The sequence below is a fragment of the Phyllopteryx taeniolatus genome, chromosome 4 (assembly GCF_024500385.1).
Source record: "Phyllopteryx taeniolatus isolate TA_2022b chromosome 4, UOR_Ptae_1.2, whole genome shotgun sequence".
Taxonomy (NCBI): domain Eukaryota; kingdom Metazoa; phylum Chordata; class Actinopteri; order Syngnathiformes; family Syngnathidae; genus Phyllopteryx; species Phyllopteryx taeniolatus.
In genome coordinates this window covers 16,664,842-16,808,203 of record NC_084505.1, presented here as the reverse complement: position 1 = coordinate 16,808,203, position 143,362 = coordinate 16,664,842, and the positions used below count along the sequence as shown (strand labels likewise).

Genomic DNA, 143,362 nt, shown 5'->3' with positions numbered 1-143,362 from the left:
CTCATTTCACTGCGTGCACATATTCTATTCTAAGTTCTATTAATGGATTAGGTTTCATAGACCATTTCATTGTCCATTCATTGGCCTGGATGGAGTGATCAATGGCTGTTTTTTCAATGAGTTGCTTTAAAAGCCTCTGTGGTCTTTCCACTGACTGTTATCAGAGGAGGAGATGAAAGGACACAGTAGCTGAAGCAACACGCATTGCCATCTTTGCTTCTTCCGGTGTTATATCCACCCGAGCAACCGCTAACGTCACGGTTTGCTCTTTTTTTGTTTAACTCGTGTATTTTTTAATACACCGCTAATAAAATAAAGGGAACACTTAAACAATGCAGCCTAACTCTCAAAAAATGAAATATTCGAGTTAAAAATCTTATTGGAATCTGTTGAGAAAAAAATTACAAGAATGATCAATGGAAATCAAAATCATTAACCCACGGAGGTCTGGATTCAGAATCTTACACAAAATATAAGTGGAAAAAAATTAGAAGGACCCATGTCCCACTTCACCAGAGGTGTCAAAAGTACTGATAAAAACAACTCTGGTAAAAGTACTGACCCCACCACTTAGGTAAAAGTACAAAAGTGCACACTTACAAATGTATTTAAGTAAAAAAAACAATAATTGACATTTTCCAGCCCAATAATAAAATACATGTAGGGAGATTTTTGTATTTCTTCAGATGATTGGCTTGCTTTGTCTGGGGTCAGCAATGGACAAAACAAAAATAAAAACATGTAGGTTTAAATGAAAAGACGAGCATTTATTGTACAATAGAAATAACGTGAGCCACACTTCAACAAGGTACTGTAACGTTCTAAAAAACTGACTATAGACAGTCTGTGGCAGCAGTGTATGTGAGGAAAAAAATTACCGTGTGACAATGCCCGCCATTTGAAGATACCTGTTATATAGGAATTAAGGTTTGTTTATAAAAAAAAAAACAAAAAAAAAACACTAGAACAGGTCGGCTGTTTTCCCAATTGCAAAGTTGGCACAGGGTCATGAAACCTTTTAGCCAATGTGGCTAAACAGTATAAAAATCTTGTGTGTAGTTAACCTCAACATCACGTGTTTAAACCTTTAGGTGGCTAGACTTAGCCAGTCCTTGTCACTGGAAGCCAATAAGCTTTTAACAATGTGGGCCCGATTTAAAACTCCCCAGCCATCAATCAGGACGAGGGCTGAACACTCTTATTGCAATGTATTCTATTTATTTTGACAAATATTGCGAATGCGATTTTGGGCGTAAGTTTATCTTCAGCATTATTCACTAAATGCGAGAAATAACTCATTCTACACTATGTATGACGAACACGACATTGGATATAGTCACGACAGACAAACCATTTTTTTCCTGTAGCCAGGTCGAAATGTTAGAATGAATTCATATGGATAACTAATCTTTATTTTAACATTGAATTGTAAAAAGAAAACTCATCACGTACATGTAACCAGAATCAGAATCATCTTTATTTGCCAATTATGTCCAAAAAAAAGACACCAGGAATTTGTCTCTGGTAGTTGGAGCCGCTCTAGTACGACAACAGACAGTCAATTGACAGAGAACACTTTTGAGACATAAAGACATTGACAAAAAAATAAACAGTCACTGAGCAGTAAAGGGTTGCTAGTTATCTGGTAATGACGGTACATTATTATTTTTTTGACAATTGTGCAAAAAGATGCAGAGTCCTCTAGCACTTAGAGCAGTTCGAAAGACTAATATTGCAATAGTCCGGTGCAATGACCATTGTGCAAAGGGCGCCGAGACTTCAAGCGAGTAGTGCGATAATCTGGGACAATGTTGATTGTGCAAATGTTGCAGATACTCCTCAATCAGTGTGCAAATGGAGCAGATGCTACTCTGGCATGAGTGGCCAGTATATATGTATAATATATATATATATAATACAATGTACAATATAATATATATTATATAGAATATAATGTAGCACTGCACCAGATGACAGAGCTTCTCACACTATTTCTAAGGGAGAGCCCGGACACCCTGCGGAGGAAACTCATTTCGTCCGCTTGTATCCAGGATCTTGTTCTTTCGACCCACAGCTCGTGACCATAGGTGAGGGTAGCAAGTTTACCTTGCCCGAATGCGGGCCACCGGGCTCCCCTCTGGAGGTGGGGCTCGAAGGCGAGCGCCTGGTGGCCGGCCCTGCACCCATGGGGCGCAGCCCGAAAGGGTAACGTGGGTCTCCCTTCCCATGAGTTCACCACCCGTGGGAGGGGCCATAGGGGCCGGGTGCAGTGTGAGCTGGGCGGTGACATAAGGCGGGGACATTGGCGATTTAGTTGACGATCAACATGAATATTTGCAATCTTTGGTGGTCAATATCATTAGACTAATTTAAGCTGTTAACAACTTTCAAAAGTAGGAAAGAGTGTTTTCAATTACACAGTTTATCTTTTGTCAAAATAGAACTAAAGTTCCAATACTTAAGGCTTCCGAAAGTCTGAGGTTTAATTAAGACAAAGCAGGAGATGAGGGGGTAGTGTGGAAATGTGTTGCTTTTCTTTGCAGGAAACGTAAAGCTGGGTGTCATCTCCGAATCAATGGAAGTAAAAATGAGGTCAAAGAGGATTAAGTAGATGATGAAGAACAGAGGCCCCAGGATGGAACTCGGACTGTTGCTGGGGCTGGTCCTTCTTTGTGTCTTTGAAGTGTTGCAAAAAAAAGATGCAAAAAGACAAAGAATAAAGCAAAACACAGTTAAGCCTGATTACTTACAGAATTGAGCTCTTTCGCGATAAGACGGCAGTTCCAACTCTGCAGTATTATATGACTTACGAGGCATATTGTTCCAGAATAAAAATAATAATTAAGGGTGTTGGACTTTTGAGGTTTCACTGTAGATACTAAAAGTTAATATCTTTTCCAGCCTCCATTCATTCTTGCAAGCGGTTTGAGTTGTTCTTTTGAACAGCAGACCTATCCAAAACCTATCCATTAGTTGATATGTGAATGAAAGTCATGAGTAGAGAATGAAAACATTGTGACAGGAGTGCATCTTTGCGAGTCAGTCTTTTTCCTCACTTCCAGTTGTTCTTGGCCGCTTCCTTTTTTTGGTTTATTCATGTGACTCTCAGCGGTGGCTGCTAAGAGTGTTCAACACTGGGGGAAAGCCTGTGACCAGAGTAAAGCTCAAATCACGTGTGCAAGTCTCAAGTCGTAACCTTCAAGTCCCAAGTCATTTTGTCTTAGGCAAATCAAGCTAAGTCCTGTGATCAATTCCCAAGTCAAGTCACTACAGTCAAACGGGATCGAAATGTTTCTTTATTATTTGTTAAAGGCTAAATTATGGGGTCTCTTTGGAAGAGACGAAAGGATGGCGTCGTATGTGGGAGATACATTGTTTTTGTATTGTCACCTCAATGCTTAAGTGACTTGCTAATGTTATTATCCTTTTAACAGACATTTTACCCTCTTGTAGCAACTTTATTGTGGTTGGTTTTAACGGGAATTAAATGGGAACTTGAGACTGAAGCTTCGCTAAAGACAAAAAAGAAAAGTTCCCCAAATCCTACCCCACCATTATGAACATCCATCCATCCATCCATCCATCCATTATCTGTACCGCTTATCCTCACTAGGGCCACGGGTCTGCTGGAGCCTATCCCAGCTATCTTCGGGCGAGAGGCGGGGTACACCCTGAACTGGTCGCCAGCCAATCACAGTGCACATATAAACAAACAACCATTCGCACTCACATTCACACCTACGGGCAATTTAGAGTCTTCAATCAACCTACCATGCATGTTTTAGGGATGTGGGAGGAAACTGGTGTACCAGTAGAAAACCCACGCAGGCACAGGGAGAACATGCAAACTCCACACAGGCGGGGTCGGGATTTAAACCGGGTCCTCAGAACCGTGAGGCAGATGTGCTAACCAGTGGCTCACCGTGCCGCCCCATTATGAACAGATTAAACAAAATGAAAACAATAAATTTGAAATTGATCTCCGAATACTTAAACACTACCGAACCATTTGCAATTTCTGAGCAAACAGTCAGAAATGCAAGACAAACACATTTTTCCAACTTGATAAAAAATAACCGCAATGACATGAAATTTCTCTCTTTACAATTAGTGACTCATAGTAATTTACCAATTATGATTGTATTACTCTATTTCAGTCCTATATTTTCATATCCATTAGTCTTATTTATTGTATTTATCTAGTTATTTATTTATTTAACCGGGTTCCACTGTTTCCTCAGTGAGGGGGCCCATCGGCTAGAAGAAGAATAATCTTTATTGTCATGAACATGCATGCACAGGAAGGTGGTGATCTGCATTTTACCCATCAAAGTGAACACGGCTAACATAAACACTTGTTAGTGGAGCACACAACATGGCTGCCCCAGGGTCTTGGAGTCAGTCTTTTGCCTGTGGTTCCAACTCCTTTGTCCATGCCTGGGGCCCTCCATCTTGGCCTTCTTCACTCCTTCGCTCCGCCATGTCTCATCAGCCATTTTATTTATTTAATCATATTTTTAAACTGTAACAACTATAATACAAGGGTGTTATGTCCATCCATCCATCCATCCATCCATCCATCCATCCATCCATCCATCCATCCATCCATCTTCTTCCACTTATGCAGGTTTGGGATGCAGGGGCAGCAGTTTAAGCAAGGAAGTCCAGACTTCCCACAATCTGTCCACTTCGTCCAGCTCTTTTGGGGGATGCCGAGGTGTTCCCAGCCCAACCGGGAGACGTAGTCTCTCCAGCGTGTCCTGGGTCATTCATAGGGCTTTCTCCGGGTGGGATGCGCCCGGAACATCTCACCAGGGAGGCATCCAGGAGGGATCCTAACGATATGCCCGAGCCACCTCATCTGGCTCCTCTCAATGCAGAGGAGCAGGAACTCAACTCTGAGACCCTCCCGAATGACTGAGCTTCTCACCCTACAGGAGAGGCCGGACACCCTGCGGACGAAACTGATTTCGGCCTCTTGTATCTGCGATCTTATTCTTTCAGTCACAACCCACAGCTGGTGACCACAGGTGAGGGTGGGACCGTAGATCGACTGGTAAACCAAGAGCGTCGCCTTTCAGCTCCGCTCTTTCTTCACCACGACAGACCAATACTGAGTCCACATGACTGCAGACGCTGCACCAATCCGCTCCCCAATATCCCATTCCATTTTTCCCTCACTCGTGAACAACGCTGATCCACGCTTTGCCTTGGCTGCACCCAGCAATTATGTTATGAGCAAAATCTGTGACAAAGGGCAGCCTTGGCGAAGTCCAACCGTCACTGGAAACAAATCCAATTTACATTTCACAAGACACATGACCTGACCGTTGGAGCTGTGTTCTGATCTAAACTGGATTCGTTGCCTCCCTAGTGTGCTCTTGAATGAACGGCTCCTGGTCATCGCTGCTGCATGGAATGCCCCAGACAAACATTCACCCGAAAAAGACAGAGAGACTTCTGCAAGTTTCTGCAAACAATGTGAGCCTCCAGGGGTGGAGTAACCACATTATTGCTTCTCATCGCTTATTGCTTTCACCGTTAATGTTTGTCTTTGTGACTCCAGAACTGCATCTCTGAAAGGTGTGAAACAATTACATGATAAGATTTTGGAATGTGAGGCTGAAAGTAATGGTTTAAAATTACTACCGGGGAGGAGCTTTGGAAGTCATTTGCTTGACACAGCACCCTGCAGAAGTGATCTTATTCAATACACCGACTGGTGTATTGAATAAGATTAGTGGGGCCAAATATAACAAAAAGATGTGTTATATTTGGCCCCACTCGTGTAGTTAAATGAGCTAACCAATGCATGAGAAACAAATGGTATGATGCAGGGCAGTTCTAGACCACTATAAAACTACAACCTGAAAAATAAGCATATAGTGAAACTATTTAAACCTCTCTGAGAATGACAACGGACACCTTGAAGGGTCAATCAACCTTCAGAATTCTTGTAGCAGCTCGAAGGTTGCGCACATGCTCAGAAAGTTGAAAAGACAAAACGGTTTTAAAACTTTAGCTCATATTTATAGCTCTTCTTTCCACTCCCCTGACCCACTAGCACCTCTGTCCCTCTTTGATGATGGGGATATTTCTATTCTGTGGGGGCAGGGAGCTCAGCAACTTTTGTTTCTCTCCATATAATCTCCCTTTCCCCAGGCAACCGAATATAAGAGACAAAGTGGCCTGCCTCACTTTCACCAGAACATTAGTTTCAGCCCTGAGTCTACTCCTTTACGCACATACTGCTGCAGGTAAGACAGTGGACAAACATCATACAGAAAAGAAAAGGTTGGGACTGCAAAAGGCACCTCATAAGATGGTTAAAAGTGTGGATTTCTGTGCAGCAAGTCAAATGACTGTCAATAAAATGTGTACTGCTTTCTGATTAAGCCTTGGATTTAATATAATAATTTGTTATGAGGTCATTCAATTTACATCTGTATTTACAAACACTGGATTATATTAAACGTCCTTATCCATTTTCAGGTTCAAGGGTATAAAATAATTTTAATTGACGTGCTATTTATACAACTGTATATGTGGAACTAAGTCAGGTGGGGATTTATGTGATGATGTTTAGATTTTGTCATAGCTTTGAGAGTTGGCGTGCAGAGAGACAGGAAGCAGGAGGTGGGGGATAATGACATTTCACAAAAAGGTTCGATGCAATGCCACAGTGCTTAACATCCTGTGTGGTTTGCGAATTTGGATGAGTTAGAGTTGTCACCCAAAAAAATGTTTAAAAAAAAAAAAAAAAAAAAAAAAAAAAATATTTATTTATTTCTTAAAATATAATGACTAAGGTAAGTTGCAATTTGTCCACCACATCTCCCACGCTTTCCCATATAGCAAAACATTGAAGCTACATTTTAAAAAGGAACTCATTATCATATATTCATCTCTCTTCTCTCTCACATATCATGTCTGGAGAGAATTCCGATTCCCACTTGGATGACACCTCACAACAAGATGTCAGCGATGGGCATGATGTCTCGTGAGGTACAGCACAAACACACATGCAAAAAAGAAAAAAGATGTCAAGGAATATGTTGTGTAATAAGTGTGAAGCATTTGGTCACTCACCACAGCAGTTTACCTTCTGTACTGACGTCTATATTACCCATCCTGCTAATCCTTATTGCTCATTGAAGGGGGTAGCCGTCAACTACCAGATGTTTTTTTATTTTATTTTTTGGATGTGGCGAAAACAAAACTATATCTCACTGTCAGACTCCTCAGGTACTTGCATGTCTTTAAAAAAAAAAATCAAAAATTCGACTCCTCCCACCTATCCAGATGTGTGTGTACGAGCAGGAGAACTTCCAGGGCCGCTAGATTGAGATCACTGGTGAGGGTATGAACGTAACTGATATTTTAAGATAGTTTTGAATTACTTTTTTCTAAAATTGCAGCAAGGAAAAAAGACTTGTTTTAGGATTCAAGATCTCATTTTAAGAATTGTATCAAGTCATTTCATACCAATTCCATTTCAGATTGTTTTCACTTAAAACAAGACATGTTATTCCCAAAATATGTGAAAACAATCTGCTAATGGAAATAGGGTGAATTGACTCAAGAATTGGATGGCCTCGCAGGCGGGCGGCTTGTTGCTAGTTACCGCTAGTGGACTCATGGACCGACCGGTATTGGCGCCATCCGAATCTGCACAACCTCGCTCTGTGTGGCATGCGTGGTCCACACAACAGAGACATTTCAAGGAAAGTTAACTGTTTATTACAAGCTAACCGGCTAACGAGCTAATTAGCTCGCGAGACTGGCAGCAGGGTCATTGCTCTGTGTTGTCGTGTGTGGGTCCACGTGACAGAGACACTTCAGGGAAAGTTAACTGTTTATTAAACACAATGGCACACATTATTCAGCCTGGGCCTCACATTGAAGACATTTTGAGCACATACTGTACAAACAAATGTATGAGTGACAGGTAAAAGTTGAGCAGGCTGCGTTTTCAGCGCATTCAGCGGACACGCCCGCAGCATCCCACAGCTTGGAGGTGGGCTCTAGTTTTCATGATTTTGGAGCATCATTTCATTTGATATACTTAGCGAATTTTTTATAATTATTTATTCAAATTTGTCAGGCTCCTTAACAACCTCTGTGGTGTGTCAAATTGTTATTTTCACTTTACAGGGCCTTTAATTATTGTAAAAGCTGCACAAAAAGTGACCTTCTTTTGAATTTCGTTCTGTTCATCTTTCAGGATCCCGACAAGCATACGATCTGCCTTTATGCGGTTTGAGAACTCAATGGTCGTAAGATGGATATCATGGACGATGATGTTCCCAGTTTTTTTTTCCCTAGGGTTTCACAGACAGAGTGGGAACCATCATGGTGAGCTGTGGAACATCAATACAGTTTTCACAATTAAATCAGAGTGATAGTGGTCAACTGTATCATTATTCTGTTGTAAAGAGCGATGGTCACTTCATGGAAACAAAATACTGTGCATACAAGAAAAATGTAAGGCTGACTAGTGTCACACCTTGTTACTTATGAGGATGATGGTTAAGGAGAGCTACATTTTAAAAGACAATGTTTCTCCGGAATGGGGTGACATGTTTATTTTGTTTGGAGCAATCTTTGAGCCACTACTTTATGTGCCTACTCTGTTGAAGATATGTCCATCAAACTGCACAGTATAGTAGCTCAACATAGTCCACATTAGAACAATAAACCCTGATTTTTGGACTTGTGTACTGCCACATGGTGTAATGGTGACCAGTAAATTCAATTATGAATGGAACACAGCTCACACAGGGAGAAATTGGTAGCACGTCTAATATCTATGCAAGCAAAAAGCATATTGTACTGAATATGAACCAAACAATACTACTTGGAAACATGGCTTTTGACCTCATCGTAATTTAACGTGTTTACTATTGTTGCATACAGTGGTATAGAACTGCACTGCATCATTATGACACTGCTTCTAGTATGTAATATTTTGCTAATGGAGAGGGGAACGATATTTTGATTATTATTACAAACAGGTCTTAGCAAGATGCAGTGCAGATCAAACAAAAGAAATTCAAATACAGTACATTTAATACACATAATGTCCGTCTCCATTATACACATTAACCCAAAACATATCTGCTATCATGGTAAAGCCCGACATTTGGATACAGCTCATGTATGAAATCTAATTAAATACCGACGAAGACCCCAGTGAGTGTGTAACCAACCAATGACACGTTATACTGCAACAGTTTCAGCGTTGAGTGAAAACACCTTGCTTGCATCAAATCCTGTTCTCACTTCGATGACGTTATTCTCCAATAGTGTGGCAGACACCTGCAAAATCACATCTATGTCACTAAGTGGTGGGGTGTTAGTAAGTCAAATGAACGTCAGCATCCTGGTGTGTTGCAGCTGTGAAGTTCAGCACACGTTTTTCCCATGCTGAGGTTGTTTCATTTGTGGTGTACACTGCCTGTTAGTTTGGGTGTTCTGAAATAATGAGAACCCAAGTTGTTACTTTCGTATTAAAGTATATCTGTCCTTTGCAAAGGGACCCCTCATAAGAGTGAGACAATGTTTATGTGAGGAAAAGCTGGGGGTCATTAACAGAGCATACAACAGTCTTTTAAACACAAAACAATGTTCATTTATACATGCAGTACATCTAAAAACCAGCCGCACACCGAGTGACGTGAGCGAAAGACACTCAAAAAGACAGCTTGTTACCATGAGTGGCGAGCCGTCTGCAACTAGTTTGGCTGCGACGTATATGTGGGTGTATGTGTGTTTTTAAAAAGAAATACTTGACTACAGTTATAATTCATAATTATATTTATAATGTAATTAAATAATTTCATACTGTATATACCATTTCATGTGTCTCAGGGGCTAAAAATTTCAATGTTCCTGAGAGTCCTGTCTCCACCAAAGTTTGCGTTCATACGGTCAATATTGGCTATCGTTGCCAGCACCCTCTCCTGGCCAAAGGTGGGTGAAAATGGGTTGGAGGTTGTTCTATTAACTGGGCAGGCAGGGAATATTGCTGCGCAATTCATATTATGCGTTCTGGTAGGAATATCCATCCATCCATCCATCCATTTGTTTGTACTGCTTATCCTCATTAGGGTCGCGGGCGTGCTGGAGCCTATTCCAGCTATCTTCAGGCAAGAGGCGGGGTACACCCTGAACTGGTCGCCAGCCAATCGCAGAGCACATATAAACAAACAATCAATCATACTCACATTCACACCTACGAACAATTTAGAGTCTTCAAACAACCTACCATGCATGTTTTTGAGACGTGGGAGGAAACCGGACGACCCGGAGAAAACCTCGAGATGTGTTGAACAACTCAGGACAGAGCACCTTTTGTTTGAAGCCACCCACTTTGCAAGTGAGCAGAAGTATTGGAACAGACATGATTAAATTAACATAAAAGTAAATAACATTTCATATTTGGTGACATAACCCTGACTTGCAATAACTGCATCAAGCCTGCGACCCGTTGACTTCACCGGACCGTTGCATTCTTCATTTGAAATGCTTTTCCAGGCCTTTACTGCAGCCTCTTTCAGTTCTTGTGTGTTTCTGGGGGGTTCTCCCTTCAGTCTCCTCTTCTGGAGGTAAAATGCATGCTCTTTTGGGTTAAGGTTGGGTTATTGATTTGGTCAGTCTAAGACCTTCACTCTTTCCCCCTGATGAAGTCCTTTGATATGTTGGCAGTGTGATTTTAAAATTAAGTGTTCATTTATTAGCTCCTGGGACCTGCTGCGTTATCCCTTCACTTGTGTTTGAAGTCTCAAAAAGACAATCTGTTATTTCAAAAGATACAAATTTACATCCTCACACCTTCATGCTCCCAACTAGGAATTGATAATGCAGAACCTCACCTGTCAGACTCGCACCTAGTTCACTTCAGTCTATAAATAGAGATCAATGAGGTGCTATGAGACCTCCCCTATGCAGTTAAATCGGGAATGGAGGAGTACTGACGTCAGTACCAAGCACAAATACACGCACAAAAACACAGCACACTCACATTCATATGGATGAAACATGAGTGGACTGCAGCAAAAGACATCACACACATGGCTACTCTTATTTCAAGCCTTCCTTCTGATGTCACTGAGAATTGGGTAAGTCTCAAGTGTTGAGGATTTTGGGATAGCTAAAGGCTCCTTGACGTACAATTGTGATAAATGAGTCGAGAGGAGAGCCAAATCAAGGCCTGAGCGCAGACTAACAGACACACGCACACACACCAGCCAATATCCACTGTCTCACTTCCAATTTCTTTCCCACAATGTTCCATCCATCTGGTGATATCTCTGCTCTGACTGCCTGGTCGGCAGGTGGTCATTCCCCAGTGCTGGTAACGCCTTCTCAACGAAATGAAGAGAGTTCTCAACATCTTCTTCCTCACTCTTATTTTCTTTTCACTGAGGAGTCGGATCATTCAGGTGCTACTTTGAGCATGGATAAAGACAGAAAATAACAATTACCTACAAATGCTTAAGAGGAGTTTGAGAAAGAGGGGCCCGATTAAAATAGAAGACCTGCGAGAATTTGAGAAAATGTGAGTGCTTCATTTATGACTTAAATTAAAGGATAATAATTCCTGAGAGTTATATGGACGACCAAGTATACAAAATACAAAGCATTCTGAAATGACAGTGGACAAATAAAGAACCTATAAATATATATATATATATATATATATATATATATATATATATATATATCCATCCATCCATCCATTTTCTGAGCTGCTTCTCCTCACTAGGGTCGTGGGCGTGCTGGAGCCTATCCCAGCTGTCATCGGGCAGGAGGCGGGGTACACCCTGAACTGGTTGGCAGCCAATCGCAGAGCACATACAAACAAACAACCATTCACACTCACAGTCATGCCTACGGGCAATTTAGAGTCTCCAATTCATGCATGTTTTTGGGATGTGGGAGGAAACCCACGCAGGCACGGGGAGAACATGCAAACTCCACACAGGCGGGGCCGGGGATTGAACCCGGGTCCTCAGAACTGTGAGGCTGACGCTCAATTGCTTAATTGTTATTCAATTAAAATGAAATTATTCAACATTAATTAATTACAAAGCCTCATATTAGATATACTTTTTAAGCGAGTCACACACCTAATAAAATAAATAAATGAATAAATATACGCACACACACACACATCTTCTTTTCCTTTCGGCTTGTCCCTTTAGGGGTCGCCACAGCGCGTCATCATCCTTTTCCATGTAAGCTTATCTCCTACATCCTCCTCTCGAACACCAACTGCCCCCATGTCTTCCCTCATGACATCCATCAACCTCTTTGGTCTTCCTCTAGCTCTCTTGCTTGGCAGCTCCATCCTCAACATCCTTTTACCAATATACTCACTATTTCTCCTCTGGACGTTTCCAAACCATCGAAGTCTGCTCTCTCTAACTTCGTCTCCAAAACATCGAACCTTGGCTGTCCCTCTGATGAGCTCATTTCGAATTTTATCCAACCTGGTCACTCCAAGAGCGAACCTCAACATTTTCATTTCCGCCACCTCCAGCACTGCTTCCTGTTGTCTCTTCAGTGCCACTGTCTCTAATCTGTACATCATGGCTGGCCTCACCACTGTTTTATAAACTTTGCCATTCATCCTAGCAGAGACTCTTCTGTCACATAACACACCTGAAACCTTCCTCCACCTGTTCCAACCTGATTGGACCCGTTTCTTCACTTCCTGACCACACTCACCATTGCTCTGGACTGTTGACCCCAAGTATTTAAAGTCCTCCACCCTTGGTATCTCTTCTCCCTGTAGCCTCACTCTTCCCCCCCCCCCCCCCCCCACCCCTCTCATTCATGCACATATGTCTTACTTCGGCTAATCTTCATTCCTCTGCTTTCCAGTGCATGCCTCCATCTTTCTAACTGTTTCTCCACCTGCTCCCTGCTTTCACTGCAGATCACAATGTCATCTGCAAACATCATGGTCCACGGGGATTCCAGTCTAACCTCATCTGTCAGCCTATCCATCACCACTGCAAACAGGAACGGGCTTAGGGCTGATCCCTGATGCAGTCCCATCTCCACCTTAAATTCATCAGTCACACCTACAGCACACCTCACCACTGTTCTGCTGTACTCGTACATGTCTTGTATTATTCTAACATACTTCTCTGTCAATCCAGACTTCTGCATGCAGTACCACAGTTCCTCTCTGGGTACTCTGTCATAAGCTTTCTCTAGATCTACAAAGACACAATGTAGCTCCTTCTGACCTTCTCTGTACTTTACCATCAACATCTTCAAGGCAAATAATGCATCTGTGATACTCTTTCTAGGCATGAAACCATACTGTTCCTCGCAAATACTCACTTCTGTCCTGAGTCTAGTCTTCACTACTCTTTCCCATAACTTCATTGTGTGGTTCATCAACTTCATTGTGTGGCTCATCAACTTAATTCCTCTATCGTTTCTGTACATCACCCTTGTTCTTAAAACTGGGCATGCCAACTGTGCAACAAGTCCAGTCGTGACATTTCCTAGCTCCTAAATACTCCACAGTCAACTGTCAGCTGCATTATAAGAACGTGGAAGCGTTTGGGAATGACAGCAACTCAGCTACGAAGCAGTAGGCCATGTAAACTGACAGAGTGCATAGTGAGAAGACGTCGGCAATTTTCTGCCGAGTCAATTGCTACAGACCTCCAAACTTCATGTGGCCTTCAGATTAGCTCAAGAACAGTGCACAGATAGCGTCATGGAACGGACATCCAAGCCATACATCACCAAGTGCAATGCTAAGCGTCAGATATAGTGTTGTAGAGCATGCCACCACTAGACTGTAGAGCAGTGGTGACACGTTCTCTGAAATGACAAATCACACTTCTCCATCTGGCAATCTGATGGATGAGTCTGGATTTGGTGGTTGCCAGGAGAACGGTACTTGTCTGACTGCATTGTGTCAAGTGTAAAGTTTGGTGGAGGGGAGATTATGGTTGTTTTTCCAGGGAAAGGAACTCTGAATGCTTCATCATACCATGAGATTTTGGACAATTCTTTGCTCCCAACTTTGTGGCAACAGTTTGGAGCTGGCCCCTTCCAACATGACTGTGCACCCGTGCACAAAGCAAGGTCCCATAAAGACATGGATGACAGAGTCTGGTGTGGATGAACTTGACTGGCCTGCACAGAGTCCTGACCTCAACGCGATAGAAAACCTTTGGGATGAACTACAGTGGAGACTAAGAGCCAGGCCTTCTCGTCCAACATCAGTGTGTGACCTCACAAATGCGCTTCAGGAAGAATGGTCAAAACTTACCAAAAACACACTCCTCAACCTTTTGGACAGTCTTCTCAGAAGAGTTGAAGCTCTTACAGCTGCAAAGCGTGGACCGACGTCATATTAGGATTAGATTAGGAATGGAATGTCACTTAAATTCATATGTGCGTCAAGGCAGGTGAGCAAATACTTTTGGAGCTATAGTGTACATAGATATATAAATAGATACTTTATTCATCCAATGAAGTATATAAGAAATATAAACAAAAGGTGTGACCATATGTATGTGAGAAGAACAATGTCCCCTTACTATCCAGTCCAGATGAACCAATGTTCAAATATATTTGCAAGATTTTGCTCTCTTATACTGTGCATTCTCCTGCCTGACAGTTGGTGTGCGTCAAACGGTGTCTGTGTTCACTTAGTCCCTCTATGAAAAGTCAGAGACTGACTGATGAGTGATGTAAGATTGATATTTGTACTGCCTTGTCTCTCTGCCCATATTAGCGAGTGGGTGTGAGCATTCAGGATGATAGATGGGTTAGAGAGAAAGGATGAAGAAATACTAGACAGCCTATAGGCTACCAAAGCAAGATTGAAAAACAAACGTTGGCAGGTATTTCATAAGACAAAACATGTTTGTGTTTTTATCAAGTTCACTGTCTGCCTGCCTCTCAGATGTTTAGTTTCTTTGCTTTTCTGTGTTTTCACATTACGTATTCATGTGCGTCAAGCATGAGGCATGACTGTGGGTTAAAAATAAATGGGGCACAGAGGGCTGCAAGATGAGGAAATGGTGATTGGGGAGGTGGGAGGTGGGGATATAGATGGCAGAAGAGGGAGGGACAGAGGAAGAGGAGGAAGTGCCAGCTATAGACACAGGAGCCTACGACAGAAATTTTAAATCCATTCTTTGAAAGCCACGCCGTGGACTGTGTGTGTATAGTGCATTTATGCTTATGAATGATGTTATCCAACATGTGAAAGTAAATCATAACATAACGTATCTATATACACACTATAATGCCCAAAGCATTTGCTCACCTGCCTTGACTTAGATACAACCCCAATTTCAATGAAGTTGGGACGTTGTCCATCCATCCATCCATTTTCTGAGCCGCTTCTCCTCACTAGGGTCGCGGGCGTGCTGGAGCCTCAGCCAGCTGTCATCGGGCAGGAGGCGGGGTATACCCGGAACTGGTTGCCAGCCAATCGCAGGGCACATAGAAACAAACAACCATTCGCACTCACAGTCATGCCTACGGGCAATTTAGAGTCTCCAATTAATGCATGTTTTTGGGATGTGGGAGGAAACCGGAGTGCCCGGAGAAAACCCACGCAGGCACAGGGAGAACATGCAAACTCCACACAGGCGGGGCCGGGGATTGAACCCGGGCCCTCAGAACTGTGAGGCTGACGCTCTAACCAGTCGGCCGCCGTTGGGATGTTGTGTTAAACATAAATAATAACAGAATGCAATGATTTGCGAATCATGTTCAACTTGTATTTAATTGAATACACTACAAAGACAAGACATTTAATGTTCAAATTGATAAACTTTATTGTTTTTAGCAAGTAATCATTAACAGAATTTTATGGCTGCAACAAAAAAGACATAGCTTACTTTCATTTACTTTTCCACTTTCGTTCATTAACACTTGTGCAACGTTGTTCCTCAGTCACTTTTTTCTCAAATTTAGTAATCGTCTAGTATCACAATTTTATTTTATATAATTTTAAGGAAATATCAAAATAAAAACAAAAATGGGCATACACAAAAACATGAACAGTACAAAAATAAAAGTAAAAATAAGAATAAATAACTCAAATAAAAATCAGAGGTAGCACGGCGGACGACTGGTTAGCACATCTGCCTCACAGTTCTGAGGACCGGGGTTCAATCCCCGGCCCCGCCTGTGTGGAGTTTGCATGTTCTCCCCGTGCCTGCGTGTGTTTTCTCCGGGCACTCCGGTTTCCTCCCAAATCGCAAAAACATGCATTGTAGATTGACTGAAGACTTTAAATTGCCCTTAGCTGTGAATGTGTGCGTGAATGGTTGTTTGTTTATATGTGCCCTGCAATTGGCTGACGATCAGTTAAGGGCGTACCCTGCCTCTCGCCCGAAAGATAGCTGGGATAGGCTCCAGTTGTCCGCGACCCTAGTGAGGACAACCGGTTCTCCTCACCAGGGTTGCGGGAGTGCTGGAGCCTTTCCCAGCTGTCATCGGGCAGGAGGCGGGGTACACCCTGAACTGGTTGCCAGGCAATCGCAGGGCACATACAAACAAACAACCATTCGCACTCACATTCACACCTACGGCCAATTTAGAGTTGTCAATTAACCTACCATGCATGTTTTTGGGATGTGGGAGGAAACCGGAGTGCCCGGAGAAAACCCACGCAGGCACGGGGAGAACATGCAAAGTCCACACAGGCGGGGCCGGGGATTGAACCCCGGTCCTCAGAAATGTGAGGCAGACGCTCTAACCAGTCGTTCACCGTGCCGCCGTTCTTCATTCATACAAACTAAAAACAGTGGGTGACCTTTCATGAATCTGCATTTTTTTAAATACATTGTTTAGCCATCATAATTAGGGTGTTATCATTTTCCATTTTTTAAATTTAGTATGATTATTCCACATTTAATGTTTTCGTATTGCAGCTTCGGTGATTTTTTGTTTGTCCTTTTGAGATATCCATTGTTGAAATGCTTCCCAAAATATTATATTACAAGTAATAATCAAAAGATGTTTAATCTTTGTCTCAGAAAATCATTACAAGGATAGATATCAATTAAGGCGTTGAAATACGTTTCTTTAGCATTTGGTGATATGTGTAGAGTGAGGTATTTAGTTGTACTCCCAATTTTAGTTTCATTAGGATAATTTTTTCATCTATTTTTCCTTATTAAAGATGAAGGGTCCATTGGTAATCTGAGTCCCTGGCAACCTGGATGAATGATACCGTCGGAGGGCGTCCCGCAGTCACTTCGATTGTACCCTAACGTCGCTGTGTTGTGAGTTCATTGTCGTCGTGTTGTAGCGTTTGCACTTGTTGTGACCTGTCTCATGCCCGCCACGAAATGCTAAAGAGCCATCAAAATGCACAGCAGGCATGTTTTGTTTAAAATATCGCCCTTACATGCAGACGTATGGCCAATAACCACTCACTACTATGACCACTTGCATTTTGTACTTTTGATTCAGGCAGAGTTCATGATTAAATTCAAGTTGCGATAGAAAGTGTATGGAATGAAAATGGGACTTGGTATTTTGACTTTACCCTTAAGTACAACAGTACAAGTTCGTGTTGAAGCAGATGTCCATCCATCCATTCTCAACACCGCTCATCCTGCTCAGGGTCACAGAGCGCTTGAGCTTATCCCAGCCGACTTCGGGCGAAAGCTGGACCACCACACCCTGAACTGGTCGCAGTGCAGATATAGACACGGACAACCCCTGGGACTCACATTCACACCATCGCTGAGTGGGAACTGCACCCACGCTGGCTGCACCCAAGTCAGGCAAATGCACCACTAAAACATCAGTGACTGTTTAAGAAGATGTCTCTCTTGAAACTGCCTTGTCCCACAAAACATAGATCATTAAAAGCAACGTCACTATAACAAGCATTGTGTTGCAGACTGTGTGTCTGAGTTTGGAAAGAAAGCAGCAGTACAGTAGATGGCTTTTCGGAAGTGATGACGCAAAGGAGGATGACAATTGAAAGACGTAAGGCAGGGGGGCTTTAGAAAACAAAGAGAAAATTGAGTGGAGGCGAGCAAGACGACTGGCACGAGCTTCTTTGTTGTTGACAATGTGATAGATACTAAAAAGATGCTGCCACTGTGGATGTAGCAGTGTGACGGAGAGATTGTGCCAGAATGAGACAGGCATTACTTTCCTGTACCAGGGGCATAGATTTTATGGACAAGGAAGGCATAGTCACAGGGGTAATTGGTAGATAAAAGTAATTGAGTAATATTTTTTTTCAACAGTTGAAGAATAATACTACTCATTCACTTTAAAATATTAACAGTAAAATTGTAAAGATTTGGGTAATTTGACTCCCTCCATCCACATTGTATTCATTACGCTATCAAATTAAAACGCAAGTTATTAGGTCTTACATTGATGCACCTTGACCGAAATGTTTCATATTTCATATGCATATTGATTTAAATAAACCTCCAAAACTGTCTGCATCACAAGTGGCTCTATTCCGGCAAATCCTATTTTCATGGACTGTAAATTGCCCGGAGGTGTGAATGTGAGTGCGAATGGTTGTTTGTTTATATGTGCCCTGCGATTGGCTGGCGACCAGTCGAGGGTGTACCCCGCCTCTCGCCCAGAGTTAGCTGGGATAGGCTCCCGCAGGCTCATGACCCTAGTGAGGATAAGCGGTACGGAGAATGAACGAATGAATGTTCTCCTCATCAACACCGCGAGGTTCTGTGTGCCAAAGTATATTGGCTGTCGTGATGCAGCGTCACCCTGATTCATGGTTTGTGAAGAATTCACGTGTGATCGCCCGACCCGTCAAATGCGTCCCATTCGCACATTTGCCACATATCAACTCATGTCATGCGAATAGTTCAATTTGGGTCCGATGTGAACGCACCATTAAACATTCATGTTGTGGTGTTGGATTTGTGATTTGTAATGTTTTTTTTTTTTTCCACCTGACTATTGGATAGGACGTGAGGTACACTCTGGATCACAGATACAGACTTTATAGATTCAGTTTCTAGTTTTCAGTATCCCTTAAGTACCTGGATAAAACCATGCAGTTATGGTGAGAACATGCAAACAAACTTCAGAGGTGAGATTCAAACCTTCAACCTTTGACTGTGAAGGACACATGCTATCCACTTTGCAACTAACCTATTTCATGACTATATTTATGAACTCAACCATGAAAAATATTGAACAGACAATGCACAGATGAATACTTTACTCAGAAGGCAAACAACTAGTTTGTGACTCTAAACTGGCCAGAAGAGAAGAAGAAGAAGAAGAAGAAGAAGAAGAAGAAGAAGAAGAAGAAGAAGAAGAGGGGTACGACAATAAATGCAAGAGTAGCAATTGTTTGCCCACTATCCAATATCAAAGACCACTTGATTCGAACTGCTGGCGAATGTTTACTTTCTGCTGCAGGTAAAATCAAAGGATGTGTGCTGTTACCGTGGTAACAACCGCACCTCGACTTCAATATCCCATTAGCGATATCTACCGCACCTGCTGGCGGTGCGACTGAGCTGCCATCAATCAGCACAACGATCCATTCAGCCGTGAACCCAGGAGGCCAAATCAGAAAGCTGATGGAAACTGTGAATAGTTGTGTCACTGTCTCTCACCATAGGGAGCAAGAGAACAACAAGCTGTTGTTTTGAGGTGCTACGACGCACTCCTCACTTTGTGACTGACGACAGTTCAAAGCAGAACTAGTGCTAGTTTGGAGGATGCAGACAGAGGGACAATTAGACAATTAGAGAAGACAGACGGACTAGAACCAGCTGGTAGATTTGGTGCTGTGAGGAGTGCGGACCGGGGAAACCTCATTTCAATTCTGTGTGGGACTGACACCAACACAAAGTAGCATACGACACAACTTACTGGAGGAGATAGCGCCTTCAAAGCGACTGTGTGCGTGACTTGCACAACACTGAAAACTGACACAGTGGTGGCAAGTCCTTCCAGAGAAAGAAGAAATGTTTTCCACAAGAAACACTCGACACACACTTGTGCAGCTGGCATTGTAGGTGTGTGTGAAGGGGATGCCTGTGTTCAGATCGTCCCGGACAGTCAGTGGGCACTAAAGGACAACGCAGCCTGAATTAGTCATCTGTTGTTGGTCATCCATTTTGTTTTGTATGTGTCTGGTATTCTGATCTGTTTGCTTTCTGTGTGCATCTATAAATGGCAAGCTTTTTTTAAAAAATGTAACCTCGAAACAGCTCTAATCTAAATGTATTCATTTTGAAGGCCAAAGATACAGAGAGAGGAAAAGCAAAACGTCATTGACAACTGAAGCTACTCTGGGTAAAAAGCGCTATTCAAAAACAATTTCCAATGGTCACCTGCTCTTAACAGCTAACAACATGAACACTCTTTAATTTACTTGATCATGTTTCCCTCACGTTATATGCTTCAAATCATCCGTCATTTTCGAAACAGATGCATTAAATAACCCAAAACATAAACACAGTCTGTTAATGCTTACTGTAATATGATGTGTTTATGCCAGTGGAGTAAATTTAATGGTAATGAACTAAAGAGGATTTTTTAAAAATAAAATAAATAAAAAATAGCATATGTGTGTCAGAATACGTTTTTGACACTCTCAGCCCTAGCAAAACAAAATAAAAATAAGCGAATGAATAAAATCAGAGATAAGTGAAATATTTATGAAATTCATTAGAATGAATTCAGAATGTTCATTCTAATTAATAGGTCTAGGTATTTTTAAGGTTTAAAAGCTGATAAAAAACAACAACCATGTTTTATGCTACATTGTTGTGTACAATCAGGAAATAGTAATAGCTATCCATTTTGGGGTTAGCACTTGTCCTCGTTAGGGTCACTGTCGAGCTGGAGCCTATCCCGGACGACTTTGAGCAAGAGGCTGATTACACTCCGAACTGGTCGCAGGTCAGTCGCAGTGCACGTACAGATAAACAACCACCTAATCAAGCTGGAATCAGATTGGAAACAAAAATAAAAATAAATCTAGCTGGCTAGTCAAGACACACACTATGAAATGAAGACAAAAGACCGTTGGAAGTAAATGTAAAAGTATGATTATATGTATTATTATGTATTTTATTGTATTATATATATATATATATATATATAATATACGAATGAATGAATAATCTAATCAAGTTGTACATGTAGGTCAGTTGTTGTGATAGTGTTAAGGCTAGCAGAGAAGGCTTAGAAGCCGCCGGAAGACTCTAAATGGGGGCCTGATGGCGTGAATGTGATAATATTGTTCGTCAATATGTGGCCTTTTGATTGACTGGGACAAGCCCAGAACCCCCCCCCCCCCCCCGCAACCCTTGGGGAGCAGCACTATAGGAAATGTTTGTGCTGACCTTACACAGCAAATCATCACAATTGTTTGCAGTGATTCTCCCGTGGCAGCAAGTTTGAATCATAATTCGGGGGCATCCTCCTTTCCTTGCGCACAGCCATCGGAGCTTTGTGTCGGAGCTTTTGTCTGGCTCGCACGGCGCCGGAAACAGACCAAAAGAGTCGAGAAAGCCGCTGCCAGGAAGCGACTCGCGCGCTCTTCTCCTCCCCGTCCTCCGCTCCTCCATCATCAGCGGGCACCGTGCCTCGGCTCCCTCCCTCCCTCCTCCGCACGAGTCTCATGCAAGCAGCGTTTACGCAAAGTCAAGTTTTGCCCAAGAGAATCCCCGACGGCGCGCCTCGCCCCGCCCCTTTCCGCTTCTTGACGCCCTCGCTCAATCGTGAACCCCCTCGCCTTGTGACGTAGGAGAGTCCACGGTGGCCACCTCACGAGGCGAATCGTTGGATGCTGCCGCTATATATGGCCACGGGTGCCCATCAGCCGGCACACTCTCCAGTCGCTCCGACTCGGGAACCAGGTCCTCAGCGTAGATAGCAGGCAATACTTCGCCCCACCAGGCTAACTCGCTTTGGGCTTTGGTTCAGGATGGAAACCTTCTCGATTCCTCGGAGCCGACGACGCTCCGTCGTGCGCAACTGCAAAAGTAAGTTTTGCCTTTTGGGCGTCTTCTTCTTATTAACGTACAACGACAGCAAATAAGTGTGCGTGAATTCCTGGAATGCTTCGAGAGCGAATTTCAATCCTAACCTTCCCGTACAACACGTACAAAATACGAACTATGCAAACTTCGAACGAAGGCGACTTTTAACGATCACTGAAAAGTCATCTCCTTGTAATTTCCGACAAAAACGGATAAATTGACAGAGAGAGAGAGAGACAGATAGGCTGATGGAGCAATTCGTTTCAATTCTCGGCGGTGTGACCATTTGATTTGCTCAAAGATGGGAAAGATGGCTACAGATCGATAGCTTAGATGTCTCCACGAATCTCTTCATCCCATGAGGTCAATTCAATTGTCACACCAGCAACACTGACATTCTTAATATGGAGACAACCGAAAAGGAAAAGGAAACATAAGTCATTTCAAATAGAATCAAAGCAAGATGCATACTTGTATAGCGGATAGACATTTTGAAGCTGGTCGGGCCATAAAAGCCGTCTAATTATGCTCCAGTAATATTTGTACAGTTTGTGCAAAGTGGATACAAGCAACAACATGGTAAACTCGGTAAATACAATACAATCCCCAAAAATTCAATCAAAAAGGGCAAACTGGACCGGAGTGAACGGGAGCTGGTTTCAGCACCACCGACTCACCTCCTCCTGCTCCTCCTCTTCCTCCATGCAGGCGGCCTCTCGCTTTGGTTGGTGGTGTGGATGGTCCTCGGCAAGCCAAGTCCGGCGTCGGGGTGCCCGCACCTGTGCGTGTGCTACCCGAGTCCCATGACCGTGAGCTGCCAGGCGCAGAACTTCACCGCCGTCCCGGCCGGTGTGCCGTATGAGTCGCAGCGCGTTTTCCTCCAGAACAACAGGATCACGGAGCTTAGAGTTGGCTCTTTTGGCTTTGGGACTCAGGTAGGAAGGAGTCCATTTGGTGCATCCACATCAAATGTGCACGAAACGAGTCAAAAGGTTTTTCTTGCTGGAATCATCACATATTGATATTGTATTATAGGTCCTGTGGCTGTTTTCCAACAACATTACATGGATCGAAGCAGGGGCTTTCAGTGAGCTGAGGGACTTGGAGGAGTTGGACCTGGGGGACAACCCTAACCTTCACCGGCTGGAAGGAGGAGCCTTCCGCGGCCTGGAGAAGCTCCAGAGCCTCCATATGCACCGCTGCAAACTCACCGCCCTGCCTCACGACATCTTCCGCAAGCTTTACAGCCTCCACTATCTTTACTTACAGGTATGGAACACAGGAATCAGATGAAAGGTGGAATTAGTTGCAAATAACATACATAAATGCATTAAGTTCAATGGTATTGCAGCGTTATATGGGAAGCTGTTAGAGCATTTATTCGATTTCCTTCTATTGTCCTGAATTATGATTCAAAACTAGTGTATGGTGAAAAAAATGTTTCATTGGCTTTATGGTTTGATGTTAACTAATAGAAATGTAAGCACTTCGCTAGTTGTACTCAAGCACGCAGTCTTCAACTGGTGCACAGTTTTTGCCTTGCTAGTAACATGTAGTTGTTCTACTATTATGCCTCTAAGTCCAGGCTTGAAAAAAAAAATCACCAAAATTATTCACACTTTTAACAAAAAACAGTGCTATATATTTTATGTATGTATTGTTATTTTTTTTGGTTGTTGTTAACAACACTGCCAGTACAATTACTAACAAAGAAGGTGAAGGGAAGCTACAGTGGATATAAAAAGTAAAAGTAACAAAGAGGTTAATATGTGGACCTTAAGCTGAATATGAAGCACATCAAATAAATGCTTCAAACGGCTTGCCTTGAAGCGGTTTGATGACTTATTTGTAGTGCACTAGTTGTAATTTACAATTGAGCGCACTAGTAGGATATTGAATAAATGCTCAAAGGACTTTAAAGCCATTTGATTATTTATTCAGTATCCCACTAGTGCAATCGATTGTTTTCCTAGTGACAACAAAGAGTGTACTTCTACATGTAGAGTACATGAGATGGATATCAAGGATGTCAAATTGCTCAAATGGCTTTCCAGTCATGTAAACACTTAATGTATGTAAAATATGTAATGTACCTTGCAGGAAGCTGCTGTCCACTGATCAACAAAAAGCATATTTACAATTGTATTCATATCCCACTGGGAGTTATTTCTTTCACAGTAATTTTAGACCTTTGTGTTTGTGTGCAAAGAACAAAGGTCACGACATTAGGCAAACAAACATTCCTGCTTTTTAATTTGTCACAAATTGACGTCACAGGCTTGATGAAGCTGTAATTTACCAATGCACTAATTGTGTTGCAAAGAAGTATGCACAAGAAAATCCAGAAGATGCCATGCGGGATACATTGCGGTCTTCTATTGACACAATCTTTGGCTTTTGTCTGCAGGAAAACAATCTCCACTTCCTGCAGGATGACATCTTTTCTGACCTCATCAACCTGAGTCAGCTTTTCCTGCACGGAAACCGTATACGCACCATCTCAGAAAATGTATTCCACGGCTTGGTAAACCTTGACCGCTTGCTCCTTCATGACAACCGTGTGAGGCAGGTCAACCGCCGGGCCTTTCGCGACCTTGGTCGCCTGACCATGTTATTCCTCTTCAACAATTCCCTGCCCGAGCTGCCCAGTCAGACCTTGAGGGACACTCAGGGCATAGAATTCCTCCGCCTCAATGCCAACCCCTGGTCCTGTGGCTGCGAAGCCCGCGCCCTGTGGGAGTGGTTCCGGGAGGCCCGTGTCTCTTCATCTGAGGTGATTTGCGCATCTCCTTCCACGCGCCGTGGTCAAGACCTTCGCTTTCTTCGAGAAATGGACTTCGCCCTCTGCCCACTGCCTGACCCAGGCTCCATCGCCGGGTCCACCACCACCACCTTCAGTACGAAAACCAGATGGTGGTTCCACAAAAACAAGCCCCAGTCATCAACTAAAGGTCTCTTTGAGAAGTCTTCAGAGAGCGTCAAAGCCGGCTTGTACGGGAAAGGCCCGTCCACCAGCACGTCAGTGGTCAAGTATGAGATGGGGGAGGAAGAACTGGCACTGCCTAAACTTGACCAGGAAGAGTACTGGGCAAACTATGGCAACGAGGACTCAGGTGTCTCCCTACGATGCTTTGAGCTCGAATGTCCACCTGAGTTTGACCTGCCTCCATTTTCCTCCTCTCCCTCACCGTCCTGTCCCTCTTCCCTTTCAGTACTAACCGTCTCAGTGTTCACGTTCAACCTCCACTTGCTATTTGGCTGAATCTATCTTCAAGTGCCCTGCTCCTTACCTTCCAGCCTGTTTTAAAGGCTGCAAGTTCCATATTAAGACTCTCTATACCGCCCTTGGCAGCTCTGTTGTATGCCAATCCTCAAGGCACAGCGAGCTTGATAGGAAGATTCTGATTCTACCACCCCACAGGGCTTAACACTTTTCAGGGCTGCTAGAAGATCTTTAGCTACAACACACTACAGGCATGGCATTGTGCTTGAAGCCTGAATGATGTCATGATTTTCCTGAAATCAGGGCTGCGAGGGCTAAGTCCATCATTAACATCAGCAAGATTTGAAAGCAGTTGTCAATGATGTCATTATTTTTGTCAACTCAACTGAGTCAAAACTACTAGTGCTATTATTGCACCCAGGTAACTGGTTTATACTAATTACTGTTAGAAAACAGTGCGTAGTAACAAGAGTATTGTAACCACTTACAGTGCCATGTAAATACCTGTGTATGTTTGTTGTGCGTGCTCAAATTGATGTCGTCGAGCTCATCTTGATCCAGGCAAACTGTGAAGGCAACGAGGCATTGAGGAGACAGAGATCATATTCTTCGAAGCTGCTCGGGGAGTGGCATGAAAAGTGAAGAAATGAATGGTCTGACATGAAAACGACAGAGTAAAGATCATTGTAAAGTGACAGATTTAGAATGAAGAAGGCGAGAGCGAGTGATTGAGTGAGTGACTGAGTGAGTGAGTGAGAGAGAGAGAGAGCGAGAGAGAGAGAGAGAGAGAGAGAGAGGGTTGACAGGGCCCTCACAAGAATAGGTATAGTAAAACATCCACTCATCATCAGTTATACTTATTTGTATCTCAATGTTTTTGCATTTTATTCCCATTTTAATATTTTCTGTAAATAGGGTGTCATTTACGACAAACACTGGAAATGAATTCTTCCTTTCAGGAAGCCTGAGATTGGTTGTTGGATGTCTTTCTGTGACATATTGATATTATGTAAAAAGACTGTTGACTGGATGCAGATGAACATCTTTATAAAGAGATACATTCAATATTTCCTGGATCGGACTTGTGCTTTTCTTTCAAAAGATGTTAAAACTTTAATTGAGCATAATTATTTTGTTACGAAAAAAGATTGAAACAAACCAACTAAAAACTAGTATCCAGCAAAAAATAGCAGATTGCTGTGTGACTAAACCTTGAGTACATCTGAGTCAAGTGTCCCAAAAGGACACACCAATCATTCATACAGTATTAGTCTGATCTGGAATGGATCTGACTGTGAACGGCATCTGCTATAGTGTGGATAAATAAGGTTGAGTAGATTCACAAGCTGGCAGCACTGCGAAAGGCAATTACGTCAGTAAGTTTATCACTCCTCTGAGTCATCGACCAAAGAGGCCAGATGGACCGATGAGGTGCAAATTGGCTGATTGGAAAATAAACTAAGAGCGCAATGAGAGTCAAATGGGTGACAAAGTGCAGAGAACAGGAGGGAAATAAGACAACAAAGTGCCATGCACATGCAGACATACGGATGGAATATGAGCTTGAGTGGAAATGGAAAAGGCAGAGGGGGAGCAAGAAATAAGATCAAATTGGCATCTTTCAATCTCCTTCGGTCTTATTAAGGCCACTTAAAATTGGCCCATTTTTCACCTTTCACACAAAGCATGGTGGACATGCTTTCATCCTGCGCCCCCATATATGCTACAGCTCCCTCCCGTTCTCAGATGTTCAGATGGAAGCAAAGCAAAGGTGTCAAGGTTGACATTCCGTAGGAGTTGAAGAGTGGGTGTGCACACAGAATCGCACTGAGCAAGTTGTCACTGCGCAGGAAAAAACAGGAAAGCCAATTGTGATGCCACTTGTAGATTATATTCAGTGTTATACGAGAAGGCAAGCAACATCAGTTCTCAGAGATTGGAGCAATATCATTCACTGAACGAACTTCCATTCTTACACTGCCACCCCTTGTTTTCTTGTTCAGTTTGTCAAGAAGAAGAATACATTCTAACTTGTTTTAAATTGATGTCATTGAGTGGGCAGATCTTTCCTTGGCTCATGTTCAGTCGAATACCAATGCACACACACAGACACACACGTTCACATGCACACGCGCAGCAGGCATGCACCTGCGCATGCACGCTGTTGTGTAAGTCCTCCAGGCAGTTGTCAGTTGTCCAGCATCAACAAACACACTGAGCACAACAGAGAAAAGGAAGTGTTAAGATGAATAACTGCACTCCCACTTGATTACTTTTCATGCATATCTCTGGCACAGATTGGCCACTGTAACAAATTGCTGTTAATTTGCAACACTATATTACTGTACTTTATTACAATTGTAAAAAACTGTTAAATACTCGGTGGCACGGTGTGTGACTGGTTAGAGCGTCTGCCTCACAGTTCTGAGGACCTGGGTTCAATCCCCGGCCCCCGCCTGTGTGGAGTTTGCATGTTTCTCCGAGCAATCCGGTTTCCTCCCACATCCCAAAACATGCATGGTAGGTTAATTGAAGACTCTAAATTGCCAGTAGGTGGGAATGTTTTTTTTTTGTCTATATGTGCCCTGTGATTGGCTGGCTACCAGTTCAGGGTGAACCCCGCCTCGCGCCCAGAGTCAGCTGGGATAGGCTGCAGCTCCCCCGCGATCCTAGTGAGGATAAGCGGTGTGGAAAATGGAGGGATGTATTATTATTATCTATTAGTGGTGAGGCTAGGCCAATTTTGGGTCCACCAAATGGTATTTTTCAAGGTCTAAAAAGTTTGATCAAATTTCAGAAGAGTAGGTTCCAAAATGAGGTCATGGGCTCAGCCAACCCGAAGTACTCGACTTAGACTCGCCCCTGGTTCAACTCATTGTTGGATATAGGAATAAGACTACATTGCTGTGATAAATACTGTCTACAGATGATTACAATTATTCACAAATGTTTTTTTCTTGCTTGCTTGAAGTTCACTAACGTGGTAATGAAGTTACCATTGCTACTTGTTCTGTAGCTAAATATAAACACTCATTATGGAATATTTTACAGAGTGTGGATACAATTATCAAGTTATAAGTAAAACATTTTTATATTCCCTTTTGTTCAACAATATTCCTGTACTTGTGGAAACACGCACAAAGATATCAGAACGAACATGGACACTCTGAGCTTCCCAGTATCACAAGGTGCTTGTAATTCCTATGTAAGGATGTAGCAAGTGCATCAGACAGCTCATCCTTCACATCCAGATTGGTCTTGGCAAAAGATTTCCATGACGCATCCTCACAGAGTTCATATAACTTGTGTGGGTTTGAAAGGACGTCATTTAACGTCAGTCAGCGCACACAGTTGCACGAGATTTTTGGGATGAGAAATGGACAGATAAAAAATATACAAATGGATTTATAGCTGTTATATGTTAGAAAATATCTCCCGTTGGATTGTGTTGAAAACTGTACTGCATCCTTTTTTTTAATACTGAGACTACAGTACTTGGAACGTAGTAACTTTGCCAATGTCTGTCGTCACCTATTCAGTCAATTTTTAAACTGTAGAAATGACTGTGAACACAGTTCAAAGCATTAGCCCCAACCAATTGTTCCACAGAAGGATAAAATCTTTTTGTGGACGATGTAGCTGAGCCCCAATGTAAGTTTTGAGCCAACAGAGAAAGAGTTCATGTTTGGTGTTTATGTATGGTGTCTACATTCAAAGCAATGGCAAAATTGCTTTGTGGTGGAGAAAACCTTCTTAGATTGTTGGAACTCCACATAAAACATAATATATGAAATATGAAAATTCAGCTATTTTAATGATGAAATCATTAAAATAATTGGATTGAAAAAGAAAATCGATGTAAAGCGCGGACCATAGAACTAAAATGGAACAATTGAATGTAATCATAAGGTTTTATTTACTCTTCACATGGCCAGGAACTGTCAGATGCTGCAGGGCATTGTGAGCAGGCACGGCATCACGGTGAAGGAGCCACGGGTTGTCTTGCCACAACTTTGCTGTTTCGCACGCACTGAATGACGCAAACGCTGCAGGATCTCTTTGTCGACATACTGGTTTGATGTAAAGGTTTTGTAACACCACTCCTAGAATGTTTCAATTACACCTCCTATTGACTGCATACTTGGAATAGTAAATTTAAAAGAAAAAAAAAGAAAACAAAAAGATTCATTTCAGATATAGAAACACTGCGCCCGTACATTGTACATACTTTTTGGAAACATTGCAAGGGAAGTGATACAAAAATGTTATTTGGTCAAAACGAAAAAGGATATACGGTGTACGATGAATACTGAATTATGAAATTAACATATTGCAAAGATTTAGACAATTAAAAACTCAACCGGGTCACTTTGGACCCATGTTGCAGATTAAAGGGATTTAAAGGAAACTCAGGCATACAAATGTATAAATATTAAGTAATGGTAGCAAGAGGAAGCCATTGGAATTGGAAACTAATTGGAATTAGTGAATTTCTTTACCAACCTGACAAACTGGGTCCTACTCAACTGTACATGAATTTGTCTTTTTTTTTTTTTTTTTTTTTAAAGATAAGGGGCTTTTATCTGACCAGTTCAGGGTGTACCCCGCCTCGTGCCCGATGACATCTGGGATAGGCTCCAGCACGCCCGCGACCCGAGTGAGGAGAAGCGGCTCAGAAATGGGCTTTTATCTGCCAGTGGACACTTGAGGCTACGCCCAGACAAGGCTGCAAGTTATGGCCGGTTAAACAAATGTATATGTGTGAAACTTTATTTTAGTTTTCTTCCCTCGAATAGCAATGAAAGTTGTTTTTCAAACAAGTTCACCTGGACCATTTCAAAGGACAGTGCAGGGTGGAGGTAATGAACATGTGTAACAAGGACTGCTAAGCAAGCGCATGAGGAAGTGTCAAGTATTCGCTGACACAATCCTCTCTGGGAAGAAACCATTTCAGATACGACGCAAGTAATCAGTGTTCTTCATGCTTGACGAGTGGCTTTTGAAGCATTATTGCAACCTGTAAGTACTCATCTTTTCAAAATGTTTGTAGTTTGAATCAGCTATTTCTGTCTCCATTAAATAGAAAACATCTTCTAATCGAACTATAACACATCAGTGACAGCCTTACAGTAAGTACAGTGCATAGTGTGGTTGTTACAGTCTCTTCCAGGTTGACAGGAATTTTAACATCGATACCACACTCATTATTGTGTGTGTTTTTTTTCAAAAAATTATTTCATCATATCAGTTACAAGATGATAATAATGACACATAATGAAGGCACACTGAAGTTGAGTCGTGACCAAACCAGTGGCTTTTTTTTCCCTTTAAAAAGGGTAGCGGAACCAAACACTTATTTGTACATTCCAGGTAAACTACAGTGCAAACCCATTTGAACTGAATCAGATACTATAAGAATGTAGAGCAACATACAACTGTGATTGCTTGAGCTCCTTTTCATGCACATGAGCTTGAAGACTGACAAAAGGAAAGGACTCTTTATACAGCACTGTGACATTTTATTCATATGATTATACTGTATGTACACATTACAATCACAATTTCAGTAGTATCACTATTCTGAATTTACAACCCCAATTCCAATGAAGTTGGGACATTATGTTGTGTTAAAATTCTAAGTTCATTCTTATTTGATAAAAACAATAAAGTTTCTCAGTTTGAACATTAAATATCTTGTCTTTGTAATGTATTCAATTAAATATAGGTTGAACATGATTTGAAAATCATTGTATTCTGTTTTTATGTTTAACACAACGTCCCAACGGCGGCACGGTGGACGACTGGTTAGAGCGTCTGCCTCACAGTTCTGAGGAGCGGGGTTCAATCACCGGCCCCGCCTGTGTGGAGTTTGCATGTTCTCCACGTGACTGCGTGGGTTTTCTCGGGGCATTCCGGTTTCCTCCCACATTGGTTAATTGAAGACTCTAACTTGCCCGTAGGTGTGAGTGTGAGTGCGAATGGTTGTTTGTTTGTATGTGCACTGCGATTGCCTGGCAACCGGTTCAAGGTGTACCCCGCCTCCTGCGCGATGATACCTGGGATAGGCTCCAGCACTCCCACGACCCTAGTGAGGAGAAGCGGCTCAGAAAAGGGATGGCTGGATGGACAACGTCCCATCTTCATTGGAATTGGGGTTGTAGATGCAAAATACATATTGTAAAGAAAAAGTTATCAACGGATATGGTGGTTTACGGCCCCCGGTAGTGGAAAAAATGTATTTCCAATTACTTGTGGGTACAGGAAGTCCTCCGTTGCTCCGACGTAACACGAATTTCCGCCTAAGTCGGATTTTACCGTTAAAGTCGAAATTTACGTCGAAATACTTCTGTTACGGGTATTGTCCCACGTGATTGTGACAGCAAGCTCAGTGTGTGTGGGCGTGTGCGTCGATGTGTGAGTGAGACGGAACTGAAGGAGGAAGGAGTGCGCGCGGGTGAGAGTGTGTACAGGAGCAAGTGTAGTGACGAGTAGCCATTAGCGGAGGACCCGTTGACGTTGAATGTGCAGAGGAGCTAATAAAGCCATTAAAGCAGCAAATCGGTGCCGCCACCCAGCTCAGCTGTGCAACGAGAGAAGGGAGTTAACCCCTGCGTCTCCCGACCACGGTCAGGTGACCGTAGCGGGAAAGGTTAACACTTCGTATATAGAAACTAAAATACATTAAAGTAAAAAAATAAGATGCTGTACTTACCTTTACTGCTGAGAGTGTGAAAAAAGGCAAAGATACTCTCGGCGCACAAACACAAACACAGACAAGCACTATGCATCAGCTAAGCAGAAACACTATGGTGCTGGGACAAAATGGCGGACGAGGCACGGCCGTCGTAAAGTCGAAACGTCGTAGGTCGAGTACGTCGTAACTCGAGGACTTCCTGTATTTTGTTTTGACAAATGCTTTCAACTATTTAATTAAATGTTTTAATTTGAACAATTCTGGGAGAACCGGGATGTTAGTCCCGGTTCCATTTGGTTCTTGAGTCTCGATGCCCAACCCTAGTGAAATGGGTATACTGGAGAATTATTTAAAAATTGTAGCAAAGAGGGTTGGGTTGCTAGCCTTCTGTCACTTTAAAAACACATTACAGTAGATTATTGTGACCATTTTGGTTCATTGCAACAATGCGCTTCTAATGTAATTATTTTTACTTTACTTCCAGAGAACCTGCTCATCTTGTTCTGACTGACACTTCAAATATTCACTTCTCTTAGCTAGGTAAGGAAACAAACGGAAGAAAACAAACAAACCAATCTTTGAAATAACCTTCTATAAGGAACAGGAAAAACTTTCTATGGAGGAAAAATCATTGGACGGTGTGGCCACTAAACCTCGAAATGGAAAAAACACAAAACCTTCAACTGTTGTTGTGCGAGAGTTTGAGCCGGAGGACCAAGTGCATGTACAACGGATCTTTTCTGAAGGAATGAAGGAGATGATATTTGACACGGCCGTCAGAGGCTTGAGACATCATCCTGAGAGCCTCCTGCTCTATTTGACAATGGCGGGTACAGATTTAGTTTCATATATTTGTCTCACATACAATCCAACTTTGAAAGTGTTTGTTGTCAACAAGGGAAGGTTGTGTTAAAAATATATATTTCCTTTTGTGATTAAACATTGTTCTTCCTTGCCATTCATATTCATCATGCCTCGTGGTGGTCTAAAGCAGGGTACACACATAACAACAACCAGGCGATATTTGAACGTTTTCCCCCTAATACCCAAGACCCCATCGCAGATATCACTGAAATATTGTCCTGAGGAATTATGTGTAAAAAGTTGTTTTTTTTCATCTCCAATCTACTCGGACACCATGACAATCGTGAATGTCAATCCTGTTTAACATTTACGATCGTACATCTTTTTGTATGTGATCAACAGTGAGTTTGGCTGAGCCACGGGAAACAAATAAAATGATTAAAACAATTATCAAATGATTAAATATAAAACTCACCATTATGCTATTACGATGAATGTAGTTGATAAAATTAGTGGGAGCCCAGCGTTTGTTTCTCTTCAGTGAGCCTGTCCCATCTAGTGGTTGTCTATTTTTCTTTTAAAAATAACTCCGATGGCTTGTCTTTTAATGTTGACTGGGGCCATGCTGAAAGCAGAATTTCTCCTTGTAGTTGCCGGTGAGCACCATTTAAAAAAAAAAAAAAAAAAAAAAAACCTCTCAAAAACGTCTGCTAGTGACAATATTCTACACCAATCAATATGATGGCTAAAACGCTGTAATAGCCAACTCACAGCTCAATAAAAACATATTTTGTTCAGTTTCTCTGCGCGCCCACAGTGGTGGGCAACCCCTGCTCTCGATTATTGAAATCAATTGGCTTGTTACTTTAATAAGCACTTGTAAGGCACAGGGGTGATTGGTTTGGCTGGAGAGCTTAAGCCTACAAATTAATGTACTATAGGTCAGGCACGTGGACACAAAGCCACTAGGGGGTCTCAAGAACCTGACCTTTTGCCCTGAACCAAAAAAAAAATGCCTTTTTTGCTGCAGCACGTTTCTCTTCATTCATCAATATTAAAAAATAACAATTACCCTCTCTGTCATCAGTTTTAGTGTTTTGAAATCTATCGGACATTTATTTTTTGTCCTTGGGAGAATTGTATGTATGCTCCCACCTTGCGCTCATCCCCCACTCCTCTTCATTTCGACAGAGGTATGTTGACCTTTTATATACACTGTCTCTTCCCTTGATCTCCTTTATTAATAGTTCAATTATGAATTTGTGATTGTGTTAACAGAAGTAGATAAGTTAAATACATAATGTACTACTGTTTTTTTTCCTCAATTGTATAAACAATGTTGGTGATGGGCGCCATTTTTTGGATAGAGCACCTTGCCCCGAAAAATGTCTGTGCACTTGCCTGGTATAGATGTATGCCAGGGTACTGGAATATGATCTTTCTCCTTCTGGAGGCGTTTGACTTCTTATAGCAGAGCACGTACCTGGCATTAAGCTGTTTAAATGACAGACTTAAGTCGATGGGAGAATCTGCCGAGCCAGAAATGATGATGCTTTTCCCTCTTATGCACATGAGTGAAGATGGCCCGATGAAAGCAATAAGCAAAGATGGCGAATTATATTTTATTTTATTATTATTATTTTTTTACCTTATCATGCAGGATGTGGGGTCTGTTATATTTAAAAAAAAATAATGAAGAGGTTAAAAATCTGTAGGTGTGTACCCTGCTTAAGGATTTTGCACAGTACTTATATCTTTTATGTATTCCTATACTTCCTACTCACTTTTCCATGTGAAAATCCTCCAAGTATAATTGGTAGCCAAGGAGAAAAGATGATTAAATATATGTTATTTTTTTTCATGAATACGTCTGCCCTTATCTTTTTTTGCTTTTTAAACAGCTGTCAGTTTTGTGATCACGATGAGCTGGTGGGTGGTAGGACTCCTCCCTGCAGTTGTGCTGTGTGGACGTTACTTCTGCAGCAGGCGAGTGATTCGTGGTTATTTGGAGGAAGCCATGAGCAATGACATGGGTCACCTTGAAGAGTTTTACAAGAAATCACCAAGTAAGTAGTACTGGTTAAGCCTCAAAAATGCAAAATTATATCTATAAAATAATTTTTAAAAAGTAATTTGGAGGTATGCTAGACATTTTATACTTTCTATGTTTACAAAAGTCCTATTTCTCTCAAATATTGTTCACAAATCGGTCTAAATTTATAGTGTGTTAGTGAGCACTTCTCCCTTGCCGAGATAATCCAGCCACCTCACAGGTGTGGCATATCAAAATGCTGATGAGACCGCAGGATTAATGCACAGGTGTGCCTTAGGCTGCGCTAAAAAATGTGCCGTTTTCCTGTATTGGGGAAGGGGACGTGGGTCAGAAAACCAGTCAGTATCCTGTGTGACGACCATTTGCGTCACACAGTGCAACACATCTCCTTCGCATCGAGTTGATCAGGTTGTTGATTGTGGTCTGTGGAATGTTGGTCCACTTCTTTTCAAAGGCTGTGCCAAGTTGATGTATATTGGCAGGAACTGTTCCATGATGTCGTATACGCCGATCCAGAGCATCTCAACCATGCTCAATGCGTGACATGTCCAGTGCATGCATGCCGACCATGCAAGAACTGGGATGCCTCCGGCAATTCTGAACAGATCCTTGCAACATGAGGTGATGGTCTCGGATGAATGGCACAACAATGTGCCTCAGGATCTTGTCACGGTTACTGTGTGCATTCGAAATGCCATCAATAAAATGCACCAATGTAAGTTGTCCATAAAATATGCCTCCCCTTAGCATAACCCCACTGCCACCATGGGCCACTCGATCCACAACACTGACATCAGCATACTGCTCACCCACACACAGTGAAAACCGGAATTCATTGGTGAAGGGAACACCTCTCCAAAGTGCCAGACTCCATCAAATGTGAACATTTTCCCACTCAAGTCGGTTATGATAAACTTCCGTCAAGTTGAGACCTCAATGAGGATGACGAGCATGCTAATGAGCTTGCCTGAGACAGTTTCTGACAGCTTGTGTAGAAATTCTCTGGTAATGCAAACCAATTGTCGCAACAGATGTCCAGGTGGCTGGTCTCAGAGGATTTTGGAGGTGAAAACGCTGGCTGTGGCGGTCTTTGGCTGGTGTGGTCACATATGGTCTGCGGTTGTGAGGCTGGTTAGATGCACTGGCAAATTCTTTGCAATGCATTTGATGATGGCTAAATGAACATTCAATTCACAGGCTACCGCTCTGGTGAACATTCTTGCAGTCAGCATGCCAATTGCATGCTCCCTCAAAACTTAGCGATATCTGTGGCATTGTGCTGTATGATAAAACTGTGCGTTTTAGAGTGGCCCTTTATTGTGGGTTGCCTAAGGCAGGCCTGTCCATCAACTAGCGAGGTGAGGTGTTTTCATTAACACGGAAACTTTGCTTCACCTGAGGATACACGATGCTAGCCTATAGCGAGCTAGCCTTTAAAAAGTGGGAGGCAGAAACACAAACTATTGTAATTCCTACACTGTTTAACTGATTATAAATACCCTCAAATGTAAGTGGAAGTCTGCAGCAAGCATGTTTCATCGCAAATCCATTCTGGTGGCCACCATCACTGAGTGGGAACTGAACCCACACTAAAGTCAGGCGAGTGCACCACTACACCATCAGTGACTGTGTGTGTGTGTGTGTGTATATATATATATATATATATACATAAAATGTGCAAAAATGAACATGATTTTGGCAAATGACTGCAATATAACAAAAAGTGAAATATTTAAGGGGGTCTGAATACTTTCTGTACCCACTGTGTGTGTGTGTGTGTATATATTTTAATAGAGAGAGAAAATATAGTGTAGGTTACCTCTGTCAAACTCATGGCCCGCGGGGCAAATGTCTGCCGTGTCATTTTATGTGGCCCGTGGGGTATTGGAAGGTCTTAAGTCATTTGAGCAGTTTACACGTGTATTCACCATCAACTACATTTCCCATAATACATTGTTGCCTTACAAATTACTGCCATTTTACCACTCGGTGGTAGTGTAACCGCATCAGTGCAAAGCACTTTTATAAGTGACTTGAGAAACGTCTACAAATGATCCCCAAATGTCGAGGAAGGGAAAAATTTTATTCAGATAGAAGGCTTTTTCAACAAAGATTGGAAAAACAAATATATATATTTCTTCTGCTGTGTCCATGGGATTCTGTATTTATGCAGACAATTTTTTACAATATTCCCTATTCACACATTTCTCATTAGCGGTTCGTATTCCCTTTGCACTTTATACCAGGCCGATTTGTATTTCCAAAATGCTCACTCTGTCATGTTCTGAGTAGTGCAAAATTGTGAGCAATGGTTTGTGAGCACTGCACATCACATCACAACATATCACAATAAACCCTTGACACAATGCAAATATGTGAGCAGTATTAGTGGGAGTCAGAGCCATTTGACTGAACGTTGAGGACCATGACATCATTGCCGCAAATTGCTTTGCTTGAGCGTCTTGCTGTTTTTTTGTTGTTGTATATTTTCATCTGTTGAGAAATAGAGAGCTATCATGCTAATACATTCAGAAATAGCAATTCTGCAAGATGACACCCTGTGAATGAGTCACACCAACTGATTCACACAATCCTTTTCACACACAATAGCATTAGTTGTTGTAATACAAGAATATCTGTGCTGAGAAGGCCAACTCTAGATTTTATTTCTTTTAAACTTAAATTCTGTGTTCTCTCCATCAGATTGCCGCCTTTGGGTTGCAGTGCGAGAAGGCCAAGTGGTAGGTGTTGTAGCGATGATTGGCTACAAGGCAGGAGGTTTTGCTGAGCTGAGGCGCATGTCAGTTGACCGTAGGTGTCGGAGGTGTGGCGTGGGTATGGCCCTTGGATTTAAAGTTCTGGAGTTTGCCTTAACTCAGGGATACGCCACTGTTGTCCTGGGAACCACAGCCTACTCACCCGCTGCGCACCAGCTCTACCAGCGACTGGGATTCCAATGTAGTGGGATCACAAATGGATACATGCCACATGGTGCAACACAGTCTCTACTGGATAGAATATTCTATAGGGTCTGCCATCATCACTATAGACTAGAAGTGAAAAACATGCCTTTAAATGGACACGAACCACTTTGGGAGACATAACAGGTGCAAAACAACTACACAGTAAACGTTTGTCCTTATCATAACTGTAAAATGAATTTCCTGGATTTAAAAATATAATTTCACCTGACAAATAATGACACTATCATGTCTGAAATCAGGACGGCAACGTTTATCGTCGATGGACTTGATGTTGACTCATTCTGTCCGTCGGAATTTAGCAGGTATTCCTCAAATGTGGGACATGCAACTCCGGGGATGTGCGAGATTAAAAGTAATAAAAATATGATCTCAGGGTATAATAATTACACATTTACACAGCTTTGACTAAATTATATTTTTTCTTAAAAATAAAAGGTTAAAAAAATACGCATTTCCGCTATGAATTTTGTTTTAATAAAATTATCAAAATGCGCTATTGGTACTGCCAGTCTTGCAAGGTAAAATCTTCATTCTAGCTATGCGTGTCAAGCTTGTGGTAGACCAACACTTTTTTTTTGTTTTTTTTGCATGATTAAATAATACCTTTTAATTGCCTTTGTTTTAACATTTTTGAAAGGTGTGTGAGAGAAAATAAATAAAATCTGAAAAATGGGATCTTCAAACATATTCAGCCTTTTTTTTCCTTCTTGTTTTTACTGTAATGCCCTAAATAAAATTCTGAGGTTTGGTCACGTGACGTATGTAACCATCGTGGGGGTAGTTGTGATGTTAATTTCGGTCATGAACACAACATTAACCAGAATAGCGTGTTTTGATTAGTGGTGGCACATACAATGTATTCTTATATAAAATAAATAAATAAATAACTTTGCCTTTGGTTTTTCCTTCGCCTTTAAGAAAGTTATTCAAGTTTTGGAGCCATCTCTTGTGACTTGAATGCTCTGTGCATTGACTGAAATGTGTCAGACGAATGCACTTTTGTAGGGAAATAAGGGTACGGTTTATGCAGACAGCAGCTCATGAGCACAAGCTTGTCATTTAGAATGAATTCTGATTCACTAACATACGCAAGGTTGAGCGAAGAAAATTTGCCAGGACATACGTGTCATGTATTTGATGCTGGTATACGCGTATACGCTCAACTTGTGTGCAGAGTAAGAACAACTCTCTGCATTTATTAGTGAATGAGGCCCATTGTCTTGATTTCACACCAGTGTTTTACACACCTGACTGGAACTTAGATTTTTATGTAAAAAAATTCAACATGCGGCCTCGAATAGATTTAAATTTCTTGAATTCCTCCTCCATGCTGCTCTTTTTTAAAGCGCTCTCCTGACTTAAGTCTATTCTACAGCTGACTGGGAGCCAGTGTAAAGCCTTTAGAATCGGAGTATCCTCTGATCTGTTTGTTCTGTCAGAAGACCCAAGCTACAGCGTTCTGAAAGAGCCACAGCTGTTTAATGCTCTTTTGTCCAGTCAGAAGACCATTACAATAGTCAAGTATACTGGAGATAAAAACACAGCTGAACTTCTCCTGGTCTGCTTAGAAAATGAAACCCTTCACTCGAGATATGTTCTTCAGCTGGTAGAAGGTTAGTTTTGGTATTTTATATGGAGTGACTGCCGATAGTCTGATCAGAATCTATCAGCACATCAAGGTTTTTTTTTTTTTTTTTTAAAAACAGTGACTCGAGGTATTTACTAACAGCATTTCTGTTTTCCTTAGTGCTAAAAACAATTACCACAGTTTTGTTGTGTTTTACGTGAAGAAAATTTGGGTTGAATGACGGGAAAGTGGACGTACAGATGGCTGTTTACTGGCTTTAGCCACTTTGTGTGCAGAGTGATAGCGTCAGTTGAGGTCGTTGGCAAGTCGACTAAGAATACGCTTCACTTTTCTGTATTTTGTCTACATCCATCCATCCATTTTCTGAGCCACTTCTCCTCACAAGGGTCGCGGGCGTGCTGGAGCCTATCCCAGCTATCATCGGGCAGGAGGCGGGGTACACCCTGAATTGGTTGCCAGCCAATCGCAGGGCACATATAAACAAACAACCATTCGCACTCACATTCACACCTATGGGCAATTTAGAGTCATCAATTAACCTACCATGCATGTTTTTGGGATGTGGGAGGAGAACATGCAAACTCCACACAGGCGGGGCTGGGGATTGAACCCGGGACCTCAGAACTGTGAGGCAGACGCTCTAACCAGTCGTCCACCGTGCCGCCTATTTTGTCTCCATTTGTTCAATAAAGCAATTGAAAGAGCACCAGCGGCTGTTTCCATCCTTCCTCTACCCAAACCACCTGTAATGGAATACAATTTGTTCTAACTAGAATTGGTTTGCTGCTCTTCGCATTGAGCGGAGACAGATAAGGTGGCTCAGGCATCAGGTTAGGATGCCTCCCGGACGGGTCCCTGGTGAGGTATTCCGGGCACGTCCCACTGGGAGGAGGCCCTGGGGACGACCCAGGACACGCTGAAGAGACTGCGTCTCTCGGCTGGCCTGGGAATGCCTCGAGATCCCCCTGGAAGAGCTGGATGAAGTCGCAGGGGAGAGGGAAGTCTTGGCTTCCCTGCTTAAGCTGCTGTCCCCGCGACTCAACCTCGGGTAAGGCCTACCCCCCACCGGCACTGTTATGCTTCCGGGTGAATGATGATAAATTGAAGAGGAGAGGAGGCAGATAAAAGTGGCAGAGAAGGAGATGATGAGTGGAGGAGATAGAGAGGAGAGAAGGGAGAGAGGAAAGCAAGAACCCCAAATTTAACTTTCTCTGTAAAGTTTAAAAGAAGCTGTCATTTATCCAATAGGTTTTTATTAACAATTTTATGTTGAACATAAGTCATGTTTCTTTAATAAAAAAGCAAAGAGAACAATAACATTAGTTTTGTTCCTTTTGTCAGTTTAGGTTTGTTTCAAGACAGTTTACTTATTATTCAATCATATTCAATTCCAATAAATTCATTTTCTACATTATACAGTCAGATTCTTTGAATGTACTGTTACAGGACACATGCTGTGATGAAAAGTACTTTGAACACTTGAGCACTTTTAAAAGCAAGTACTTTTATTCAAGTCATAATTTGACTTGGTTACTTTTATTGGCGTAACATTTGAAAATGAGGATTTGTACTTGGACTTAAGTACTGGTCATTCATCATCAACATTTAAATGTTCACTTTGTAAACTTAAAGCAGGACTGTACATGGGAGCAGGGGGATTTTGCGCCCACTGCAAGATTTTAGTCCGTTACGGCTCAATGTGTTGCCAACTGTTTTCCTGGTGACTGAGGTTGCAATTGCTTTCAGAAATTCATACCTTCATCCTTTTCCTGAACCACTTATCATCACTAGGGTCGCGGGTGTGCTGGGCCCGATCTCAGCTGACTTTGAGCGAGAGGCAGGCTATACACCCTGAACTGGTCACCAGCCCTCCAGTGGCTGGAATACATACTGCTGGGGCTTCTCCATGCCGTGACAACGAGGTGATCTAAAGAGGCTATGCCAGCGCGAAGCCCCTGTCCACAAGCTAGCTGTCAAGTCTTTTTGTTCCCCTAGGACCTTCCCCATAGTGCACTGCACTGCATTCTTTGTGTGAAAAATAAGTCAGAAAAAGTTAATCAACTGACTCAGACTTTTGTTTGCAACTGCACATTCAGCATTTCTGTGGTTTGTTAGATCACTTCTTCCTGATATTGTTTCATATGATGAAATAGTGCCTGAGTTGCTGTTGTGCAAATATTTATTCTACATGAAAACGGTTCGCTTCTCACAGTCACAAACACAGGATAGATTAGTTGATGAAGTATGACTATGATACAAATTGAATACATTGCTAAGGAACTATTTAATTAACGGTTCTAACGTCACCTATTTACCAAGTGGTAAGAAATCAACTTTTGAGGATTTATATAATCACTGAAGAGTGGTGAGTTTTCATTTTTCATATCTCACAAAAAGTGCCCAAAATCAAATACTAATGCTCATATTCATATAGAAAAAGCTCAATTTGTACCTGGATTAACAAATTAATTCAACAGCAAAATTGAAGCAGATGCAAAAATTACTTCTACAGCAATGACAATGGACATAGCTGATGGGAATGGCGGCTACAAGCGCCTTTTAATAGATGGCAGCAAACTTCAATGTTCAGCTAACATGATTTTATTACTTTTATAATATACTGAAATAAATTGTCATCAAATGTTCCCTATCATTTAAATTCCAGGTATAAATTGTTTTTCATATTATATGTCATTTGTGCTGTTTTAACGGTAACATTTACCTATATGCTATATGCTAACTATATGCTCTTGAGTATAAGCTAGCCAAGATGGCACCTACCTGTGTGGACTCCTCTGTTACGTGCTCTCTAGTATTGTCTATGTTTTTGTGTTTTTTGTTCATCTATGGAGACATTACGCGACTCACTTACACAAGGGAAGACTTGCTAAACATAAGGGAGTCTACCCCGGACATACAACCAACTTTCACCAACTTTCGCAAATCCGCTCAGTTTTTTTCCCCGAGTTACTCACCAGGGGGGCGACTGCGGTCTATGGCACATGGAGACGGAGGCGACGTAGGGGGAAATGCCCCAGCATCCAAGTGAAGTTCCGCAAGAGAGGATACAGATAGCCGTTACAGTCGATCTACCTCGCGAATCTACGCTCCCTACCCAACAAAATGGATGAGCTTCATCTTCTGACAAAGACCAGCAAAGACTTCAGAAGTTCTGCCGCCCTGTGGTTTACAGAGACTTGGCTTTGTGAGGCTGTCCCCGCCGGCGCTGTTATGCTTCCAGGCTTCCATCTTCACCGGGCAGACCGTGTCATGGAGTTATCGGGGAAAACAAAAGGCGGCGGGATGTGCTTCTATATCAACGAAAAATGGTGTATGGAGGTCACGGAGCTCACCACACACTGCAACCCGCATTTAGAGTCGCTGTTTTAGAACTGTAAGCCATTCTACCCGCCGCATGAGTTCGCGCTTTGATTATCTCCGCTGTTTACATTCCGCCCCAAGCTAACACAAACGCCGCACTGCTAACGCTCGCTGAACAATTAAACGAAATTTAAAAGAAACACCCAGACTCACCCCTCATTATTCTCGAGGACTTTAACAAAGCTAAACTCAACCACGAACTCCCTAAATACAAGCAGCGCATTGACTCTCCTACCAGAGAAAATAACATTTTAGACCACTGCTATACTACGCTAAATAATGCATACCATGCTATCCCCCGTGCAGCTCTGGGCTCTGATCACTGCTTCATTCACTTAATACCAACATACAGGCAAAAACTTAAATGTGCGTAGCCTACGGTGAAAACAGCGAAAATGTGGACCGAGGAGGCAAAGATAGAATTTCAAAGCTGTCTAGACTGCACAGACTGGAGTGTCTTTGAAAATTCAGCTGGCAGCTTGGATGAATATACGGACACTGTCACATCCTATATCTGTTTCTGTGAAGAGGTGTGCGTACCAACAAAGTCATTTCGCACATTCAATAACAACAAACGTGCTTCACTGCCAAACTTAAGCAACTTTGCCAGGCTAAAGAGGACGTATATCGAAGTGGGGATAGGGCCTGAACGGATACACCTCAACGCACCCGGCTGTCAAACTCCTGAAGTTTTTAGACGACACCGCAGTCATCGGCCTCATCAAAGACGGTGACGAGTCTGTATATCGACAGGAAGTGGAGCGGCTGGAGCTGTGGTGGTCTACAACGTTGATGCACTGATTCTCAGCCACTGATCATTTTCAGCGGAAAATGGCCCAAAAGTGCATTTATCGATATCACGAGTGCAAGTAGTCATAATATTGTTGCGCGTTGGTGTAAGGTGCATTAGTACCTGACTATGTGTACAAATAAAAAATACAATGTTTATAATTGAGTTCGATATGTTTTATTCAGTTTATGCATTGAGAAACAGCCCCTTCAGGGTTTCTACGCTTTTCCTTGGGTTGCTGTGTGTTATCCTGGTGGCTGGAATCATAGATCAATCTGTCCACTGTCCAAGTTTGTTGTTATCATTGCCAAAAATATTAAAAGTTCGCCAACAGGCTAAAACTGCTAAACTTCAATGCTTTTTCTATCTTCTGTGACAGACTGGAAAGTGGATAAAGACGATCAGAAGACGTTGGAAGCTGCTAGAGGGGAGAAAGACAATCTAGAGTCCAACCTGAAGAGTGTGCAGAATGAGAAGAGGAATCTTGACGTCAGTCATGATCATTTACAACAACGTCATCAGCGAATAAGATATTCCCATGTAGCTTAGATACATTCACCAGGCCATTAAATGTAAAACACCCAGCGACCTCACTGGATGTACTTATGTCCATGAGACATACAGTATGTTCTATCCATTAAATAAAGGAACAAAACATTTTTTTGTTTAATGACCTTATTACGGTCTAACCCACCTCCCCCTCAATTCCTTTTGCATGTGCTTTACGTTTTATTGTGTTAGTCTTAGTCTCAGCCAGTCCACAGCTGGTAAAGAGCCTGTACATACACACCTGTAGAAATAGACATTCATTTAGACACATTTTATATTTTTCATTCCTTGCTTCGATACTTATTTGATAAAATCTTCATGTTATTTATTTTAAATTTATGGCAGAAGGGGAGGGCTGTGGTTGTGCCACCCCACACTGCTATTAGCAATGATAATGATGAGGAAGATCATCGTATGGGGGGGGGGGGGGGGGGGGGGGTGCCATTGAGGGGTCTCGCACGTGCTGTATGGGACCGCACAAGCAGCTGATTTGGCGCATATTTTGACGGATCGTCGTAGCTGCTGCAAGACAGAGACAGAGACACCCATGCCCCATGGAGCCCGCTGAGGCACCACCTCGTCGGTGGCCCCTGCACCCCCGCAGCCACAGTGTTGCCGATTGCGAGGAACTTTCTTGTGCGCCGCGGGCTCGAAGCTGAACGCAACTAAATTGAGAAAAGAATTAATCAGTTCATGAAGTGATTCCATTTAGTATGGTCACTCAAAAGATTTGCTCGTTTGAACGAGTTGTTGGTGAACGGCAACACTACTTGAGCCTGAGTGGTACACAAAAGCAGACTGATACAACCAAATCGGGTGCACATTTAATATTTTCAGTGCACATGCGCACCTGCGCACAACTTATGTCAACCCATCTGACCAGTGTGTCGGGTTTCCCTGCAGCCGTGGGCTGTGACACCGCTTTGACCCCTTTCCTCACCTGGTTCCTCAGTGCGGAGCCATTCAACTTCTCAATCTTAGTATGTATGCATTTTGTGTGGATGTGTGTGTGGATTATTATTTTGTTTAACCTGTCCTGTTCAGCTCATGGTCATGCACAGTGGTGAATGTACATGTCTTTTTGTGCTGGAACAGTGTTGCTGTGTAAGAGGGAAGTTTGAAATACTCCCTCTGTGGTTGTTTATATTTGGATGCTTGTTAAAAATGCAGCCGATAGAAAAGGGGAAGAAGGGATAGAACAAACATGGGAAATAGGGATGTAAACCACAGCAGAACAAGAGCTGAATGAGCATGATATCTGACTACAATAACGTTACATAGGAGTTGCATTCTTATTTGTGAACGGAAGGGACACCAAGTGAGCAAAGGATGCAACAACTAACCAATAGAACAGGAAACGGAGGACAGTTATTGACAGAGAAGGAGCAAGGCAGTGCTACTGATGTGTGGTGGAAGTACTTACAGTATACAGTGTGTTCACCTGTAAAACTTTATATTGCAAAGGAAAGGCTAGTCCCGGGAGTTGATGTCATAAAACAAGCTGTGTCATTGTTAGTGGTCCCAACACAAGCAATTAAAACCTATAGCTTGTCTATAGAGAAATATTAGTGAATAGCGTCATACATGCACGTTATTCATCTGGTGTACGGAGTTGCTGTGTCGGCACACAGAGGATGGGCAGACCCAAATCTTCTGGGCTCACCCATCTTCAAGGGGAGCTGGGCTAGTGCGAGCACCCTCTAGGGTAGGGTTCTCAAACTAATTTTTGTCGTGGGCCGTTATGACTATGAAACCAAACAAATGTTTAGTCGCCTCTCTTATTATTACATATACAGTACACACAAATTGATGGATATCTAGTTTGGAAATCAGAAAGACAATAGTTTGTTCAACTATTGTTGAAGTTACTGTAAAAAGGGATTTGGTAACAAAATAATGCTTGCAATATTTCAATGTTATATGTATACTGTACATATGACAGTTTGAAATTTTGGTACAGATTTGAGCAAGAATCAGGGAAGTTGACGGGCCACATAAAATGATGGTGATAAAAGATAGGCCTGAAGGCTAAGCTGGAGAAGTGAGCCTTTTTGCCAACGAAACGTTAACTACTTGGGGCATGTCATTTCCAGCTAGGGACTCTCCACAGATCCCAATAAAATAGAAGCTGTGGAAAAATGGCAGCAGGCCTTGTCACCTTTCAGAATTGGATGAATTCCTGGGTTTTGCCAGCTACTACCAATGCTGTGTCGAGGCTTTGGTTGCATCAACTGATGGTCAGGTTGGCAGACACCAGGTCTAAGCATGGGTCATCAGCGCCTCCAAGCTTCATGGACACCTCAGTGAGAAGATAGCTTCAAGGGCTTAAAATTCCAGTTGGTCTCTGCCCCTAAAAATGATTTTTAAAAACTGATTTGAAAGTTTTTCATGTCAAGAATATAATTGTCTACATATTTAACCAGCATATTCAGGATTATTGTGTGAGCAATACAGGTCTGAAAAGGTTAACTAACTGACTCAGACTTGCTTTTGCAAGTATGATGCCATAAAAACTGCACGCTCAGCATCTCTGTGGTTTGTAAAATTGCTTCTTCTTGATATTCTTTCATATTGTGAAATAGTTCAGTTGCTGTTGTGCATCCTTTTCTTCTGCATGTATTTTTTTTTCTCACAGTCGCAAACACAGGATAGATTAGTGGATGAAGTGGGACTATGATTCTAATTGGTAACGTTGCTACGGAACTATTTAACTAACTGCTCTAACTTCACTCACCAACCAAGTGTTGAAAAATCAACTTGTGGTAAGTCTTCTTATTTTATATATCATATTTAATTGAAAGTAAATTGAAAATCAAATGCTCATGCTCATATTCATACAGCAAAAAGCTCAACTTGTATCTGGATCAATTTACTTCAATAACAAAGAGGAAGTAGTTCCAAAAATGACTGTTAAGTACCAAACATCTACAGAGACGACAATGGATATGGATGACGGCAATGGCGGATACAAGCGTCTTTTGGTGGATGGCAGTAAGCTTAAATTGTCAGGTAACAGAATTCCAGTTTATTGCCATGCTGAGTATAAAAATGGTTATAAAATATTCTGTTTTATGAAGATTTAAGATACTTTTTTTCACATATGATTTGTGCTGTTTTAACAAAGTTATTCTTAAATGTAAACTATTTGGGTTGTTATCTATTTTTCTATTTACAACCCCAATTCCAATGAAGTTGGGATGTTGTGTTAAATGTAAATAAAAACAGAATGCAATGATTTGAAAAATCATGTTCAACCTATATTTAATTGAATACACTACAAAGACAAAATATTTAATGTTCAAACTGATAAACTTTATTGTTTTAAGCAAATAATCATTAACTTAGAACTTTATCGCTGCAACACGTTCCAAAAAAGCTGGGACAGGGTCATGTTTACCACTGTGTTACATCACCTTTTGTTTTAACAACATTCAATAAACGTTTGGGAACTGAGGACACTAATCGTTGAAGCTTTGTAGGTGGAATTCTTTCCCATTCTTGCTTGATGTACAGCTTCAGCTGTATAACAGTCCAGGGTCTCCGTTGTCGTATTTTACGCTTCATAATGAGCCACACATTTTCAATGGGAGACAGGTCTGGACTGCAGGCTGGCCAGTCTAGTACCCGCACTCTTTTACTCCGAAGCCACGCTGTTGTAACACGTGCAGAATGAGGTTTGGCATTGTCTTGCTGAAATAAGCAGCGACGTTCATGAAAAAGACGCTGCTTGGATGGCAGCATATGTTTCTCCAAAACCTGTATGTACCTTGCAGCATTAATGGTGTCTTCCCAGATGTGTAAGTTACCCATGCCATTGGGACTAACACAGCCCCATACCATCACAGATGCTAGCTTTTGAACTTTGCGTCCATAACAGTCCGGATGGTTCTTTTCCTCTTTGGCCCGGAGGACACGACATCCAAAATTTCCAAAAACAATTTGAAATCATCGGACCACAGAACACTTTTCCACTTTGCATCAGTCCATCTTAGATGTGCTTGGGCCCAGAGAAGCCGGCAGCGTTTCTGGGTGTTGTTGATCAATGGCTTTTGCTCTGCATAGTAGAGTTTCAAGTTGCACTTACGAATGTAGCGCCGAACTGTATTTTCTGACATTGGTTTTCTGAAGTCTTCCTGAGCCCATGTGGTGATATCCTTTACACATTCATCTCGGTTTTTGATGCAGTGCCGCCTGAAGGATCGAAGGTCACGGCATTCAATGTTGGTTTTCGGCCTTGCCGCTTACATGCAGTGATTTCTCCAGATTCTCTGAACCTTTTGATGATATTATGGACTGTAGATGATGAAATCCCTAAATTCCTTGCAATTGTACGTTGAGGAACATTGTCCTTAAACTGTTCGACTATTTTCTCACGCACAGTTTTCTCAAAGAGGTGAACCTCGCCCCATCTTTGCTTGTGAATAACTGAGCAATTCAGGGAAGCTCCTTTTATACCCAATCATGGCATCCACCTGTTCCCAATTAGCCTGTTCACTTGTGGGATGTTCCAAACAGGTGTTTGATGAGCATTTTTTGCCACCTGTCCCAGCTTTTTGGGATTATTTGCTAAAAACAATCAAGTTTATCAGTTTGAACATTAAATATCTTGTCTGTGTAGTGTATTCAATTAAATATAGGTTGAACATGATTTGCAAATTATTGTATTCTCTTTTTATTTATGTTTAACACAACGTCCCAACTTCATTGGAATTGGGGTTGTCTATATAGACTACAGTACAGCTGATAAAACAGTTGTTTTGCGTTCTCTTAGATATCATTATAATGTGTATGTGGTCACAATGTTTTAGCTCATCAGTGTGCATTATTCCCTGACTATAGAGACATGTTATACTGTAAATAGAATATGACAAATCTAATTTGACATGTCTTATTCAGTTTATGCATTGAGAAACAGCCCTTTTAGGGCTGCTACGCTTTTCCTTGGGCTGCTGTGCATTATCCTGTTGGTTGGAGTCATAGGTCAATCTGTCCACCGTAAGTCTATGTTGTTTTGTTACGATTGCCACAAATATGAAATGTTGGGGCAATGGAGTAAAATTGCTAAACTGGAATGTATTTTCTATCTTCTGTGACAGACTGGAAAGTGGATAAAGACAATCAGAAGACGTTAGACGCTGCTCGAGGGGAGAAAGACAGCCTACAGTCCAACCTGAAGAGTGTACAGAATGAGAAGAGGAATCTTGAAGTCAACCATGATCATTTACAACAAAGTTACAACTACATATCTAAATCGACAACCCAAATACAAACCAACAACAACTTACTAACAGCTGAAGCAAACCAACTTAAACAAAGTCAAAGCAAGTTGCAAGCCAGTAACGCTGCTCTTAACAAAGAACTTGAGCAGCTGAAGGCCAGTAAAGAGCAGTTGCAGACTAATAACGATGCCTTGTCGACCGCCAAAGACTTACTACAAACTCAGTATGAATCATTAGGCAAGCGCAAGAATGTATTACAGGCCAACTATGACTCTGTGATTAAAGAGAGGGACAATTTGCAAAACAAATTCAACAATGCCACAAGGTCAAAAGAGAAGCAGCAAATGAGTTACAACAGCCTAATCAAGGATATTGAACACCTACAGGAGCGATACAACGCCTCCTCCAGTGAGAGGGACAACATTGCAAGCAGTCACCAAAATCTAACGTTGGAAAAAGAAAATCTACAGGCTACATACACCACACTCGCCAAAGCCACTGACGAATTACTGGCCTCCTACAATTCTGCAATTGAAGAGAAAAAATATCTTGAAAGCTGTTTGAAAAATGTGACTGAAGAGAGAGACCTGCAGAGGATGGAAATCAGCAATATGAGTGCTGAGGTAGACCAGCTTCGGGCTGAAGTCACAAGACTGAACGCAACGGTAATAGGTAATGCAACAAAAACATATTTAGCTACTTTTATGTAAGAAAAGGAAACACGTAACAGGAATAGCACTCAATAGAGAGTGAGAAAGATATCCACCAAGATAAAACTGATTACAAAAGTGGTTCGTCCAATCACACATATGGGCACACTATGTCCACTTGAACAAGAACAAGGTGGGAGATGACAATGAATTCCTTAGGTAATCATGACAATATTTCTATGACTTGCTCTCATATTATTATTATTTATTTATTTTTGTAAACCTGGCCTTAACCAGTGGGCTAATAGTCCTTTAAAAAACAACAACAACTAATTTGCACCAATCAGTGAATCGCATTCCATTACAGACAAGGTCTGTCCAAGTGGCTGGAAGAAGTTTGGAAAGAGCTGCTACTTTGTTTCTTCATCCAAGAAGACATGGTACCTGAGTAGAAACAACTGTCAAGGAAATGGAGCAGACCTGGTAATCATCAACAGCAATGAGGAAATGGTGGGTGGATTCTTTACTTTTCTTTGAAAACATTGTTTTATTTAAAATGTACAGTATTTCACAGAGCGAGAATCACAAAGTGCTGCACAGTTTCAAATAAAACCAAGTCAACCAACACATTACAACACACAACACGAGCGCTTAAACGGCAATTCAATTAATGAATTAAAAAAACTCATAGCCAATATGACAAAAGGTTCAAATACAAATAGTCAGCTCAGAACACATTAAATATATATATATATATATATATATATATATATATGGTTAGAGCGTCTGCCTCACAGTTATGAGGACCGGGGTTCAATCCCCGGCCCCGCCTGTGTGGAGTTTGCATGTTCTCCCCGTGCCTGCGTCGGTTTTCTCCCGGCACTCCGGTTTCCTCCCACATCCCAAAAACACGCATGGTAGGTTAATTGAAGACTCTAAATTGCCCGTGGGTGTGAATGTGAGTGCGGATGGTTGTGTGTTTCTATGTGCCCTGCGATTGACTGGCAACCAGTTCAGGGTGTACCCCGCCTCCTGCCCAAACATAGCTGGGATAGGCTCCAGGACTCCCTCGACCCTTGTGAGGATAAGCGGCTCAGAAAATGGATGGATGGATAGACATAAAGCCAGGATGCATTTCTCAGAAGAAAACGTTCCATAACCTAGAAGCAACAGACTCACCTTCCAGCAACTTATGTCATCATGTGTCAGGTTTTATTTAGTTTCCTCCATTTTGCAATCAATTTACAGATCTTTTGTTTGCAGCACTATATGGTGTCTAAACAACCACCATTGCCTTTGTCTTTCTTTTTCTAGCAATATATTAATGGGTTGTTTTCAAATAACAAAGAGGTCTGGATGGGACTGACTGATGAGGGAGTCGAAGGTCAGTGGAAGTGGGTGGATGGAACCCCACTGACCCTAAAGTAAGTCACATATATTTTCTTATTTTGCTTTATTAACCACAAATTCCTTGTGTGTTTTGGACATACTTGGCAAATAAAGATGATTCTGATTCTGATTCTCATTAATTAAGGCTTGTTGGTGTGCTTTTTTTTGTCCTTAATATATACATTATTTATATTGTTTTTCTCGACATTGCAGGTTTTGGGCTGATGGCCAGCCGAACAGTTACAATGGCAACCAGGACTGTGGGGAGTTTTGGCACCGTTCTCACGGAATGGCCGAATGGAATGATGAAAAATGTAGTTCAATGAGGTATTGGGTGTGTGAGATGTAGATGCGTTAATAAATAATATTTACCACTTTTTGAATGCTTGAGCTTGAGTGGAATAATAGGTACATTTGTAAAACGTATACAGTACCTAAGGAGCGGGCCTTAAAAGGAAAGTACAGTACCTAAAGGCTTTTGCCCCTTAAACACTTAATTCATAGAAAATACTACATGTTATGGAAGTAAATTTAAATAATCCTGTCTTTTGTTGCTTCAGATTTCCTTGTTTTTCTTTCTTTCTGTCAATCGTGGATGTATACATTTACAATGACTTGATTATGAATGATAAGATGCTGGAGTATGGATTTTCTTTCATCGAATACATGAAAATGCATAAACAATCTGCATGAACAAATAAATAACAACAACTATCATCAAACATTGTTTTAAATATTGTCTGTGGTAATGTGTCCGCTTCGAGAAACACAGAAACACAATTTAAATGCAAATCCAAGTACAAATATTTATCCTTTCAACTGGGATGATTCCTATAGCATAGAAGTTACAAAGTACACACAATCATTTCTGTTTGATGTTCTTTATTAACCCCAGTGGGAAAATAACCATACACTTGAAGGTGAAGGTTGCAGGTTTGTTCTTCAGTCGCCTTGGCCCTGATGGGGTATCCTTGAGCGAGGCACAGTCAGCTGGGTCTAATCCTTGTGTGAATAAGCTTTTAATTTCCCTTCCGTCGATGTCTCCACATAGTGTATACTGTATAGCTTCTCTTAATCTGTGAAAAGGATGTTGAGGTTGCACAACACACTGACCAGTTACAACAGGGGTGTCAAAGTCATTTTTGTCTCGGGCCGCATTGCAGTTATGCTTCCCCTCAGAGGGCCATTAGAACAGTGAAAATATAGAAATGCTTAATCACCAAATCATATTGTTACCATTACACAACAAATTGAGGGATAACTAGTTTTGAAATCAGAAGACAAGGATAATAGTTTGTTCAAGTATTGTTTAAGTTACTGTAGAAGAAGGGTTTGATAACAGAAAAATGCAATATCTCAACATTATTATGACAATTTGGAATTTGGGTACAGATTTGAGCAAAAATCAGGGAAGTTGACGAGCATGTACCGGCATTACCAGATAACTATTAAACCCTTTATTGCTCACTGACTGTTTTTTTGTCAATATCTTTATGTCTCAAAAGTGTTTTCTGTCAATTGACAGTCTGTTGTCGTACTAGAGCGGCTCGAACTATCGGAAACAAAAAATTCCTTGTGTGTCTTTTGGACATACTTGGCAAATAAAGATGATTCTGATGATTTGCTTTCGCGGGCCACATAAAATGACGTGGCGGGCCGCATCTGGCCCCCGGGCCTTGAGTTTGACACCCATGAGGTACAGCATTAAGGTCTAGTGTCCACTGGTACAATATAATAAGAACCACAACAAGTGCTGTGAGTCGGAATATGCCTTTGCTTTTCAAAAACAACACTCAGTTTTCAAACATCAGAGAGGAAATCAGCATTGAGTGAGGGAAACATGATACCCCCCCACCCCACCGCCGCCCCGCCCCACACACACTTCTACTTACAGTGTGAATTGCTTTTGAACATGTCATGACATGTTTTTCCGAGCAGCCCTCAAACACATCATGAACAGTCACCACACACGCACAGACACTCAGCAGATAAGACACGTATGTTGCAATGGTGACCTGGCCAAGAAGGCAGAATGTTAAGCATCCAAGTCAATCACATTCAACTTTATTTCCATCCATCCATTTTCAACACCGCTTATCCTGGTTAGGGTTGCGTGGCGCTGGAGCCTATCCCAGCTGACTTTGGGCAAAAGGCAGACTACACCCTGAACTGGTCACCAGTCAGTCGCAGGGCACATATAGACACGGACAACCATTCGCACTCACATTCACACCGTCACTGAGTGGGAACTGACCCCACGCTGCCTGCACCATGGTCAAGTCAGGCAAGTGTACCACTACACCATCAGTGACTCAGTCAGCTGGGATAGAAGTTACACACTAGTTACTCAGTACTTGAGTAATTTATTTCACTGAGTACTTTGTTACACATACTCAAGTAATTATTTGGAGGACTACTTTTTACTTGAGTCATATTATTCTAAAGTAACAGTACTCTTACTTCAGTACAATATTTGGCCACTCTAGGTCCAACACATTGTTTATGTTTACAAGTTTTTAGCCCTTTTATTAGATACACTCTTAAGCTTGATAGTGTATGGGTTACATCATTTTTTGTCATAGTTTGTATTTGTCTAACTGTCACTCCACCCACTCAAACAGGTAGACAGTGAGTGAGTTTGGTGCCACTGTGTGGGAGCAGCTATGTGCATTGACACCTCCGTCGACTGAAAGATAAAATAAAGAATCCTTTTCGAAATACAGGCTCCTGTATCGTGGAATGTGATTAGTATTTGATACACTGCAACACTCTAACGAAATCCAACATGGTCTTCATAATGTTTTGATTACCTTATTCACATTAAGCAAGAGTACATAGATTAACTGGAACCCATCCCCCAACCATTTGCGCTCATATTCACACCTATGGACGATTTAGTCTTCAATTAACCTATAATATATTTGGAAGCCACAGTCGTAGTCGAAAGCCCACACTAGTATGGTGAGAACATGCAAACTTCACCCTGAAAGGCCTCAGTCAAACCCAGAACCTTTTGACTGTGAGGCAAACGTGCTAACCACTTCCCATTCAATAATAACGATATTTAACATAAAAAAAGGCTATGTTATTTTTGTAACAACACAATATTGTGCAATGTACCTAATGCACTGTCCACAATGAGTCTCTATCAGCCTCAACTTCATGTATTAAACAAACATAACTGGATAAGAATAAGATTTTTTTTTGTGTGGCATTACTACCAAAATTATACATTCGTTTTAGGCATGAACAAAAAAAATAAGAAATAAAAAATTATAATTTATTGTTTTGTTGGAAGCACATTTATTGTGGAAGAGGTCTCTTGAATGTTAAATGACAATGACTTGAATTCAGTGTTATTGTGCAGTTAAAAAAATAGTCAGTGAAATTTAGCATCCACTCCGAAGTGAAAAATTAAGCGTTTGCAAAGAAGTTGAATTGATGATGAATGATGTGCGATGAATGCTGTCTTAACGATGTTTGGTCAAACGAGTGCAATGGTTGACATAAGTCCGTAAAATCAAAAAATAAATATATATATTTTCGACTCAGTGGTATTTTTTTTCTTATATACAGAAGCCATTGACTTTTTAAATTGATAAAGCCGTGATGTGTTCACCCTGCGCTTGCCTGTAGTGCCCCCTTCTGGTATACATACCAAATTGGGTGACGAGCGTGTACAGATGCTGTTGTAGGAACGCTGTACAGCACTCTAGGCCTCATTTTGGGTACTGTCCTCTTCCTACATTCCCTTCCTCTTTTGTTGAGCAAATGTCTGTTGAAATGTCAGGATCTTCAAGTGCTTTAAGGAGAAATTAATTCTTGAAAAGGTCAATCAGTTCTGACATTCTGACACTTATCAACATTTAAGTTAAGGAAACTCTGTTAGGCATTTTCAAGGTTGCCAATATAAGTTCCATATGAGGGGCAACCACGGGGGTTGACAATAGTGACAAGAAAATGAACCACGTGAGGTTCTCAGGGCCATCACCGTGGGTTTCTAAGCAAACTTAGATATGCTACTTGCCTTCATTACATTCAGGTATAGACAAAGGTCACTTTGTGCATGTGTACTATGCATGTAGGAGACTCAAAAAGAAGCAACAAAGTGGTGAAACCTCATCAAAGCATCCCACATGAATCAGTTGGACAAAAGCGCTTATATGTATTCACATTTATTTAGAATGCATATTTTATTGAACACTGTAAAAATAGAGCATTTGTTTCTTGAATCTGTTCAAATATAAATACTTGAGACAATACCATCTAGCAGTTTGACCCCCTCGGTATGTTTGATTCCTTTTGGTGCATTCATTCGACACACCCACAGCGTCCTGGGAGCTGAGAGGTGGCCCGAATTATTCAAGTTTTGAAGCCTGATTTGATATACGTCACGATTTTTGTTATTCATTCAAATTTGGCAGGCTTGTTAACATTACTCTTCTCTGTGGTCTGTTGAATTTACATTTTTTTTGGTAGAAAATTGATGGATGTATGTTTTTATTTTCAATTAAAATTTGAGGAAGAGCAATACTCATTGTACAAAGTAAATGATTTATTCCATAACATTGTTTTTTGTTTGTTTTTACTTCATACAAAGTTTCTTTCAAATACTGTAAATACAGTTAATCTCAGAACCTCTAGTGAAGTGGTCGCCAGCCAATCAGTATAAAACATTTCATTATTAATTTCTAACATACAATTAACAATAATGAGCAGACAAAGTGCAATACACTTTTATTTTAACTGGGGGTCATTACTGATTTGAAACACTTTTTATCAAATGTACTTCTTATTATAATCCAATCACAAGAACCACAGGATTATTCCATCCATCCATCCATCCATCCATCCATCCATTTTCTGAGCCCCTTCTCCTCACTAGGGTCGCGGGCGTGCTGGAGCCTATCCCAGCTATCATCGGGCAGGAGGCGGGGTACACCCTGAACTGGTTGCCAAACAATTGCAGGGCACACATAAACAAACAACCATTCGCAATCACATTCACACCTACGGGCAATTTAGAGACTTCAATTAACCTACCATGGATGTTTTTGGGATGTGGGAGGAAACCCGAGTGCCCGGAGAAAACCCACACAGGCACGGGGACTACATGCAAACAGAACTGTGAGGCAGAGGCTCTAACCAGTTGCCCCCCGTGCCGCCCAGGATTAATCCCTCATGTTTAGCCCCTAAGTATGGTGGCCGCTAATGAACAAAAGCGAAAGGACACTCCTCCAATCTGAAAGTTTATACGAGTCACACGCAGGATTGATTCTGAGTGCAACAGGCACATTAGCATAGTCAGGATTATAACCCAAAATCTTTATTTAGACTTATTTTTAGACACGACAATACATACTACAAACTAATTTGGTTAATTTGGGAAAATAAATCAAGTACAAAAAAGTGAATAAATACATTTAAAAGTGGCATTGTACTATGTAACTAACTGCATAGAAGCTTTTCAAAGTGAAAAAGCAAGCAACATATTTGTTTTATTAAAGTATTTTTTTGTTTTTTTGTTTTAACAAAATCATTTTATTCTCTTTCATTCTATTTTGAATATTTGACCCGTATGAGTCAGCATACTGTGTGACATCGTCGTTTTCAAGATAGTTTGAGCGTAGTCGGCCCTGTCCTTGTTCAACTGCCCGTCTCGTTCATGTCATCGCATTACATGTCACAACAGTTACATTACATATTCACAGAACAGTAACACATGCAAGGGGTTCTCTTACACTTATTAGAGAATGGAAGGATGGAGACAAACATGAATGTATATCAAGAAGAATTACAATGACAAGAACATTAACAGTGTGTCATCCCCATTCATTGCAGCAAAGACGGTTCGCTCAGCGAGACATCATTCGCACAAACTCTGAGGAAAAAAAACATTATTGTCAAGGATAAATGCAACTTTCATTTGAAACTCAAACTGAATTTTAATATGACATATTGATGGACAGGACATGTACAATGTGCATTCCCTGGCCATAACATTAGGTACACCTGCACATTCTCATGCAATCCACGACTAGAGATTATAAAATACACCTTTTTCGAGAAATAATAGGACAGTTTTCATTTATATTGCCAATGGAACATTCACTTTTACGATATGTATAATCTATTCTTCTCTATGCTATGTTGAGATTTGTTTCAATATTTGTGTTAGCAGTAGGATGCAACGCAGTTCTACACCACTGCAAATTGCCATCACAATTACAACCTTGAAGTGCAATGCAAAAGTCATTGAAATAGGTTGTTTTAAGAATGCTGTAATGGCCATTATAATTATTTGTCTTTTGTTTACAATACAAGGGAAAATTCTAAATAGAAAAAAAGGAATAAAAGACAATAATAAAACATGGCAAGTAGCGTGACAGTCTAACACTAAACTTTTATTTTCCACCTACTGAACATTGATATTTATGTATGGCATGCAGCGAATTGTAATTATGTCCCCGTTAATACTGGTATCCCTGTATTTATTCTTTTTGTCAAAAGGACACGTATGATATTTAGAATATGTCCAAAGCCATACTGTATCAGTACTTCATTGTTCAAAATGTCTAAAATTGAACATTAATATCTCAAAGGGAAGATACAATATATTGTATATTTCTGCTGGTGTATCGAATATTAAGGGTACATCCACATCCTCACCCTCAAAGTCTACCTCTCCGTCACCGTTGAGGTCGACGTCACGCAGGATCTCATCGATCTCGCGGTGGTTGAGTTGCTCTCCCATCAGCTTCTTCATGGCTTCTCTCAGCTCCCCAAGGCTGATCTGACCATCCCCATCAGAGTCAAACTGGGAAAATTACAAGAAAAAGAAGGCCAAATGCAAAGGATCCCACACTTTTTTTTTTTTTTTTTAATCATTATAACATCTATGGACAAATAATGGACGACTTGTGTAAGCAGCATCTGAAATGCTTACCTCTTTAAAGGCATCCCTCAGCTCTTTGACTCCAATCATGTCTGCAGTCTCAGCCAGCATTTTGGGACCCATCAACTCCACAAAGTCTTCAAAGTCCACTCTGCCCCCACCTGGAGCCCAACAAACAGGAAGCGTAAAAGAAACTACATTCTGTTGAGTCATGAACAGTTAACCCTTCAACTACCCACTCAAGCAATAAGACCACATTAAGAAAGCAAATCTGTTCAATAGACCTTATGTTTAAAGACATTATTTTACATCCATGACACATTTTTGTTATTGCAGAACTTAAAGGTGTCCTGTTGGACCCTACACAGATGAGATCAAGATGGAATAGTCACTACGATAATACAAGAGACACTCAGGAAGTAATAAACCCAATTTAATTTACCCTAATAGTAAATGATTCCCCCCCCCCAAAATTGTCATGTATTTTAATTTAAACTATGGAAGCCTACAGAGCCCACTAAAAAAAAAAAAAAAGAAGAAGAAGAAAAAAGAAACATAAATCCATCCATCCATTTTCTACACCGCTTATCCTCACTAGGGTCGCGGGTAAACTGGAGTCTATCCCAGCTAACTGCGGGCAGGAGGCAGGGTGCACGCTAAACTGGTTGCCAGCCAATCGCAGGGCACATATAAACAAACAACCATTCGAACTCACAGTCACACCTACGGACAATTTAGAGTCTTCAATTAACCCACCATGCATGTTTTTGGGATGCGGGAGGAAACCGGAGTAGCCGGAGAAAACCCACGCAGGCACGGGGAGAACATGCAAAAGCCACACAGGCGAGGCCAAATTTGAACCCGGGTCCTCAGAGCTATGAGGCGGATTTGCTAACCAGTTGTCCACCGTGCAGCAAAAAGAAACGTTCTATTTAGAAACGTTCTTAGAACGAAATGATGTCTGGTGGATGCCCATCAGAAGCAGAGCTGTGATTTTTTAGGGGCTTTAGTTATATTGTAGTTTATTTCCTGTAATTCCTGTTAGGTGTTTTGGATGATTTCTGAATTTCGTTTTCACTTTTTTCAATGAGCTGTTTTTCAGGACTCACAGATCTGCTGGCTGAGCTCTATCAGCTCCATTTCTGTTGGCATGTATCCCATCGTCCTCATGCACTCGCCAAGGTCCTTAGAGCTGATAAAGCCATCCTTGTCTTTGTCAAACTCTCTGAATGCCTCACGCAGCTCTGTAGGAATAATGGGAATCATTTTTTATCTTAACTGCATCTGTCTCTGCCTTTCGCTCTCTAAAACATTTACAGATTCTGGATCAAAATCACTTTGGAGACCCAATTGCCACTGCAACAATAACATGCAACTGCAATTGCATTTTTAAATCTTTACAATCATGACTGTAGTGTTGACATGGACAGTATGTCATACATCTACTTAGCATTTATACCCTGAAAAGAATTACAGGGAAAATGCCCTTCACCCTGTCTTTTACACATTTCTATTTTGTACAATAATGCTTATTCTAAAACTACTGTAATACTCTCAGTTATGCATACATGAAAAACACATAGTGTACCAGCAATTGGATGTGTCAAGGTGAGGGCAAAGTCAGAAAAGCTCTCATGTTCTCAATCAATTGATTAGATTGAAAGGAATGTGTGATTGAAAGGAGACGCAATCATTTTATGAGAGCAATTATACCTTCCATTTCTTCAGGCCGCAGGTCTCTGTCCTGCAGGGTGTAGATTGAGGTCAAACAGTGCATGAAAAGAGGAGGGAAGACAAGAGAGTGGAAATACAGTTAGATTATAATGTATGTATACACTGCATGGACAATAGTGACGCTGTACCACCACTGGTACAAAAGTTTAGCAATCTTTTCTGTATATGCATGACACAAAAATGTGTAGTGGTTTGTTGATCCACAAATTCACAAGGCTTATATATTTCTGCACACACAAAAATCTATCTGTATGTGCTTAGTGAATTTACAACTGGAATAACCAGAAACTAACAACAGAGACCCAAACAGGTAGCTTCCTTGTGCACACGGACGTACACACACACACACACACACACACACACACACACGCAAACACACGCATATAAATCATATAAGTTATCACTTAGTTTTCACTGTTTTTACCCTTAATGCACAAGACACAATTTAAAGATGTGTAATCAAAAACATTAGGAGACTGTCACATGTTCCAAATTATTTGGTATATGTTGTTTTTGTTCATTTTCCTTAATAGTCCATGTGCTTTTCAGTGAATACATTTCTTGATTTCTTGATAGTCAACAACCATAGTAACTTCTGTAATAATCAGGATTTTATTGAACAATACCACCACCATGACAGCAGTATTTTTTTTGTTTTGCTAAATTACTAAAATACAGTGCTCCAAATTATTATACACATATATGACAGTAATTTTTATTTTTTTATTTCAGTCATTACGTAGAGATCATTTAAAAAAAAATCACACACACAAATGCTATTTACATAAAAAAAAAAAAAAAAAAAAACAGCTTTGCCGATTAAGAATATTCCATTTATATACGGCCATCCAACGTCATGGCTCTTCCTCTGAAGGATTCTCCACAGGTTCTTAATAGGGTTGAGGTCAGGGGACGAGAAGGGCACACAGTATTTCTCCTCTTATACCTACAGCAGCTAAAGTTTCAATGGTATTTTTTTGCAGCGAGAGGACTTTGCAATAGCATGAGAACTATTTTACTGCACAAGGCCTGGTTTTTGGTTTACACAATGGCAGGAAATGGTCAGTTCGAAACACCACATATAGTATGTTGCAGAGGTCATTTTGACACCTTTGGGTGCCCCAAAGGGGGCATACCACTGCACTCCCCATTATTCCAGTACAAAACATCAGTCCACCAGCTTGTTGCACACACCGCAGCCCTGTGGCGATCCACCAACCTTCAAGAACTCCATCCATCTGGACCATCCAAAGTAGCATGGCATTCATCGTTGAATGAAATTGTCTTCATTTATTTGTGAGCCCACTGCAAACGTTTCTCCTTGTGAGCATTGCTTAGGGGGGTGGCTGAAATAAAGCTTTATTCATGACCGCAAACCTTTGGAGGACCTGCATCGAGAGGTTCTTGGGACTCAAGAGACACCGGGAGCTTGAAATCCCTGCTCGCTGCTCATCAGTGTCTTTTGAAAAGCTGCTGTCTTAACTTGATGCAGAACCATTCCTTAATGGGCTTTTATCGGAAGTCACAGACAAATTATTTATTATTATTTATTTATTTATTAAATATCCACTGTTTTCATTCTTTTTGCAAGGCATTAGCCAGTCTGTGCTTTTCATTACATTCACCTGGGAAACTAATTATCAAACCAGTGTGAAATTGTTCAGTGATCGAAATAGACAAGGGAAACAGCAAATGCAATATCGTCCCCTGAAAAAACAAACTTCTAATGTTTTTTGTACTTAAATACAAGATGCCTAAAAATTTGTAACACAGTGCTGAGGTAAGACAAGGATACATCTGTTCACGATATGTATTGTGAGGCTGTGGCATCATCAGCACGAATAAAACAGGATTGGATTAGAGGTTGCTGAGGGGACAACACAAGGAGATTACAACCGTAAATTGTATTACAAATCACGAAAGCTTATCGGTTTTTCATTTTTCCATCCCAAATCAATTTTGTCATCTGGACATGTGTGGATCTTGATTGAATGTAATGAATTGGAATACATTTGATGACTGTCAAAATGTTGACATTTTGTGGCTTGTTTTATTGATCTGTTCTTTCACACGTAGCCTTACTGTTATACTGAAGTTCGAATGTGGGTTATACTGAACTGAGCATGAATGCAATAAGGCCACTGTGGAAAGACCATAGATACTGTATTGCAGAACTTCTGGCAGTCTTGTAATGTAACGGAGTACAAATACTTTGTTACTGTACTTAAATGGAATTTTTACCTATCTGTACTTTACTTAATTATTTATATTTCTGGCAACTTTCACTTTTACGCCATTACACTTCCGAAATAAAATGTATATTATTACTCCCATACATTTCCCCTATCTTCGTTACTCTAAAATAAAATCTGAGGAAATTGTAATGCCTGAACTGCTGAGCACAAAGCAGAAGAATTGTTCTGGCTGTCCCGAGTGAGACATGCAATTTTACTGCACCACTGAAATAAACTAAAATAAAAGTAAAATTAAAATGAATAAAAGCATAATCAAAATGTAAAACACTCAATGACATACACTATGTGTTTGTGACCTTTTAATAGGTGATGAATTAATCTGTCAATTGCTAGGATACTTCCCTTAGATGATCGCTCTGACAGGCAATTTTGGCAGGTTTTTGCTTCCAAATTCGTGGGAAAGGTTTGGGGAAGACTTGTTTCTGCTCCATCATTACTTTGCAAAAGGTTCATCAGAGGATGGTTGGAGGGTTCTGTTGGAGTAGGTATAATAAAATTAATCTGTTTAGCACTTCCCACAGAATGGTCACAAACCCGCCTGGCTAGATTGGTTTTGAGAGAGACATAGGGATTGGGTAAAAAATTATTTTGCTGCGGTACTAGAATAAGTAGGACGAGTATAAAATTATATGCAAGTGTCTTATTATTATGTATACTGTATACTGTAAGTGTGTCTCACCAAAAAAGCTTCAATAAATCTAAACACAATTACTGCAACCCACCCCCACACCCCAATCAACAATGTGCCCCGGGCAGCAACACAGCTTTGCACACCACTGCTAGGTGCAGTAAGGTAAGGGTTTCAAACTTGTTTCCATTGTGGGCTACATCGACTTTATGGTTGCATAAATCCGCCCATCCATCTTCTGTAGTGCTTATCCTAACTAGGGGCGCGGGTGTGTTGGAGGTCATCCCAGCTGACTTGAGAGGCGGGGTACATCTTCAATGTGTCAGCAGCCAATCCCACATTTAAACAACCTTTCACACTCACATTCACAACTAAGGACAATTGAGAGTCTTCATTGAACCTTCGGAATGTGGGTGGAAACCGGAGTACCCGGAGAAAACTTACATAAAAAAACAACAGAAAAAAACAACAGAACATGCAAACTCCACACAGGTAGGCCAGAGCCCAGATTTAAACCATCAAGCTCAAAACTGTGATGCGAATGTGCTAACCATTCATCCATCCATCCATTTTCTGAGCCGCTTATCCTCACAAGAGTCACGGGAGTGCTGGAGCCAATCCCAGCTATCATCGGGCAGGAGGCGGGGCACACCCTGAACTGGTTGCCAGCCAATAGCAGGGCACACATAAACAAACAACCATTCACACACACATTTACACCTACGGGCAATTTAGAGTCGTCAATTCACCTACCATGCATGTTTTTGGGATGTGGGAGGAAACCGCAGTGCCCGGAGAAAACCTATGCAGGCCTGGGGAGAACATGCAAACTCCACACAGGCGGGGCAGGGACTTGAACCCCGGTCCACAGAACTGTGAGGCCGATGCACTAACCAGTCGCCCACCGTGCCGCCAATGTGTTAACCAGTAAATCAATACATATATTATTAATCCGTGCGGCTGGTTACTGTTGTGTGTATAAATGCACAGTATAGTTAGTAGGGGTGTAACGGCACGGTCACAGTTTTTCACAGTACATAAAAAAATGGATGAATGGAAGTTAATTCTTACAAATTAATGTAGCTATTTTCATTAGATATGAACTTTATAAGGTGTGAATGTGAGTCTGAATGGTTAGTCACTTCTGTGTGCCCTGCGATTGGCTGGCAACCAGTTCAGGGTGTACCCCTCCTCTCGTACGAAGATAGCTGGGATAGGCTCCAGCGCGACCCTAGTGAGGATAAGCGGTACAGAAAATGGATGGATGGATGGATGAACTTTATATAGCACTGTCTGGTCCAGTGGGGTGTTGTTCATCTAGTTCAGCAGTGCAATAAATATTGTCCCACTGTTTGAAAGTTGCCTCACATAGTAACTTTGAATGTGGTACATAAACAATGTGTAACATAATGCGCAATGATAGACGTGGTAAGATTATTTCCAAACCAGCACAGCACATCATACTTTAAATGTATTTAAACCCAGTCATAGAAAGTTTCCTCTACATTCAAGGTTATTTTATGTCCCTGCAGACTATAACTCAGTAAATTAGCCATAATTAGCCATATAGTTCCTTCTTAATGCTTTTATCAATTAGTGCTGCTAGCCGGTTATTGATCGCTACATATTATGATTGCATGACATTAATCTGGACAAGAAGATCATCTTCATGTCTCCAGAATAGTGGCAGTTTCTGTCTTTCTTCTGAGAGTGTGTGCAGCAGTCATACATACGATCTGGCTCTGTGCGAAGCCTTGTTTGAGGAAGACACATGCGGGCCCCACGATGTTGTGCAACATGTTGCAGTTCTTAACCAGAGCGCAGAGCGGCTCATCGAACTCTGGGTCGCTCCCTCTATCCTCGTCTTCTTCTGTGTCCTTCTCACCTGCCTCTCTCAGGCCCCCGAGCGTGCCCGTAGTGAGTGGGGACTCACTTCGCTCTACAGGTGACATCCCCTTGGAAGAGGGGAAGCAGTTAAAATGATCAGCAGTGTAACAGATTCCTTTTCACAATATTCACTGTTGCGAACTCAAGTATGCAGTCAAATATTAATATTAATTTAACACTGCAGCGCAATTTCTAGTATCTAATACAGAGAATATTCTTGACATGTTTATTTGAATACAATAAATTAACAAAATTGAGAGTGTGAGATAAATACCCTATCAGGGTGTAAAGTACAAGAGTATATTATCCAGTGAAAGTAGTCACATAGATCCTTACCTTACTCTTTGTACTATTTTTTCTAGATGCTTTGTTGATATTTCCCATCACCACTCACTCTTTTCCGCTTGTTTGTCCAATCACTCACTCCTCCTGTGTCCCACTTCTGCTCATCCTCAATGGTCACATTTAACTCCAAAATCCAACAGCGTGCTACATCCTGTGCATATCATTGGGCTTTGCCTCTGAACACCCACGAGCAAACTTTCCTCTTGTGTGAAAAAGCTACAATCCAAGTTTCCGCTGGTCCAGATGGAGCCAATGTATCCTAATGGATTCTGCATCCGATCCTAAACTCCAATAGGTTTTTAGAGGCTGGTATAAGGCGCTTTAAAGACATGAAGTGTAATTTTATGAACAGGTGCTGAAGAGTGATCGGTCATTATTGGAGAGCCTGGTCATATCCGAGCAGAAACAACCCGCATCTCTGATAGCATGACTTGAACACTTTCTTTCTCTCTCCCCCTCTCTCTCACTCTCTCTTGCTCACACAAACAAATTTTTGTCAGTCTATCTGTCACCCCAGCCTACTGCGAGTGATCCCTTGAATTTGGACCAACTTAATCTAATCCATCCCACCTACTTTCCTGTCTCTCTCCCTTGGTCATCATGTTTATAGTCTCAAAAAGACTAGCCTGGCACAACTCCGTGTGTGCATGAGAGAGGATGGAAGGGGGAGGTGGGTAGGCAGAATTACGGATGGGGAGTTGGCTGTCTGTTTAATCCCTGGCATTTCAGATTAGAGGAAAGAGTTATGTTGGACATGAAAATAAAGGCTTGAATTGGGTTCCTGTTATAAGCAAGGGACATGAAATTGTAAGATCAGACATTTACTTTTGTAATTTTGCATTGAAATGTTAATGGATAGATATCCTGAGTTGTTTCAAACAGGTTATATGCCTGGGGCAGATACTCCCAGGTATATACCATTACATTTTCAAGTATGACCTAAATACGGGACACTTGCCTGCGACAGTTCCCCAAAAATATACATAGTAATATTTCTCTCCATCATAAAGCACAATGCATTATGCCCATCCATCCATTTTCTATACCACATCAACATCGTGTTCAGGGTCACGGGGAATGAGTGCAAAAGGCAGACTACACCTTGGACTGGTCACCAGTCAATCACCGGGCACATGTATACAGAACGGAGTGGGAACTGAATCCACACTGCTTGCATGGAAGTCAGGAGAGTGAACCATTACACTGTCAGTAACCCTTTCCGGATAATGTATATTATTAAATGCATGATTAACAATAGTGTGTGGACGACGATATTATAAATATTAAAACAAAGTTTAAAAAAATGATTTTTTAAATTTGACACACCACAGAGAAGTGTTGTTAACAAGCCTGCCAAATTTTAATGATTAAAAAAAAAGAAGAAAGAAAATAGATAAAAACGAGGCTTCAAAATTGTAAAAAAAATCAAGTTGTTGCCTCCGCTTTCCGCTGAATCCATGAAACCATACCCTGCTGAAAAATGGCTGCTACTTCATCTGCATTCTACACATCTGGGGCTTTTCACACCACAAGATGCTCTAGCCAGCAGCTAGCAGCTGGTTGCGGTGTGAAAAGCCCCAGCTAGCTGCTAGCTCATGAGCTGAAAGGCATCCGCGGCTTCTTTCGGTTGGCAGACGGGCGGCAGGCTCGTCCGTCACATCACCTCCTCACTAGGGAATTCAAATAACGACACCAAGCTGTTCTGTAAATTGTGGTGGAATCCAGGGAAGCTGCATTTTCAGGGTGTAAATATAGCTAGCAAGCCAACTGCAAGTTGTCGTGGTGGAAATGGGCCCAATAATCATAACACAAGATACAACAGGGATTTGGGGCCCTGTGAAAAACATACTCTACCTTTTGGCATTTGGGCCCCACCCACCATTTCAATGACCATAACTGAAAATACTGTTTTCTAGGGCCCATGGGAGTCATAGGCCCTTAGATTCTTCATCACCTTTTTCCTCCTTACAGTGCCGATTTGTGCTATTGCTTGTATTGGCTCACTTTTGCAGTCGCGGATACACGCAAGACCTCATTGCATATGGTACCTTGGCCTTCAGTACGGAATTACCCAATTTAATCCACCTCTCAATACCTCCACTATCACCATGCAATTATAGAAACCATCACCGTAATGTAACAACATGAGACTGTGCCATGTATGTCATCTGGAGCAGTTCAGAAGTACAATATTTATCTAATAACATGACAAAAACATTAAACATCTCAATAAAATACATCATACTCACCACAGATGCTGATTATTAAATGTATTAATGTGTGCAGATCGCCATAAACATGTTTTGCTAGCCGAAGATGACGGTAACAAGTTTTGCTCTGACCAACCAATCAGAGGCCAGAAAAATGCCGATGTCATCGAGGGTCAGCGCTCTGGCCCTGTCAATTTGAAATTAAAAAAAGGCCCACTGCTAATAGAATTGATGTGTTTTTTATTTGTTGAACATTTATTTATCCAGGTAAGGCAATTCATAGGAAATTATAATTTTGGAATGCTGGCCTGGCAGCAGACGCCACAGTAATACAAATCAAATAAAAGCAAATAGATAACAAACTCAACAGTAAAACCTTTCCTTGAGTTGTTGGTGTTTTACATGTTGGGTGTACTGGTAGTGTCATGGTTCGCAGCCCTTCACAGAGCAAGTGCATCTTCTTGGCCAAAGCTCCAACAAACAGCCAAAGGGGGTTAAATTATTGAGCGTGTGAGTCGTTGCGGCGAGAACAGCTTCCCACATGTTGCATTGTCAAAAAGTCACCAACAGAGTGCAGCAGAGCTAATCTGTTGTTGCTGTTGGGAAGCCAAAGCTGCGCTCAAACTGCCACACAAAATGTCCAACGGTAGAGGTCATAAAAAGAGAGATGCAGCACAAGACAGCAAGATGCTCAATGGTTAAAAAAGCCCTTTCATTTTCTCAGACATGGAATCGCTATTTCACTTACAAACATGATTCCCCGAACCTGATTGACCTTTGCTTGACCTTCAAGTTGGATTTGCACAATGTAAGTGTAAATTATGTTGTACAAGGAGACGGATGAGATGTCAAACAACATGACTTGAATCCGCAATGTCTCAGTTATATAATAGTATGTGCCTTATAGCTCACTGATCCAGCTGGACGGTCATCAGATTAGCAAGCCTCAGCCCTGGCTTTACCCCCGCATTGTACATTTTCACACACAATCACTTGATGATTCAGATTAAATAGAGCAGTTGCACCAGTGTATAGTTATATTGTTGCAGGAGATGTATTTTGAAACGCCAAAGATAGCTTCCCAGTGATCATAATAAGCATTGTTGAAAACAATAATTGTGGTTTGATTAGTAAATAGAAATGTCAGTGACGGTTCATAATAGCAGTTTGCTGACAATGTATTGGAATTCCCTCGACAGTGGCAAGCACGGAAGTTAGGTCGACAGAAAATCCATTGCTGGGGCAGTAAACAACAACATGGACAGAGTCCAAAAATTGGGATTTTGGACTACTCAAACTTGGTTTGGGCCAGGGCAACAATATTGGCAGTCATGTTTCATACTAACAAACATACAAAATTTAACACAGACTACTCCAAAATGTGCCATGAGTTTAGCATAGTGGTTAAAATCATTTTTAGGATTATCTTAATAAAGGTTTCAGTCTACCTGCGAGTATCAATGTCACAAAAAAAAAAAAAATCATTAGAAAAAGGCAAGACATGAATGTCTGTATCAAGCAGTGGTTAGGAACCTATGGCTCACGAGCCACATGTGGCTCTTTTGAGGACTGCATCTGGCTCCCAGATGACAATTTTTAACACAATAAATAAAGAATAATTCCACTGACATTTTAAGGTAAAACATTACACAAATCGCAACGTTAAAAATAACGATTAAAATGAAAAACATTTTCATGCATTTTAATCCAGCCATCCATTTTCTAATACAATGCAGGTGGCTGGAGTCAATGCCAACTGTCCTTCCGGGTACAGTAAGGTCAGACTATTTTTATTGGATAATGCGGTAGCCTACCGAGTTGTTGTGCGGTTCAGAAGTAAAATTCCCTCCTTTAAATCAAATAGGTATCTTTTGATGAGAAAGACAGCAAAAAGAAGGAAAGATGAGGAGCACCATACATTTTAGCAAGAATGGACAGAGCAATCTGCCTTTTTAGAGAGAGCACATTCTGTGGTGTATCTAATATACTATGATAAAATTTCATCAATGCAACAGTCAAATATCAAGCAGCACTTCGACATCTTTCGATTTGCATCGAAATAGCCAGCGGGGAACATCAGGAAGAAGGCATGCCAAGCGCTACTGTGCAAGCTAGTCAGCAGCAACTCCGTGTATGGAACCCACATGATGATTAGAATTCGGCTCACTTTGCTGGTTCTTTCGTAATAGTGAGGAACGAAAAGCCGTTGACAGATGGTGCGTACGCCAAGGATTCATGCTTAATGTGACGATTTTTCAGATAACGACAAGATAATCAAACAAATAAAAGACATGCCTCTGTCAGCAACACAAGTGAAAGACATAAATGGAGTGTGATACTTTTCCCCTCATTTTGGATGAGTCGACAGACGTAAGCCATTCACCGTGACTGCAAGGTGTGCTGCCAGTGACACACTGTGTGAGGAAAGGTTTGCTGCTTTGCCAATGAAAGGGTCTGCCAATGAAAGGGTCAAAAAGAGGGGAGGATTTATTCAAGTCTCTCACTGAATTCACTAAAGAAAAAAAAATCTACCCATGGCTAAGCTCATTTTGTCGTGTACTGATGGTGCTCCGTTGTATGGTGGGGAAATACAGAGGAAACATCAAGACCAACCTACGAACACATTTAACGGATGGAAGCCTGCGTGAAGCTTAACCTCACCACTTATCAACCAGACCACAAAGCCATCAGCAAAACCATGTAGCACCAGAAGTCCCATTAATGGTAAGAAATATTTTATTTATTTTTGCTTAGCTTCATCCATCCATCCATTTTCTGAGCCCCTTCTCCTCACTAGGGTCGCGGGCGTGCTGGAGCCTATCCCAGCTGTCATCGGGCAGGAGGCGGGGCACACCCTGAACTGGTTGCCAGCCAATCGCAGGGCACATACAAACAAACAACCATTCGCACTCACATTCACACCTACAGGCAATTTGGAGTCTCCAATTAATGCATGTTTTTGGGATGTGGGAGGAAACCGGAGTGCCCGGAGAAAATCCACACAGGCACGGGGAGAACATGCAAACTCCACACGGGCGGGACGGGGGATTGAACCCGGGTCCTCAGAACTGTGAGGCTGACGCTCTAACCAGTCGCCCACCGTGCCGCTCTGCTTAGCTTCAGTATAACAAATATGTGGCTTTCATGTCTCTCTCAGCCAAAAAGGGTCCCAACCCCTGGTATAAAGGTTACTGGAAGTCAGCTCTTTGTTTGAAATTATAAAGAATATATCCTCTCATTGATTCTTTACATTTAGTATCATCCACTTACATGTGTCTTCTGAGCTTAGATGTGAGATAATTACTCATATAACTGCTTAGACATCTGGAAGATTGTAAGTTTGGACAGTCAGGCTGTATTAAAATGAAGTGAAAAGTAGGAAAAGGTGTTTTTTTATGATTATATTTTTTTTTCATCAAAAGATCTCTTGAATCTATGTAAAGGGGAACTTTAAGTAATGTGTGCCAAACTGGTGAGAAATTTGTTATTTATTGTTTCCTATAATATATCTTTGTTCATCTATCTATCCCAGGGACACAGTGCTCTTCCACTAGATGACAGAAGTTCTTATTAACCTGTGTATCCATCTGTTGCCATTCATAACACAGAATATCTTTGTGTTCAACTCAACAGGCCCATATTTATGACATTTTTCTTTTGTGGTGTGCCATGAATGGGGAGATTTTTGTAATGTGAAATATTCGGTAAACTGCTCTAAAGTTATAGTGTCCATCCATTTATTCATCCATCAAGCTATCCATCAATTGTCCTTGATAGGGTTACAGGTAACTGGAGCCTATCCCAGCTGGCACAGGGCAAGAGGCAGGTAGAAATATTCATGAACTGCTGCAAAGGAAACTAGACTAAAAACTAGATTTTCTTTTTTGTAGTTTATTGGTGTATTAGAACTGAAATGAGTGATAATAGCGCTCTAAACCCAAGCTATAAGCGAAACTCCTAATCAAAAAACAAGGAAAATAGAGGAGCTCCATTTTTGCTCCTTTGTGTGCATCTTTAAATCACCTTGCTAACAGAACTTCTTCAGAATATGTCTTCTATTTCAATGAATATTCAACAACTGCTGAGAGGCCAGATGTATTGGGGAAAAAAATTGTTTCAAGAGGGACAATGGAATTTTGTCTAATCTGACATCATTGTACAGACTGAAACCACTTAGGGGTAAATCAGTTGTCCCGCACTCCCTGCTCCCTCCCTCGAAAGGAGGATGATAGCTTTTGCCCTTGTCCACGCTTTGCTTTTGAATTGCCATATGATCAAAAAGTAGGGTCTATATCTTCTCCACAGTCTGGGACATTCACCGGATTAATTATTTTCTACATTAAGAGGATAATACATATACATTACAAATACTGCAGGCTAGAACTGGATGTTCTTGATCTCTATCCACATGGTAGAGGTGTGTAGGTGCGTTTCATATTTGCTCTGATTGATTATAGGGTATTATATATATATATATATTCTGAGTCACGAATGGTGTAGTGGTTCACTCGCTTAACTTCAGTGCAGGCTGCATGTGTTCAGTTCCCATTCAGTGATGATGTGAATGGTTGTCGGTCTCTATGTGTGCCCTGTAATTGACAGGCAATCAATCAAGGGCGTAGGCTGCCTTTTCCCTGAAGGCATCTGGGATAGGCTCTCGCTCCACAGGGTGTAGAAAATAGAAGGATGAATAAATAGGCGGACGGATATTATCATCAAACTTTTTTACCTTTGCAATAACCAGTGATGCACCCAAAAATGTTTGCGTGGGGTGGCAAAGGTTTGATTGAAGCCTGTCCAAGACCAGTCGTTGACCGGGGGCTGTTTTTCCACTTTTTCCCCTTGAAAAACATGGAGGGGGGCGATGCCAGTGACGTGTAACACGTTACGTTACGTTTGCCAGTGACGTTTAACACGCCACTCCAAAATGGCCGCCATTTTTTTTTTTTACTGCCTTTAGAAAGCTAGTCAGATTACAGTTACTCTGCCATATCATTGCTAGTTACTATAGCATCAACAATGACAATCATAGGTTGCTGATGGCGAGAAGAAGGAGCCCTCATCACAAATTGTAACTTTCTAGATTGACAGACCTCTTTTAAATACAGAGGAAAATGTGTGGGAGGCTATTGTTTATCATACAGTCCGAAGTGCAAAAGAAAATGCACGGCTTCACTGTTGCTACATATTTTTTTGTTATTTCCCTGAAAGAAAAGTGTGATTGATTGTTGTTACTTGTTTATTTACACATTTAAGAACATAGTTATGCATGCTGTCATGTTAAGCGCACAATGCATGGTGGGTTCATTTTTCATTCAAAAGCGGGTCAGTTGAAAAGCATTATAGAGGAGGAATGGACTGACTGTGGCTGTTCAGACCGTATTCACTGAAGGACTTACTTATCTCAAATAATATTTATCATGAAAGCCGTGATCTCACAGCGTTGTTCGTACTGCTATGGCAAAGCTAGCAAGGTAGCTTAACTCAGGCCGCGCCGCTGACGTCACGTGAGTCCTGCTCCTCCCCTTCATCGCACGCACACACACACACACACACACACACACACACAATATGCACACAGCGGTTGTATTTCTTTAATGTATCAAAATTACGATCGTGGGAGGAAGTGTGTGTGCGTGGGTGTGTGGGTGTGTGTGGGTGTGTGAGAGAGACGGTGGAAGGAATCAGGTAAAACAATGAGCTATCAAAAAACCTGAATGCCAACAAAATGACTTCTGTTGGCCCTAATCACGCTTTTAAAACAACATTCACTTGTGCGGTAACTACTATTCTGTCTATCGCTTCCCGCGGCCCCTTCAGAATGAAGGAAACCACACAACTTGAACAATATAGGACTATTCCTTTTGCCAAACAGATCAGAAGTACATTTTCGCCAAGTAATCAGTCATTCACAATACAGCTGGGAAGCGCTCTGTCTGGGCATGCGTCGTCTCGACGTAATTGGGTGGCGACGTCATTGTTTACGCATGGCGTAAATATGGCGGCTCCTGATGGAGCTCGTACGTGACGGAGCTCTTGTTTTTAACTATACTTTTTATCAAGGCGGCACGGTGGGCGACTGGTTAGCACATCTGCCTCCCAGTTCTGAGGACCAGGGTTCAAATCCCGGCCCTGCCTGTGTGGAGTTTGCATGTTCTCCCCGTGCCTGCGTGGGTTTTTTCCAGGTACTCTGGTTTCCGTTCACATCCCAAAAACGTGCGGTAGCTTGATTGAAGACTCTAAATTGCACGTAGGTGTGAATATGAGTGCGAGTGGTTGTTTGTTTCTATGTGCCCTGCGATTGAACCAGTCTTTTTAAAGACATGCATTTCTCCACCACCCGACTCTTGTCTCGTTTTGTAAACTTTCACCAGACAACAGCTTCGTGGGTAACTTAATACGAGTGAATAGGACAGTGTAACTACCTGGACATCCTCCTACCGTCCCGCTGTCATCAGGTGCCGTGTTCGGCTGTGACATGTCACCAACAATGAGGGTAAGTTGACTTGTGTGCTTATTTTTATGATTATAGTCCACAATGACCATTTCATTTTGATTCCTTTTGGCGCATCCATTCGACACACCCACAGCGTCTGAGAGCTGAGAGGTGGCCCTTATTATTCAAGTTTTGAAGCCTGATTTTATATACTGGTACTTAGAGATGTTTTTATTCATTCAAATTTGGTAGGCTTGCTAACATTTGTCTGTGGTGTGTCAGATTTTTGAGCCTGTTTAGTGCCACTTTAATGTTTGTTTAAGTGCAGTTTTTTTTTAACTAAAGTTATAAATAAAACAGACTCATGTTTTATTTATATTTTTTATCTAAGATATTTTGTTTATTGTTCTACATTACAATGTCAGTGTTCATTATACTTACAATTACAATTAATAGTATTCTTCTTCTTCAAAAGGAGGTACTTGAATTATTGGATATATCATCATCATTATGTATATCAGTGGCATAAAAAACATCAACGATGCTATCGTTTGTCATGATCGTTCTGGGGTAAAATATATCGTCCTAAATAAAATAAAGTAACAACTGTCATAAAAATTTGCAATATAGCGGGACCCCAAAGCAAGAACCGTGATATAGTGGAGGATTACTTAATTGGGGACCCTAAATTGCCCGTAGGTGTGAATGTGAGTGCGAATGGTTGTTTGTTTATATGTGCCCTACGATTGAACCAGTCCACGGTGTTCTTCGCCTTGTTCAAAGTCAGCTGTGATAGATTGATCCTTTCCATCTCATATTGTGCGAATAGAAAAAGTGGTGGAGAAGATCTGCATCTGGCTGTCTTGTCTTCTCACTCATTGCAACTATAATCTAATCCCTGTCAAATCCCACACTCAATCTCTTCTGCCTTTCTTTCTATATGACATCCATGACGTCTGGCCCTCATCCCAGAGCCCCCACCACCTTTATCGTCTGCTCTATTTGTTATCGAGAGAATAGGTGACTCATTTTAACTACAAGAACATCCATCCATCCATGCATTCTCAACACCGCTTATCCTGTTCAGGGTCACGGTGTGCTGGAGCCTATCCCAGCTGATTTCGGGCGAAAGGTGGACTACACCCTGAACTGGTCGCCAGTCAGTCGCAGGGCACATAGACACGGACAACCAATCGCACTCACATTCACACCATGACTGAACCCACGCTGCCTGCACCAAAGTCAGGCAAGTGTACCACTACACCATCAGTGACTCACAGTGGACATCAATCGAATTTGATTTTTATAGCATTTTTAATATATAAAAATGCAGCCCAAAGTGCTTCACAGACATAAAAACAGACAATTAAAATCGCAGAAAACATACAAAAACCCACCCCTCCCATGCCCACATAGAAATGCAAACACACTAATACGCACAAACATGCATGCATGCACACACAAACACAGCACCTATTGACTAATATTATAGAGACATGACAAGGCACTGAGCATCCTGGGTGAGGAAAGGCAACCTGTGGGAGCCATCCACACCGAGAGGATGTAGGATGCCACCACAGAGGCCACCATGACCAGGGTAGACCAGGGGGGACTCCCCACAGTGTGTAGATCCCTAGCCCCCACAGCCCACAGATCCAATGAGGAGACAAACGAGTAAAACTTAAACAGATAAAAACTGAAGGACAATAAGAGATTGAATAAAATAGGTTAATTAATGAATTAACAGCAAAAAGAAGAGGGTGCCCCAGCTGTGTAATACTGTACCACATTTAGCCATTTTAATACTATAGTCATTGCTCCCACAGTGCAGAGAGCGCATAGAGTCATCTCAGTGAGGTGCTGCCCGGCACAATCCCTTTCCTTTTCCTTCACACAAGCATACATTCCAAAAAGATTTGCACATTTGTGAGGCCACACACTGACGTTGGACGAGAAGGCCTCTCAGTCTCGGCTCGACTTCATCTCAAAGGTGTTCTATCGGGTTGAGGTCAGGACTCTGTTCAGGTCAGTCAAGTTCATCCACACCAAACTTTTTCATTTATGTCTTTATGGGCCTTGCTTTGTACATTGGTCATACTGGAACAGGAAGTTCAGGAACAGGGAAATATTGACCCCTGAGTTTCAATGAAAGGAACTCTGAATGCTTCAGCATACCAAGAGATTTTGGACAATTCCATGCTCCCAACTTTGTGAGAACAGCTTGGGGATGGTGCCTCCCTGTTCCAACATAAATGTGCACCAGTGCACATTCAGACATGGATGGCAGGGGTTGACTCCAATGACTGGACTTCACCACCTCTTCAGCTTCCATATATTCACTCTCCACTGCCTTCTACTCACAAATTCATATGGACACCTCCATTGTGAATATCTGCCATCAAAACACATGGACTGCTGTGACAGCTCAGATACCTGAACAGAAGTTCACAAGTTTGTTTACTCCATGGCCTATCACTTCTGTGACACTGGATACAAGCGTTGGTACATGCTGAGATCTTATGCCAAGTCGACTTTAGCCAGTATTGTTAAAACACAATGGAGGTTTAACTAAATCACATTTGCTGGCTGTCAAGCGACATTCAGCCAATCAGACAACTGCAAAAAAACAGTCACCACCTTTGTCACCAATTCTGGCATCCTCTTCCTCAACATTGTGAGATATATAGTCTCTCTCTCTCTCTCTCTCTCTCTCTCCCCCTCTCTCTCTCTCTCTCTCTCTATATATATATATATATAATGTACATATATCTGGCCAAATGCATTTGAAAAAAATGGCAGCCTAATTACGACAGATTTTAGTAATAGGAGGTTGGTTTGGCGTAGTAACTATGAACTAGTGTAATTTAGTGATAAATACTGCCCCAAATAGATCAGACACTCAGCAAAATATGTAACTCCACACTAAAATAATCAAGGAATGACAAAAACGGAAGATTAACTATTTAATTGGAAGTCCTGCTCCGTTTCCAACCCAGCTGGTACACACCTGTTTTCATACGTCTTTGTCAAAGAGCTAGAAGACTTCCTTATAGAATATATTGGTAGTCCCTCCATTTAAGATAGCCCGTGGAACCTCCTCGATGCTCGATCCTTGCACCATGTATAAAACCAGGCCTAGCCTTTATGGTGCCTGAGGCAGATTTGCTCAATGCCCCCCCCAGTACACCCTGCCAGATCACCCCCCCCTGCTCTCAGGAAATACTTGAGAAATACTTAAGGGACCACGGCTGTGAAAAAACATCACAATAGTTTAATACTTACGAAAATACATAATAATATTTAATATTAATCAAATTAAATGAAATGAAAAAAAATACAATGAGATGGAATAAATCTGGAACATCAAAGTTGTGTCATAAGAATAAAACTCAAATTTAAAAAAATAAAGGTTTTCAAGTAATAAATACTTACGTGGAACATCAAAACTGTGCAATAAGAATAACATTCACAGTAAAAAAAAAAAAAAAGGGGTTTTAAGTAATAAATACTTATCTTACATTACAACTGTGCAATAAGTAGAATGTTTTCAACAATCTTTCAAGTAGTTCACTTGGTCTCAGCTAAAACTGAACACGTCTGTGTTTTTTCGTAGTTTTTTTTTTTTTGCAGCAAAGGCATCAATGTTATCATCATATGATACCTGCCTAGAAACTTCCTGATTGATGCTTATTAATGCCAGTCCATGTGACGTGACTTGTCAAATGACAAACATAGTTACTTTTTTATGTATTTGTTTTTCAAGACAGAAATGTAAAGGGGGCACCACTGGGCGTCAGAAATTATTTTATGATTTTATTTAAATATTTTTCCCGAGCAGAAAGGTTAATGTTAAGCCCTGGTTGTGGCATTTAAAAGTTAAGATCGACCTGTCTTGACAAAATCAATATTTTTTGCACCGCTTCACTTTTCTTTTGTTGGTTGTGTTTGTTGGTTTTGCTGCTCAACAACTGAAACCATAATAAAATAATACATCTTAGAGTCAACGCTAAAGCCATGTTGACGAAATTGTATTTTTTCCCCAGGTCCCTTGATATCTCATCTGAACTGAAATCATGTTGAACGATGAGTGAAACCATCACAACAAAGTATTGCCCAGTTGAGTATCCTACCTGTCCAAACACAGAGTCAACAATGGGCCGCAGATTTCTCCGGTCTCCTTCTTGCAGCCAAAGGTCATCACGGTCTCCCACAGGGGAGGACAGGCTTAAGGTTTTGGCCTTTGGCTTTGGAGGCCTCTTTATGCTCGCTGAACTCCAACGCCTCAGAGACTCGATCTTCTTTTTGATGGAACCCTATAGAGAATGCATTACTCAATTATCAGAAGAGAGGTAAAAAAAAAAATGGAAAGTGCAAGTTTATTTGTTTGGACAGAAGAAAACATAGCCTATGACACACACAAAAACACATAGAGATTGTAGATATCAAAGAGGGAGTGTGTTTAAACAAGTTAGGCCTCAAATGAGGAATGCTTGGGAGAAATTCAGACTGAGATAACAAGATGAATAATAGCAGGATACAGGTCAGCACCAAATCAAATACATTACAGTATGGGAGCTGTGCATCAACTGACCTTCTTCATTAACTTTCCTTCTGGTACCTCCATGGATGACATGCTCTTCATGTCAGTCATCTTCGCTGCCAGATTTGCATGCACAGAGATGTCTGCTCTTTCCTTCCGTCCTCTTTATCTGTTTGTAGAGCATCTGACACAGGTTGATAATCTGAGGCACATCTCTTACTGTTGTTGCTCCTCCTCTCATCCCTGCCTCTCTTTCATCCCGACTGCTCTATGCGTAGTTTTATTTGTCTGCTATGTATCCAGTAAATAACTTGTATAATTTACCACAGTATGTTACCACAAATACAAAACATGATTTGCGTCCATGGCAATATGTATGCATGTGCGCATAATTAAAAAACAACAACACATATTTGGACAGTTGATTCACAAAATGTGCACTCTTTAATAAGTGTGTCAGCGGAGTTGCAGACACATTTTTTTCCAATCTCCAATAATCCCATTTTCTCAGTCGTGTTGATGGTGTCAATTGTTGTCATGTGCCCTGTGACTGACCGGTGAGAGCGTCTTACCCGAAGTTAACTGGGATAGACTCCAGTGACGCAAAGCAAGAAAAGTAGTATATCAAATTAGTAAATACAGTGCTGTTGTTTAAAGCATTAAACAATGTTTCAGTTATTTTAAGAATAATATAAGTATGCAATAAGTCATATTAAACTATTTTCATAAGAATCATTGATGTTTCTTTTTTTATTAATGCACGCTGAAGCTCATTTAACATAATTAAGAAAATGATTTGTAAAAAGTATTACAATACAGATGGCAACTATACAAGTAAATAGGAGGGTATAGATTATAGCATTAGCGCCTAATGGCCAAAAGAAAATGACAAACATGGAACACAGATTTAATGCTCTACCCAGCATCTGTCAACTATAAACACTGTATTAGTGCATTAAACCCTCTCAAGCAATTCTTTCAACCTCCCTTCACCTTCTCACACTCCTTCTTCTCCTGTCACACCTCTACCTGTTTACAACAAAACTTTATAGGCTTTCATTTTGATCAATCTACATAATTCATTGTATTATGTGAGTGCCAAGATGGAGCAACACATTCACTGGATTTACTCCTTCTGTTTATTTATAAGAACAGTAATCAATTGACTTCATCCCTTCAGTTGACATACTATTATTGTACAGTACATGCTCAAAGTTTTGGGCTAGAGAAAGAAACAATGGAACAGAAATGTCCCAACTGATGGGAGATTATCTGTTGAATGGCTGAGATCAAAAGGGAGCTGTGTATGTAGGTCTGAGTCTTTCGTTTTAATCCTTTTCTGTTTTTATATTCATCATCTTCATTCTTTAATATTCTCTCCAAATTGCAACTACCTCCATGGTTAATCCTACATTGGGTTGACCCACATTACACCTACCACCCTGTGTGGGTGTGTGTGTGTCTCAGTGTGACGGAACAAGACGATATGGATGGCAGTTATGAGACAGTCAATCAAAATTTGTGTCTGACATGATCAAATCCAATCTTCCAGAAAGGTGGTCAAATGTTCAGCAGTGCAGATTTATAATGATCCTGGATTAAGGGACCTGAAAAGTATAATCCTACTTTAACGTGTTTCATGTTAATGGATGACATAACTGATCGCCCTCTAGCGATAGACAAAAGAAACAAAATGAATTATTATTGTCATTCAAATCTTTCGATGTCTTGGTCCAGGCAAGTGCATTTGTTTGTCCTTTATTTAGAAGTTATTGAAACTCTGCACAATGTGCCTGTTAAATCTAGACATGTATTGGTGCATATAGACACTTTGATCGTGTCGCAACATGTGTCACAATATTTTAATTCTATATAGAGTAGTTGGATTTAATTGCACATTTACAGTTATGGTTTCTTTCCTCGATATATTATTTATAGCATTTTACCCAGTTCTAGTGTTTTATATTGAGCTCTGATTAAACAAACTAGAACTACGGTTCCTTTTCCTCATAACTCTAAATTTAAAAGAACAGTATTCTGTGAGATGGTATAGGATGACTTTCAGGAAATTCCAGGAAGAATTAACATTTAACTCAAGCACTGAGTACAGCATTTGGGAACAGATTAAAGCAGATTGATATCAGTGAAAATGCAAACAGGTTTTCATTTTAATACTCATGCTGTACAGAAAGAACAGATGTGCCAACTGGTGATGACTCTCATTTGTGAAACAGATGACTAAAGCCTTTCACCAAATCAGACATGAAGTAACAAGTGTTTGATTCACAGTCTGAACCTCCTTGAGACCCTATAAATTATCAGCAGTAGCAAAGATTGGTTTGGGGTCAGGCAAAGTCTGAGGGGAGTGTGGAGTCTTCGGTGATCCCGGTGTAGCAAAGCATGCAGCTCGACTGTTTTTTGGCCTCATATGAGCTCGTATACTCCTTGCTGGAGACAATCGTTTTCCTCCTCCCTCCTCTACTAGTCCATCAAAGACAGCTCCCAGGCTTTGTCTTATTCTCACGCAAAAGTGTGGGCAGCTAAAGGCGTACAGAATGGGGTTCAACACTGGATTTAAGAATGCAATGCTTGTGGCAAGATGCAATCCCACCTCCACCACTCTGAGGTTTTTCCTATAATAATGGGCTGACACCTCAATCATGCATAAGATGTGATAGGGAGCCCAGCACAGGGCAAATACCGCAATCACAAATGTCACCATCTTGGTGAAGCTGTGGGACAGCTGGTTGTGATTGTTAAGACTAAACGAGGAGTTTGGGGACAAGGATGCGGGTATCAGGGACAATGAACGGCCAATAGAAAGAGGCTTTAGCGAGATATTAATAGAAGAACTTGTAGTTCCTGATGCCTCATTATGGTTTGATCCAATCAATGCCTTATTTATCTTGATATTCTGCTGCATCCTCCTCCGTCTCCTGTTCCTCAGGGTGAGACCAATTTGGATGTAGCTTCCCGCAATCACCACGAGGGGAATCAGGAAGGCCAGCAACAGCTTCGAGATGGCTGTGGCTATTTGCCTCACTTCGCAGTCTCTCTCAAGTGTGGCTTCAGATGTTCGATACAGAGCAAAATTATGATAGCACAGTTTTCTTTTATCCACAGTCTCAGTCACTGAGCGAAACAGGAAGTAAGGAAATGTATTGATCGCTGCCCACAGCCAAGCCAGCAAACACACCCTCCATGCTCGGGTCACCGATCGATGATTCTGGCACCACACCGGTTTGATTACCAGAATGCAGCGGTCCAATGATATGGCTGCCAGCAGGAAGGCGGATACAAACATGTTCAAAAAAAAGATGGATGCTTGTATTTTGCAGAGGGCATTGCCGAGCTCCCAACTGTGGGAGGAGCCAAGGTAGAGGGTGAAGAAAGGAAGTGTCAGGGTGGCCAGGAAGTCAGACATGGCCAGATTGAGCACCCAGACAGAGGTCACGGTGCGACGCCGCAGACGGAAACCCACTACCCAAAGGATCAGGGCGTTCTCCAAAATCCCAAGGCAGGAGACCAGGCCGTGGAAGCAAACGACTATCCAGTTGGTCTTGGTGTGGTTGTTGAAGGCGTGCTCCTGCATGAGCTGCAGCAGGGGACAGAAATGTTGTTCCCCCGAGGCATTGGAGGTGAAGGTTGTGTTTGACATTAGTGCTCTGAAAGAAAGAAGACAGACTGACCAGTTTAGTTTAATGACTAAAAACCAAAACTAACATTTAAACACGCTACTTTTGTCTATACACAGTCACCTATCTATTAATTTTGACAGGGTAATGGAATATTCTACTTCACTGTCCATCACCTACCCATTAATTGTTTGGCAGTGGCAAAATTCTTGTGTAGTTTTTATTTGGGTGCTGTTTCTTTTTTTTAACCAGGGGTGGGAGTCTCATGAGACTGGGAGGAATGAGAGGAGCCTCTTTGATTGAAATTGAACTGAAATGACTGAAATCGGCTGTGATCACGCCCACAGCGGCGCAGCCCGCCCTCATTTAAATATGCCGGCTTGCGCGCGTCTGTGAAATTACGGAAACCCGGTCTGACCTGCCTCCGTGCAGATTTCCGCCACCTGCCACACCGGATTTGTACCCATCACGAAAATACAGTCCTGTCTGTCTTTCTGTCCGCCTGTTGCAGCTGTCTGTACTGTATGCCCCTCTCCCTCTCTCTTCATTAAACATGACAATTTAACATCAGTCAAGACAAGGCTTTGAAATCACGGATTACATTAGTACAAAACCTTGCCTTAATGTGTTGCCTTAATCCCACCCCTCCATTTTATGTGTGCTTAGGAAACATTTGGGCAGGAGCCATGTAATGTTTTCAGTGGTGCAATAGTGTTTTGTGTAGTATTGTGGTTAATTTTGCGCCACATGTAATTAGGGACTGCACAATGATTCCTACCTGAGTCGCAAGAGCCAGCGCTCAAATGCGTGCATGGGAGCCAAGAGGAGGTGGAGGAGAACGGGAGCATATATGCCCAATTCTCTCAAGGATTCAAATAAATGCCAGTCAGATATCAAAACCTTTGAAGTGGAAATTGATGACACAGAGGGTATTTTAATATTAATGAATGAAAAAAGGGGCCCTTTTTTTCATCTGGTGCTCGAACACTAAGACTGTATGTGTGCATGTGCCTGATAAGCGGTACAGAAAATAGATGGATGGATATATGAAAATTACATTACCATTTGTAATCTGCTGTTTCGGCATTGTTGTTTTGTTCATGGCAATCTGTTTATTCAAACTAAATGTCATACTTTTGAATAGTTGCTTTGGTGGAAATCAAAAATCTAAAATAAAGCAGATATATTGTAACACATTTATATTTTATTGTAATAACTTTCAGATACCCGTAACTAGTAATATATAACACAATACATTACTTTTTGGAAAGCAGACGTGCAACCTGCCTACGAGCTCCAGATTGGCTTTGACTGCAAACAATTTTCACACTCACACAAGTATTCAAACTAGAATACTCTGTGTCATGATCCTGGTTCTGCCTTTTATTTCGGTTAGAGCGTCTGCCTCACAGTTCTGAGGACCTGGGTTCATTCCCCGGCCCCGCCTGTATGGAGTTTGCATGTTCTTCCTGTGCCTGCGTGGATTTTCTCCGGGCACTCCGGTTTCCTCCCACATCCCAAAAACATGCGTTAATTGGAGACTCCAAATTGCCCGTAGGTGTGAATGTGAGTGCGAATGGTTGTTTGTTTATGTGTGCCCTGCAATTGGCTGGCAACCAGTTCAAGGGTGTACCCCGCCTCCTGCCCGAAGATAGCTGGGATAGGCTCCAGAACTACCGCGACCCTTGTGAGGATAAGCGGCTCGGAAAATGGATGGATGGATGGATGTAATTTACGACTTGTCTGTTCTGCATTTGAGCCCTCCTTTCTGCCCATAAATCACAATTAGTATGTTAAATCATGATCCCGACTTACTCTAAATCCCAAAACTTTTTAGCTGCTGAAAATTGCTGTGATCCTTTATTCAATAAATCATCCAAAGTTAAAACTGAAGAGCTCCACTTCAATCCCATATTCATTTTCTTGATTTATGTGGTTTTGTATAAAGACAAAATCATTAAAAAAAAGAAGCTAATGCCCAAATACTTCTGGCCATAACTGTATGAGCGCTCAATGCAATGTAGTACAGTGTATAAAGTTCATATATTACAGTTACACAAGAACGTAATATCTGTCCTCAGACAACTTTTTTTGTCGCTTCAGTTTTGATGTTGCCTCAGCATAAATACAAAACAAAGCAACAAAAAAAAGATATTAGGGCCACTGTGTCCCTTCTGATTCAAACATGTCAAAGCCTGTTCCTGTGTTGACTAACCACATACCACACCTGGTATGTGGTTATTCTGATTAGTTAAACAGCACACTTTGGAAAAGCTTAACAACAAAAAAGCAGCCATTCATTTTAATCCCATTTCATATATATCTTACTTGGGTGTCGCAAGCAAAAGTAATAATGGAAGTCAAACACCACGTCCTGTATAGAAGTAAGGCTTAACTACTCTCACATGCGGGACCCTTGGCTGTGAAATCCAACTACAGTGGGAATGTTTTGGGTCACAGAAATAATGATTCATTCGTCTACTCTGAGTTTTACATTACTGTAGTAGCTGAAGAATTGACTTGCCTGGCTGGTTGTTTAGATTTGTGTTGTGTTCATAAAATTTCGCTTGCAGAGAAACATCTTCTTCAGCTGTAAAGAAAAAAAAAATCAATTGTTGAACAATGTTCCAAAACCAATATAAAGTAATTATTGAAAATTACTGAGTTTAAATAACAACATGCTAATCCAACTACTTAGTGATTTGATATGAAGATGTACTGTCTGTATGTCTGTTACTTCAACTGATGTTCAAAATTGGCATGGTAATCACAGATTTGGGGTCTGCCTTGAAATTAGACAGAACCAATATGTTCAGGACAGTTTTGTTGAATTCTTACACACCATTAGCCATACACTTAGTCACACCATTTGTGCAAGCATGAATTCAGACGTGAGTAAATCTAAGCATGACCAACACTTTGTGCTTTCTCCGTGACTCAAGATGACTAAGGTATTATTTTACTATGATGTGATTATACTATTTATGTGTGCTGCTAGATTAGTCGTTAAGGGTTAATGGTCACCAACACAGAAAAAAAAATATGAAAAGTATAACGATATTATTGCAGATATTTTTTAAAATGTTATACACTAGGTATGAGGTAAGATTGCATTAGCATTAGAAATATAAAATTTGCTTCACACATTCAATCATCCTAAAATGCTTTGTTGTACAGATGCTTTTGCAATTTAGGATAAACATCTAATCCGGTAAACCAAGCAAAGATCTAGATAAAATACAAATATATATATATATATATATATATATATATATATATATATATATACCTGTATACCTGTATAGAAAATACAAAGCATCTTATAAATGTATCTAAATATTGGTGTAAAGAAACATTGAATGTTCATGAGATAGCAACTAATTAAAAGGGAAGTTTGAATTAGAAATCCTTGTATTTTTGTTTCATCAGACTACACAGATGTAGGTTAGCATTCATTTCATTAAAAAGAAAGCACTGAATCCAAATGATTGAGCACTAAAAGGTAATTATACAAACATTTAGTGATCAAGGTGAATTAACAACTACATATACTTTGTAAGTGCTAATGCATTTAGTAGATGATGTCATACTCACCTAGACTTTACAAGTGAGTGAGGTGTTCAACTCCTTTCCTACTTCCTGCTGTGTGATTGACTTACCGTCACAAGTGCTCACCTCATCCTGCTCTGTCACTTCAGACCAGACACACAGAATGCACCTTGCTTGACCCGCCCTAAATGCTGATGGGAGGGCCTTGAAGTCAGGCATGGCCTTAAAGTGAATTCCAATTTGACTTTGATCTCTTTTTTATTCAAGTTCTTAGAAAGAAAAGGTAGCAGCAAACTGCAGGAATCTGGACGGGGGAAAATATGATACCTGTAGTTGGGTATTGACATTCTGTCTTATCTGATAATTTTCCAACATAAAACTGGTGTGAACATGTTCCTCTAAAGCCAGGATGATACATTGTATTGTTAAATAGTATTTGTCTAACACACACCACTGGCCCATGGTTTGAATAAAATTACACTAATGTTCTCCGAAGCCCCCCAAAAAAGGTCATAAAAGCAGCAGCTACAATTGACCCATCCATCTCTATCGCCATCTGGTGGTAAACACCGAACATTAAAAATATGCAACATCGAATATCCAATCCATTCATTTGTCACCGTTTATCCTGTTCAGGGTGGCATCTATCCCAAGGCCGACGACAGACTGGATTGGTCAACAGTCAATAACAGGGCACCACATTTACAAAATAAAAAAAGAAAAGTCTTGGGTCAGTTTTCAAAAAACATGCGTGGAAGGTTAATTGAAGACTCTAAATTGCCTGTAGGTGTGAATGTGAGTGTGAATGGTTGTTTGTTTCTATGTGCCCTGCGATTGGCTGGCGACCGGTTCAGGGTGTACCCCGCCTTGTGTTGCACACAAAATCCTGACCAATCCAAAATCTTGTAGGAGGTTCTCAGGAAAGGGGATATCGTATTGCTACAAAGGGGGACTAACTCCATCCAGTACATCCTTTCATTTTCTGCAGTTTAGCGTCCCTGTACTTTTGTGCATGTAGACTATTTTTTAATGCTTTGTACCTGTGTAATAAGTATAATGTGATACTGTTATCACTAACAAGGTTGAGTGATCCTGAGCTTTGTCATTGAAACGTGTGTAATAAGTGTGTCTAGTGCACAAAAAATCCAAATTGTAGGAATATAATGCAATACAAACAAAGGATGTAGCAAGATGATAACATTGCCGTTGAGTATATACTTAGATGTATAAGATACCACATAAAATTGTCACGTTCGTGGTTTGGGCGAAGGCGAGGAACGCAAGGCAAGAACATGGTGGACCCAATTGCATGGAAGCAGAGAGGCAAGGCAGGAGTGCGGGAGTCTCAAAAAAATTATATTTAATCTTTCAAAAAGGGCAAAAAGGGCAAAAAAGGATATTGGATAAAGCTAAACGAAGTGCCCACAAGAGATAACAACCAAACCAAAGTAACAAAGAAACACCGGAAACAAACTATGACCTGTGAGTAAGACGTGCAACAGATAAGGACAATGACACCTGACAATGACATACCACAATGACAACAACAACTGACATGACACTATGACATGACAAAGACACGTGACAACGACAATGAACCGACAAGAAGTGAAAGAAACCAGGGAACTAAATACAAACAGATTGACGAGACAACGAGGAACACCTGGACGAGACACGAGTGGCTGGAGACAGCTGATTGGTCAACACAAGGTAGACGAGAACAGGCAACAACTTAATGAGCACACGACAAACATGGGACACAGGAAAACATGGAACAAAACTAAACACAACCCAAACCAAAACACAGACCATGACAATAATATAATAATACAGAAAATATATTCACTCTGTAACTTTACTGAGAAAAAAAATAATGATGTGTGGATGTGTTAAATGAAACCTCTTTAAGCATCACACAGCACGGAATTGTTCAAGCAACTTCCTTGTTTGGTCTGTTCTATCTTTAAGGCCATAATTATATTGTTAGCGATCAGACCCGCCGTTGTCAGATATAAAAATAAATATTTATGACATCACATGAGAACTGAAAGGGAATTACCCGAGATGAGAAATCAAGTCATTACCGGTATTTATCGAAAGTACTGCATATTGTGTTTCACTTGTAATTCTTCCTTGTAAAATAGTGGAGGAAAATGTTTTGTTTATATTAACATCCATGTTGTGTTGCTATCTATAGCATATCACAATTTAGCTTGAAACATGTTGCAAACAGCTAGTTGTGAGTTGACTTGAAGAATTGACAGGTTTGATGTATCGTGTTATTGTCATGATCCATGCCCTGCTGTTCCTCTTTTGGAGCTTGGGTGGGGCTGTGTGCCTTGTCTCGCCCTCTTCCCCTCTGTCTCCCAAGCCTGTTTAAAGCCCGTCAAGTTCTACAGCCTTCGCCTGAGTATTGACGCTTGTTGTGACGCACCGGCCGACTCTCGTGCTACCAGGTTTTTGTGATACGATGGTATGATCCTACATCTCGCATCTGTACTCACCCGATTGTGTTCTTCCCAGTCTCGCTGACCACTCCAGCCACGCCGCCAAGCCACACCACCTGCTCACGTTCCCGCTTTCTGCTCGTTCCTTGTTCCCGACAGCCCGCCACCTCGCCTTGGATATCCTTACCCTGTGCCAACCTACAATAAACCATTCTAGCCTCAGTCTGCTCTTGGGTCGAATTCACATCCTACTACGCTCCGTGACAGTTATATGAAGTAACAGATAAGTAAAGTCCATGTTGATCGTATAAGCAAACTAAACCAAAGCGCTGCTTATTAATAGCAGAAGTGGGACATCAACTAAAATGAAAAAAAAAATTACATGAAATAGATTATGAGCTAACCTTAACATGGTGGATGACATTTTTTAATGAGGACAAACAGGTGTGTGTGTGTATGCATGGACATATAAAGTAACCCACCTGCGTTTACAACCTATCCTGGAATTAGATTAGGCCCAAAAGAGTAACTGGAACCAAGTTGAAATGTATCTTTCACGTTCTGTTGGAGGAGCAGGGGCAAAGCACCAGATTATGGGCCGCCGAAACATAAACCTCATGGAGGACCCCCCAGCCCAGACAGTGTCAAGTTTTTACCCCCTGTTCGACGCCCCTGAGGAGGAGGATATTCAGTCATTCATTCATCTTCCGTTCCGCTTATAATATTTATATTTTAAAATGGGATCCGGTGGCACGGTGGGCGACTGGTTAGCCCATCTGCCTCACAGTTCTGAGGACCGGGCTTCAAATCCCGGCCCCGCTTGTGTGGAGTTTGCATGTTCTCCCTGTGCCTGCGTGGGTTTTCTCCGGGCCCTCCAGTTTCCTCCCACATCCCAAAAACATGCATGGCAGGTTGATTGAAGACTCTAAATTGCCCTTAGGTTTGAATGTGTGCGCGACTGGCGACCAGTTCAGCGTGTACCCCGCCTCTCGCCCGAAGATAGCTGGAATAGACTCCAGCACGCCCGCGACCCTTGTGAGGATAAAGCAGTACAGAAAATGGATGGATGGATGGAAAATGGGATACTTGTAAGTAGTTAAAAACATGACAATGTTCACTTCCTGGCTAAAACATTTAGCACGCCTCCATAATCTTTTGGGATCCAATACAAGAGCTGCCTTTACAAGGATGAAATGCTCTCTATTGACAATGTTTATTATTAAGGTTGTACTTTGTAGTAGCAAATAACGCGTTTTTATTGTTGTTAAAATAGAATTTTTGATTCGTCGATCTGTTAGATCTCTTTAGATTGTGCAGGAGTGCCGAATCCTGATGCCTTTCAATAAGCGTACCAATGAATGGTGTGATTTTGTGATAATCAGTCACATATTTATACTGTCATATTAAGCTCCACCTTCCCACCATATATTTAGACATTTAATGTTGGTGTTGCAACTTTCTGAGCCATTCAAGTTGTCAGAGGTTACATGTCAAGGTACAGTAAGGTTTATTTTTTATTTGACAACTAAACAAGTTACAAGTATACAAATATGTTTGATGAATATGATTCATTATAATTTATGATATAAATCATATAGTCTTATATATATTATATATATTATATAATCCTTTGTCATCTACTGCTGTAGAGAGATACAGACAAAGCCATACAATTTTCTCGTTATTTGTTTCAGTAGATATACTTTGCAACGCTTTTAATATAGGTGTATACTCAGTTTACAGCTTGATGATATTTTTCTCACTTGCTTAAGATTGCTGCTATGCTTCCTGATTGTATCAGGTTACCATTAATAATAAATACAATGTAAATGTAAAAGTATTCTTCAGATGACTTGGGGTTTTCTGTCAAAAAAAAAAAAACCTACATCAATATTACAAACTGTAGTAATCTTTTTGGGTGTGACACTTGCGAGTATTCAGTTGTGTACCTAATGGATGTCTTGACCTATGAGCTCTCATTTTGGAGTTTGCATAATATCCATATTTTGTTCCTCTCTAGATTGAACATGACATCAGGGTTGGGTTTAACCCTTCTGGTGTTGATTCTATCAAGGCCCGCTGTGACCTTTGTCCCCATCGGGGGTGGGACATCCACACATGTCAGCATTACAGGAACAGCCCTTTTGCAAAAAGTGACGGAAACATGTCGAGCTGTGGCTGAGGCTGCTGGTCATGAGTTCAAACCAACGGTATGATAGAAGCTAAACTCAGCACACAGCAGACATAACGCAAGGAATCACACACCTCCAAAGTGTTTCATTTGTTTGTTTGTTGTTGTTGTTTGTTCCGTATCGTAACAAAAAAACACTATAATGGCATGGTACTATGTCCAGGCTATAGTTTTATTGGATTTTATTACGTAGGCCTTTGCAAACTAATTTAGATCATGTGTAACATTCAGAGGCGGCACGGTGAATGACTGGTTAGCACATCTGCCTCACAGTTCTGAGGTCTGGGGTTCAAATCCCAGCCCCACTTGTGTGGAGTTTGCTTGTTCTCCGGTTTCCTCCCGCATCCCAAAAACATGCATGGTAGGTTGATTGAGGACTCTAAATTGCAAATGGTTGTTTGCTTATATGTGCCCTGCGATTGGCTGGCGACCAGTTCAGGGTGTACCCCGCCTCTCGCCCAAAGATTGGTGGGATAGGCTCCAGCACGCCCGCGACCCTAATGAAGACAAGTGGCACGGAAAATGGATGAATGAATGTAACATTCAGACACGTACACCTTCTTCCAAACGTATTGAAAAGGTGAGGGCCAATTTTTTTACTTTTGCTTTATACTAAAAACATTCGGGTTTGATGTCAAAAGATGAACATGAAACAATAGTTCGGCATTTTGTTCCGGGTATTTACATCTGCATTGGAACCACAACTTGAAAGATAGCATATATGTAATAATACACCATTTCTTTAGGTGCCCAAAAGTATTGGAACAGAATAGATTAGAAAGTGAATGACAATAATTGCAAATCATTTGCTTGCAATTACTGTATAAAATGACATGCTTTGTAGGTGTTAAGTCTGGAGATTAATTAAAACCTCACATTCTTGTTGCTAAACTCCTTTGTTGATTTGTCAGTGTGTTTTGGGGTCATCCATCCATCCATTTTCTGAGCCGCTTCTCCTCACTAGGGTCACGGGGGTGCTGGAACCTATCCCAGCTGTCATCGGGCAGGAGGCGGGGTACACCCTGAACTGGTTGCCAGCCAATCGCAGAGCACATACAAACAAACAACCATTCGCACTCACAGTGGCCGTCATAAACAATTATGATCGCTGCATATCTTTATTGGCCTGTGTGCAAAAACAAGAAAAAAATTAAACGGAAACTGTTGCACTTAATGAGCCAGAGTAGTTGACAGCCAGAAGTGGGTAGGAACACGCCACATTTACTCCGTTACATTGACTTAAGTAACATTTTGGAAAAAATTTACTTGGCTGGCTACCAGTTCAGGGTGTGCCCTTTTCGGATTGCCTGCCTGTGTGCCGACCTCTGCTCGTTTATTAAACCTCTCTTTTGTGAAACTGTCAATTTGTATTGGAGTCGTGCATTTTTGGGTCCTGTCCTCTGTTCCGTTCATGACAAGAACATCTCTTTGGCAATTGTGACCTGGCCAAGAAAGCAGCAAGTTAAATGTCAAGTCTAAGTCAATCACATTCAAGGTTATTTCAGTTTTTTATTTTCACCACCCCTCTCAAACAGATAAAAAAATATATCAGTTGAGTTGTACAAATTGTAGGTCACATTAATGGTGGAAACATTTGGAAAATTATTTATCTTGGTCAAAATTCATTACAACCCAAAAAGCCACTGCACTTTTTATAGCCACTGCATCCTCGTTCCTGTTTTGTAATCTGCCTGGTGAGCCTACAGTATTCTGCTGTTTAACAAGTGGAACCTGTATAGTATAAGACCATTTCTTGGAGCTGAAATTGCCTTAATTTGTTATTTTACAAAGACTAGCAAAGACTAGTTTTTTTCATAGGGTACATTCTTACTCTTAAGTAATTATTTGGAGGACTACGATTTACTTTTGCTTGACTCATATTATGCTAAAGTAACTACTCTTACTTGTGTACAATATTTGGCTACTCTAACCACCTCTGTTGACAGATTGGCTTAGCTAAGATAGCACTGACTTTGCCTAGCATTAGTTGGGTATCTGACCAGAGTGAGATTTGATGATTTGTAAAAGCTACAATCTCCGTCTTTTCCTTGACAAATGTTCAGTTTTCTTGCCTGGATTCAAAACTGGTACTAGTAAATGGTGAAATGAGACTCGTACCCTCCCATCTGGATTACTGCAGCCAAACACTGCACAGTAATTCACCATATTTTGACATTGGCTATCAATTCAAACACTCAATAAGTACTGAAACAAAACAACGCATAGACCTCCAGCATGTCAGACCCTGCCGTGTCCAGAGGTGCGTGATGTCACGGGAAAACTATTAATGAGTTTAAAACAATGTCATCACACAGACAAACAGCAATGAAATCATATCTTCCGTGTCAAATGGAATTCATTATAATACCGGTAACACTTCATATACGTTTGATCTTGATATAATATAGCTGATCGATCATTTGATGGATTGTGGTTGTGGTACAGACTAGCGGCTAATAAGGTAACAAATCTTTACTAATGCTCTTAATCAAACTTTCTGTTGGCCATTTTTCCATATCATATATATATATATATATATATATATATGTTTAAAATAAGGATAAAATTGAATGATGAAAAACAATCTATTCTTTCATTGTATTTGTGTTGCTTTAAAAACAAAAGAGAAAATAATACTTTTTCATTTTTTTTCAATTGCCTGTTGAAAATGGAAAGAACGAATGATACTTAGATTGTCACTGCCTTCATTCTTTTTTCTATACTGTGACAGATAGCCTTTAATCTCTCTGATTTACAGGGTTCTTCTCCTGGGGAGCTGGTACAGGCCTGTCTTGGTCCAACAGCTACAGGTGAGGTGTCAGGTGTGAAGTTTCACTCGGCACTACAGGAGATTTACACCCAAAATGGACTTGTCGATCGGAATTTTGGTAACAGGTGGGTTACAGGAGAAACAATAATCCTTTCTTATGAATTTCAATTGTACTGTTGGCTCAGAAACCAATTCACATGTGGTCCACATCCTTTCAGTGCTCCACATCATTTCAATTCTGAGGCCTTTTTGGAGGGACGTAGTCTTATTACAAATGGTATGACATCTATTAAGGCTAATATTCGCATTGAGAACTTCAAGGCTGCCAGAGAAACACTGGGTAGAGTCCTTCATACACTACAGGTGAGGGGAGTGGAGTACAGGAGGACATTTATGTGTGTGTGTGTGTGTTTTAGAGGGTTAAGAAGTTGGAGTAACAAACTGGAAGAGAAAAGTGAAAAGTATATAATAATGAAAAAATATCTTACAGTTAATAGGATTTTTTAAAATTGATTTATTATTATGTTCTAACAGGACTTCTATAGCCACAGCAACTGGGTGGAGTTGGGCTACACAGAGCCATATGTCGCTCTCTTACGTCCTGACCTTCCTTTAGAAAACCTTGCAGGTATCTGCGTGTGTGTGTGTTTGTGTTCATGTTCGTGTGCTATTCCTGCTGGCATAATTACTTCAAAAGGCAATGAGTCAATCATGGGTTGTGTGGGAACTCATAATGATTACATTATGCAAACGTGTAATATTCCGTCATGAAGGAGAAAAGAATACTCCTGGCCTTAGGTGGTGTAATATTTTAAATGAATAAGTGAAGGATTGCTTTTTGCAAAATGATGTAATTTCTGGTTGTCTTTGAAGTTTATTACACTACATTAGAATAAAGTCATATTTTTCCAAGGGAAAAAAAGTGTAACTATAGAATTGTTTTTTATTTTATTTTCAAATGTAAATGTATAATTACAGTACATAAGACCAACCAGTATTACAAAGAATAGTTGCGATCATTAACATGTACATTAGGGGTACTTGTGCTAAAATGAGGAAAGTCACAAATCTTGTTGTAAAGTAATTCTCGATGACAAGTTCCATAACCAATGAAATTTGTCAATGTTTTGGCACAACAACAATATCATCAGTATGAGGGCCATTCCACCGAATTGGTGCTATTTGCTTGTTTTAACTCTTTCAAAATAAACCCAAATTTCTGGCTTTTTAAATCCCTAAATCTGATAATACTCATACTCAACCACCATTATTTTGTTCCTAAACTCTTCATTTGAGTAGCAAGACTGAAAGTAACAGGAGTGAGGTTTTAGCATAGAATTAGCAAATACATGAAATGCAGCCATGTGACATTTATGCTAATAGCATGTTGACACCAGGCACACAATAAAGCAATTCAACAAAAAAAATATTTATATAAAGGAACAAATAACAATATATATATTTTTTAAAAACAGTACTGTGTCCTGATTTTACCCACAGTTGTAGTTGAAATATCATTAAATATAAAGAAAAATAAATGAGTTACCATAATGTCTTGTGTATAATGCGCACCCATGTATAATACGAAGGCCCAAAGTTGACTTCAAAATTCTCGAAAACCCTCCTACCTATGTATAATGCATTTTTACAATGCATGATTTTGGTTCTACCCATATGATCAAAACATGAAGTATTATCTGTATTTTATTTTTTTTTTCCAAATAATTATTCTGAAGTTAAGCACTTTATTTGAACACGTAATATTTTCTTTTTATCTACTTGCTCTTATTTTGAAATTCACAGCCCGACTTTTATTTAGTGAATGAGAAAACACACAGTTGTGCTCATATGCTGGATTACCCAGGCAGAATTTGTAAGATGGGTACAATTCTTGAAAGAAAACATGAAGGGTCAAGCGAAACACATTTAATTTTTAATGGGATTCAAATTAAACAATAATGCATTTCAGAAAAGCATTATCATTAAGCAAACATAACCATAAAGAAATGAATGATGGTTGTTGTTCAGTCATCAGTCGTATTTAAAAAAAACAATATTTCACAAATTCTGCCAGGGTATGTAAACGTATGAGCGCAAATATACATATATGCAGTCATACGTACCCGTCATATTGGAATAAAAGTGTAGCCTACACCCTTTACCCTCTAGGGGGCAGTGGCATATTAGAATGAAAGTGTATGCCTTTCTCGTAACCTCTCGGTGGCAGTGGCATATTGGACTGAAAGTGTAAAGCTTTTTCATAACCTGTAGATGGCGGCATACATTTATAAAATGTAAAAGTTCTTTTCATTTCCCCCTATACCTATGTATAATGCACACTTTGACTTTTGACATTTTTTGGGTTGAAAAAAAAACCGCATTATACTCGAGAAATTACGGTAACTTACTTTTGGCCTTACCATGGCCCCCAGAGGCTCTGAATGATGCAACTTCCTGTGGACCATTTATCTTAATGTGAAGTATTCCAACTTTTTCAGAAGGGGTCATGTATTAGGGTAACAGGACTGAGTGAAAACCCAGGGATAGGACTTGACTGTGAATTTAAGCTTCTTTTTTTTTAAAGAAAACAAAGTAAAAGAATAGTTGACATAAGGAGCATGTAAAAATATTTATACATACATTATACATTATATTTCATGGTAAAGTCTAGTTTTACAAGGTGGGGACAGACCACAAATGTAATTTTTCCAGTGTTCAAGGTAGTTTAAATTAATCTTATCAATTGTATTTAGCCGCCACGGTGACCGACTGGTTAGCACATCTGCCTCACAGTTCTGGGGCCCGGGGTTCAAAAAACATGCGTCGTAGGTTGATTGAAGACTCTGAATTGCCCGTAGGTGTGTATGTGAGTGCGAATGGTTGTTTGTTTCTATGTGCCCTGAGATTGGCTGGCGACCGTTTCAGGGTGTACCCCGCCTCCTGCCTGAAGATAGCTGGTAGAGGCTCCAGCAGCCCGTGACCCTAGTGTGGATAAGCCGTAAAGAAAATGGATGGATGGAAATTGTATTTATTAAATACGCAATAAGAACAATGTGCAGGACAATTTTATTGCGTATTTATACATTTTCTTTCCTGGGTCTACAAATGGCACCCAATTGGTGGAATGGCCTACGTGAAGTTGAATGTGAGTAACATTTGTGTCTGCACCCTGTAAAGAAAAACATGTCATGAAGTAACCTTTTTTCTAGGGTTTGTTCAATCATCAAATAAGTTGTTTTAAATTATCCATCCATCCATCCATTTTCTGAGCCGCTTCTCCTCACTAGGGTCGCGGGCGTGCTGGAGCCTATCCCAGCTGTCATCGGGCAGGAGGCGGGGTACACCCTGAACTGGTTGCCAGCCAATCGCAGGGCACATAGGAACAAACAACCATTCGCACTCATGCCTACGGGCAATTTAGAGTCTCCAATTCATGCATGTTTTTGGGATGTGGGAGGAAACCGGAGTGCCCGGAGAAAACCCACGCGGGCACGGGGAGAACATGCAAACTCCACACAGGCGGGGCCGGGGATTGAACCCGGGTCCTCAGAACTGTGAGGCTGACGCTCTAACCAGTCGGCCACCGTGCCGCGTTTTAAATTATATTCAATGATATTATTAGAGGGCGGCACAGTGACCAACTGATTAGCACATCTGCCTCACAGTTCTTAGAACACGGGTTCAAATTCCGGCCATGCCTGTGTGGAGTTTGCATGTTCTCCCCGTGCCTGTGTGGGTTTTCTCCGGGTACTCCGGTTTCCTCCCACATCCCAAAAACATGCTCCAGCCAATCCCAGCTATCATCGGGCAGGAGGCGGGGTACACCCTGAACTGGTCGCCAGCCAATCGCCGGGCACAGATAAACAAACAACCATTCACACTTACATTCACACCTACGGGCAATTTAGAGTCCTCAATTAACCTACCACGCATGTTTTGGGGACCAGTTGTCCACCCTGCTGCCTGGATGGATATGATTTGAAAAATATGCGCCAAGGTCTAAGAGAGCGACAGTTGCTGCTGCTATCAAACAATTGGATTTAGGTATGTGTGGGAATGTTAAAGATAGCAGTTAACAATGTTTTGTACTTGTTTGGCCCTCATACTACTTCTAACACATATTTAGGGGGACTAAAGTTTATCTGTTCTTCTTCTGTAGATATCGATACTGCCACCTGTAGCGACTGTGCCACAGGAACGTGTTCCAACCCAATCCTTCAAAACATCCTGAAAGAGAAGAAGCTAACTTCTGGCTACATGGGATCTTTTTCTGCTGGCAAGCCCCAAGGTATCAGCATCAGTCATCAAACATTTTTCATACAAAACCATATTCAACCCACACTCTTAAGCTCTACTTTGCACTTTAAAGGTCCCATAATTTGGCTATTTAGACCTCCATAGAGTGACTCTCTAACATGAACTTAGTATAAAAGTGTCAATTTCATTTTGTTGCACATGTTGACAGCACTGGCTCAGGGGCAGAGAAGTAGGTTGAGATCTTTGCTATTGACGTAGATAAACTCAAGAAATTTGAATGATCTGATTTCAGGCCTCTCGGCAGAATAACGTCTGGAACTCAGGAATGCGTGGACGAGTTTAATTCATAATTCACATGTTTACTGAGGGACCATAGAGACAATATTCAATCCCAAATACTAGAAAAAGTTGGTTCGGTAAAATATGGGACCTTTAACCTTACCACAAGTTGCGATAAAAAAATAAGATTAAATAAGAGAAAAAAAATACTTCTTCTCCTTTCGCCACAGCGTGTCATCCTTTTCCATATAAGGCTCCTGCATCATTCTCGCTAACACCAACTGCCCTCAGGTCTTCCCTCACGACTTCCATCAACCTTCTCTTTGGTCTTGCTCTAGCTCTCTTGCCTGGCAGCTCCATCCGTATCACCCTTCTACCAATATACTCACTATCCCTCCTCTCGACGTGTCCAAAACCTCGAAGTCTTCTCTAACTTTGTCTCCAAAACATCTAACCTTGGTTGTCCCTCTGATGAGCTCATTTCTAATTTTATCCAACCTCGTCACTCCTAGAGTGAACCTCAACAGCTTCATTTCCACTACCTCCAGCTCTGCTTCCTGTTGTCTCTTCAGTGCCACTGTCTCTAATCCATACATCATGGCTGGGCTCACCACTGTCTTATCAACTTTGCCCTTCATCCTAGCACAGACTCTTCTGTCACATAACACACCTGACACCTTCCGCCACCCGTTCCAATCTGCTTGGACCCGTTTCTTCACTTCCTTACCACACTCACTATTGCTCTGGACTGTTGACTCCCAGTCTGACCTCATCTGTCAGCCTATCCATATCCACTGCAAACAGGAAGGGGCTCCGGGCTGATCCCTGATGCAGTCCCACCTCAACCTTAAATTCCTCTGTCACACCTACAGCACACCTCACCTCTGTTCTGCTGCCCTCGTACATGTCCTGTATTATTATAACATACTTCTCTGCCTTATTCCTCTATCCCTCTAAAAATGGGCACAGCACACTTTTCCTCCATTCCTCAGGAATCTTCTCACCCGCTAGATTTCTGTTGAACAAGCTGGTCAAAAACTCCACAGCTACCTCTCCTAGATGCTCCCATACTTCCATAGGAATGTCATCAAGACCAACTGCCTTTCCATTTTTCATCCTCTTTAATGCCTTACCAATCATTGCCACTTCCTGGTCCACCACACTTGCGTCTTCTACTCTTCCTTCTCTTTCATTTTCCTCATTCATCAACTCGTCAATGTATTCTTTCCATCTGTCCAGCACACCCCTGGCACCAGTCAACACATTTCCATCTCTATCCTTAATCACCATAACCTGCTGCGCATCCTTCCCATCTCTATCCCTCTGTCTGGCCAAGCTGTTGAGATCCTTTTCTCCTTTAGTGTCATACCTGGCATACATGTCATCATATGGCTCTTGTTTGGCCATTGCCACCTCTACCTTTGCCCTATGTCGTATCTCAATGTATTCCTTTTGCCTCTCCTCAGTCCTCTCTGTGTCCCACATCTTAGCTAACGTCTTTCCTTGAAAGATTTCCTGTACTGTGAGGTTCCACCACCAAGTCTCATTCGCTCTTTTCCTGCCAGAAGATACGCCAAATACTTTCCTGCCTGTCTCTCTGATCACCCTGGATGTCGTGGTCCAGTCTTCTGTCCACCAAGAACCTCTCTCACCTCTTCCCGAAAAGCGGCACAACACTCTTGCTTTCTCAGCTTCCACCATATGGTTCTTAATCTTCCTCCCCACCACGAGAGTCATCTTACACACCACCATCCTATGCGGTCTAACCACACTCTCCCCTACCACTACCTTACAGTCGGTAACCTCATTCAGATTACATCTTCTGCACAAGATGTAACCCACCTGCGTGCTTCTACCTCCGCTCTTGTAGGTCACCCTATGTTCCTGCCTCTTGTGGAAAAAAGTGTTCACTACAGCCATTTCCATCCTTTTTGCAAAGTCTACCATCTTCTGTCCCTTCTGGATGCCGTACTTACCCATCTCTTCTTCATCACCCCTGTTTCCTTCACCAACATGTCCATTACAGTCTGCACCTATCACAACACTCTCTCTCTGTCTGGGATGCTCAGAACTACTTCGTCTAGCTCCTTCCAGAATTTCTCTTTCACCTCTAGGTCACATCCTACCTGTGGGGCATAGCTGCTAATCACATTATACGAAAATCCCTCAAGTTCAAGTTTCAGGCTCATCACTCGATCTGATACTCTTTTCACCTCCAAGACATTCTTAGCTAACTCTTCCTTTAAAATATCCCCAACTCCATTTCTCTTCCCATCTACACCATGGTAAAATAATTTAAACCCTGCCCCTAAACTTCTAGCCTTAATGCCTTTCCACCTGGTCTCCTGGACACAATATATCAACCTTTCTCATAATCATCATGTCAACCAACTCCCGAGATTGTCCTGTCATAGTCCCAACATTCAAAGTCCCCACATTCAATTCTAGGCTCTCTGCTTTCCTCTTCTCTTTCTGCCCAAGAACCCGCTTTCCACCTCTCCTTCGTTTTCGACACACAGTAGCTGAATTTCCACCGGCCCCCTGCAGGTTAACGGTGCCGGGGTGTGGACGTTGTTAACCCGGGCCACGACCGATCCGGTATGGAATTCTTTAGATGAACGCTCATATTTATTCGGCAAAGCTTTAAGCCGGATGCCCTTCCTGACGCAACCCTCTGCATTTATTCTGGCTTGGGACCGGCCTACAGTTTGCACTGGCCTTTGCCCCCCATAGGGCTGCATTTGTAAATATTTCATCAAAACTATTATTTATAAATTACACAAAGAAATATATACAGCAAAGCCCTTACTGAATTACAATGTCTATTTTGCAAAAAAAAAAAAAAAAAAAAAATGCTAACTGTAGTACATACAAGTGCTCACTCTGGGGTCTTGTAAGATTCTTTTTCTTCAAGTACTGAATGATTTTCTACTCACAATTCTGTTCAGGGTCAGTGTGTGCTGAAAGCTATCCCAACTGATTTTGAGCGAGAGGCAAAGTACAATCATTCTCAGGGGAAATACACTACAGACAACCATTCACAAGTTGAGTCTTGAATTAACCTTTTTTTTGGGGGGGACGACTTTTAAAAATGCCTAAAATCTGTTAACTGCATAGTCCTCTTCACGCCACAGATGAATTGGACTTTTGAAGGATATTTGTGTCAAGACTGACTCATTATTTTGATGTAAGCCTATACTTGCAGCTGAATAAAACCCATCTCAAAGCATCAAGCATCTGTCACCACCATTCTTCACCCAATGATTTGCAATGCTGTTTCTGTGCCAATCGTAAATGATCATGGTTAAAAAAGTTCTACCTTTGTTTCATCGTAACAATTTTTCTCATTTGTTTTGAGGAAACTTTATGTACAGAAAAGTACCGTGCAAATGTTTTCGGCCACCACTTTTCACAATTGTCATTTTAGTAAAACAATAAATGGGAGGGCCAATACAGTTAGCAGGATTCTGAAAAAAACGTAAAATAAAACTTTGTAGCGTGGCAGGACATAGGCCAGGGCCAAATTCTGATCAGCTACATCCTTAAATACTAAAGACACACTGACCTCTTTACTTTGTTTGTGACCCTAAATAAATATTGTTTAGTTTTCAATTGAATTCTACTGATAGTTTTCGGCAATGCATGAAAGCTATGCAAAAAACTGACATTTTAAAAGGCAATAGCTTTTTACATCTACCATAGCTCAAGACCCACTGAGAATGTCTTCAGTAAAGCAAATAAACAAAGGAATGGCTGAATGAATGAACAAGGACATAATGGATGTTTTCCTTAATTATTATTGGCTACTGTAATCACTACTCATCCAATTAGTGACTTAATACAAGATGAGTTGCTTGACGCTGACGTCATGATCACTATCTTTTTCCATATCAGACTAATCCCAGTTAAGAAACAGCCAGCAGCATCGTGGTGCAGTTCAACTTGTTTCTTGTGCTGTGCCAGGTAAATGTAGCCATGGAGGTGAAGCTGATCTCTCTAGCACAACAGTTCCTCGAGGAGGAATCAACAAGGATGAGCGTCGCTCTGACAACTTGGCCTTCCACAATGCTGCTGTAAATGCAGCCACAGTCGCCAGCCTCCAACTTCTGGAGGACATCCGGTTGACTGCAGGGAACAACGACTTCCTAAGGTGAAAGGACAATAAAAAGCAAATAGTGCTTCTTCTTTGTGGTGCCAGCGACTCAAGATATGTTGCGTTATCCTTTTGTGTGTAACACATGGAAAACTGAATCTTTTGACAATTTAGAGTTTGATTTTTGTTGCTTCGTTCACATGACAAGTTCTATTTCTTTTTCACAGATTGATGGGGATCACCCGTTCTTCTGTTGTGTGTTTTGTTATTGACAATACTGGCAGTATGTCAGATGACATTGATGCAGCCAGAAATGCTGTGTACAAAATCATTGACAGAAAAAAAGGAACACAAGATGAGCCGTCAGAATACGTTTTGGTAACCTTCAATGACCCCGGTAAGAGAGCCTCACATTGTTGTCTGACATTTTATTACCTGCAATGATGGTTTAATAATAGTGTGTTGGCACAAATACATAAATTGGTATCGATTAAAAATTTTTGCTCTTTTTATATAGATTTTGGACCTTTATTCAGGACAACAGACCCTGATGAAATGAAAACAAAAATTTCAAAGATAAAAGCAACAGGAGGCGGTGACCTCCCTGAAATGTGCTTGTCAGGACTACAGGTACTAAAGTCGAACTAAAAGGTTGAGTTAAAAATTAAAAGTTAAAAGAGTACATGCAGTATATGAAATGCATTCCGCAGACTGGGATGATTCATCGTACGCAAGTCAACTGGTCCTTTTTTCTCTCACCAGTTGGCTCTCACCGGTTCTCCTGCCTCCTCCCACATCTATGTCTTCACAGACGCTCCAGCTAAAGACATACACCTGAAGAACACCATTGTGGCCCTCATCAGAAGCACAAAGTCAACGGTGAATTCTGACATTCACTTGTACCTCATAAACATGTTTCATTCTCAGAAGTAATATAATTTTACCGGATTTGACCTGATTTTGGCAGGTGTCATTCTACATCACCAAGACCATTGGAAGACGCCGGCGTTCTGTCAGGGCTGCTTCCTTTAATGACTACAGGGAACTGGCTCAGGCTTCAGGAGGTCAGGCCATACAGGTGTCCAAGGGTCAGTTGCCTCAAGCCACAGACGTCATCCTTGATACCTCCACATCAGCTTTGGTAACGCTGTATTAAGACCTACCAAAAACTTTCTGATCTAATTGTTTTACATAATCAGTGAAATCTGTGAATTTCAAATATTCGCCTTTTTGCTCTGCTTACCTCAGGTGACAGTTTTTCAGAGAGCAATGGATCCTGGGAAGCCAGAGACCTTCCCTTTTATGCTGGATGAATCTCTACAAAACATCACAATCTACATCACTGGAACATTTATAACTTTCACACTAACCAATCCTGCAGGTATAAAGTGCAGTGGCGACTCTTCTTTATGGCCAGTGGCCAACAAGATCATGCAGATGGCATAGATTCTTTCAAATAATTTTTAATGTTTTTTTTGCTGAGGATATGAAATTTTCTCACAGATTAAACACTAATAGTGCATTTTTGTATACTCCAGGTGTGAATCAAAGTAATACTGAGACCACTGGTGCGCTGGCATTCATACAGACAGTAGGCAACCTGAGGAGAATTCTTCTCAATGCAGACAAACAACCAGGCTCCTGGAAAATCAGCATTAACTGCAAACAACCATACACGATTAAAGTCACAGGTCAGTAATATTATATTAACGACTTGTCAATGTCAAATATTTGTTATACAGTACCTACATACACATGCATGAAGTTATTTTTATTATTTTGTTATTTGACCATAACAAAACCTCACACGTGGGATAAAGTGTTGTGGTCCGATTACCATAATACACTGGGTGTGTGTGCCAAACCCAAAAGGATTTCAGTCTATAGCAAACAACAGGAATTTGGCTCTCTGTTCCAATGGTCGGAGGGAAGTGTACTCCATACCATACACATCTGTTAGCCTTTGCTTTTGTGTTTTTACACCGTCTTCCAGAAGATTCAACTATGGGTTTCTCCAAAAAAAAAACTTTTTAAACAGCAATTTATTCTGGTGTGTATTGGAACTTATTGTAAGTCTGTTGTGTTTCAGGCCAGAGTACTATTACCTTTATCTACGACTTTGTGGAGAGCTTCAAGGGACCTCACCCAGGTTATGCAGTGGTCAGTGGGCTTCCACAAGCTGGTAAATACATGTATATACATATGTAACAACCATATATATTCAGTATTTAGTTTTTGAAAATGTTTTGTTAGCTAAAACAGCCTAATATATAATTTAAAGATCACTTCAGAGTTTTACAAATACTTTTCCATGCACACAACATATGCAATGGATCAAAGCAAACTTTATTTACAAAGTAATTATTTAATAACTGTCCAGTGTCACGGTGGAAGTGGGATCCAAACGAGTAAAGGATTTTCATTTTACTGTATTTACAAAATCAAAAAATCACAACAGCAAAAAAAAATAAAAATAAAAATACCAAACCATATTGATGTTATGTATTAAAATAGAAATCATATCAGTAATATGTGTTACCTTTCATCATAGGTTATTGTGCAAATCAGGGTTGAATAAATCCTTTCATGTTTTTTTTCCCCTCCACCAGGCCGGCCAGCCACCTTGATCCTCTCTGTAATCGGAAGAAAAGGTCCATCCTCCCTCAGTGTAGAAAATGTTGGCCTTGTAGTGTCTGACACTGGAGCTGAAAGTAATGGTACAAGAACTGACATGGGCAACGGAGACATCTTGGTGACAGTTGATGCAGTCCCTGCAGGGGAGTTTGTGGTTATCCTGAAAGGAACTGACAAGGTGTCAATCAGTGCATTTCAGAGGCAATCCACCACTCAGTTGTCTGTCTCCAAAGTGAACATCCAGGTCTGCACTTCATCTACCAGACATTATACAGATACTGTTATGTATTGATAAAGCGTTGACTCCTGAATTTTAGGCCATGGTGGACAAGAGTGCGGAGCCTGGGGGAAACTACAGCCTCCCGTTCAGTGTTATGACCCAGGGCCCAGGTGGTAAATTCACCATCAGTGGAAGGAATGACAAAGGCTTCCCAATGTCATATCCAAAAAGGTGAGATTGTGGCAGAAGGTGTTAGTCAAATCTGAATGTTGTTATCAAAACTGGAATATCACAAAACCTAAGGACGGAGTTCTTTGCCGATGCTTTCGTTAATGAAGACAGTCATTATATACTGTAGCTATGAGTGGTGTGCTATTCAAAGGATGAACTACATAAAGTTCACTGTACAATAGAACTTCTAGGGCTGAACATAATCCATTCCAGGACGTTGGTCCACATCTAATTTGTTAGATAGGAAACTATGCTGTCCATAGGAATATGAACTGGTGCCAACACATAATTGAATGTAAAAAAACAATAAGACTCAGTGTTGTGACAATAACATAACTTGTGTGGGCCAATGACAAATAAAAAGGTTTGTGCATCTCACATTTTATCATTGTCGTCCCACAAGAGTAATGACTGCGAAACATAAAAATAAAACATTCTGCGACAAGACATGAGGCGTATGAGGACCCTGGAGTCCTTTCCTCATAGGTTCCTGAATATTTTCTTCTTCTTCTCACTTTATCAACGTCCCCTGCAATTCGCATTTGTTCAAACTTCAGACTGGTCCTTCTTTTGGTCTACTACAGGGTTACTCAAATACGTACAAATCTTAAAGGGCCACAAAGATTTTGCTTTTGCTTTCACGGGCCACATAAAATGATGTGGTGGGCCAGATGCGGCCTCCGGGCCTTGAGTTTGACACCTGTGGTCTCGTGTGACGTCTTGTGTGATGGGAGTTTGTACGCTGGTTTTGTCGGAATGTAGAGGTATGCTTTTTGTTCCCCCCCAAAATGTTGGTAACATTGTACATTTGCAAAGGCATTCACATTTGGAGGTTCCACTGTGTAGCTATATATATTGTTACATTAAAAAGCTGAAAATTGTCTCACATTCTGAACGAAATCCCAACATGAATTCAATATCATTCTATTACCATTACATTTAAGTGACATTTTCCATCTTCTCTTGACAGTCTCAGCCTGACAACTGGAACATATGCCAATGAAACTCTGATCATTACGCCGCCTTCTAACACGACATCAGGCACTGATGTCACTTTGACTTTAGAAGCCAAATCATCCAATGGTGTTGACTCCAATTATGCTGTCCTGAGATTGTCTGTTGTTACTAAGGTAATCAAACAATTTATTCATGACACACCAAGGCTTTCATTACTTTGAGTAATTGTATAGATCTAAAATATTGTTACATTAGATACAAAACAGTATATTTTCCATTTTTTCTTTGTCCTCAGATCACAGATTTTGTTCAACCCGTGTGTGAAGTCGTAAGCGTATTGGCTGATGACTGTCCCCAAGATATGTCTCAGTGTACGTTTTTCGAGTGGGAGCTATCCGCCAACATTACTGATGGAAATGGAACGGGAATAGCGACAATTTCCCTCCGCCAGGGGGATGGAACTCTGTCACACACCTCCCTGAGCGGCCCCAGCATCCAGGCTAGCTACAACGCCTCCTGCTGTTCCCAAATTGTTGAGTTTGTAGCTATTGATGAAGTCAGCAATGTTGGCAAGTGCTATCACTCTATTGTACGATCTGCTAGCCATGCTGCTTTCAGTCTGTCAACGCCTCTGTGCTTGTGCCTCTTGGTGTCTGCTTGGACTGTAAATGGCTGAACTTATGCAAAAGAAACACAATTACAATTTTAGTTTGTTCAATACCCCTGTGCTAGTTGATCATAATAATAAATAAATCTTGAGACAGCTGATGACAAAGGCTTTTTTCATTCTTAAAGCATATTAGTTCATAAAAACCAGCACAATGTAAGCTCTATGAGACAAGTTTATGTATACACAATATCTGCAATTGATTCAATGACCTGTATTAAATATAACCGAGTGAGAAGGTGGAAAAAACAGTTGTATCTCGACACGTGCTAATAACAACACCCACATTCTATGAAATAGAGAGAAATAATTACATCTTGAAATTCCCTTCATTAGTGAATAATTCTCTCAAACGTTCCTCGTCATTAAGGTGGTGGGAGAATAGTTTACACAACTTTATGTGAGGGTACTTTATATAGTCTTGTGCTGATAATTTATTCATCCACAGCAGTCTTCCAAATATCAGTCCTTTACATATAATTGTCCCATATCTGCAAATGTATAAATTTGCCAGAGTTGCTAATCTGTAGCGTGTTCTTTGAAAAAAATACTTTGACTAAAACGTGGTATTTATATGGTGGTTTTGCTGCCATAGCGCAACACTAGAACAGATCAAGACCCAATTCATAAACCAGTCATCCATAAACTTCCTATCCAATGTACTTTAGTACATGTTTATTGGTTCGACTCAGTTGAGTAATGTTTAGATTACTGCACCTTCAGTACAATTTACTGTTAGCAAGCTAACAAAACTGCTTTTGCTTCTGGGAAAATACTATAGGGTGTGAAAACATTTGAGAAATGTGCTTGCCACCTGGAGGTAAAATCTGCAACATTTGCAATTAACTTACTACGCAAACTATTTAATAGCATTAATCAAAAGATTTTTCATAATATGAAAGAAATGTGCTTAAAAAGTAACACAGTACTAAACAAACAGTAAACAAAGAAAATGCCAAGGACTGAGTTTTTTATGCAACATTTACTTCAAAAGGGATTCAGACACTGAATTGTAGGAGGAAAGGAACTAGATGGGAAAATGTTTATTCATCTTGTTGCTTATTTTATAGATACCATAAATAAAAGTAATGAATATATTAAAACTAGACAGGACAATTTCATTTTACACATCACCTATATCAATTATTGTTGTAATAAAAATTAAAAAAACTCACAAAAAAATACATTTGCATTTAAAGGTCCCATGCCATCAAGGTCCAATTTTTTAAATGTTTTATGCATAACATAGGTCAAAGTTAGTCTATGACATGGTTTAAGTTTGACATCTATGCAGTTTGTCAATTGTATTAATTAGCCTTTGATAGGCCAAAGCCAAGAAAACCAGCCAATTGGTTTGAAGTGTCGTCGTGATGGAGTTACGCTACTCATTATTCAAATACCTGCCCACTTTGTGTTTGGTACGCACTCACTTAACTCAAACTCGTGACTCTGTGTCGCGATAGTCAGTCAGCATCAAGAATATACTGCGTCACACACAACGTTCTGGAGTTCTTGTGCATAACTATGGACGGAAAAATTGATCGTCACTTTGTGTGCACCCATGACATTTTGATAACTCCTGCTACCAATACCGGGACCGTTAGAAGAAAGAGCAGGCCTAGAGAATTGTGAGCAAGGAAGTTGGCGCATGTAATAAGTAACTATTTCCAGCGTTCGGTTGTACTTTAACGTGAACCAAGCTAGCAATACCACAAGCCACACTTTTACACTCTCACTCATTCTTTTCTCTCTCTCTCTCTCACACACACACACACACACACACACACACACACTCTATTAAGAAATATAATCATGGATCGATGGTGAGATATAGCCTACTCCGAATCAGAGCAAATGTGTTTTCCATATTCAAATTAAGGAGAACAGTGATCCAATCAGAGGAAAGCTTATTCACAGAGCAAATAATGAGAAATCCAGCCATCTCATCTGCCAGGTGTTGTGGACAAACTGAAATAGCTTGAAAAACGGCATTTACAACCCAAATTATCTTGAAAACATGATAAAAGGACATCAAAGATTGTAAAATAAATACATACATACATATACACACAAAATAGGTGTGGCATGGGACCTTGAAAGAAGCCAACTTGCAGGGTCTCTTATTTGACCTTATGTACATTTTTAACATGCTTTTTCAGGTGTCCAGACTGTGTAAAGTGTTTGGGACAATGTGGGCAAGAATGTGGTTTCTCTCCTGTATGGATATACTTGTGTCTTTTCATGTTGTTGTAGTCTAAAAATCCTTTTCCACAATATGGGCACCAGTGTCTTTTCTCCCCGTTATGCCACCTCAGATGCACATTTAGTTCAACTCTCCTTGCAAACTTTTTTTCACAGAGATGGCACTGGAATGGTTTCTCCCCTGTATGGATTCGTATGTGGGCCTCCACATCTCGCTTTGTGAAGAATGCCTTGTTGCAGATCTGACACACAAATGGCTTGACTTTCCCATGTACCATCTGGAGATGTTTGGTGAGGCCAAAGCCATAGACAAACCCCTTCCCACACTGCTGACAGATATGGATCCTACCATTGCGATGCACTCTGCCATGTCGTTTCAGACCCTTGGAGTCAGGGAAGCTCTTTCCACAGAGTGTGCAAGAGAATGGTCTGTGACCGGTATGGAGACTGACATGGCTTTCGAGAGCAGCGCTGCTGCTAAGAACACGACCACATTCCCCACACTGGTTCTTGAGCAGCCGCTCACCAATGACCGCTAGAGGGTGCAGTGGTGATACGATAGGTGGGTCTTTGACATGTGTCAGGTGGTGCGAAAGACATTGGGGAGATACTACAGAACGATTCTGAGATCTTGGGGAGCGTGTCTCTCTCTGAACTGGTAAAATTGCTAACCTCATTTCTCTTAATGAGGCGGCTTCCCTAGCTCGCGTTGTAGGGGCGGTCCATACAAGCTGAGAAGTATATTTGTTTCCTGTTACATCACTGGTATAATGGTGTATTACTTGCTTAGTATTCTTTAATTTAGTTTGCTCAATGTTTGCTATATTTGTAGCTTTTGCTGCTTTGGATAATTGCTTTGCATTTTGTACCTTTACATTTTCTGAAACAGTACAAGTTTGGTTGAATCTAGATTTCTTAGCAGTACTTTCCACAGTATTACTTGAACTTGCACTATTTTTAGCCAATTTGGGCCACCAAGCACTTGCGGCAACAGTTTTCCCAAATAACGAATTTGATTTTCTTTTTATCTTTTTGGTGGTATGTTCTTCTTTAGCAAACTTGCAACTCCTGAGAGATTCACAGTAAGGCATTTTAGGGCTGGGAAATTTTTTAATCAAACTGGACTCATTCTGAATAACGGTAGTGGACTCATTCTGACTAAGGGGAGGTAATTGGGACTTTTTTGGGGATGTATAATCTCTAGTTAATCTTGTCCTAGGAGGAGGCGAAGGAGATGTCTTTGTATGGGCAGATTGATCTCGATGACAATTTAATTGGGTCTTTTTATTACTAGCATTTTCCTTAGCAGAGAAACACCTCTTCTGACTTCCAGGTGGATATTTAGTCTTTAGAGGGGTAACTTGAGTTGTACTTGACCTTAGACACACAGTAGTGGCTTTTAACTTATTTTGGCTAGTCTCATCTTTATTGGTGCTAGGCTTTCCAGTGATCCCAACAGGGAATGTTGTTTGTGTAAGACAAAGTTTATCTATAGTTAAACTTGATGCGGGACTCTGACTAGAATCTCCTGACTTTTCAGAGACAGCATTATTGGTACATGGGTTGGACGGAAAACTACTCTGTGGGGATAATTTCGTATTTGTCATGTCAGGTGTATCTGTGGTCGAGCTTGATTGTGGATATATAATAGATTCAAATGTTTTGCTTGCACAACCTTCAGCAAAAAAGGGCCTTTTAGAGTTTATTGGAATGTGTTCAATAGTATCTCCCATTGTTATACTGTCAGACTTGAATGCATGTTTAGTTGGGTTTACATGGCTGACGTTTATTTCGGTTTGTGGCAGTGAGGGGATAATTAAAGCGCTGTCTGTAGTGTTTTTTAGAGCTGAACTAGACTTACTTACGCCTAGGTTTTGGGGGGTAACAGAAACAGGCTCAAATGTAGTCCTACTTTCAGTTGAACTGATATCGGTACTTTGGTGATTCCTGGGACTTTCTTGGAAAAACTCAGTTTCTGATAGTGTCCCTGTGGGACTCAGGGAACTGGCTACATTTGTGCAAACATGAATAAGCTCATTGGTAGACTCTTGGTCAGTAGTACTAAAGTTCTCTAATCTGTGTTTCTTGGGGCTTTCAGCGGGATGCTGTTTGCCTGTCAGTTGTTCTGGGATTGTTTTTGTTCTTTTAGTTTGAGAGTGCATTTTGAGATGACATCGGAGACGGGCAACAATGGAATTTTTCTGTGACTTCCTCTTGCCATCGGTACTGGTGCCTTCACACACGCTTTGGACATCTGTAGACTCAATTGTTAATACCTACGATATAAGAAAAATGACATTTTAGGCAGGTTTTTTTTTTTTTTTTAAATCATAATGAATCAATTAAAATCAATCAATTACAGTGTTAAAAGTAATGAGTTAATTTTAAGACAAAATTTGTATTAGAGTGGCAACTTCTACATTACCTTTTGGGCATCTTGGATTACAGGTGACACTGCCAACTGTGCAAGGAACTGAGTTTTTGTCAATTGTAAATGAGGGTCAGATATGTCCTTGGTGATGGGGGATACCTGTAAAGGGGTAGGACAGTCATTTCGTGAACCACAATTCTGCTCTGCATTGTTGATAATATTCTCATCCAGAGGTAAAGATGTTTTATGTGCTTGATCAGATTCAGCTGAAAACCCTGCCTTTGCAAAGTCCATTGTTGATTTATCCAAGACTGGGTTGGACACACTGGAAGGTATACAGGGTGACAAACAAGTGGCTCGCTCCCCTATCAATCTTGAGTATGGTGATCCCTTCTTTGATATCGAAGAGGCATTTACAGTTTCAGCAACAGAAGTTTGTTTTAAATTGGGAAACATGTTGGTTGATAAAGAGACTTCGAATGGACAGACTGTTGATTCTGATGCCTGGTCATTGATCAAAGATGAGGTTCTGTGTAGTAGGAATTCAGATTCCTTTCCATGAGAAAACAGTTGTGAAACCAAAACTGATTTGGTGGACAATGTCAGGTGTGGCAGGCTTATTAGTCTGATTGATGGGACTAGTGGAAAACAGTTTATCCGTACACTCTTAGTTGATGATGCTGATGTTTGATGCCCAGGAGTTATTTGTAAATTTTCACAAATGCTGATCGGCTGTGACAAACATTCTAGTTTTGGGGATGACAATGTGGATAAAATAATTGGCAGTGGTGTTTCCTTTTCGTTTTTAATCATTTGAGTAAACGTGTGTGGGTGCAGTGATGATGGCAGAGTGACATCTGGTCCAACTGAATTCTGGTTGGTAGGTGCAACTAGTGTCTCAGACAGTTGTGGTGGGCTTGCCACAACAGCTGTACCTCTGGGAATTATAATTTTTATTTGTGTTTGTGGTATTGGGCCTGAGCTTTGTTTTGTTGTGTCAGACATGACAAGGCGAGCAGCTGTTGTGAAGGTAACTTCATTTTTCCCTTGAGAAAGTTCTGAAGACGAAGATGTAGACTTATCGTGGGCACCAGCAACTGTTGACACAACAGCTGAAATCTGGTTCGGAGACAGTGGGGCAATCATACATTGTGGATGAGTGGATGGTGATTTGGACAAAAATATTTTATTTGGGACAGAGTCTGAGACTATCAGTGTCTCTAATGGTGCTGCCAATATACTTGGAGTATGGAGAGAGCATTTTTCATGTGATTTGCTTGCTGGAGCAGTCAACAATGATGTAGATGTAATAATATCAGATGAAGTAACACCATGTTGGTGCACTGTAGGAACTCTAATGTAGGTCTGAGAATTTCTGGATTCTCTTGTAAAAGTGACAAAAAGTGTCTTGTTTGGTGACTGTGATGCCAATGCTTGGGTAGGTAATGAAGATTGTACCGCAGATGGTAAGGTAACAGAGAAGGTACACTGGTCTTGGGCTGTTGCCTTTTCTTGTGGGGAGGTACAATTCTTTGTGGACTGATCCATTGCTTCAACGAGTAGCATTGCATCCTGAAGCGCTACATAGGTGGTACGTTCCCCGAGCTGATACGACGATGCTTCTGGTGATAAAGTTGTTAGGTTGTTTAATAACTTTGATGCAGATGGAATGTCACTACTCTGGGCATGAAACAAAGCTTCTTTCATGTCCATGCAGGGATGTTCAGAAACAGAAGACAAACCTACTTCTGACAAAGATAATACTGAAACAATACGAGGTACATTGTTATGGTTCGCTACGTCTTCTGATGCACTGCTTCTTCTCTTTTCCAATGATGGAAAAACAATGGTAACAGCTTCTTGTGGTTGATCTGGGGAGACCTCTGCAACCCAACATGAAGACGTGACCTCTTCGCAATTAGAAGGTGAAATCCTCACTTCATCATGTGATGCACCAACAGCACCAGTTGAAGATAAAGGTGTTTTCATTGGGGTCTTTTGCAGACGTTTCACTTTTTCTGAGGGCTGTTTTCTCTCTTTTCTGTTTACTGGCACTTTTCTTTCACACTTGGTTTTATCTTCTGTCAAGCCACATTTAATTTGCTCTCCTAGTTGTTTATCCACTAGTGTTGGCTCATCTTTCCTTTCCACTGGAAGGGGAACACCACTGTGTAGCTGCATAGTGACATATGCTTGTTCATGTACTGGCGTTTTCTTTATTGATGGTTGCTGAATTTTAACCTTTGATGCCTCCAACTGTTCTTCAAAGGTTGTCGTTGGACTAGCACATCCTTGGGTCCCCAATTCAGCTAATATTTCACCAGCACTGGCTGCCACTCCCATGTTATTACTTATTCTAACAAGTGAGTTTAGATAATTTAATGGGTCTATTAATTGATTCCGTGCCTCATGTAAATTGTGATCCTCTTCCAAACTGGGGTGTACAGTGGCCACTAGCGTCTCATGTTTTTCTCTGACCTCTCTCTTTAAACATTGCTTGTCAATCTCAGGGCCTTCTGTTTCATTTCCACAAGCAGAGTTTGGTGGCGAATCTAAGAAAAGTAAGGGGAAAATAATTTTAAAAAAGAGTTAAGAGTGACACAGCATTTACAATTTGTAAACCTTTTTCAAGTAGAATATAAAAATGTGTCAATATTGCAGTCAGTTTTAACTTCTCACCTGCTACTGCACACAATATGTTCCTGCTAACTGTGAGGGGTTCAGAATCCTTTAAAATTAACAGAGAAGAAAGAAGAATAAGAGAATTACAAAGCAACAAACTTTGAACACAAAACAAATAAGAAAGAGCAGGTGAAGCAAAAACCAAACTACTCAAGCCTTATTACTTCTTAGTAGTCATGCCAGAAATGTTCTTGTCCCCCCCAATAACACTAACATGGTTAAAAAAGGTTAAACATTGAGCAATTCTTCCTTATATAACACAAGCTTCCAAAACAAATTGGGTGGTACTCAGGATATTAAAAAGGAGCAAACCGGTCATTGGCATGGATGATGAAAGGATAAGGGATGGGCATTGGAAAACATGTTCTCAATAGATTAACAATTAAGTTACTCATTTTCAATTAAATTACATTGCTACATTTATAATTTCAACTTAATCAAAGATAGCACACAGTGGGTACGGAAAGTATTCAGACCCCCTTAATGTTTTTACTCTTTTTTATATTGCAGCAGTTTGCTAAAATCATTTACGTTTATTTTTTTCCACATTAATGTACACACAGCACCCCATATTGACCGAAAAAAACGGAATTGCTGATATTTTTGCAGATTTATTAAAAAAGAAAAACTGAAATATCACACAGCCAAAAGTATTCAGACCCTTTGCTCAATATTTACAACCCCAATTCCAATTAAGTTGGGACGTTGTGTTAAACAAAGAAAAACAGAATACAATGATTTGCAAATCATGCTCAACCTATATTTAATCGAATACACTACAAAGACAAGATATTTAATGTCCAAACTGATAAATTTCATTGTTTTTAGCAAATAATCATTAACTTAGAATTTTATGTTCCAAAAAAGCTGGGACAGGCGGCAAAAAAGACTGAGAAAGTTGAGGAATGGTCATCAAACACCTGTTTGGAACATCCCACAGGTGAACAGGCTAATTGGGAACAGGTGGGTGACATGATTGGGTATAATAGGACCTTCCCTGAATTGCTCAGTCATTCACAAGCAAAGATGGGGCGAGGTTCACCTCTTTGTGCATAACTGTGTGAGAAAATTGTCAGTTTAAGGACAATGTTCCTCAATGTACAATTGCAAGGAATTTAGGGATTTAGTCCTTTACGGTCCATAATATCATCAAAGGGTTCAGAGGATCTGGAGAAATCACTGCATGTAAGGAGGTGCTTGGGTTCTTCTTTACCTCTCTCACCAAGGCTCTTCTCCCCCAATTGGTCAGTTTGGCCGGACGACCAGCTCTACGAAGGGTTCTGATTGTCCCAAACGTCTTCCATTTCAGGATTATGGACGCCACTGTGCTCTTAGGAACCTTAAGTGCACCAGAAACGTTTTTGTAACCTTGGCCAGAACTGTGCCTTGCCACAATTCCGTCTCTGAACTCTTCAGGCAGTTCCTTTGACCTCATGATTCTCATTTGCTCTGACATGTACAGTGAGCTATAAGGTCTTATATAGACAGGGGTGTGGCTTTCCTAATCAAGTCCAATCAGTATAATCAAATGCAGCTGGGCTCCAATGAAGGTGTAGAACCATCTTAAGTATGATATCAAATGGACAGCACCAGAGTTAAATAGTCCAAGTCAAACATAATTACCAATGTTAACATACCACGTAGTTACAGCGTAGTACGTAGTGTTCATTTATAAAAAAAAATTAAATAAAAAATAAAAAAATAATAGTTTTTCCCCCTAATAGTTTCCTTTATTATTATTAAGTCACTAACATCAGCCACAGTATTGCAAGAAAAGGTTAATAGAAATTGTACCTAACTACATGTTTGAAAACAGATTCTAAAAGATTAAGTGGCAATGTATTGTAGTCAAAAATTAATACAACTGAACTGTACTTGTAAACAAATGTACTGTACTGATTTTTTTTTTTAAAAGCTGAAGCTACTATGGCATTATGCAGAGGTTGAACATTTAATAGTGGGACTAGTACCACATTTTGAGAATCACTGTTTCAATCAGTCACCTTATAAGCGATCACCTCGGACACTGTCAGTATTATTTTGTTTAAAATGTGACTTCTGGTGGATAATCTTCTCTTACAACTGTTGTTCTTTTATATAAGGTGTTTTAAAAATCCAAAGGAAAAGGCATAACACACATCCAGAGGTAGTCTTTTGATGGATAAAATGAGATGTACTATATAGAAGTGTACTGATGGCTAGTGTGATATGCAGATGCATGCTGACAGTTCGAACTCCAAAAAGGTTATGAACTCAAGAGAACTTAAACTTGAGTTTTTGGACCCTCAAAAGATATTCAGATATTTAAAATTTTAACACTGCTACCAGGAGACCTACACACCTCGTGGTTTGAAAGTGAAACAGTCAGCTTTGAATTTTCATCTTTTGCAGCATCATAGTCGTGGTCCTTCAGCAGGGTGTACACCAAGTCTTCTTGATTACATTGTTTATTTTGTTCATCTGTGCTTTGCCTGACTGGCTGCACTTCCGGTAAAAGATAGCCAGAAAGAAGGTCTGCATACAAATACACAAAGTCAAATTAAACTTCCTGAAATGTATTTATCACCTGCAATATTGTGCAATAGGTATACCGATATACCACCAACTAAACAATACATTCACATATGCCCTCCAGTTACAAAGTGACATGATACCAATGACTTGTGTACAGTGGATATTTTCGCTGATCTTGTATTTGATGGGTGTGCTTATTGCCTACACTTCAGAGCAGCTAAAAAAAATACAGGTCATTAGCCTGTTATGTACAGTTTATGAACAGATGGGTGAAAGAACTTTACTTGATAAAGTTAGCAAACATTGCCAACACCGTCATTTGGACTAAGGTATGTGGCGTTAAACTGAATAGCATGTGTGTTTGATTTCAACCATCTGTTTTAAAGTCCAGTTAATCTATATAAACCAACATTCACATGTTATTAGAGGTGCAACAAGTAATTCATTAATCAAGAACCAATCGATTATCAAATTAATCGACAACTATTTTGGATATTGGTTAAACATTTACAGACCTAGTCTAACTTAAAATTGTCCAAATCTGATTTCAGCCTCTCGACAGTAAATATTCTCAGATTTCTGTTGTCTTCCATGAAGGCAGACATATTAATTTTGTGTAAAATTATTGATTGAATAGGGCTGGATGATATAGGAAGGAAAAAATAAAAAATAAAAGAAAATCTAAATTTGTATGTTTTTATTTTACGATAACGATAATTTGACGATATCCTAAAAAAATGGTGTAAATCTCTACTTACTTCCCAGGACATTTATTTATAGACACAGCGTTTCAAAACAACAGCTCTCTTTTATTTTGTAAAATGCTTTATACAACTACTGCAAAAATTTTCACAAGGGTATTGTATGGCAATATTTAATATTTAATAACTTAAAGTTTTGCCCAGGCTGTATACAGGAGAATAGGCCAAATCAGGTTTGCGCAAAGTTATTTCAATCAAGCTTTTGTAACAAAACAAAAACAATTAAGACGACATCAAAATGTAAACCTAATAAAATATTTTAATCAAAATAGATTTTTGTCACTACAGCACACATTGGCATACGGATTTGGCTAGAACACTTCAGAAAGAAATGTAGTTGATGGCATTCTTTATCGTATAGTATATTCCTTTTTCCACACTGGCTATGCAGTGCCTCCTGTTTTTTTTTCCCTGAAAAGTTGTCATTTTGGAGGTGGGGGATATGCCCGACAGCGACAACATATAAAATACGACACAGCGGCTGAAATAAGTATTTAACACATCGCCATTTTTATCACTAAATATATTTTCAAAGGTGCCATTGACATGAAATTTTCACCAGATGTTGGGAACACCCCAAGTAATCCATACATACAAAGAAACTAGAACAAATATGATCAGAAATTAAGTTGTGTGTAATAATGTGAAATGACATTGACAATGACAGGATTCCTGACAGAGGAGTGCAAAAAACAATCAGAAGAGTTGTCCAAGAGCCAAGGACCACCTGTGGAGAGTTTCAAAAAGACCTGGAATTAGCAGGTGCTGTTGTCACAAGGAAAACCATGAGTAATGCACTCCGCCGCCATGGCCTGTATGCACGCTCACCACGCAAGACCCCATTCCCGAAAAAAAGCATGTCAAAGCTCGTTAAAAGTAGAATTTACACCGATCTGATCGGCTTGATCGGTATCGTCCCGATAATTAGCATTTAACGCTGATCTGCTGATTGGCTTTAATGTCATAATTCGCCAACATTGATCGGCTCCGCAAAATACATTTACTCCGCGTTGCCATTGTGTACAGTATACAGTATTTGAATCCAAAAGCCGGTTTATTTGTAGCCTTGTCGCGTGTCTTTTGACGTACTACTGTAAGTATCTGACCACCAATAAAGTTATTTAAAAAAGAAAAACGGTGGTGGTGTGGGACAGACAACGCGTCTGAGACAGACAACTCGTACTGCGTGGATCAGACTACAAGACAAATTTGGTTGATTGCACTATAGCAGACTACTGCAATAAAATTGTGTATGACGATACAACCGCATCCCGTCTTTTACTATCACTGGGCTTTATCTTGTCAACTCAAATGCGACCAAATACACTCGTTACCACGGCCACGACAACAACAATCGATCGCGCATGTATTGTGTTGGTCAAAAAAGAACAAAATGGGGGAAATAAACATGCGGTGGTGGTAGTCACCGGTGCTCGGGAGAAGACGTTCAATTCAATGATTGCTTGAGGTATGTTCACATACTTTTAATAGGATACGGCTCGCAAGCAGGCAACAAAATGTTATGTAGCCTTGTAAGCTAGTGATTGCACTAACGGTTGTGCGTAAACATGCCGCCGTTATGTCGAATCATGCTGTAAAGTTTCGGTCTGTGTGAAGAAATTTAATTACAATAAAGTAATTTAATTACAGTGAGTTAGCACCCATTATTTCTGTCATGCTGGTTTGACCTGACTGATTAGAATACATGATCTGCGAGAATATTTTTTAACATATACTTGTGTACTGTATACTGACTATGCAGTAAATGAACAAGTCATTTAAATAGACACATTGCTCCATCTTGTGATCGGATCGGTTATCGTTCTTTTTTAAACTCACTGATCGGTCCCAAAAATCCTGATGGTGTAAAGCCTAGCTTAAAGTTTGCTGAACAACATTTGGACAATCCAGTTAAATACTGGGAGAATATAGTCTGGTCTGATGAGAGCAAAATTTAACTGTTTGGATTCCATAATGCACAGCACATTTGGAGGAGAAATGGCACTGCACATCACCCTAAAAACACCATACCAACAGTGAAATTCGGAGGTGGGAACATGATGGTGTGGGGCTGCTTTTCAGCAAATGGTACTGGTAAACTTCACATGACTGAAGGAAGGATGAATGGGCAAATGTACCAAGACATTCTTGACTAAATCTGCTGCCATCTACGAGGATGACAAAAATTAAACGAGGGTGGACATTTCGTCAGGATAATGATCCAAAACATACGGCCAAGGAAACTCTCATTTGGTTTCAAATAAAAAATAAAGCTGATAGAATGGCCCAGCAAATCACCTGACTTGAATCCAATCGAAAATCTATGGAAATAACAAACTCAATGTCCATAAAAGAAGCCCATGGAACCTTCAGTTTTGGAGATAAAAAATGGTCGTTCCAAAGGCAATTAGATATTTACCAATTGCTCTCAAATGGATTGATATCATTGGAAATGACTGCCAGTTTTATTTTCTTGAGCAAAAAAATAAAAAATAAATAAAGTCAACTTGTTAGTGAAACGTGGACCATTAAGAGGCCATAGATTTTTTTGGCCAGGGTTGTCAAACTCATTTTTATTGCAGGCCACATTGTAGTTACGGTTTCTCTCAGAGGGCCATTAAAACATAAATGGTTCATCGCTTCCTCATATTATTACACAGACACAACAAATTCATGGATTACTAGTTTTGAAATCAGAATTCAAGGATAATTGTTTGTTCAGCTATTGTTCACGTTACTGTAAAAGGGCGTTTGGTAACCAAAAGGTGCTTGAAATTTTGGTGAAGATTTTGGAAAGAATCATGGAAGTTGCACCCGATTTGCTTTTGCAGGCCACATAAAATGATGTGGCGGGCCGGATTTGGCCCGTGGACCTTGAGTTTGACATGAGCGTTCAACATTTCCAGTGGAAAGGTTACGTTGGGTACGAGTTTCCGGTGTCTGTTTGTGTTAAGCTATTTGGACGCCATCTGATGGAAACATAATTTATTCTTTAAATGTGTGATAACGTGGGGCTGTTTAATTTGTATATTCAATAGTTTGATGCTGGGACTTTCTGTTGTTCAAAACTTCATCCAGTTTTTATTGTATTATTATTATTTTTTAATACGAAAGGAAAGCTACTTCAGTTGGCATTTGGCGAACGGAAGTTAGCACGCCGCCGTGCGCCAAAAGCGGAAGTGTTGCGTTCACAGAGTGCATTACAAAAATGTAAACCGGAAAAGGTCCAGCCCCGGCCCTGACACAAAGGTTGTTACCTACCAGAAATGCCATTGCATAATTAACCGTACCATGACACATAAAACTAGCTTGGAGGGAAACTCGTGATCGCCGCTCTAACAACGTGCGCATATTTTAAGAATTAGGTGAGCACTGATATGTTTGGGGTGGACTTCTACAGTTATAACGTAACGTGAGGTGTTGTCATATGGGTTTCCTCCTGTTTGTCTCCACGCGGCAAGAAGTTGGGACGGATTTGTACCACAAACGTCTAACAAAATTCGTCTTCACGCATATAGGAACATAGTAAGAAAGAAGATTAAGTAAGACGCACAAAAGCATCAAAACTCACCACATTGAACGGCTGTATCCCGCATCTTCGGACCACCACGTTGTCCGGACTCACTGATCGCCTGCGTTTTCACATCCTCCATCTGTCTGCATGTTTGTTTAAGGGCTTCGTTCTCTGTCTTGACTTTAGTCAATTCAGCCTTTAATTCGTCAACCATACTTTCAAAAAGTTTGGTCGTTTCGGCGATAGTACTCTTCACGACACTCTCTATGAAGGAAGTGTACTTCGTTTGAAAATCGTCCGTTGACATCGTATTATGTTACAGTTTAGCGTGAGTTAGGAATTGCGGGTTCACTTTTAAAGGGTGTTTCCAGTAAGGTTAATCGAAATGTCGCTTGACGACCGTCGTCAACATGGCCTCCGTAACCGTAGCCGCTTTGTTTGTGTGACGCACATATGCTGGGTTCGTCTCTGTCGACGAGAAACGCGCATGCGCGGCAGTCTATAATACATTGTCGGTTTTGCTCATTAACCCTGATTCAGAAAACCATTTATGTGTATATGGCCTCCGAAGCCACCAAATATCTAAATTTTTATCTGTAATGCCCACTTAGTAGCAAAAATGTATTCACCTGGAAGGAAAATGAGGCAATATTAGTTTAATATGTCCTAACTCACTTGCCGTAGTTAAAATCTCGGAAGTACATTTGTTCACACACGGAACCCCGAAGAAATTCGTTTGCTGCACAAAAACAATAACAACAGGTGATAGCGGGATTTTTAAATAGCCGGTAGTTATTTTGCGTAGAAAACCACGAATATCGTAAGCATATATATCAGGAAAAAAGTTACGGTTACTGTTTGTCATCTGGAACTGTTTGACAAAATATCAAGCTAACGTACGTTAGCTAATTACACTGAAAACTGTGTTGAAGGCTTGAGGTAGGCAGTAATTATTGCTAAATATCATTAACTTGAAAAGAGAAACGAAATGACGTTAATTCAGTTGAATGTGTGCTCGAATAACCCTAACCCTGTTTTTCCAAGGTGAGACTCAGTTGCTGCACCAGTTTCTCTTCGGGTTGCTAACAGCTGCGATATGGCAGACCCACTTGGAACATTTCAGTCCCAACTTTCAAGGGTAATGGAAACCGTGTTCAAAGCTGCCATGTATGAGATCACTAGACTTGTGGAGGACAGTTTTATGGAGGAGGTAACACGCTGTCGGGAGCAAGTTGAGTCTTTAAAGAGGAGACTGAAGTGGTCCGAGAGCCGACGCAAAGAGGTGCGCGACGAAGATGAGCTGAGGTGGGCTGACTACGAAAGACTCGAGATGTTCAACGAAGAGAAACCGAAAGCGCTTCAATCAGGTGATATTCAGCTCCTGATCCTTTACTGTGGAAATGTGCATTTTGGAAGAAGAAAGATACATATTGGGAAAGAATTCAAGTAGAGGGTGATCTCGTCTTCAACCAATTCCAGTAGGAAACCATACTGATTTGATATTATTATTATTATTGTTATTATACAGTAAAATGACTTGGCAGCAGTGTCACCTGTAAACATTGATATTTCATAATCAGAAGTTCAAGCACAACCACTATTTCCTCCTGAATCTTAATTATTCATCCAATGAAGACCTTTTAGATAATTGTATGCTTCGAACTTTGTAGGAAGGCCCTTTTCTGTTCCAGCATGACTGTATTCCAAAATCAAGGTCAATAAAGAAGACATGCTTGGTGAATGTGTTAATTAAAATGCTTGGAACATAATTACAATGCATGTCTTACAGAATGATATTCTGGACCCCAGATTGAAGAAATTTAGCTGAACTAGACCTTTTTAAGTTTTAATTGATAAACCCTGATATAATGTTTTGCTGCCATGTTATGCTTAATTAACTGGCTGTAGTTTGTAAAATCAGCAATCAGTCCTTTATATCATATTTTGCAAAACACTCATTTCAAACCAAAGAGCTCCTCAAGACCATGGCCAGTGTTACCGTCCTAAATCCAATCCATTTTTGTTTTGCTACAGATTTAACTCTAAAGCAAGAGAATGGACTGCAGGAACATATGAATAGCCACAAAGGAACTGATGAACAAACATCTAGTTCTGAAATGGAGGCCCACAGTGGCCTGAAGGCATCACAGGTAGGGTTAGAGCATAGCTTATTGCCTTTTCAAAATGAACATTTGTTAGAATTATATTTGGTTTAGAAATCTCAGGAACTCTGTAATGATTGTACTTTGTTTCTTGAGATATTGTTGCCTGATTGTTGTATTAAAACGCAAAGTTTATGCAGTCACTTGACATGAGTACTAAACCTTTTTCTGTTTTTGTTTTTCAGTCCTCGTATGTGCAAACTCTAGACAGACTGCTCAAGGAGGAAACCCTTCACCTAACAACAGAAGCCAAGGTGTCTGAGGATTTAGATGGTTTGTACCGTCACATATTTGGTAAAACACAAACAATTGACCACCTTGAAGAGATATAAGTATAAACCATTACAAACACATTTTATTCTTTTGCCCATAATTTTATTGGTACTTTTCTCCTGTTTTTATTTATCAGAAACTGAGTGCTCACAACTCCCGGGACCAAGTAAGCACTCTAGATTCCAGAGATTTCCAAAGTCTCACTGTAAAGCTGGCTTGGACCAGAGGCTGCAATCAGCACACAATGTTGACTCTGGTGATCAATCTGAACCACTTTTGCAGAACAGGAATGTCACGAAAGACTCAGGTGACTTTAAAAAGACTGACTATGGAGTCACTAGCATGATGTACAATTTGGATGAATTACAAGGATCCTCATCACAGCTGAGCAATGACCTGACTTATATGAGCCACTATGAAGGCAACACAGAAACACTAGAGGAGGCTAAGGATCAAACTTTCCAAACAGTTGAACCAAGACTTAACAAGGGAACAGCGGGGTCAGATGCAGGGTCACCCACAAGGACTAACACAGATTTAATAGAGTTTAGTTGTTTATTGATCAATGAGGAAGGATACATTCTGAATCAAAACCAGAGCCTCGTGTCCCCTGCACATGCTTCGAGTAATTCAGGTGGCAGACTGAGCTTCCAGGAACAAGGCATTCACATTGACAAATCTTTGGACAGTCCGGCAGATATGTACGAGCCCTCAAATGTATACCATGCTTGTGATACTACACATCTTAGTGGGCGACTTCAGGTTCAGACAGCAGGAAAAGGAAGTAGGAGGCACATTTGTAACCAGTGCTCTCTGTCCTTTCCTGATTCTGCTGCTCTTAAGGCCCACAGGCAAACACACAGAAATATTGGGCAAGGGCCACCATACTCCTGTGAGCATTGTGGAAAAACATTCACTCAAGCCTGTAACCTCAAAGTCCACCAGAAGATCCATTCAGGGCAAGGGCTTCATCTCTGCAGCCAATGCGGTAAAGGTTTCCCCTGTTTGAAAGACCTGAAGACTCACAAGTGTGGCCAGACCGGCAACAAACCGTATGGTTGCACTGTATGTGGTAACAAATTCAGCCGTCTTTGGAACCTGAAGTTGCACCAGAGAATCCACACGCAGGAAAAACCTCATCAGTGCACCACATGTAATAAGTGTTTCACACGTGCTGACATCTTAAAAGTGCACCAACGTACCCACACAGGAGAAAGACCGTACGGTTGCACCGTGTGTGGGCTCACTTTTAAACGCCTAGATCATCTGAAATCACATCAACGCAAACATCTAACAGATCAGTGAAATTAGAGAAAGTGACATGGGATTAAATGCTTGTTTTTTTTGTTTTTCCCCCATAAATGAACAGCTACACGTTCTATAGCCGTAAATGGTATTTGTACGCATCTCAAAAATAATTTAAATAAATAAAATGCAACATGCTTTTGTGATTACATAAACAGATTCAGAAATATCCTCCTTCATTTTAAATGAGGGATTCTCTGTGACTGATGTAAATGCTGTGTAAGATCCTGAGCCTTGTGGAATCACTGAAAAAAGGGAAACAGTTTACAGTACTTCATTCTGTTCCAGAAGAATCACCACCTTTATTGTCATGAACTTGCATTCACGCACGCACGCACACGGAATTTGTTATCTGCATTTAACCCATCATAGTGAATACACATACTTGTTAGTAGAACACACTGGAGCAGGGGGCAGCTGAAGCACCTGGGGAGCAGTTCGGGGTATCAGTGTCTTGCTCAAGGACACCATAGCCATGAGTCCGGGGGATGGTCCGGTCGGGGTCTTGAACCTAGGTCCCCCACGGTGGCAGACAATGATCTTAACCATTGGGTCATGACTGCCTATATATATATTAACAGGTCCAGAACAGGTTAACAGAATTAGAGTTTCAGGCTGTTTAGAATTACTCCATATTCACAATTTAATGCCTGATAACACAGGTGTCAAACTCAAGGCCTGGAGGCCAGATCCGGATCGCCACATCATTTTATGTGGCCTGTGAAAGCGAATCATGTTGCATTAACTTCTGTCATTGTTGATCAAATCTATACCAACATTTCAAATTGTTATATAGAATGAATAAATTATGATACATTGCACACAAAAAAAGGCAGCACAGTGAGCAACTGGTTAGCACATCTGCCTCATAGTTCTGAGGACCCGAGTTCAAATCCGGCCTGCCTGTGTGGAGTTTGCATGTTCTCCCCGTGCCTGAGCGGGTTTTCTACCGGTATTCCGGTTTACTCCCACATGCCAAAAACATGCACGGTAGGTTAATTGAAGACTCGGAATTGTCCGTAGGTTTGAATGTGAGTGCGAATGGTTGTTTGTTTGTATGGGCCCTGCGATTGGCTGGCGACCAGTTCAGGGTGTACCCCGCCTCTCACCCGAAGTCAGCTGGGATAGCACGGCTGTGACCCTAGTGAGGATAAGCGGTACAGAAAATTAATGAATATTGCAAAAAATGTGACCTAACCTCTTTTTATATTAACTTGATCAATAGTTGAATAAACTTTTATCCTTGAATTTTGATTTCAAAACTCGTTAGCCATCATTTAACGGCCCTCTGAGGGAAACCAATTACAATTTTGCTCATGACAAAAATTTTGCTCATGACACCCCGGCAAATTCACCATTTTGTAGAGCTGTTGGAATATGTAGTGACTATATGTTATACCCTAAATAGTACCCTCAATGTATGTTACAATGCATCTCAGTAGTAGTGAACAACCTGATGGTCACTAGAAAAGCAATATATCCCATGATGCATTGTGCTGATTGGAGTACAAATATCTTCAAGTAGAGCAACACATCACAACATTGATGGACATATTGTAAAGTGCTTTGTTTACATTAAATTTGTAAAATAAACCCTTCTTAAAACAATCTTTATTACAGAAGGTCAACTGCTAACGTTACTCTGGTACATTGTAATTATGTGAGAGCAATGACGTAATTAATGGCATGCTTGAGGAGTGTTTAAAAAGTATGTTTTCATTTGACCGATGTGAACTTTAACATTGTGATTACGGAGTACGGAATGAGTTAATGATTCCATTTCCGAACACAGCTTGTCAATATCCAGGCAATACAGGGGGAGAAAAGTCCACTCGTGGGCATTGTGGGTCTTCACAATTAGAATTTGTTGTTGGAAGTGGATAACTAAAGTTCGTTCATTAATCAGCCTTTATCACACTATGTACATCCATAACCAAAAGTGAAAGAAAGGGAGAAGAAGAATAAAATAAGAATAATATTAAAAAGAATAGGCTCCAGCACACCCGCAACCCTAGTGAGGAGAAGTGGCTCAGAAAACGGATGGATGGATGGATAATATTAAAAAGATTCAGGGGTACTGTAAGGGCTCTCCTAAAGCAATGATATGAATGAGGTTAACAGAATTGGAGTGTCAGGCTGTGTTTGCTGATGGGGGCCCTCAAAAAAATAATATTTTCAGTTTGCCGCATTGAACTGGTGAGCTTTTAAGATGCATACACATACACCTGTGACATACTGTACTTACAAAAAAAAGGTGTTGCAAATATGTGGATGTACTTTGAATAATTGTAAAGTTAGTTTTTTAATTAAAAGATGTCATTCTGAAATTAATTGAATCTAAAGACATGACCTAATTGTTTTTTCAGGTGTCCCTTTTCTAAATGATATCAGTTCTTGTCAACAATTATTTGGTTTTATTTTTATATTGCACATTTTTACAGTTTGTCACACAGTAGCCTATACAGACCCAATTGGAGCACCAAGGCTGATTGCGCAAATATGCTACTTAACAACCAACAAGGCTAAAATGTTTTATATATTTTACCAAGTTTCTAAATGATCGACTCACTCCACAAAACGTGTACCGGAATAGGACAATTTAGAAACGGGGGAGAATTGTGTGATTACATAGAGCCATTAGCTCCTTTAACTGTTATTAAACATAGTAGCAGGATTAATGTATAATGTTGAGTAGCATGTTTAAAATAACGATCAAACTAAAGTTTCACAACTAGGGGGGTAGCGCAATACATTAATTCGGCTTCACATACGTGAAACGCGTTTGGTCTATCAATGGCCTTCGCGGCCACTGTATTACATCACTGTCTAGCAACAAGAAGCTGATTGTCAAACAGATTTGCCAAATGTGTGTTGAAACACTTTCGTTTGATTTCCCCCATAGTTCTTTCCAGGGGAGATTTTAAAAGCATGATAACATAAATCGCAGGAATACCGCTTTTCGTTGGTCAATGGAATCCGTTAGTTAGCACAAGATTGCTAAACTAGACAGGCAGGCAGGCAGGCACGTATACGCTGCTACGCTGACAGCAAGCGGAGCAGTCTAAAAGTGCTGTTTGCGCATAGAAGCGACGGTACTTTGATCTTAGTTTCCGATACGTACTTTAGTTTTAGTGCGATTTTTATACGAAACCTACAGAGTTGCCACTATGTCAGACTTGGAGACCCTCACTGTCACTTTCCAGGCGCAGCTTCTCGACGTGATGGAGACTGTGATGAAGACCGCCATGTATAAAGTCACACAGCTGGTCGAAGAAGGATTTTTGGAAGAAGTCAAGCGCAGGAACCAGGAGTTGGAGACCCTGAGGATGAAGTTGGAATGTGCTGAGATGAAATTAAGTGATCATGGTTTGATCGAACGAAAAAAAGATGGCACGTTTGTTGATATTGCAAGTGATGGCGATGGCAGCACTTCAGAAGAAAGGCTTGGAGAGTCTCATGTTGGTAAGAACAGACAAAACATTTCCAGTAAGCACTTGGAAATAAGGATTACAGAAAACATGGCTATTGAATGCTTTTATTTTTTAAGATCTTTTTATGTCCTGTGGTGAGAAAAAGGAAAGTGACTCTACTGAAAGATGGACAGGCAGTCAAATATGTGAAATAGAAGCAGAGGCAGATGAAGCCCCAGCCATTCTCAACCCAGAGAACGACACACGAGTGAGTATCTCACAGCAGACCTGTACAATATATTCTGGGTGTTACAAAGGTCACTAGACGGCAAGAAAAACTAGCTCTCAAATGCTGATCGTCTTATGTCTCTTCAAATGACACCAGACAAGAAATACAAAAAAAAGGAAGTACAGTATATACTGACTTGGGACACTATACATTACGTAATTAGATCAAACCACTTGTTTTTTAAGGAGCTTTGTGGTTATTGCTATGAAGAGTGTAGCAAGTGGAATTTAGTAACATGGTTAGAATTCTGTTTTGTCCTTTTTCAGACAATTGAACATGCTGATGGGATGCCAAGTGTCGATGTGAAGGAAGAAGTCAGTAAGTTTTAACTTTCCTCTGCATGGAGAACAAAGTGTTACCCCTGATGGAGAGCACTGTTGATAGTTTTGTCACATATGGCACGCACGCACGCGCACACACAGCAATAGCTTTTGCTAGCTTTTTCCACACAGCTATCAGCATGGTGCAGTATAGTTCTTCAACATTGCAAACTGCAACCTCAATAATAAATAGTTACATTTAATTTCTCTCAAAACAGAATATTATTATCTTTAAGCATATTTGAAACATCTACAGCACCAGTGAGCTCACCAAGGCTTTATTTACACTGCATGGTTCAAGTGACAGAATTCAGATTGATTTATTTTTGCCTGAAATATCACAATTCAGATTCGTAGGTAAGCATGAAATAATGCACGGAATCGGATATGTTCAGATCAGAATCAGAAGTTTTCCAAATATGGACAAAAATCAGATATGTGCCAATGCGAGTGCAGGATAAAACACAGGCCGGATATATCCCATCAATGAGAGCTTGACGACATCGAAATATACTGATTGGTAATGTGTATGTGTACACACCCGTGTTTGCTCAAACAATACAATTAAATGGATTAAAAAAACACCCCCTCCAAATTTAGCCTACAGCAAAAGCATAGAACAAAGTTAGCCTTGAGTAAGTCAATATGGCAGAAGAGTATGCCCGAGCCAACTAAATGGTATGTAACATTTAATATTTGTGTTATTTATGTATTATTATTTACTTTTGTGTTGCCACTGCTTGGTGTTCACACTTGCGGAGTTATGTGCAATTTGGCCATCCGTGCATGTGGATTGTTTCATCAGTGTAAACAAAGCCATACCCATATCTGATGTGTCACTTGAAATGTACATGTAAATAAAATCAAATAAAGGCATTGCATTGGAATTGGGCACATGAACCTGCAGTGTAAATGGAGCCTAACATTTCAACTTTTTATAAAATAATTGTTTATCCTTGGCAAACCTGTAATTGAAACTGTTGTTCTCATCCTCAGATGAAGAGGGTTGTGATTCTCACGGTGTAAGTGTGATGATAGAAGCACATCCAGGCGATAGCCAAGAAACAGCTAAAGGCGATGTGTTATTAAGGAAAGAGACAGAGAAAGACCTCCAGATATCAAATGTATACAACTTTCCTGACGGCCTGGGGACCTCAGACAAAACTACAGATCTGTCTGTGGGAATGGACACTGGCTGGGCAGGCCTCACGCTTCATCATCAGAGAGTTGGATCTGACTGGGAGAGTGATCCTGCCAAAAACAATTGTTCTTTACAGCAAGCAAAGAATGAGCTGGGAGACTTTGTTACAGAAGATGGTAGGAGTCATGTTAATACAAGCAGAGATCAGCTATCTACCTGCAAAATTCCTGACTCACTAAGTGTTCCAATTAAGCAGGAGGTTTTCATGGATTCAGGTGGTGGTGGTGACATGAAGAATGTCAGAAAAATGGCTTCGACAACGTCAGGAATTACATCGTTCTCATGTGCAGTAAAAAAAAATCCAAATTCCCATAAAACTGAAATGCAGGAAGGGATGAAGCTGCATTCTAACCATGCCGAATGTGACAAGCTGCAGGCTCCGATGAAACGCTTCAGCCGACCTTTAAAAAAGCCTCCTCCCACACCGTTAAACAGCACACCAGCCTCATCTCGAACTCACTCTCAGACTTTAAACTTAAATACCTTAAACAGAATTCCCTCCTCATCTAAAACTACGCCCCCAACTGCACTTGTAGTCCAGCGAGATCACTTTGCAAACAAATTAACCACCACGCTATGGGTTACCAACAGCTCGCAGACTCCGTCTACTAACTCCCAACATGCATATCTTTTATCCCATCCAGACTGTCCACCTGTGTTCAGTCACTCCCTGCGGTGTGGCCAGTGTGGTAAATGTTTCCCCCATCCTAACAACCTTAAGGCCCACCTGCAGACTCACACAGGCGAGAGACCTTTCTGCTGCTCTCTATGTGGTCGCAGCTTCACCAAGCTGAGCAACCTCAAAGCCCATCGGAGAGTCCACACTGGAGAGCGACCATACTGCTGCTTGGCCTGCGGTAAACGGTTCACACAGAAATGTAACCTGAAACGCCATCAGAGGATACATGTTGACGGATGATGGACAGACAACCGTCTCGAAACACCAATTTTGTGAGCAGAATATACTTCTTTTGTGTTTTAAAGACAGGACAAACGAGGTGGTGTTAGATGTGTAATATACAAAAGATAGGCCAAATATTTATTCTATGAATATATACCAATTTTGTCATTTCCATATACTGGACAATACGGTGCTGAACAAATTTATCAGACTTCCTATCATAAAGAGACCAGCATCATGATGTGATTAAATGTGGATTCTTTCAATTTCAACAGTGGCGGGCAGTGCATTTGCTACCTGAGCCTTCAGTGGGGATGTACCAGACTTAATCCAACACTTAATACCGACACTATCATGTTACAATTGCAGAAAACAATACTATACAAAATTTATCAAATAACATGACAAAAAAATACAACATACTCAGCAGAGATGCTGATCATTAAACATAGTAATTTGGGCCCAACCTATTAATTTTATCGGACAATATTAGTCCTTTGTTAATTTTTTTTTAATTAATGAATTTTTGGGGGACATTACAACATAAGACAAAAATAATGACATTTAAACAAACAACATCACACGAAATAAGGAATAAATATATTTATAATAAACAAAAAATGCCGCAATGCACAAAACAATAAACATAGCAAATGCACGCACGAAAAGATCTCCCGTTTCAGTTTAACTCTCTGTACATCTTATATTTAAAATGTCTCTCTTTCAAACATGACGTCTTTTGATATCTGAGAATCTGTGGTTTTAAGTCGTCACTTCATGGCAAACAGAATAATGGAGTAGAGAATTGTGATTTAACATTCAAGGGCATCATGTATAATGTTTTGCCAGTAACTTCAATCATCCAGCCATCCATTCATTTTCCGTATCGCCTATCCTCACGAGGGTTGTGGGTGTGCTGGAGCCTACCCCAGCTGACTTTGGGCGAGAGGCTGGGTACACCCTGAAATGGTCGCCAGCCAATTGCACACACTGTCACAATCAGCACATACTGTGTCACATTCACACCACCGGGCAATTTAGAGTCTTCAGTTAACCTACCATGTATGTTTTTGGGATGTGTCAGGAAACCAGAGAACCCGGAGAAAACCCACGCAGGAACGGGAGAGCATACAAACTCCACACAGCCGAGGCCGAATTTGAACCCGGGTCCTCAGAACTGTGAGGCAGATGTGTTCCACCGTGCCGCCCACTTCAATCATTGTGTTGCTTATATATTGTGTACTTTTATGGCCAAAATCTAAAGATCAATTTATCAATTACTGATTTCTTGTGTGTTTTTGTACTTGAAATGGCCTTTATGTTGTAAAATTAAACAAATACTAAAGGAAAAAGGAAAACTGTTCAATGTTCTGCCTGTAATTTATATTTTTTTGTTGTAAGTGTTAAGGAACCAAAAAAGAAGTTATTTTATGCATTATATATATATATATATTTTTTATTAATCATTTGATAATCTGTTATCAATTTTTTTTCTGCCTTGTGTCAGATTTGGCATTAGCCTAAAAAAAATCCTTATCAGTCGGGCCCTAGTAATGTCTGCAGAGTGCTTTGCTCGATGAAGTTGACTGTTAACCGACCAATCAGGCTAAAATCTAACATCAGCATGTACAGTAATAATAATACTAATATTATATATTATTTGAAGCCCCATTCGATTTCCCAACCTCAGAGCCGTGAGGCAGATTTGCTATCCACTCGTTCACTGTGCCACTATTTACAATTATTTGGGGAAAATTCACAGATAATCATTCTTGAATGCTATATGTCAGAATGGTAATATTAAAAAGGTATCTCCTCACGAGTGACAGAACACAAAATCAATCTATATGCTGATGCTATATTCTTCTTTACTTACAGGAAACCAAGTATTCTCTTGAGGCAGTCTTCAATCTCATTAAAACATTTTCACAAATATCAGACTACTCTATCAACTGGACAAAATCAGCAATGCTCCCAATAACAGCAAGCTCATGGACTCCTGCAGATCAAATCCCAGAGTACCCTATGCCTTTTGGAAACATTAAGTACTTAGGTATCAATATTTCGTCAAAACTCACAGAGCTAACCAATCTAAATTTCACACCACTTCTGGAAAAATCTCAGCTGATTTAAGACACTGGAATAATATCACTACTGGGAATGAAAACCTTACATCTAATACATTTTTTATTTTCAATTATTCCATTTAAGTCCACATTTAAATGGTTTCAAACCCTAGATTCTGCTGTAATACATTTTTATTCAAAAAATAAGAAAAATAGAATCAGTCTATTCACTCTTCAGAAAAGTAAACAGGAGGGAGGCCAAAATGCTCCCAACTTTAAACACTATTATTTAGCTAACCAATTACAATACCTCATCAAATGGTTCCACCACAGTGAGGAGTGTGATTCTTGGCTAGAATTGGAACAAACAGACTGCAACAACATCCAACTACCAAAACTCCCATTTATTTCTACTAGTCTTAAACACCATAAATGTTTCAAGAATCCAATAATCGCATCCACCTTAACGGCTTGGTGGCAAAGTTTAGAATCGACAGGATCTCAATTAGCTCCCAGTATGCTCTCCCCAGTCTGGCATAATCCAGATTTCGAAATTAATAATATACCCCTTCATTTTAGTACATGGGAACAACATGGAATTAACCACCTACAACAACTATTTAACAATAATGTTTTTAGGACACGTGATGAACTGAATTACAAATAAGAGCCGAAAACCTTCTTCGATACAATAAATTAAAAGCAGCAATAAAAAAAAGAATACCAACACTCCAGAGCACCCTCGAACTGCTGGAGTTTGTCAAGCAAATAATGAAGCTTCTCCTACAAAGCAAAAGAAATCTCTCAAAAGTTTATAAATGGATTTCATGTACTAAATCAATGCACTTACCAATCACCAAATGGGAAGATGAACTCTCCCTGTCTGCTGACCGTAGCTACTGGATACAGATTTGTAACAATATGTTTAGAATGATAAAAAAAAAACACAAATCTACAGCTTATACAATATAAAGTGCTTCGTAGAACACACTTTCCTCAGTACACTATGCATAAAATGGGCTTCTCTCCATCTAATATATGCGTGCAATGCACCAAAAATACACAGGGTAGGGCCAATGACTGCTAGTCAGGGACCTGGCAGTCATAGTAACACGGGGGTAGGTCTCACTTACTTGCATGGCGGTGCTCCCGAGGCCGGGCCCCCGGGCTGGATGACTGCTTGGTATTGGGGCTGACCTCTCATGGCCCGGGTCTGCTCCTTGGGTTCCCCCCCTTATCGTTCCCTTGCCCGCCGGGCTGCTCTCGGGTGGACCCCTGGGCCTGATCCCACCCCTCGATTGATTCGGTGTGGTCCTCAGGCGCCGCAATGCGACCACAGCAATTACAGGACACTTCTGTCAGTCTTTGTGCATGTAAAATGGTATCAATTCACTTGCATGTATCTGCAGGCACACACCTTACTGCAACAAATAACTCATGAATATGCAAATCACTTGTGTATCCCCTCACTTATACTCTCGTCCTGTACACTTTTATAATTCACATAATTAATGCCACCACACTTAAGTTCTACAGCCAGGTTCACGACCCTGGTCCTGCATGCTTCTTCTCCTGTCCTTGTCCTGTTCTATCTTGTCCTGTCCTTCCCTCACAGGGTGTAGCACTACAGCCCCATACAACACTCATATATAACTTTTCATTGTTGTAGACAATGTAATGATTTACTTCACTCATCCTGTTTACAATTAGTGCTTTGTCTTTTGTCTTTGTTTCTTTCTCCCTTCTAGAAACTTTGTTCTGTTCGACTGATCAAGTCTGATTCTCAATAAACCTAAATTATAATACCACAGCGGAAGCTTAAAAACTCCACTGTGACACAGTAAAACTGTTTCGGCATAAAAGGGATACAGATTTTCCATTCTGGTTGACATAACAGCCAAACAGGACAAAAAAAAAAATAATAATAATAATCATTCTTGAATAAAATGCCATGTTAAAAAGCTTCTTCATACTGGTGTATTAACCATTCCAAAACCACATATTTTGCTAAGCACTCTAGATTAATCCCAGGCGGCGAAATTAAATACACTCCAGGTCAAAGGTTTTGCGCAAGTTCATCCAAAAAACAATCACACTTAAGGACATTGCTTTGTACACTAGTTAGGACACAGTCACAGTGGAATGAAAAGTGGCCTTCCCCATACTGTTCACATAAAGGTGGAAGCGGTTTTCTTAAATGTCTTGGTAAGATGAAGAAAACCCTGGGGGAATAAGGGGTCAAATCCTACTCCTGATTGTGTCATTGATGCAGTCTGGACAGTTTGGTCTTTAGAGTATACTGTATATGACCATGATCAAGAAAGTTTTTTGTTTTGTTTTTTTTGGTCTGTGTGTTAACAACATATGTTATTTATCTTTATTCTCATGTATGGCTTTCATGTGTGGATTCATGTTGAATTTCCGCACTTAAAATTCATCCATCCATCCATTTTCTGAGCTGCTTCTCCTCACTAGGGTCGCGGGCGTGCTGGAGCCTATCCCAGCCGTCATCGGGCAGGAGGCGGGGTACACCCTGAACTGGTTGCCAGCCAATCGCAGGGCACATAGAAACAAACAACCATTCGCACTCACAGTCATGCCTACGGGCAATTTAGAGTCTCCAATTAATGCATGTTTTTGGGATGTGGGAGGAAACCGGAGTGCCCGGAGAAAACCCACGCAGGCACGGGGAGAACATGCAAACTCCACACAGGCGGGGACGGGGATTTGAACCCCGCACCTCAAAACTGTGAGGCTGACGCTCTAACCAGTCGTCCACCGTGCCGCCACTTAAAATTCACATTTTTCTAAAACGTCACTGGTGTAGTGGTACATTCGCCTGTCTTTGGTGTGGGCAGCGTGGGGTTCAGTTCCCACTCAGTGATGGTGCGAATGGTTGTAAGTGTCTATATGTGCCCTGGAACTGCCTTTTGCCTGAAGTCAGCTGGGATAGCCAGCTGACTTCAGGCAAAAAAAAAATTTTTTGTTACTTTGTAATTTTTTTAAAAATTAAAAAGTAACAAAATGAACCGTTAGCGACATTAAGACCAAAAACTAGAGAACGAAAAAGGCTACCAAAGGGAGGATAAAAATAACTGAAAACTATGGTGCACTGCGTAAAGCAAAAAAAAGTACCATAACAAAAAGCAAAGACGAGGAAAATGTGGCTTACAGTGATGGGAAGAGGGAGCAAGGAGGGTGACCAGGAAGACGCCAAAGCTCATGGGAACAGGCACAAAAAAACAAAGACTAAAGGAGTCGTACAAAATATTACTGGAGGGAGAGAGGATGCAAAACGGTAAAGAGCTCCAAACGAAGGAATTCCATTAACGATATGGCGTCTTCCTGGTGTGCACGCAATGCTTGACACTGGGAGCTGATTAGCAATTCCTCAGGGTGCTAATTCCACCCAGCTCACCGCACCCCCTACAGGATACAAGAAAAAACACAGGTGAGAGCCAGCTGAGCAAAAACAAAACAACTCACACAGAACATGACAGTTTCCCTGGAATGAATTAAATACAGTGTTTGAAAATATAAATCTTTCCTTATTTAGATTTATTTCAGTTTAAGCAATAACAATAACATGTCAAACACAGATAGAGGCAGTGGTATGGCATGGGCAAATCAAACTGCTAAGGGAACAGGCTCGCTGGTGTTCATTAATGGTGGGACTGACAGTAGTAACATGATGAATACTGCGTTGTATTAGGGTGAAATCTTTTCTCACATCCAGCCAAATGCTCCCAAAACTGATAGGATGGTTGATAATGACCCTGAACAGAGGCAGCCGCACACTAACTGAAAAGTGTAATTTGGCAGTCTGGTGATGAATTGCTGTCTCTATGACTGAAAATACATTTGATGCTTTTCAGCGGCTGACTGGTTAGAGCGTCTGCCTCACAGTTCTGAGGTCCGGGGTTCAATCCCCACCCCCGCCTGTGTGGAGTTTGCATGTTCTCCCCGTGCCTGCCTAGGTTTTCTCCGGACACTCCGGTTTCTTCCCACATCCCAAAAACATGCATGGTAGGTTAATTGACAACTCGAAATTGCCCGTAGGTGTGAATGTGAGTGCAAATGGTTGTTTGTTTGTATGTGCCCTGCGATTGGCTGGCAACCAGTTCAGGGTGTACCCCGCCTCCTGCCCGATGATAGCTGGGATAGGCTCCAGCACGCCCACAACCCTAGTGAGGAGAAGCGGCTCAGAAAATGGATGGATGGATGGATGGATTACTTTCTTTTCGCGGGCTCAAGTGGATTTCACAATTTTTAGATTTGGGGCTCATACACCCTTAGCTGCACCTCTTGTCGCCTCTTCAAAACTGGCTGATTTTAGCAAGGCTCATAAAAGAGTAAGAAAGTAACATTGTCTGTTACTCTTGATTCTTCGGGTATTTTGATGAAAGCATGTTACAGATTTTTTATTAAGACTCCTAGGTTTTGAATTCCACAAACCTGAATTAACGTTTTAAAAAACGAGAGATGCCATCAACTCTCGTCAGGCTTCTAATCTACACGTGATAGTATTATTTCTAAATCTCATAATTAAACATGTTGTAGTTACGTGTTCCTGACCTGTACCACTGGAACCTCAGCATGTTTGTTACTTGGCTCAAGCAGGTTTAAACCTGATATATCTATAGTAAAGTTGCAGCCACAAATTGTAGGTGGTGCAATGGTAGTGGTGATAATATTTTAATCTTATTTTGAAAGGATGGAAATAGCTAGCAGAAGCTATTACATTTTGTCGGTGTGCGTGCATGTGTGTGTGTGTGTGTGAGAGAGAGAGAGAGAGAGAGAGAGAAATAGGAAGATGAATGTGCTTTCAAAGAGTTCCTCTGTTGTAGATGCTATCGCCCCTAAAAAGAGCTTTACTTTGGGTACGGAAAGTAGTCAGACCCCCTTAAATGAACTTATGAAAAAAGTTGTATATTTTTGACATATTGTATATGAAAGTGGTATTTTTGTATGGACAAGGTAATGTTAAAGTAATATTACGAGAAATGAACAAAAGAAACAGTGATGTTGCGTCTTAATTGTATACCAATTTCATCCACTTTTCTCAAATCCTTTTTTAAACTCGACAGCCTGCTAACGCACTTGTAACACTTCTTCTGACATTCCTTTTCACGCTGACCTATAGATTTAAGATTTGTTGGTGTAAAAAGTAAACTACATCTGTAGTAACAAAGAAATAGAAAGAGCAACAACAAATTACACAGTGAATAGTCAATTCCTTAACTGGATAATTGACCAAAATAGCAATACATGTATCAACCTCTAACAAGAATAGAGACTTTGAGTTTCCCACACATGGCTCTCAGACCTTTGGAAAAGAGTTTGGCAAGATGACATAACACAGTTGTTAAAGGCTTTTTGTACGGTCGGGCGCGGCATGAGTGCAGACGGTGATATGGATGGCTGTTGCTCTGTGAAGTATTCTATATATAGTATTGACAACCAGTGGGCTGGATCCTGTCGTTTCCTCTTGCACATCGCTATGTGCAGGGAGTGCGCTGCGAGCGGCTGCTTGTTTCCACTTGCGGGAGCAGAGCCTAGAGTGAGGAAAAAGTATATTAACTTGTGGATGCAGCAGTTCACGTGAGTATGTGGCGGTTGGACACACGGCCAAACACAAAGACTCCTGACCCCTGCACTGCCACCTGCTCGATAACTTCACCTGACAACCAAGTAAGTGTCACTTATCGGAAGCTAATGCTTTCAGCTAACATTTAACTATTGTTTGAAAAACTATATGCATCTCTTCTTACCTTGCGCGAGGCAACCAGTGGATAAAATTATCCCCCATACAAACAAACACTGACAGCACGCTCTACCAGAGATTATTATTGTATTTTTATTTGCAAAGGCAGCATTTCATCACACACACACACACACACGCACACACACACACACATACACAATCTTAGTCTCCACCCTCCTCATTTTCCCCACTTTCACATATTTTTGCTCTCACTCTCAAAATTATTTCCAAACTTGTGGTGTGAGCACACTGGTTCAAAGTACAGTATTGATCAATCCATTCATTGTCCAATACACAATCTGCAACTGGTGCAAAATGTTAAAGATACTTAACAAATGCATTTTAAAGTATGGGCTGGTGCTTTTAAGATGGTCTAGCTGTAATTCTATGTTGATCTGGAACACTGAAAAGTACTGTGGCATTTCCCCTCATTTAGCTCGAGGCATCTACACAACAACACTCCAATATCTCAGCCACGTCTGTTGCCTCTGTTATCAGTCAGCCACTCTTTTTCTCAAAAATATCAAAAAGCAACTAACATTTCGGCGTTACGTGACATACCCGTCAACTTAAATGTGCAATATATATATGCTGATACGTATTTAGTATATGCTGATACGGTGTATTTTTCTTCAACCCGTAGGCTTTTTACCCTTTGTCAAGTGAATGAGTATTACGTGCATGCAAATATTTAGTATTTATACCCATTTTCCCAAACACATTTCTATTTAAAAGCCATCAAAATTCACCCACTCCCTGACTTGGCCCCATCTGCTGTTCAATTCATCTGGCATTTTAGCAAACCTGTGTCCCTGTCTGACTTGGGCTAGTGCACAGGCAGACCCCAAATCAAAAAGAGAATGGCATTAGCGGTTCAATCAGCTGAGAGATTGCTTCCAAATCCCAAACACTCATTTGAAAATGTCGACAGTGCTCGATGAGTTAAATGCAGGAGCACGTGGGTATGTTTAGTATTAAGCGAGCAAGTACAGAGACCATTAAAAGTTCTACCAAGGAAGAAAAACATGATAAAAAAATTTTTTCTTAACAGCTTGGCCCGGAGAAAGGAGTAAAAAAAAAAAAAACTGGATCAGAGGAGTCAGCGCACAAAAAGAACAAACATTTGGTCACTCAAATTCTCATTGTTCATCAAAACGTTCCTGTACGTAGACTTCAATTTTTGCATCACAGTTCAGCCGAAATAATGGAACCTCCACTTTTTTAGCAATGGACACGTCTGATTTAAAAAAAAAAAAAAAAGGCTAATTCTCATGTATAGGATTGACAAAATGCATGCAACTTTGATTTGGTTAGTATTTACTGTATGATGTTAACTTTGCATGGATGGTAGGGTTGGTTCATTAGCATACATTTGCATGGATTTGAAAAACAAAGGTCAGAGCAGGTTTACATTGGCGCTATGGGAGCACAGCCCCATTGGATCCAGCAGGTGTCACTTGGGGATTTTTTTGCTTTTTTTTTCATTGCAAAATTATTATGCAGTCACAAACTCTTTATCCTTGTAGCACTTTTTAAAAAATGAATTCCCTTAATGCATGTCTGTCCGATTGTAGTTTTGTTTTTGATTTCCCTTTCTGCAGTATGGGACATTGTAGCCCAGTGCCTCTGTGTATATTTTGTGTTGTTTAGGAAAATAGTCGTTACGTTTTTTTTGTTTTTTTTTTTAGGGTGGGGGGGGGACTTCTTTTTGTAATGTGTTCTGTCGTTCTGAACAGACCTTTTTCATATAAAACAGCAGTGGTCACAAGTTTAGTCATGTCTTCATTGATTCCATCGTTATTTTATTTTCAGAAGCCTCTTTATTAATTCGTGAGGCACAAGTGCTTCACCTCCCAAAAAGCGTTTGTTGACCCCATTCATTTCTAAAACACCAGACTAATTTAAAAAAATAAAAAATATATAAATTTCGCTCAGTAGGGGTCAGTGTTGCTCCATAAAAATCCAACAGACCTCAGTCAAACGTCACTCATCATTGAGTGAACTAACCTAATGAACACACATTTAAGGAAAAGACAAGCTAAATGAAGAAGACGTTGTGACTGCAACTATGGGGTCACTTTGATTTGTGTTTTCCAATTATTCCCCCCCATGTAAGTCACCTCTACCAGCATGGACTAAATGTGCATTTACTTTGAGGCAATGTTTTCTGTTCGTTTGATTGTGTGTATGTTGAGTTCATATGCATGGGAGACAAGTACCAATAAATCATGTGAATGCATGAGCAAGTATGTGTGTGTTATCAGTACCAGGCAGGATAACCTAGACAGCTTTGGCAGCGTAATGTTCATTTTTCTAGCTTTAATAGCTCCCACTCTCCCTCGGTGTCTGTTTCTCTGTCTATCTGTCTGTCTGTTTGTCTGCCCATCGCTCTCTCTCTCTCTCTCTCTCACTTTCTCTCTCTCTCTCTCTTTCTCTCTCATGGAATGAAATGTCATGTCATGGAAGCCATTAAAGGAAGAAGAAAATCCAAGGCTAAATTTCCTTTCCCTGGCTAAGCCTGCTGCCACTATCTGGACAAACTATTGACAGACTCCAACCCAGCAGACAGGCGCCCGTCTTGCAATGTACTGGGAGTGCGTGTTACAGAGAAGAAGGAGACCGAGGTTAGGGATAGAAAAATAGGGAAGGGATTAGCTGAGTCTCATTTATTCCATTAACCATAAACTGGAAATACCCACATGATGGTGTTTGGCAAGATAGTCCAAATGCATCTTGCTTAAATAAATAAATAAAACATCTATATAGTTTTTTAAAAGGTAACATGTCCAGAAAGTTTATTGAGGACGCGTTTTATTAATTGTGTCTTGCTAGAAGCTCTGAAAATCCTTGTGAATTCTGAGCACTGGAATTAAAAGTATCCAGGGGTGTCTCCTCTATGTCTTTTGAGGATCTTATAGCAGCATAATAATTAATAACCCTTGAGTAAACACTGCGAGGAATTGATAAATAAATAATTGAGAAGAAATGTATAAATAATTTCCCCTCTTAATCTACTCCAGTGCACTTCCAGGTCTCCGAAGTGACAATCACTCCCCTGGACAGTCAGAAGGTTGGCTTTCCTCCCTCTTGGGGGCGCTCTTGGCATTCCATAGAAAGTAGCTTCTCGACTTGCTATGGGAAAGGGAAAATTGGCGGCTGCATAAAAAATAGCACATACATCTGCAAAACTGGCCTTAACTCTCTCTATTTAAAAAAAAACATGTTTGAGAAGAATACATTTCTCATCAACGCAATCAAAAAATCTGGGGACTTTCATGAAATGAGAGATTTTGTGCTGCTTGAGCAATCGCTTTACATCCTGCTCTTGGGCTAATAAAACATGCCAGAGAGGCTACTGAGGCATGCCCATTTGACTTTGGATGAGAGTTGGTTTGTACTATTCCACACATCATAATTGAGAAATGTACATTTTGTAATTCTCTTTCCTCTCATCTCCCTCGTGGCTCGTAGATTTTTTTTCCCGTTAGTCTCCCTTTCTTTTGCTTCTTCCCTGCCTCTGCCTCATATACAAATGACAACAGTTTGTGCATGAGAGTGAGCGGGGGCTCATTATTCAGTATATCATTAGCATTTAATTACTCTGTGTTAATCCTAATAACTATCTCACAAGGTTTAATCGTTTGCCACTTTCTGGTCAGACCACAACTTTACTGTGTCGCTCATAAAGTGACTCAGGAGAGATTTTAGGGTACAGTGTTTGGTTAAATAGTCACATATGAGCAACTATATATCACTTTAGTTACTCATTACTGATTATCAGTAGGCTTTGGAATCAATAGTGAGCTTGAACGACAATCTGGGCAAGACCACTCTTAAAAACGCAAGTGATTTACATGTTATGATGCCAATACAAAATGTAGCATTTGTTTTTGGGGGCTGTGGCGAGTTGACCCCCCAGAAATGCTGCCATGCATATTGCACATACCAGCAACCGTCACTGTTTGGAGTGCCTTATTCTCTCATTGCTCCATCACTTTGTCACTCGAATTTATTTCCTTCAAGCGTTTTCATCGCATATCTGTTTGTGTGTGCCTCCCCCTTGCTCATTCTCATCCTCCCCGCAGTAGTTCTATAAATTGTATGGGCCCAATACAACAAGGATGAGGGAGAGGCTGACAATCTAGCAGGCAAGAAAGAAGAGATGGGTTGGGGCAGATCTCCTCCCTATCATTCATCCGCTTTAACAAGGAGCCAGATTTGCACAAACATATGAGGGAATGAAGGGACAAAATGGGAAGAGAGAGAGAGAGAGAGATAGAGAACTGGGGATAGGTGAGATGAAAAAGGAGAGGATGAGCAGTCACCCAACACAGTCATCAACTCCCTTCCATCCATCATCTGCCTTAGTTCAAAAACTGTGACTGCTTGATCAGCACCAGCTCCCTGTGCATTACACAAGGATGTTTTAAAATATATGCGTGCACAATTGCATTATTAACCACCTTCTTTTGTATATGACTTTTGTTAGTTGTCACACCTGTCACAAAAACAGATATTGTACTGTTTCTTTTACACAAGGGCACAAATTGTTCAAATTATCATAATGGCGGAACAGGCACAAGCTTTCATTTTGTATTGATAGAAAAACTAAGAAAGCCTTGCATTTAAAAAAAAACAAAACAGTGCCTTACTAGTCTCAATAGTTTTTATAAAGCTGAAAAAATGCATGAGCAAAGAGTTATCATTCTCTAAAATTCTAAATTCTCCATAGGTGTGAATGTAAGTGCAAATTGTTGTTTGTTTATATGTGCCCTGTATAGGAGTATCCCGTACTTCTGATAAGTGACACTTACTTGGAAGCCCAAATACGTACCTTGGCTTCGTTGTAGCCACGCCCCAAAAATCCGGACAACTGAAATGCTGAAAAAGAATTTAATGCTGTACAGTATCTCAACAATTCAGTACAACATTGTTCTCAATCTTTGGACATTTTCAACAATTAATCTTCAAACATATATAGTGAATTGAGAAACAAATGTTTGAATTCCCTTTATATGGGGTCTTTAAAAGGACAGAACATTGCCATTATGAATACATTGATGAATGTCTTGATAGAGGCACCCCCATTGCTGTTTTGAAAGCACATTGACATTCTTGTGCTTCACCGCCCTTAAACTTTTCGATTATATTTATTGCTTCCATGAATGTTTTCCTCCCCGCTACATTAGGTTGAATACCTCATTGCCAATTATGCAAGAATCTATTGCCAATACAGTTGCTGTATGCATGAATACAAGGTAATGTGAAAGTAAAACGTGTGTGCCATTCATACCGGCTGTTTGTAACCCTCAATGTGATTGTTTCAACAAGATTGATCAGTTTTAACTCTGATTTTCTATGCAAGGAATCTGATTTCTATTTATTGTCCTATATGAGCTTTTGCAAGGCCCCTCAACTTCATTATATTCTTTACTGGCTCCAACG

General features: G+C 40.7%; 9 protein-coding genes across 22 annotated transcripts; 6 read left to right on the top strand and 3 right to left on the bottom strand.

Moving 5' to 3' along the window:
* The first annotated feature begins 21,658 nt into the window (after positions 1 to 21,658).
* On the top strand, positions 21,659 to 26,291 carry rtn4rl2a (reticulon 4 receptor-like 2 a). The gene is made up of 4 exons (XM_061769975.1): positions 21,659 to 22,001; positions 22,707 to 22,933; positions 23,034 to 23,267; positions 24,406 to 26,291. The coding sequence occupies exons 1-4, from the start codon at positions 21,944 to 21,946 to the stop codon at positions 25,258 to 25,260; spliced, it is 1,374 nt and encodes a 457-aa protein (XP_061625959.1). The 5' UTR covers positions 21,659 to 21,943; the 3' UTR covers positions 25,261 to 26,291.
* Positions 26,292 to 29,896: 3,605 nt separating this feature from the next.
* LOC133476503 (N-acetylaspartate synthetase-like) lies at positions 29,897 to 38,648 on the top strand. 2 transcript variants are annotated; one of them, XM_061769974.1, is made up of 4 exons: positions 29,897 to 30,240; positions 32,400 to 33,912; positions 34,621 to 34,785; positions 37,476 to 38,648. In XM_061769974.1, the coding sequence occupies exons 2-4, from the start codon at positions 33,861 to 33,863 to the stop codon at positions 37,874 to 37,876; spliced, it is 618 nt and encodes a 205-aa protein (XP_061625958.1). In that variant the 5' UTR covers positions 29,897 to 30,240; positions 32,400 to 33,860; the 3' UTR covers positions 37,877 to 38,648. The 2 variants fall into 2 exon arrangements, with proteins under 2 accessions (XP_061625958.1, XP_061625957.1); XM_061769973.1 differs by having other exon boundaries at positions 29,899 to 30,240; positions 32,400 to 32,745.
* A 7,988-nt stretch (positions 38,649 to 46,636) lies between these two features.
* On the top strand, positions 46,637 to 52,044 carry LOC133476500 (CD209 antigen-like). Of its 2 annotated transcripts, none has more exons than XM_061769966.1 (7): positions 46,637 to 46,826; positions 46,996 to 47,073; positions 48,961 to 49,059; positions 49,161 to 49,955; positions 50,301 to 50,443; positions 51,248 to 51,357; positions 51,536 to 52,044. In XM_061769966.1, exons 2-7 carry the CDS (start codon positions 47,004 to 47,006, stop codon positions 51,669 to 51,671), a joined length of 1,353 nt encoding a protein of 450 aa, XP_061625950.1. In that variant the 5' UTR covers positions 46,637 to 46,826; positions 46,996 to 47,003; the 3' UTR covers positions 51,672 to 52,044. The 2 variants fall into 2 exon arrangements, with proteins under 2 accessions (XP_061625950.1, XP_061625949.1); XM_061769965.1 differs by having other exon boundaries at positions 46,905 to 47,073.
* Positions 52,045 to 55,236: 3,192 nt separating this feature from the next.
* Positions 55,237 to 80,249, bottom strand: cabp2a (calcium binding protein 2a). Of its 3 annotated transcripts, XM_061769970.1 has the most exons (8): positions 78,304 to 80,249; positions 77,843 to 78,025; positions 64,568 to 64,789; positions 59,931 to 59,961; positions 59,327 to 59,461; positions 58,269 to 58,378; positions 57,992 to 58,139; positions 55,237 to 57,203 (listed from the first exon to the last, which is right to left on the bottom strand). In XM_061769970.1, exons 1-8 carry the CDS (start codon positions 78,361 to 78,363, stop codon positions 57,178 to 57,180), a joined length of 915 nt encoding a protein of 304 aa, XP_061625954.1. In that variant the 5' UTR covers positions 78,364 to 80,249; the 3' UTR covers positions 55,237 to 57,177. The 3 variants fall into 3 exon arrangements, with proteins under 3 accessions (XP_061625954.1, XP_061625955.1, XP_061625956.1); XM_061769971.1 differs by lacking the exons at positions 77,843 to 78,025; positions 78,304 to 80,249 and adding an exon at positions 65,058 to 70,082 and having other exon boundaries at positions 55,239 to 57,203; XM_061769972.1 differs by lacking the exon at positions 64,568 to 64,789 and having other exon boundaries at positions 55,240 to 57,203.
* A 147-nt stretch (positions 80,250 to 80,396) lies between these two features.
* LOC133476501 (prostaglandin D2 receptor 2) lies at positions 80,397 to 85,606 on the bottom strand. 2 transcript variants are annotated; one of them, XM_061769967.1, is made up of 3 exons: positions 85,482 to 85,606; positions 84,412 to 84,477; positions 80,397 to 81,917 (listed from the first exon to the last, which is right to left on the bottom strand). In XM_061769967.1, the coding sequence occupies exon 3, from the start codon at positions 81,908 to 81,910 to the stop codon at positions 80,561 to 80,563; it is 1,350 nt and encodes a 449-aa protein (XP_061625951.1). In that variant the 5' UTR covers positions 81,911 to 81,917; positions 84,412 to 84,477; positions 85,482 to 85,606; the 3' UTR covers positions 80,397 to 80,560. The 2 variants fall into 2 exon arrangements, with proteins under 2 accessions (XP_061625951.1, XP_061625953.1); XM_061769969.1 differs by having other exon boundaries at positions 85,547 to 85,566.
* Positions 85,607 to 86,998: 1,392 nt separating this feature from the next.
* Positions 86,999 to 106,290, top strand: vwa11 (von Willebrand factor A domain containing 11). The gene is made up of 19 exons (XM_061769956.1): positions 86,999 to 87,892; positions 87,960 to 89,378; positions 89,904 to 90,093; positions 92,833 to 92,969; positions 93,063 to 93,207; positions 93,379 to 93,472; positions 97,004 to 97,132; positions 101,344 to 101,530; positions 101,701 to 101,870; positions 101,991 to 102,103; positions 102,236 to 102,352; positions 102,441 to 102,614; positions 102,722 to 102,854; positions 103,012 to 103,164; positions 103,563 to 103,655; positions 104,083 to 104,351; positions 104,425 to 104,558; positions 105,529 to 105,688; positions 105,811 to 106,290. Exons 2-19 carry the CDS (start codon positions 89,371 to 89,373, stop codon positions 106,189 to 106,191), a joined length of 2,787 nt encoding a protein of 928 aa, XP_061625940.1. The 5' UTR covers positions 86,999 to 87,892; positions 87,960 to 89,370; the 3' UTR covers positions 106,192 to 106,290.
* Positions 106,291 to 107,145: 855 nt separating this feature from the next.
* Positions 107,146 to 120,681, bottom strand: LOC133476495 (uncharacterized). 4 transcript variants are annotated; one of them, XM_061769954.1, is made up of 6 exons: positions 120,284 to 120,681; positions 115,779 to 115,951; positions 113,435 to 113,483; positions 113,162 to 113,307; positions 110,810 to 110,914; positions 107,146 to 110,660 (listed from the first exon to the last, which is right to left on the bottom strand). In XM_061769954.1, the coding sequence occupies exons 1-6, from the start codon at positions 120,531 to 120,533 to the stop codon at positions 108,303 to 108,305; spliced, it is 3,081 nt and encodes a 1,026-aa protein (XP_061625938.1). In that variant the 5' UTR covers positions 120,534 to 120,681; the 3' UTR covers positions 107,146 to 108,302. The 4 variants fall into 4 exon arrangements, with proteins under 4 accessions (XP_061625938.1, XP_061625939.1, XP_061625936.1 ...); XM_061769955.1 differs by having other exon boundaries at positions 113,234 to 113,307; XM_061769952.1 differs by having other exon boundaries at positions 110,810 to 113,307.
* On the top strand, positions 119,758 to 124,103 carry si:ch73-109d9.2 (uncharacterized protein LOC565042 homolog). 4 transcript variants are annotated; one of them, XM_061769961.1, is made up of 5 exons: positions 119,758 to 119,961; positions 121,271 to 121,593; positions 122,261 to 122,376; positions 122,574 to 122,661; positions 122,798 to 124,103. In XM_061769961.1, the coding sequence occupies exons 2-5, from the start codon at positions 121,323 to 121,325 to the stop codon at positions 123,964 to 123,966; spliced, it is 1,644 nt and encodes a 547-aa protein (XP_061625945.1). In that variant the 5' UTR covers positions 119,758 to 119,961; positions 121,271 to 121,322; the 3' UTR covers positions 123,967 to 124,103. The 4 variants fall into 4 exon arrangements, with proteins under 4 accessions (XP_061625945.1, XP_061625944.1, XP_061625941.1 ...); XM_061769960.1 differs by having other exon boundaries at positions 119,955 to 120,077; XM_061769957.1 differs by lacking the exon at positions 119,758 to 119,961 and adding an exon at positions 120,879 to 120,988.
* A 128-nt stretch (positions 124,104 to 124,231) lies between these two features.
* Positions 124,232 to 131,454, top strand: si:ch73-109d9.3 (zinc finger and SCAN domain-containing protein 2). 3 transcript variants are annotated; one of them, XM_061769964.1, is made up of 5 exons: positions 124,232 to 126,832; positions 127,170 to 127,428; positions 127,514 to 127,644; positions 127,932 to 127,983; positions 128,982 to 131,454. In XM_061769964.1, the coding sequence occupies exons 2-5, from the start codon at positions 127,188 to 127,190 to the stop codon at positions 130,103 to 130,105; spliced, it is 1,548 nt and encodes a 515-aa protein (XP_061625948.1). In that variant the 5' UTR covers positions 124,232 to 126,832; positions 127,170 to 127,187; the 3' UTR covers positions 130,106 to 131,454. The 3 variants fall into 3 exon arrangements, with proteins under 3 accessions (XP_061625948.1, XP_061625947.1, XP_061625946.1); XM_061769963.1 differs by having other exon boundaries at positions 124,232 to 127,428; positions 128,982 to 130,137; positions 131,172 to 131,452; XM_061769962.1 differs by having other exon boundaries at positions 124,232 to 127,428.
* The last annotated feature ends 11,908 nt before the right edge of the window (positions 131,455 to 143,362 follow it).

Excerpts from the sequence above, each read along its gene's own strand:
- LOC133476503 (XM_061769973.1), top strand. The coding sequence starts at position 32,532 with ATGGAGGAAAAATCATTGGACGGTGTGGCCACTAAACCTCGAAATGGA. Across the intron at positions 32,746-34,620 it reads GCTCTATTTGACAATGGCGG|CTGTCAGTTTTGTGATCACG; the intron begins GTACAGATTTAG and ends CTTTTTAAACAG. Across the intron at positions 34,786-37,475 it reads GTTTTACAAGAAATCACCAA|ATTGCCGCCTTTGGGTTGCA; the intron begins GTAAGTAGTACT and ends TCTCTCCATCAG.
- cabp2a (XM_061769970.1), bottom strand. The coding sequence starts at position 78,363 with ATGACTGACATGAAGAGCATGTCATCCATGGAGGTACCAGAAGGAAAG. Across the intron at positions 78,026-78,303 it reads AAGGAAAGTTAATGAAGAAG|GGTTCCATCAAAAAGAAGAT; the intron begins GTCAGTTGATGC and ends CATTCTCTATAG. Across the intron at positions 58,379-59,326 it reads AGAGCTCAGCCAGCAGATCT|GTGGGGGCAGAGTGGACTTT; the intron begins GTGAGTCCTGAA and ends GTTGGGCTCCAG.
- rtn4rl2a (XM_061769975.1), top strand. The coding sequence starts at position 21,944 with ATGGAAACCTTCTCGATTCCTCGGAGCCGACGACGCTCCGTCGTGCGC. Across the intron at positions 22,934-23,033 it reads CTTTTGGCTTTGGGACTCAG|GTCCTGTGGCTGTTTTCCAA; the intron begins GTAGGAAGGAGT and ends ATTGTATTATAG. Across the intron at positions 23,268-24,405 it reads TCCACTATCTTTACTTACAG|GAAAACAATCTCCACTTCCT; the intron begins GTATGGAACACA and ends TTTTGTCTGCAG.
- LOC133476495 (XM_061769952.1), bottom strand. The coding sequence starts at position 120,533 with ATGTCAACGGACGATTTTCAAACGAAGTACACTTCCTTCATAGAGAGT. Across the intron at positions 113,484-115,778 it reads TTTCACTTTCAAACCACGAG|GATTCTGAACCCCTCACAGT; the intron begins GTGTGTAGGTCT and ends TTAATTTTAAAG. Across the intron at positions 113,308-113,434 it reads CATATTGTGTGCAGTAGCAG|ATTCGCCACCAAACTCTGCT; the intron begins GTGAGAAGTTAA and ends TACTTTTCTTAG.
- si:ch73-109d9.3 (XM_061769962.1), top strand. The coding sequence starts at position 127,134 with ATGTCAGACTTGGAGACCCTCACTGTCACTTTCCAGGCGCAGCTTCTC. Across the intron at positions 127,429-127,513 it reads GCTTGGAGAGTCTCATGTTG|ATCTTTTTATGTCCTGTGGT; the intron begins GTAAGAACAGAC and ends TTATTTTTTAAG. Across the intron at positions 127,984-128,981 it reads CGATGTGAAGGAAGAAGTCA|ATGAAGAGGGTTGTGATTCT; the intron begins GTAAGTTTTAAC and ends TCTCATCCTCAG.
- si:ch73-109d9.2 (XM_061769961.1), top strand. The coding sequence starts at position 121,323 with ATGGCAGACCCACTTGGAACATTTCAGTCCCAACTTTCAAGGGTAATG. Across the intron at positions 121,594-122,260 it reads ACCGAAAGCGCTTCAATCAG|ATTTAACTCTAAAGCAAGAG; the intron begins GTGATATTCAGC and ends GTTTTGCTACAG. Across the intron at positions 122,662-122,797 it reads GGTGTCTGAGGATTTAGATG|AAACTGAGTGCTCACAACTC; the intron begins GTTTGTACCGTC and ends TTTATTTATCAG.
- LOC133476501 (XM_061769967.1), bottom strand. The coding sequence starts at position 81,910 with ATGTCAAACACAACCTTCACCTCCAATGCCTCGGGGGAACAACATTTC.
- LOC133476500 (XM_061769965.1), top strand. The coding sequence starts at position 46,968 with ATGACTGTTAAGTACCAAACATCTACAGAGACGACAATGGATATGGAT. Across the intron at positions 47,074-48,960 it reads CAGTAAGCTTAAATTGTCAG|TTTATGCATTGAGAAACAGC; the intron begins GTAACAGAATTC and ends TGTCTTATTCAG. Across the intron at positions 50,444-51,247 it reads TCAACAGCAATGAGGAAATG|CAATATATTAATGGGTTGTT; the intron begins GTGGGTGGATTC and ends TTCTTTTTCTAG.
- vwa11 (XM_061769956.1), top strand. Across the intron at positions 101,871-101,990 it reads GGTAACCTTCAATGACCCCG|ATTTTGGACCTTTATTCAGG; the intron begins GTAAGAGAGCCT and ends CTTTTTATATAG. Across the intron at positions 104,559-105,528 it reads CCAATGTCATATCCAAAAAG|TCTCAGCCTGACAACTGGAA; the intron begins GTGAGATTGTGG and ends TTCTCTTGACAG.